This window comes from Balearica regulorum, chromosome 5, assembly GCF_011004875.1.
Source record: "Balearica regulorum gibbericeps isolate bBalReg1 chromosome 5, bBalReg1.pri, whole genome shotgun sequence".
NCBI lineage: Eukaryota > Metazoa > Chordata > Aves > Gruiformes > Gruidae > Balearica > Balearica regulorum.
Window position 1 is genome coordinate 4728231 of NC_046188.1, and position 140824 is coordinate 4869054.

The 140824-nt window shown below is 45.4% G+C and overlaps 4 protein-coding genes and 1 non-coding gene across 16 annotated transcripts in view; 3 read left to right on the forward strand and 2 right to left on the reverse strand.

Moving 5' to 3' along the window:
- The first annotated feature begins 5604 nt into the window (after positions 1–5604).
- FBXO34 (F-box protein 34) lies at positions 5605–46433 on the forward strand. 6 transcript variants are annotated; one of them, XM_075753251.1, is made up of 5 exons: positions 5605–5755; positions 19545–19623; positions 30878–30982; positions 33492–33691; positions 43667–46433. In XM_075753251.1, the coding sequence occupies exons 4-5, from the start codon at positions 33615–33617 to the stop codon at positions 45852–45854; spliced, it is 2265 nt and encodes a 754-aa protein (XP_075609366.1). In that variant the 5' UTR covers positions 5605–5755; positions 19545–19623; positions 30878–30982; positions 33492–33614; the 3' UTR covers positions 45855–46433. The 6 variants fall into 6 exon arrangements, with proteins under 6 accessions (XP_075609366.1, XP_075609365.1, XP_075609370.1 ...); XM_075753255.1 differs by lacking the exon at positions 30878–30982 and adding an exon at positions 39639–39912 and having other exon boundaries at positions 5617–5755; XM_075753250.1 differs by lacking the exon at positions 30878–30982 and having other exon boundaries at positions 5608–5755.
- A 2036-nt stretch (positions 46434–48469) lies between these two features.
- On the reverse strand, positions 48470–69537 carry ATG14 (autophagy related 14). The gene is made up of 11 exons (XM_075753257.1): positions 69289–69537; positions 63843–63905; positions 63665–63707; positions 63173–63254; positions 58360–58597; positions 57714–57943; positions 57135–57252; positions 55966–56056; positions 55779–55858; positions 49377–52807; positions 48470–49061 (listed from the first exon to the last, which is right to left on the reverse strand). The coding sequence occupies exons 1-10, from the start codon at positions 69504–69506 to the stop codon at positions 52501–52503; spliced, it is 1470 nt and encodes a 489-aa protein (XP_075609372.1). The 5' UTR covers positions 69507–69537; the 3' UTR covers positions 48470–49061; positions 49377–52500.
- A 1297-nt stretch (positions 69538–70834) lies between these two features.
- On the reverse strand, positions 70835–79579 carry TBPL2 (TATA-box binding protein like 2). Its single transcript, XM_075753036.1, has 7 exons — positions 79451–79579; positions 78759–79165; positions 77659–77746; positions 76937–77028; positions 75909–76076; positions 73891–73985; positions 70835–72220 (listed from the first exon to the last, which is right to left on the reverse strand). The coding sequence occupies exons 1-7, from the start codon at positions 79475–79477 to the stop codon at positions 72141–72143; spliced, it is 957 nt and encodes a 318-aa protein (XP_075609151.1). The 5' UTR covers positions 79478–79579; the 3' UTR covers positions 70835–72140.
- Positions 79580–82066: 2487 nt separating this feature from the next.
- Positions 82067–82138, forward strand: TRNAG-UCC (transfer RNA glycine (anticodon UCC)). The gene has a single exon. It is a non-coding gene; the product is annotated as a tRNA-Gly (tRNA).
- A 12581-nt stretch (positions 82139–94719) lies between these two features.
- Positions 94720–140824, forward strand: part of KTN1 (kinectin 1) — a 76872-nt gene continuing 30767 nt past the window's right edge. For 4 of the 7 annotated variants that reach the window (XM_075753260.1, XM_075753263.1, XM_075753264.1 and 1 more), the window contains exons 1-17: positions 94720–94899; positions 118354–118909; positions 120526–120663; positions 123177–123344; positions 125626–125756; positions 127560–127676; positions 130287–130427; positions 132471–132577; positions 134137–134269; positions 135290–135377; positions 135695–135861; positions 136521–136589; positions 138394–138431; positions 139037–139127; positions 139441–139509; positions 140286–140323; positions 140444–140534. In XM_075753260.1, the coding sequence (XP_075609375.1) occupies positions 118387–118909; positions 120526–120663; positions 123177–123344; positions 125626–125756; positions 127560–127676; positions 130287–130427; positions 132471–132577; positions 134137–134269; positions 135290–135377; positions 135695–135861; positions 136521–136589; positions 138394–138431; positions 139037–139127; positions 139441–139509; positions 140286–140323; positions 140444–140534 (2109 nt within the window). In that variant the 5' untranslated portion in view covers positions 94720–94899; positions 118354–118386. The remainder of the gene's footprint in view (positions 94900–118353; positions 118910–120525; positions 120664–123176; positions 123345–125625; positions 125757–127559; positions 127677–130286; positions 130428–132470; positions 132578–134136; positions 134270–135289; positions 135378–135694; positions 135862–136520; positions 136590–138393; positions 138432–139036; positions 139128–139440; positions 139510–140285; positions 140324–140443; positions 140535–140824) is intronic. The other 3 variants (XM_075753262.1, XM_075753267.1, XM_075753261.1) reach the window with 2 other exon arrangements.

The window sequence follows — 140824 nt, forward strand, 5'->3', positions numbered from 1 at the left end:
GGGTTTAAGCGACTTGGGAGTCGTGCCGAGGTTTGCTGCCCCTTTATCCCCTCCTGTATTTGCCTCGTACCGACCCTGCGGTTTGCTGGGGGCGGATTGTGTTTAATGCGATTCTCATCTGCAAGACAGTTTGTTCTGCGTTTGCTTATCAATAGCTGCAAAATAAAAATGTCAAAATTCTAAGAGACCGGCCGCTTGGTGGCACTGCAAAAATGTAACCGGCGTTTGAGCAAGGAACGTTGCCAGACAGGAAACTGCTGAGCAGCAGGCACGATGGTCAACGGTGGAGGACAACTGTATGTTGCAAACAGCCTAAAAATGCAGGATGTCCATATGGCATGACAGTAAAATGTCAGTAAATTTTTATATAAACGCGATTACAGTGGCTGGAGACAGCAAGAAGTGGATTAAAGACCATTTGGTGAGAGCACAGAGCTGTTCCTGCAGTAGTGATCAGTTTTGCGTCATTGGAGAGCAGCTCGTGCGTCAGAAAGTGCAGCAGTCGGGGAAACATCACCCCCAGTTCCCTGTAGAGACTGCCAGGGAATACAGCAAAGGTTCGTAATCTTCAAACATCTGGAGTAATCCTAAAATCATTGCTTTACTGTAGGACAAGGAAAGATTGGTATGGTGTCTATTGAGCGCTGCCAGGCTGCCCAATGGTATGAAAAAGATCTGATTGAACAACAGAGCTACAGGAGTTGCTATTTGCAGGTTCTGCCCACAGACTCCAATCCAACGTGGTCCTCAGTGTTTGCTGATTTCTGTCACTCCCCTTTTTCTCCCAAATCAGTGGAATTTGAGGGCATTCAGCAGTTCTACCTTGTACCAGGATACAGTCCAATGATGTGAGCCATGCCGACCCACAAGTTTTAGGGGAAAGATGAGTTTAGGAGTGTCTTCCTTCCAACCAAAAATCATTCTTTTATACTGTATACCTGCATCTGAAGGAATCCGTGCTGAAACAATACTTGTTTGTTCCTTGGAGCATCTAGACAGGTGCATTTGCTAATTCCTGCTCGTGGCTGTTGATACTGAATTTAGGAAGCATGGCTGCGCTACAGCCGGGGCTTTAATCTCTCTAGCTCAGATAACATCAGCGATAAAGCAGTGGTACACGCTTCAAGGCAGATTGGTAAGCTGAGTACCTAACACGGGTCCTTGGCAGGCTCGGGCTCTGCCGTGCACTTTTGCTGGCTGTTACCTGAGCCAGCTAGGTTAAAGCCAGAATGGCTTTCCAACACACTGCAGTGACACCTTCCACTAACAGTATCTAGGTCACCACAAGGGCCTTGATGTATTTGAATAATGCCATGATATTAAAGTATTGCAATGTCACTTCAAGAAAAAACACAGTAATTTTTTTACAGCCAAATTCCTGATTTTATTAAGAGGAATAAACATAATACCTTTTAATAGAGATAAACAAGCAATCTGAATATATAAACTCATTATTCTGTACAGATATTACACATGCCTGAAAGATTAACCATGTCATTCTCATACAGTCCTGATGATTTTATGATAATATGCTTCCATTTTAACCACTGAAGCTTTGAGAACCAATTTGAATTTATCTATTTCTTGACAATATAACTGTCATTATTGGATATATTTTGTACGGAGGAGATCATTATGTGGAAATCTGCTAACTTGCTCTTTTTACTCTTCATTTCTTCACATGGGATATTGTTCTTCCCACCCTTGTAGAAATAAATGCACCTTAATGAAGAGCAATATGAAGCATGTAGGGAAACCTATCTCCAAATTTAGCCCTGAAACAATTACTATCTCTGAATATATTTTTTGGTGAAAGTTCAGGCAAATGGTGTTACAAAGCTGTAGCCCACAGCGCCACATACTTGCCACTTGCATGGAGTCAAAGAAAAGCCTCTGTAGGCAAACTGCTGTGTGCGGAGCCCAGCATGATGCTGCAGAGGGCACAGAGTAATCCTCCTGTGAAATTTAATTGATAGCCTCTCGATCAAGTGTTATGCAGAAAAACCATTACAGTGCATTGGCTGTTTTTCCTGCTTCTGCTTTTCATCTGAAGTGGTCGCTAGTTTAAAAACCAGAAGAAATTATAAGAGCAGAAAATAGAAGCTAAATTCCCCTCTTACAACAGCTAGGAAACCCAGTTAAGCCTTCTGCTGCATTTTCTTGCTGTGTTCTTTGGGTTTCATTTTGCACAGTAGCACGGTTTTAACAGGAGTGTGAGATTACCCACCAAGCAGTAGTGCCTCAGCCTGTATCTTGGGAGGAGGGCACGCTCCAAGCAGGGACGAGAGAGACGCATTTGGACTTTCACCCGGATGAGCTTGGAGAGCGTCTTCCCTTTACCTGGGTATTTACCACCTAGATTAGCACAAACAACAAACTACGTGACAGGCAACTCCTACACCCCAACATGTTAAAAAGAAATTGCTAACCTTGCTCTGTTCCTTCACAGAGCACTTACAGAGACTCCTGAACCTCTGAAGTGTGGGCCCCGGATCCCGAGCTGACGGAAACACCTACACGCTGGCTCTGCAGAGCAAGTCTAATATATCCCTTGTTTGATGTTTCCTGCAACCAGGTCTCTGCTCGGTAGGTTCTACTCGCCCTTGGGAGGTGTCTAACACTCTCTGGGCTATAAATAGAAAGACGAGGTACCTGACTCTGGGTATTATATTGCACTCTGGCAGCCTGACACCTAATAGCTAGATGTAGTAGCACGTTTGTAAGTGCCCAGCTTTCACTGGAGCTAGTCTAAAATGCAAACTAGCAATCTTAAAATGCAAAGTACAGTTGGAAACAAAGTCTGGATAGGTTTTATCTCAGCATATCTTTACTGTTTTTTACGGTGCCTTTAAACTGAATGTTCCTTGCTGTTACAGATTTCAGTCAAAAACCTGCTCTAGCGCTACAGGTGAAAGCATCCTGCAGCTGGTTTTGTCCTCCAAAGCCACATTTGTAAGGAAATCACATTTGTTTCCAGACTCAAACCTTGTTGATTTTCTTCCATGGGGAAAGAGGGGAGCAGGAATTAACCCAAGAACAAATGCCAGATTCAACCATAAGCCACTGCTGAGTTGAGACCAAACTTTTTGCTGTTCCCAGGGGCTTTGGGTGAATTGTACTTTTATCCCCTTTAGCAAAAGCAGGTGAAGAAACCACTTAGTGTGGTGGTATTAGACGATGTCTCAGCAGCATTAAGTAGGTTTCTAATTGAGTTAGGCCAGGACCATTTCATTTTCATTTGAAAAGAGTATCCTTTTCCCTAGCTTAGACAAGACTTCTAGCATTTTTTTGTTTTTTGGGGGGTGGATTAAAACCTGTATGTATTTTTTCTCAGTACGCACCTCCTTTGTGTCTCCATTGCCCAGAAGCGGAAAATCTCATATGGAAGTTGGATGCAACTGCTGGGGCTAAGTGTTTCACGGCTAAAGCAAACACAAAGGCAATAAGGAACAGCCTGGTTAAAAGAGTACAACAACACAAAGTTTTGAGCAATATGACTATTAATTAAGATGGAAACAATAAAAGAGCTATAACAACTTGATTAATCCTATGTACTCTGACAGAGTTAAACTTCTCCAGCTCTCTGATAAGATAGGGCTGTTTTTCTTTATCTATTGTTTTTTTTAATGTTCAAGGCTACTGAAATGCAAAAGTGCCAGATGGCCATGTAAGCTAAACAATGTGTAAAATCTTATATTATCACTAAATGCCCCGGGGGGGGGGGGGGGGGGGGGGGCGGGGGGGGGGAGCAGGGGGAGAAAGGTTATTTAATCATTTGAAGTCACTTAGCAGCAAATGGCTTTTAGCTGTCTTTATCAACTGACAACAAAAGATTGGGTCTGTACCCAATGGTGCAATTGGCCTTTTTCTAATATGACAGGGCACATATTTCATTCCCCTTTAAGTCGTCTGGCGATACCTTGTGTGTCAGTGTGTGGTACCATGCTAGTAAATAGTGGGGTTTTTTCCATGTGCACAAAAAAAATCACCATGGTCCTATACCGAAATGCAGAATTTTCCCCTGGAACACATGAAGCTACTGTGTCAGCAGCAGCTAAATCCTGTTGTTGTTCTGGGGTTTTGTTATGGTCCAGAGGAGAAAGTACTGGAGGGATGAGGAACTCTAGGTTCTCTTTTCTGTCCTGTCACTGATCTGATATCTGACGGTCAGGAACTCATTTTACCTCTATCTTCCCTCCTGTCCTCGCTTTGGTTTTGTACACAGTGGCTGTAGTCAACAGGGACTCCGGAGACTTTGGGAGATTCTTCTCGGCCATCTGAGACTCCATGTTAATGTGATCCGGTGCTTTGGCTAATTAGCTCTGCCCCTCGTCAGGACTACAGCGGCACAGTGCTGTGCTGACACACTTATACTGTTTTTTAGCTTGAGAACAGTCTCGCGGATCTTCTCACAGTATTGCATTACAGAGAATAAGTAGTGTCTCCACTGCTGCCCTCCTGCAGGTCAGAGGAACCAGGCTTTTTTGGTTTGCTAGCCCTGCTCTCACCCTGGATCATCTGTGGTCCCCGCGGGGATCTGCATCCCTCTCACTTCCCTCTAAGCGGGAACAAACTGCTGAAAACTTCTTTTGAGGAGGGGGAGGCTCCTTCTTGCAGGAACCCCTTAGGCTCAAGCTACCATCTGGTGCCACCACTTAATTCCTTTTTTCCCAGTGCCTTCCCTTTGCATCTCACTCCTGTTCTCAACACCTTTGGTTTCATAGAGCCTCTCTGGTGCCCGTCTCTTTCTCCCTGCAGGCTGAGGGCTTTGCAAGGATGGCATGGAGAAGATGGCTGGGGTGATGCTCGCATGACAAACCACTGCCCAGGGTCTGTGCAGCCGTGCCTCCTAGGATGCATCTACACCGGGAACACCAGCTCGTGTTTTCCTCTGTCGAGGGCATCATCTGCAAAGGGTATTTAGTGACTGTGTCAGGGAAGCAACGTTGGCAAAACAAGCGAGCTGGCAAGGCTGGCACCACGCTGGTGGCGTCCCATTACCCTGAAGCACACCTTCATGTTCCCAGTAACCTCCCAGCAGCTCTTTTGGCCCTGCAGTCAGGAGCTAAGTAAATTTTAAAGCCAGAAGGTCTATCAAATTAGTTTCTTTGGCGTCCTGCAGAGGACTGTATAGATTTTTAGCCTGTTGTCCCCATATTAAATTGACTCGTAAGCTGCCGGTGCCAGGCAGTGGGCTGGGAGCTGGTATCCTCGCTGCTTTCAGTGCCACGTTGGTCGCTAAACCTCACAGCAACCGGCACAGCGGCATTAGGATCCGAGCCTGGAGACACCCAGGCGAGCAAGGCTGCGGGGGCCCCGCGCCTGCCAGCGCTGGGCACACGGGGAGGTCTCGACCCTGCCGCTCCCCAGCACCGGGGTCTGCCCTGAAGCGCCCCTGGCCTTGAACCTGCCCGGCCCCGCTCTGCGGAGCCCCGAGAAGACCCGAGGGAGGCCCCCGGCCCCCGCGGTGCCCTCCCGGCGCTGCCTGGCGCGGCGGGGCGGCCGGTGCCTGGCACGACGCGGGGGCGGTCGGCGGTACCGCGGCCCTCCCCGGCGGGCCCGAGCCTGTCCCGCCCCGCCCCGCCCCGGGCGCGGATTGGTGCGGCCGGTGCGGCCCCTCCCGCCGCCGCGGCTGGGCGCAGGGGGGATCCGGTCGCGCCGCGCCGAGCCCGGGCTGGCGGCTCCGCGCAGCTCGCCGCCGTCGCCGCCGGGACGCCCCCTCCTCCCTGCGGGAGAGCGGCCGGCCCCGCTCCGGGTAGGCTTCTCGCGGTGCAGCGGGGCCGGGGCGGGAGGGGGAGAACGGCCGGCTCGGCTCGGGGCCGCGGGCCAGGGCGGGCAGGTGGGCGGCGAGCAGGCCCCGCACGCACCGCCCGTTCTCCCGGCCGGCCATGGCGGCTCCGGGGGCCGCCGAGGGGCCGCTGGCCGCTCTCCGGATGGGGCTGCGCGGCGTCGGGCCCCGCGGAGGGCACCGGGCCTCCTCTCTCTCCTAGCGCGGCGCCTCCCCGCCGCCGGCCGCCCCCCTCTCGGGTTTATTTTATTTGATTCCCGGCGCTCCGCGTCGGCACCCTTCTCCCGTGCCGGGGCGCCGCGGTGCCGGAGGGGGCCGCCCCCCTGGGCGGAGGGGGGGGTGGGGGGTATTGCGCTTCCCCCCTCGTTGTGTCCCCGGTTCCACTGGCAGCGCTTCCGTGGCCTTCCCGCCTCCCGGGAAGCGTGAGCCCGCTGCGGCGGCGGCGGTGGTGGTGGGGAAGGACCGGTCCGGTCCGTGGGTGCCGGGTCCCGTGTTCCCCGCACGGCGCAGGGTCGCGGAGCATCTCCACTCCCGGCGGTTACATAACGCGATCGTCCCGCCGCGGCCGATCCACGCGTGGCTGAGGGCAGCGTGCCGGGGCCTCGGGGGTCGGCCGAACGCTTTTTGGCGGGTCACCGTCCCTTCGTGGGCCTGCCGGCAAGCTCGCAAGGTTTTTTATTAAAAAAAAAAAAACCAATCCCAACGAAACAACAACCCCACGTATTTTCCTCCAAATTTTGATCCTCTGAGTACTGTCACTTCTTGATGGTGTTTGTCTGCAGATTACCCCCTGCTTCATACATCTATCAGCCGTGGGAGGGAAGGACTGTGAAGCTCTGTAAGCATAAACAGTGATCCAAAAAGAAAGCTCTAATCATTATTAGGTATTGTAGGTAACACTTCTAATAATGTGCTCACATGGGGATGGTGGAAGAACCTAAGGTTAAAAGTGTAATTATGGTGGAAGTGATTTCTTCCTCCAAGGCCTTACTTGAAACAGTAAGTGTAGCTTTTAATTTCTTCAGTAAACTGAGGTTATCGACTTACTCTGTGTGGCTTCCAGTTGGAAAAAAATCTCCTTGTATCAGCCTGAGAAGCGGGTCTGACGCTTGTCCTGCGAGGTGCTTTGTACACCGCCCAGCAGCAGCACACGTCTCTCTGCTTTGCTTTGAAATAACCGGCTTGGATGGGGCTGCGGAGCCCAACCAGAGCAGCTCGGGGTTCATTGTGGGCCGTGAAGCTGTGTAAACACCCAAGTCGTTAACCGTGCTGCATGCGATCTTGGTTATGCCGTAGCTCTCGGTATCCAGTTTTGGTAGCTCGAGATATCCAGGCTAGCTTTGAACCGGCTAAGCGCCCGGCGCAGACTCGAGTTGCGAGTCTTAATGAGTGCGTAGTGCTTCGTGTTTTCTCGGATGACAGGTTTTACATAATTGGCCATTATAATTGTTGCCCCTAGAGAAGAGTCAAAAAAAAAAAAAGCGTGGAGGTAGGCAGTTGTTTAGGAAGTCCAAAGTCTAAATCCGTAAATGCCTGTAGGTTGTTAATGTTGTTACTGCTTAACATGGAGGCAGCAAAATGACTGACTAAAAAAAAATAATCTAGCTCTGCTCTCCTTTTGAACCATTTGAACAGCATCATCCGGACAAATGACATCCTGCTTATGGTTGAGCTACTTATTCTTCAGCGCCCAGAAGAATTCCTAATGCGACTCCAGTTGCACCAGTGTTGCAGGTTCCTCCCCCCCCCCCCCCCTTGAAATCTTAACTGGAAGCCTTTTACAGTGTTTTGATTCCTTTTTAATAAATGGCTAATCCCTTGCTGCAGGGGATGGGAGTGTTTTGAATGCAGCGTTTTTGGGTCCTGAGGGGAGGGGGAAGGGAGCGCCTTGTATTGCTTTCCAGCAGCCACCCGCCTTCCCCGGCCCGAGTGAAAGAGCCTTATTGACTGGTTTTGAAGGTAACTCGCTCAATTCTCCTCTTACATGCTAAAAACCATAAATTTGCTGTAGTGCAGAGCCTTTGAGGGAAAGAAATGGAATGTCAAGGAGTTCTGGGCTTCATCACGAGCAGCCTGGGAACAAAGGCGGTGTCTGTTAATTGCATCGCGCTTATCAAAATCTCCCCTTCTAATGACAAAGCTGCATTTTAATAGGTGTGAAAAGTTGTGGGATTTGATTTAATACCAGTGTCTTAAAATCATCTTGCACGCTCCATATGACTAAGTTGTCTCTTTCCTATCTAATTGGAGAACGAGCAGAGGTTGAGGAGGAAGCTGTGTGTGTTTCACTTGCACTAAATGCTCTTTAAAAATCTTTTTCTCAAGTGCTAAGCTGCAACTAATTTTCTTATAGGCATGTAAAACATCTTTCTGTGTCCCTTAAAATTGGAAGCTTGTCTTGTAGCGTTCTGTGGAGGTGTACCATGGCGTTGGTGAGTTCTCCGCTGGCCTGAATAGCAGCTAGCAGCGAGAACGTGTGTTCATGGAGACTTGTCTGTAGTTCCTCTGCCAGGAAAGGCAATGGTTTTGGGGTACAGAGGTGCCAAGGTTGATTTCTGGTGCTATGAAGTTGAACAATGTGCAACAGACCCACGACACTACCTAGGTACTAACTGGCCCTGAGGTTCCAGGTGTCAACGCATTCACCTTAATGTGTTATTTTCATTTCTCGCTGCCCTGTAGTGTAACAAAACAAGCAATTCAGTATAATCCTCAAACACCACTTGCTTTATTGCCAGCAGATATGGCATATTTCAGTATTCCCCTTGCAGGTTTGATACCTGGTTTCACAGACAGAAGCTTTTTTTGCACCCAGAAGTTGAGTCTGTAAGGAAAACATAGGACTAGTCCTAAGCCTACGATTAAAGATAATGTAGCTTTGGAAGCACGCATCTCTCTTCCCTATCTCCTGTTTTTTTTGTGGATGATTTGGTCATTGGAAGTGGCTTAAATGTACAGATAGGAACATCTATACCTCTGAAGGGGATCTTAGTCTAGTGAAAGTTGCTGGTTAGAGATCAACTTCCCAGTTTTGTAAGCTCTGCAGCAAGGAGGGCACAGGAATGCTGCTTTGGTATGTGTGGCTGCTCAGTTTTTATTTGTACCACATTTTACTGGTTTTGTTTTCTAAGCTATTTTGATTCTATTAACTTATTAAAGTTAGAATCTATTAAAGCCAGTGTGACAGACTTTTTTAAAAATGCATGAATGTTGTCCTTTTTTTTTTTTTTTTTTAATGCCCTCTTTTTTTTTTTTTTCCCACCCCCTAGGATAGGAATTGGGATAATCACCCATAGCGCAGATTCTAGTTGTAGCTGTGAGATTTGTATTTGGAATTTGTAGTTGTGGAATTTGTGTTTATTCCCCAAATAACTTTTCCTTTTTGTCTTGTCGCGGAAGGGGAATATCAGCTGTATCACTTGCTAATCCTGCTGGTGCAGTCTTACGCCTGTAGCAGAACTGGAGCTGTATTTACCACTGTAGGCATGGTGGTTAGTTTGAATCGAGCTATTTGGGGTATCAAGCACAGAGAAATCACAGCAGGACTGCCTGGTGTAGGTACAGGGCAGGCTTGTGCGACTCGCATCGATGGTACTTGCTTAGACGGCCAGTTCACAGTAAAACCTTGGTGTCTGCGGTGTCACTGCTATGGGTGTCAGAGGCAGATAGATTAATTATAGCTCAGGTACGCCTAAACGTGTTGCAATTGCACCTCCTGTTGCAGTACAGAGGTAATATGAATGTTTACATAGATCACCCTCCTACACATCGGAGGTTCAACTACATCTGATTGTGAGTTGCTGCTGGGCAGCCACATGACTACTTGATACTGTGTTGAGAGTAAAAATATACTACAGAGGGATGCATAAATGGCTGTTGAGAAAATGTCAGCTTTTTAAAAAAAAAATCATTAAGAAATGGCTGACTGGTATCTTGGGGTGCAGAAAGTAGCGTTATTTTCCATGTGATTAAAAAAAAAAAAATCCCTGCTATGTCTGCAGTTCATAGCAAAGTAATGGCATTTAGGTAGCACGGACGCTGAATTTCTGCCAGTTAAAATCTTGCTGTCCTAATGTGCCATTGTGTACAGTGCTTGGAAGCTAATATACAGTGTTCTTCTGCCTTGCAGAAAAACAACTAGTGATTAAAAATTCAGCAGATGTTGTGGTTCATTTAACTACTTGTTCTTGCATCATTCAGGTCATATCACACAATTAATGTTGCTAATGTTCAATCTAGCTTTTTTTGTTCTAAGAATGGAAATTATCTGAACTGCCATGGGATTTACAGAACTGTTTTGGCAGGAACTGGGCTATGCAAAGTAAATTATTCAGAAGTGTTTTCATCCTTCCCCCAACTTGGAGAATCTCCTTTTGATTTCTCAAATATTATTTGTTCGTGCCAGACAGGGATTTCATTTTTTGCAGCTTTTCTCACTTTAAGAATCGAAGTGTTTTTCTTTGATTGCTTTGAGATAAATGAGACTCCCTGGTTGAGAAGGAGGGGGGGAAGAGCATGATAGGTAAAAGTGCTTGCTTTCTTACTTAGTATTTCATTTGGCCACAGAAATATTTTTGTATGAGAAGTCCCATTTTGTTTCGGGCAGGGTTTCTACTGCTTTCAATACATCTGATTTGCACAATTTTGGTTAATAGTATTAAATCCAGTGTATCGCTTCCTTGACTTTTAAATTAGAGTTAAACATTACTTTCCCCTCCTATGTTCCTTTAATTATGTAGGTTTGGGGTTCTTTTTTTGTAGCGCTCACACACAGGTTCTGGAAATCTTTTCTGGGCTACCTGGAGCTACAAAGCAATGTTGGTGTAGCAAGACTTGCGGCTTATTTTCACTTCCTTCACTGCCTTTCTGTTCGGAAGCTGGTGCCTGTGCAGCACAAGAGTAAGCCTATCTTCTCACTTCGTGTTGAGTGCAGTAGCTGTGGTTTTGGTTGACCTCCTTGCACCTTCTCAAGGCTTATCTGCTGATGCTCCTAGGTGGGTGCCCCCTAAACTGCATGCATGCACTGACATACATCTTTATGGATCATGCTGCTATAAGCATGATATAAATACCAAGGTGAAGGCAGGCAAATGACTGAGAAAAGTTGCTGGGTCTTTCAGTGTCTTTGAGAGTAACTTGCTATACTGGGGCAGCTCTTGGCTCGAGCGCTTAAGAGAAACTAAATTCAGAATATGGAACGCAGGCGGAGTATTTTGGTCAAGGGCACGCGTGTGGTTCAGCCATCGCTCAGCGCAGAGCTGCAAGTGGATTGAGAGTAATGGCTTACGAGAAGGCTGTATCTTTCTAAGGGTGAAGTGACAAATCAGTAAGAGGAATGGAAAGGTGGATTTGTGCGTTACAGTGTATGATATACAATATATGATGGAGACGCCTGTAAACCAGGTTTTGGAGGAGTAATGGACAAAACCTGGAAATTTGCAGTTTTATGCACATTGTTTGAACTTGCTATTTGGATGACTTTTTGTGATCTGTCAGCACATCAAGAGGATGTCTTTTTAGTCAAGGTAGACATTTTTCTTTGGAAAAACCTGTTTGGACTATTAACGCTAGTGCACCTTGAGAGAACTTGTTTCAGCTAAATTGTCGGCAGATAGTCAGTCAGTTTGAAAAGTGAAGTATTAAATATGCAAACCCTCCCCCAGACTCTTTAGTGTCCTGTTTAGAATGATGGAAAAGAAGGATTCAGATTGGTTTTTGCATGTTCTTGATACTGTGTATGCATGTATCCAATATGCTGTACTTGCAGAATTGATATTCAGGATAATATGTTCAATCTCCGATTGCAAAAAATAACTTCACACGCAGCTAATTCCATCTGCTGGAAAAATAAGAGCGAGGCTAACTTCATCACTTATTTGGGACCTGCTTTTTGCTGCGCTAATTACTATGTATGAACTCTGGAAATTTGCATAATTTTTTGGCAAACCCAAGTGGCAGCCATTTAATTTAGAATTTTATTAACTTTAAACATCCCTAGCAACTCCTGTGCTACTTCTAGCTTATTTTGTGTTCTCAGTGGTTTACCAGCTTTGATTTAGTATAAGCTTCAGTAAGATTTTTTTTTTTCTCCTTGCAATGACTTTATATATCTAACAGCAGCTTGCTGCCCTTTTCAGTAACTTTCAACCTGCAATCTAATGCGAAATTCCTTCTGTCATTCAAATGAAAAAGTGTTGAAATTAAATTCTTGTAGAACAAATGCTAAACCGGTAAAATTAGAAGCTAGGTTTCGGTTGCTCTCCTGTAGTGTGAGAATGAAATATTTTAGGTGTAGATGGTTTTCAAAAAGTAAGCTTGGGGAAACTGGGGCATGTCAAGTCTGGTCCTAATTCTGCTAAAAGCTGGTCTCGTGATGTGAATTCTTAAGCTCCAAAGAGTTTGGATATAAAATCATCACTGCAGATATACGAAATGTTCTCTCCTACTGAAAGGCTGGGTTTTGACTAATTTCAGCTTCTCAAGGTGTCCAGCAATGCCTTTTCCACTCGGTTTGCTTTTATTCTTGTGACCTCCTTGTTTTGCTGGGTGGCAGTCAGAGGAGGCGTATACTCTGTAAAATATTAAAACGATTGGTATTTTATAGTAAAAAATACTGTCTGCTTTATTGGAATGCTGTTGTTTACTGGCTAATTTTCTTTTGGATGCAGTAGACTGGATTCATTTTAAAATTTGAACTGTGCTTTCTGTGTTACAGTCTTAGCCCACTTTCTGTCTCAGTACCATCAGAAACTTCCCATTTTGTTCCGTGAAGCTGCAGTCCTGTGTCTTTGTCCCTCTTTCCTCCTCCCTCTTATTCCGTTGATCACTTAAGAATGCAGTTTCTTCCTTGGGATGAACGGGGTTATATTGCTAGGCTCTTTAATTCCTCTCTAATTGGCAGAAAGCCAAGCATAAAATCTTGTTCATAAGTCACTCCAGAGATTTCTTTGTACATGCTATTATTTTCTTTGCATGCTAACATCACTGAAAAGATCTAATTTTTTTTTTTCTCCAAGTCTAGACCAGACATAATTATGTTCGTGTGTATGTGTAGGCTTGGGTGTTGCCACTCTGCAGCCCAGCAAGCAATGGAAGTCCTTGGGCAGTTTAAGACCAAAATTTCTCGTAGCATCAAAGGCAGCAGCTATCCCTTTGCATCTAGGTAGATGAAATAATTTTCTGTTGTATCTAAACTTCAAAGACTAACTCGTGGCTTGTGCCTGTGGTTTGTTTTTTCTGCAGTGTGTCATACTGGAGGCTATATTTTAAAAAGACTTTAGACACTGGGTTCAAACAGGACTCGCTGTGTATTGAGTGATAGTAGCTAGTATTGAATTGGGGTTTGTGTTCCCCAGCACACATGCTTCCAGAGCCAACCTAGTTCTCTTCTGATTTATAAAGCTTTTAATTGAGGTTTTGGACCTGAACTTTGCCTCATCTACGTCTTCATTACAAAGCATAAAAATCCTTTCCATCATGAAGCATCCTCTCTGGTGTTGGGACTGCAGTCTTAATGTATTTACGTCTTCAAACCCTCTGTGCTTCCTCCTGTCCTGACTCCTGAGGTTGAGAGAAGCTCCCTTTAAACATACATGCAAAGCTACCCTTATTCTCCTGCTGTTAGGCTGTTCTTGCTTTGGTAGCGAGCTGCATATTGTGCTGACTGCGATTTTCTCATTCATTTGCCTTCCTGACTGCCTGCATGTGTCCCGTCCCTGTCCTGGAGAGAGGAGAGCTGTCCCTGCGCAGGGTGTTTTGTGCCCCTGGCAATCCACTGCTCAACAGTGAGGGTGTGCAAGGAGTGGGAACTTGGCAAGTGAACTCTTAAAAAAAAAAAAACCAACAAAACCCTTTAAGGAAAGCCTGTCCTCTGGAAATGGGTTTCTAGATCTCGATTTAACCATCGGGGCACCAGCGCTTGCCATCAAGCGTGGGACAGGCTGTTGGTTTCCTGTGTCGTCCGTCCCCGTCCCACCTCCATTTAATTTTCTTTCTAGAGAAGGATGGCACTCCACCATTGTTTTTTTTTTTAATGAGGTCCCTTTATCTTAATAAACACATGAATGAAGTGATGCAGAGAGTGCTTGTTTATGCCTCTGAAGCCTAAGTAAATCTGCAACCACTTCTGAAATTCGGGCTGTGGGAGGATTACTGATAGCGATGAGTCCATCTTCCATGGCGTTAAGAAAAAAATCCCTGTGTTTCTCTTAGAATGCTTATGGATTTTTTTTTCTAGATGCAGTAGGACTGCAGATGTAGTCATATTAAAATAACTTATTTTGACTTGGTCTCGCAGCAGAAGCAGTTGGAGACATGGCTTTGGTACAGGTTACTGGGAATTCTTTTTAAATGCAGCTCTACAGCCTGTGCTGCGAACGGGAGCTCAGAGCAGTTTGAGTCACGCTTCCTCCATGGATGGTGCATGGGATGCCACCGACAGCGGACTAAACCAGTTTTCCTAATGATTGCTTTGTTAGGCTTTAACAGCTTATGGGATTGTTAAAATGGTGTCCGCTGATGTGTCAGCTGTAGGCTTTGGGGTAAATTGTAGGATAAATAGTAGTAGTTTACATACCTTTGTAGTAAACATCTCTGCAGCATTCTGCATACTCTTCTTGCCTTTTACCTCTTTTGGATCAGTAGATGTAGCCAGCGAGGAAAGGGTTGCATATGAATTTTGTGAAGTTAACACAACTTCATCCCTGGCCTGACTGAATCCCCCGGAGGTGAAGGCACCAGTGTCCTGCAGGGATGGCCCATCCATCTTTGGGAAAACATTGTTCAGAGGTTGGTAAGAACTAAGAAAAAAATCTAGGAACTTAATCTGAGTGTAAAATTCTCACATCTGTAGTGGAGCAAGTTCATGGCTGTTGCTAGTTGCATTAATATTGGTTGTAAGGGTTTTCTTTAATTCTTTTTTTAGTGCTGGGGGAATTCCCATTGTCCCCCACCCTCCCTTGTGTTACTTGGGCCACAGCACACCAACAAGGAATTGTTTTTCATCAGGTGGCTGTCCGGGCAGAACAAAGGTAGTTAAGGATGGAGGAGTCTGTCAGGCTGCTTTCCATTTGAAGAAGCATAGAGATTAAAAAAAGAAAGAGTAAATATAGAAGTCGGTGATCACAGATAGAGAAACTTTCCTGGGGTATACATGAGGGCAGGTCTTTAAGTAGACCAACTGGTGTCGCTGGGGTGGAGGGGGAAGATGGGTGAGCTTTTGAGCATGAATAAATGTCAACATGTATTTTATCAGAATTGCAGTTTGGAAGAAGGGATTTACTGTGAGTTGCCATTTGGCTTTGGGGTGTCTGGGGCCTTTCTGTGTCTCCCATATATTAGCCGCAGTTATGGAAGAAGCTGTGTATACCACTTTCCAAACATAAAGTGCAACTCTTTAAGTGAAGGCAGGGTGCAAATTGCTCAGATAAAATGAGTCAACGTTTTCAAGCTGGAGTCAGTAAAGCTAGACAAAGTGCCAGCCATTGATACCTGTGTCCTGAGTTTAATATATTCACTTTGCAGTGGTCGTTCCCACAAGGATTAGTGAGAGATGCTTTAACTTAAAGCTAGTAGGAATGGAAATGCTTTTTTTATTTCTCCCCCCCCCCCCCCCCCCCCCAAAAGTGGTGTGCTTTTACTGGAATAGCTAAATACAGGCATGTTAAGCTTAATATATGCGTGTGTGGGTACCTGAGAAAACATTCCATTAAGTAAACCAGGAACTTTCTTCTGGGGAGATGCTGAGAATATCACCTTTGCTGCCAGTCAGGGCCAAGCCAGCCTTGTTAGCACTTTGTACGCGACAGCCCTACTTTGCTTTGTAGGTATTTTAAGTGGTGAGGGTAGCAGAGCTAGAGGGAGAGGTGATAACGTCTGTGCTGGTTTTTTTTTTTTTTTTTGAGGAGGAGATGGGACTAATTGCTTACCTTCCAATTTCAGTTACTTCATTACTGAATAATCATTGGAGCAGCCCTGCAATCTGCTCTGATAGCAGATGAGTGGCGTGGCTTGCAGCACTTTAATCTAAACAAAACTTAAGTGCTTTTTCCTTTTTCCCTGGAGTGAAACTGTAATTTTATTATGTGAATGTTAGCCAGCACAAAGTTTTTTGCAGCTGTCATGATGCTTCTCTGGGCTTTATGCATGTTAGAGGTGTGTCCCCAGCGTATATACCAAAAATACCTTAAAATACTGCATTCCCTTGCCTGGCAGCTTCAGTCGAAGGTTTTCCAAATGCTTTGCCAGGTGAAGATCTGTTTAGTTCTAACATTAGATGTCTCAAAGGGTTTAGATATAAACCAGTGAGCGTTTAGATGATATTTCCTTTTCATAGTGATAAATGTTAATTAGTTTCTCTGTCTGCATTAGGCCCTGAGTACTCAAGTAAAACAGCACGAGCAGACCTCAGCTGTCAAGTCTGCAGCTTCAGTATACGAGTCCCTGCCGTGAGAGTGGTCACGTTGACGAGTTTGGAGCAGAATTGCGTAGTTTCGGTTCCCCAGACACGGCCTTATACACAACCCGTGTGATGCAAAAGAGAATTATTGGGCAGAGCTCCAGAGAGGGTTTTTATCTTTTTTTTTTTTTTTTTTTTTTTTTTTGCGAGGATAAAAGTGTGTTTGTGCATCAGGTTGAATCCTGCTAAGGTACCTTCTTGGAACTGATGTTTCTGAAAGATGATGATTTTGAGGTACCGGCTTAGGGCCGTGAGAGCACCACAGATGAGTGCCTGGATTTTGCATAGTGTACTACTGGGCAAAGCTTAAACTCTTGTCAGGCTAACTTTTTCTGGACTGCCATAGAACTGTTAAATCTGATCCATTCCTAAAGAGACAGCTGACTGTGCAATCTGAGCCACATACAATTCTTTGTCTCTGCTTTTGACTTGAATGGAAAAATAGTTTGTTTTCGCATTAAATGGAACTCAACTGTTGCTGCCCCAAAGGGGGTCTGTTCTTGCAGGCTCTGCGTGGACTCCAGGCAGAGTGCTCTTGGCTCTCACTCCTTTTTGCTGTAAACACGGTAACTCAGGGTGATGGGAGGATGGTAACCCACTAAGACATATATTTGTTGACAGGTAAAATGTCTTGGGAAAGGAAAATATAATACGCTTTTTAAATGTTGATAGTTTTTGTAAGTTTGGGCTTGGGTGTGTTGGTTGTAACTTGGCTGATAGGGTTGATTGTGTAGAGCGACTCGGTATGGATCCAACTGCAGCATTAAACTCTTGGAATAATTTAAGGTGAAGTGATGGTGAATTTCAAAGAATTCAAGAGTACGAGACCCCCCTTAGTCGGGCCTTGCATTTATAGGGTGGCTTTCAGAGGAAGGACCCAAACATGCTTTGCAAACTGGCCTGTGCATCGTGCACTGGAGTGGATCCATGCTTTGATAAGAACAATATGGGTTCTTTTAATGAGATGAACTGCGTCACCTTTTTTTAAGGAGGTATTTATTTATTTGTATAGAGGGAAAAATATTTTATTCCTGTGAAAATCTGTAGCTGATCAGAGGAAGGGTCTGCAAAGCGCAGCTCCTTCCTATGAGGAGGCAAAGCTCCTCCACCACTTACGGGGAAGGTAAGCACTGTTGCGTAGAGCAAGAGCTTTGCATCTTTTGTGCTGAGGTGGACTGCTGGCTGATAATGGTGTTGCTCACAGAGGTCTCAAACCCACAGTGCTGGATTCTGCTTTGTTAGTTGTTGAATGGTTACATGTAGTTGTGTTCCCTTTCTCCAGTAGAAAAGTTAATCCTACATCTCAAAATGGCCTGCTCGCCTTCGTGGTGCTGCGCTTGGTATTTTGGAATCGCCCTTGGCTCTGTGCAAGTTGACAAGGCTCTCATGGCCATTTGGGATGGTGAAGTTGCTTTCCCCATGCTCCGCTTCTCCTCATGAAGTCTGTTTACCAAGCTTCCACAGCAGCCACCCAGCCTTGGCTCTTCTCCGGCCGTTATTTACCTCTTAATGGTTGAAGCGTGCCTCAGGACTTCATTCCTCTCTTTCTTGTGTTTAGCTTGGGGGGTTGATCGCCCCTCTGAAGCAACGTATGGGTCACTTGAATTGGCTTGTGCGACTGGGAGGGTAGATGATGAGTGTTCACGGGTCTTTGGTGTGTTCATGAACTGGGATGGCTGCACTGGGGCTACTTGCGTGCTTCACTATCCAGTACTTAGTTACAATCCATCCTGACTGTAGAAAATGAATTGAAGGCAAATTATCCAGTACTGGAGACTTTTCTGGGGAAAAAGTTTAATGAGTACCTGAAGGGCCGCAATCCTGTAGATTGTGTGTGGTGTCATGTAGCTGTGAGCAAGTTTTCCTTATTGCAGAAGCTGGATTGATTCCTCAGGGCTGGATAGCATCTGATCTTTATGCACAGGGAGGGGTAAAAGCTGTCCGACTTTAATCTGAATTTACTAGGTAGTTAATAAGAAAGACCTGTGCCCTGAGTAACTTGTTCAGCCTATGTTATGTTGCAGGAGCTCCATGGAGATGAAGCCTGCTGGCTTTATTTTGCTCTGAAATCCATTTGGCTTTAAGTTGCCTCTGGAATCTCAGCCCCCATGGTACTTCAGACTTGCAACTGGGTAACCCCTTGGGTGTTTAAGAGCTGAGGTCAGGGCAGAGCCTGGATATTTTGGTGGCTGAGAGGTGACATCGCCTGTCTCCTCTTCCCTGTATAATTTGCAATTTGTATTTAAAAGTAGAGGGATTTAATTTTTGTTTTCTCTGCAGTTGCGGTCCATAGGAGCAATTAGCTGTCGTGATGTTTGGCACTGGAGCTGCCTGGGGTGGCTGCTTGCGTAAGCTGGTATTGCTAAAGCGAGCGGGGAGCAAGTGAAGGTATTTGCACCAGTCATTTAGGAACTAGTATAATTCAGGTCTGAATGAAGCTCAGACTCAGGCTCAAACAGGTTGTGGAATTTATTTATACAACGCCACTGGGGTGTGTGGCATTGCAGAGACAAATAAATAATGGTTCCCAGCCCCGAGGCTTGTGTTCGGTATTAGATAACGAGGCATGGGGTGATTATAGCCAGGTACCTGGGTGGAGGGGTTAGGAGAGGGTGAGGGACACATCCGTGTGGAGAGTATGAAATGTTCCTTGTTGTGCCTGCTGCTTGTTAATGGCACTGTTAAGAAATTGTGGGTGCGTCTGAGGTTATAGGAAGGATGGAGGTCAGCTTTGCAGAAGGAAGTGTTGAGTGAGTTATAGGAGATGCGTGGATTAATAAGAGAAAGCAGAAGGAGCTGAACTGAAACTAGTCAAGCGTACGGGGAGTGGCTGGGTTTACACGGAGGCTGAACATGCAAAAGCATTGGCACTCAAGGGTCTTGGGGAATTTGGGTGTTAGAGCAGTGACAGGGAAATCCGCACCTAGACCCCCAAATACGTGTTCTTGATGGGAATGGAGGGGCCCAGCGTGGCCACCGAGAGCTTTGTGGTCTTTCCTCTTTGCTGTCCTACAATGCCAGAGCACCTTCTGCCCAGCCACACGGCAGGACTTTTGCTTGTGGCAGGGCAGCTGCCTTCGACTGTAGTTGCCGGACTCTTTTCAGGGTGTACTCAGTCAGTCGGCATTGAAGACCTCCTCGAATCGGTGGTGTTCCACGTGTCAGCACCACATTGACTGTTGTTCCCCCATGCCCTTTGCACCGGGCAAACCGGATCTTTTGGGTTTTAAGAGCTGCTTAGTAGTTGTAACACTGTTAACATGTAACTAATTTCCTTTTTCCTTCCCTTTTGCTCTTCAGAAATGCCATTCTCATGAGTGTACAAGGAACCTACAGAACTGTAATGTCTAACCCTACATGGAATAACAACTCTTGGAAGGTACCACCCTTTTTTAACTACATGGCTTTGTTATAGGTTGGGTTAATGATGCACTGATCTTTGCAACAAAACTCAAATTGAAGAACCATGTCTTACTTATGTAATGCTATCCCTTCCAAAAGGGTGACAGTGCTGTGACACTCTGGTCTCTGATTTCCAAAAAAACCTGCGTGCAACCCAGCACTTGATCTGGGGTGCCAAGGGGCCATCCCTGTTTCCTCTGTCAACGATCTCTTTGGGCAGGTCTGGTGTTGCCTTAGGAACAGATGGTGGTTTCTATTCAGAGAGCTGAGCTAGGCTTTCTTCGTACTTGGTGGCCATCCTTGGAAACGTACTGCCCTTCTTTTTAGTGACGCGTGATGGCTTGTCTTCAACTTAATGACCTTCTGGATTGTCTTTCTTGATGAGAGGCTTCTAGCCACATTTATGAAGAATATTGTGATAAAGTGCAGTTACACTGCCACATTTAGATTGAAATGTCTTAGCTGTTTGTGCTGCATTAACCAGCTCTCAGGCGTTGGCTTGCTCTGCTGTCTGATCCCGCAGTGATGCCATAATCCTGAATTTTGGACTGCCCTGTACATTACCATGGCAACAGACTGATGTCACAGACTCAAGGACATGACTTCAGTGTATGATCATGCAGAGGCAGGATCAGATTTGCGAAGGAGAAAGCTGACTAATGCACATCTCAAAAGCAAACAAGGGGAATGCAGGTTACAGCTGACCAAGCAAGGTGCTTCAGTATGAAAATTCCCCTCTTAGACAGAGGAGGGGCTGATCATGTCTTTAAGACAGGAACAGTCACCGTGATGAGCTGCTCTTTACCGTGGATAAGCAGACATCTTGCAGGTATCTTAAATCTTTTAAACAGGTGGTATTCTGGGGTGGGGAAACTTGCTCTCTGGTTTGAGAGCTTTGAAAGGGCACTTTGTTGTTTTAATTTTAAAGAACTTCTCAGTGGTCTTGTAAGCATACTGAGAACACTTCAACTTGCTTAATGTTGTTCAAACAGTTTAATTGGTTTTCCAAAGCTTTTATTTTATCCATAACATTGGAAGGTGAAAGGGGAACTCTGCATCTGCATTATGGTCACATTTTCCTATATCCTATTAGCAGATTCCAAGATTGTTTAATGTGATCTCCACCCATTTCATTTGGCTGCAACCTTTGCTCCCATGAAAACAAGGCTGATTGTTCTGAATTGCTGTGTGTATGTGCTTTGGCACGGCATGAAGGTACCTATAATAACACAACCATTGTCTGGAAAAAAAAGCAGTTTGCAGTAATAACTACAAATAAAAGGGTGCAGTACTGGGGCAAGACAGATAATGGTCATTTTCCCACCCATTACGTACAGCAGATTCTCAACACGGTCACCTCTCGGCATGACAGAGATGTGGGCTTTAGCATAGTATGTGAATATTGGGAATAGAGAACTGAAATATTTGCATATTGTTCCAAGTTTCTCTTTTCCTGGATGCAGTTCCATTGCTCATATCTACGGATGGGGAGACTGAATGACTTTTGCACAATGCGGTATTTTATTTGCATGCTGTGAGCAGTTTAACAAGTGTGTGCTAAATGAAGCATTCCCACTTTCAGTTAGCAGCTGACGCACCCTTAAAATAAAAAAAAATGCCTTTAGGTTGAACAGTGGGGTTTTGAGGGGTGACATTGTGCTGTGTGTTTGAGTGGATGGTCGGTCGTGCCAAGCCTTGAAATGCTGAGGGATTCAGCAAATAACCAACTAAAACTCCTTCGTGCTGAAGTAATTTTTGCTCATCTCTGCGCTTTGTGGAATAAAGGCTGTTAGAGCGCAAGATTTGGAAGTAACGTAATTGTTTTAAACGTTCACTGTCACAGGAATTGAGGATATTTAACAGAAACTGGCACTTCTTAGAGCAGTTTGGTTGCCTCCCAGGACAGGAAGCTGTAGAGTGTTAAAAAGAGGCAGGGAAGGAGTTTAACAACCCTCTCTCTAAATCAGGATGCTTGAATTTGGTGCCTGGCCTTGAGCTGAAAGGGCTGGAAGCTCTGCAAGATTCAGTGATTCACGCTGTTCTGCAGCGAACAAGAAGATAATGGTGATGGACTATCAAGAAGGCAGCCTTGCTAAAAAGAGAGGCTTTGTGATACAGTAAAGGGGAAAGGAAGTCTGGAGAACTTAGAAAAGGAACAGATGTTTTTGGAGGTGGGGAAAAACTTAACTATCCATGTAGTTTGCTCTTGCAGTGGAGCCAGCAGAAGGAACTCGATACCAAACAAATGTAGGCACACCCAGTATTTAGCACAGGGATCCTGGAAAGCTGCTCTTTGGTGCCGCGATGCTTTTCTGTTTGACAAACGCGTTGTACGCTGACATCTGGCAGGGGCAGAAGTGAATAATATAAGCACTGGTGAGTTTGTGCAAAGGTGTGTGTAGAAGAGTTTGGGGGTGTTTGATGCTTCTTTTTAACAACAATTAAAAAACCCCCAAACATAATGGCTGTATAAAATGATACTCAAAGCAGAGGGATGCTGTTCCTTGAGAGGGAAATAATGACAGAAGATGCATTAAAAAAAGAGGGAGAGGTTGCTTGTAGGGTGTGTTTATGGACTGCAATGACTGGAAGTGTGATGAGACAGATTGCTGATCCTGTGTATCAAAGTACCAGTGGCAATGATTTTTCAAGTTGTTGAAACTTGTATCCAAAGAAAAAAATATTTTGCTCTTACTAATAGGTTAATCCACTGTAATTGGCTGTGAAATAAACCTGGGGGAATTTTCCTGTCTGTATGTGATGCACAGCCTCTTTGCTGTCTACTTGGCAACTGTACCTTCAGATAATTAAAAGCTGTTTTTTAAATCCACTCTTCTTTCAACTGTTTTTTTTTTTTGGTGTGTGTGGTTTGGTGGTGTGTTTGTTTTGTTTTGTTTTTTTCTTTTTCATCTTGCTACTTCTGAGAGCTGTCAGTCACTCTTCTGGCTAAGGTGTAAAAACCAAGATAATGTAGTTTTAGGAAAGGAAAACTGCAGATGAATCTTTTTCTCTTTAAAAAAACCAAACCACAAAAACTACAAAACTAGGCGAATGTTTGGGGTGCTTTAACATGCACATCACTGCTACATTTCTGAAAATAATTTAACTTTCTCAGTCCAGTATGGAAAACTTAAGTTCTCATTGACTTTCGAAGATCTGATGCCACTTGCCCCTCTAAAATCAATAACCAAACCTCCATGGCTGCCTTTGCTTAGGAAGCAGTTGTAATTACCCAGAAATTACAGGAGTTGTTCAGCGCAGGGATCCTCTGGTTTCAGCACATAGTTTCATCGCTCTGTAGTGTTTTGAGAGCCTGAAGGGTGGGATGCGGCTACAGTGAGTTTCCAGATTCCTAACAGTGTGAGGGACTGTTTTTAATAGTGATGATAAAAACAGCTATTCCCAGTTGGAGGTTAGTCAGTGGTACAATTATCAGAGCTATGAAATAGTGCAGGGATGGCTCAGAATGGAAAAACTAAGGCTTGAAACTTATTTTCTTGAGGGAGCTGTTTGAAACTATTTCCTGCAAACTCATAAAGAATTAGTAAGAGATGTTAAATGGTGAAAGATCAAGCTGATGAGGCTTGGTTATTACTTCAGTAATTTAGTTTTTCAGGCTAGCAAACTTCAGCTGGCTTTCGGGAGAGGGATTTGGTAGCAATTTGTTGACGAAAGCCAGCGTGGTGAGTAGGAGCTCTGGAGTTGGCATGTTTGATTTGTAAGGTTATGGTGTTCTGCTGTATGGTTTGCTCACACCAGCTGCTCCGCTGCAGAGCCTCAAAATGCACTGAGTATTTTCACAGTAAAGTAACAATCCTCAGCTCAAAAAATCTAGTTCACTTAAACCGTCTAGTTAAATACAGTTGTGGGTACCTTATTTTCTGCTTAGTTTCCAGCTGATTTGGTTCTTTTCATTCGTATTTTCTCTGTTTTGTCCCAGGGGAGGAAATGCTGAAAAGAAAATATTGAGTATTGGGGGAGAGCAGCAGGGAATACTGAGTTAGATAGCAATACATGTATTTTTCCTTGTCTGTCTCACTTATAAAGCTGGTTTTGTGTTAATAAGCCTAAAAGTCTTGTGAAATAAACCCAAATCTGATGTTTGCAGGTGAACTTGTAGAAAAGTTCATACTTCTAAAATGGTTGTTACCTGGAAAGACTTGCACCAGAATTATTTCCGGTGTCCTGTTGTAGGTCTGTGCTACTGAATTTTGAAGATAGAACATGAAAAGGGAAAGAGCAAAATTTCTCACAGTTCACAAAGCACTTGAGCATGCAGAACCTATCCTCTACTGAAATTTAGATGCTATTTTTGTGTCTTTTTTTTTTTTTTTCCCCTTAAAGAATGAATTATGGCAGAATTCATGCTATGCTTGGAATTTCTGAAAATTCATGTTGCCAGGCATATCAACTACAAAGCTCTGAAAATAGAGTAACTTGAAGTGAAAAATATTTTTATGAGTTATGAACGGGGAAAAAAAAAAATCTTTGAAAATGTAGCCAAAGAAAGACTAAAGATCCATGGTAGGTTTCAAAATTAGGTTAGATATTAAACAAGTCTTTTGAAACAATCATGCAAAAAGATAGTGTATTTAACGTTGGTCTGTACTGCAGTTTACCTGCCAAAACCCCAAGCTTATCTTAGTTCAGCAGAAGACATTCTGTCTATGATGTTCTTTTAAGAATTTGTATAAAACCAAGCAGATACTTTGACTGGGAAAGTGTGTACTATTGCCTGCCTTCTGTCTTCGTCTTAAGCAATTTAGCCCTAGCACGTCACTGGTTGCACGCCTGTGCTTCTGAGCGTTCAAAATCCTCTCTCGTCTCTTTGAGCAGGTTCTGTGGTTTGCGGGCCACAAAGTGGTTTAGCGGTGAGAAACATCCTCCGCATCCAGATGATGTTTCCTGGATCATTCACCTGCATTTGTGTGGCCCCAGCTCCACTCAACGATGCGTTGTTCCCTCCGGGCGCCTGCTCCTGCCGAGCCGTATGTGCTTGGACGAGCTCTGCCGTGCGATGAGTGCAAGTGCCTAGTTTTGTGCGGCTGGTAACTAGGGGGTCTGCTTTGATTGCTGTCGTGAGTCTCGTCTGCATTGCCGTGTTATTCCTTCTGTCGCTGGTTTGGATTACATCTTTATTTTGCTGGCTTTGACACCCTGCTGTCCCGTTTCCTTGCCACGCACGTGTATGACTTCATGCTGCAGGCCTGGAGCTGTGGGAGAGACGCTAGCACAATGCACGACGGTAGGCAAAAAATATGCTGCTGGATTGAAATGATGGGGCCTCATCCTGCCTTAGTGAGCAAATGTCTTCGGCACTGTGACAGATTAATCTTCTAATGAAGAGTGAAGATTGGCAGCCTTTGATGTGCAGTCTAATTGAAAATGTATGAATTCTTGCATGTGGTGTCAGTTAAATGGCACCAGCACTTAACGGCGGAGTCAGAATAACTTCAATTCCCTTAAATTTTGTGAAAAGTTGTGGGGTGAGTTGGCCTTGGCCAACCGCCAGACGCCCACCCAGCAGCTCGCTCGCTCCTCAGCGGCATCAGGGGAAATGGGCTTAGAGAGCTTAAGGGTCCAGATAAAGTCAGGGAGATTACTCCTTACTGTTACGGGCAAAACAGAAAAAATGATTTATTGCTAGTTAAAGTAGATTTGGGTAGTTAGAGATAAAAAAGATAAACATTAAACCGACACCTTTCCTCTGCCCTTTTGCTGCAGGGGAATACCTGCCCTGCCATGAGCATCTCCTCCTATCCTTCTCTGACCCTGGTGGGGTTTTTTTTCCCCCTCCTCTCTCTGTCGGATGTGTTTTGTCCTTTCTTAGATTTTCCTCGTTTCCTCAGTGGTGCCAGGCGCTTGGCTCATGGGCTCGTCACCCGCTGACCTGCGATGGGTCATAGCAGAGCCGGATGGAAAAGGGCAGCCACCACCTCCTCCATGTTGGAACCTGACACTAATGAGTGATTTATTTTTTTGGGGGGGAGGAGGGGTGAGTGTGTCTTAGAGTGTGACCTGTTCCTTGGGGGCTTTTAGTTTTGTTGTATAAGATACCACTGGAAAGACGAGTGAATCCAAAGCCTGTTGAGAGGGTGTGGGTGGTGGTGTGTCTTGTTTCTTTGTGGGTGGGTTGTTTTTTAGTTGCTCCTAATGAATCTGCTGTGTTGGAAGTTTGCTGTCCTCAGCAGATGTAATGATGCACTTTGTTATAAAATGTTCTGTGACAAATAGTTTGAGCTTCCTTTTACATGAAATCTGTCCTGAAGTTGTGTATACTTAGTATAACTGTGTTCCTAAGTTTGCAGAGCACAATTTTTTTTGTAAGCTGCTGACGTATAAATTTGAAATTTCAGCGTTTTTACAATATCCTTGCAAGATGAAAGTTAGTTTTCTGTGAAACATGAAGTCGAGGCATCAGCAGTGTCCTAGTTTAAACAAAAATTGAAAGGATTTAAGATTTTGTGACAACTCATGAGACACTGGTGCAAAAAATTGTGAAAGTATGTGAAAACAGGGTGGATTCAGGAGTATGATAGAAAAAGTTGAGCCTCTTGAATTACAGAAATACTTGCAGCTAATGGCACAGTCACTTTTTAAAAAAACTTTAATATTTAATCTAGTGTTTGTGTTGCTGAGCAAGGCTTCTGGTTGTTGAATTTGGTTTCGGAGACTATTAGGAAAAGTTTGGATGCTTTAGGGATGCCTAGTGGATATTGTAACCTCTCAACTCTGCAGTGGATTGGTGGAATGAATCCATATGGACAAAATTATGTCGTCGTGCTTTGAGTCTTATTTGTGCGTCTGGTTTTTGTTTGGGCTTTTTTGGGGGCTTGTTTTTCGTTTTGTTGGGAAGGTATCCAAGGTGGTATAGGACAGAGTAAGCCACAGCACAACCTTTCAGTTGAAGAGTAAGATTCCACAGAAGCAAACAAAAATTAATTACCCCTTACTCTGCTGAACTATTTAGGGCTGAACCTGTGATCTGGGTATATGGGGTGGTCTGTATGAAGGGAGAACTATCGACCCAAAGGCTGGTCCAAACCAGTTAGAGCCATATAAACCAGTTAAAGCCATATTTAATTCAGTGAATTAAGTTCCAAAGCTGTTAAATTAAGTGTTTAACATTGGGTCACCTGCTGTGGGGTTTTCCTTACTAGCGAAGTTCTAAAGAAGGAACTGTGTTTGTTTATTTACTGGATATTTAGAAGTTTGCTGTAGTTTGCTCTTCCACTTTAGAAGCCATATAATACCCCACGGAGAGATGTACAGAAGGAATTATTACTATGTGTTGTGTGCCATGGTGCAGGGGGACTTCTTGCCTATGGAGCATCAAGTATGAGCTTTTTTGTTTCCTGCTGACTTTTTACTTTGTTAGTATATGCCAACAAATATATTTAATAGATATAAATACTCTGCTGGAGTACATGGATTCAAAGAGACGCTTGTAACGAGAGGAGTATTGCAAACGGGTTTATTTTCACTGTGTTGTAAGAGCTGCCATACAACAGGCAAAGGAAACTTTAATTTTAAGCATCAGAGTGGGTCGTTATGCTGTAGTGTTGGATCACTAACAAACTATTACGGGCTAACGAGTGAGTAATTACTGTCAGGCAGGCCATGTGATGGTCAATTTATTAGCTGTCGCAGCAAAAAATGAATCTACCAAATGTGTGCCAAAATGAGTCAAGTGGACCTCTCCAGCCAGGATCCATAACATCCGCAGGCGAAACAGGGTGATGAAATTATTGTTGACAATCCTAATCTGCCACGTCAGTGTTGTAATAATCATCATCAGGATCTTCTTTAGCAAGCTAACTTTGTGTTCTTGATGAAGATGCTATTCTTCTTGCTGGTTTTAACTGGTTTTCTGTAAAGTGGGACAGGTTGGCGCTCTGTTGCTATCCAAGCTCATCTCTTTCATGTAGGCTCTCTGGATTTCTGTCTCTGGTGTTTGTCCTAAAACTCCCATTTAATGTCACTTCTGCATCTTGCAGTCGTTTCTACCGTTCTTTGCATGTACAGGAGCAATCCAGCGAGACCTCAGCCTTACAAAATGAGGGCACAACGTCTCCAGAGCTCTGGGAGTGCTCCTCTACTATTTTTGGAACCAGCCCTATTGCTTCTATAATAGGAAGGCTTCTGGAAGCTTTCTCCTTCCCCTCACCCCAAGAAAGTAGCCTTTCAGCCGAGCTTTCATTAATTCAGAATCTGCATGGCAAAACAAATCTTGTTTTATACGCTAAATAATTCAGACATGGCTCATGGATCACGTGGCCTTGAATGCATAGCACTACAGTGAGTATCTTTACCCGTACCCAGTAACCCGAGGACGCAGCAGCTGTAGCCCCGCTCAGGGGTGTTTAGCTACTCCCTATTTATCATTCGGGGCACACCGTAGATTATGCGGTGACAAGGAGTGCCAAAGTAGGTGGTAGCTTTCTAGAAAGCGGAGTAACGTGTGATCCGGGTGCGTTTGTCACCAGCGCTGCAGCAGCATTGGCAAGTAAGGGATTTACTGGTTTTGTTTTCCTCGTGGATCAAGCAGAACAAATCTACTGAGCCAGTTCTTTACTTCTTCCCAGTTGAGCAACAGATGATATCCTTACCCAAATTATGCAAGACAGCTGAAGCCTTTCAGGAATAGTTGAACTAGGGAAACACTTGTCATACTATTTTTTTCAATATTAAAATACAGGGTTAACAAGGTGCAGCAGAGCTTATCTTTATTTTCTTTTTCCCTTCTGAGATTTTCTTTTCGAGGGGAGAGGGGATGACAGTCCTTCCAACGCTAACCACACCTAGAGGAGAGAAAGCATGAGAGCTACAAATTTGAAACCTTTCATTCTTTATTGACATGATCTTGGAAGGAGGACAGGTCCTCCCCATAGTGCTTCATTAGAATAAGCATTTCGTGTGCTTATCGGTACAGCAAGTAGCGCTGTTTGAGGGCAGTGAAGAGTCAAACGTTGCCTTGGAGCCCTACATGCTTGTTTCCCTGCTTGTGAAACTCTCTGTATTTTGCATGCTGTGCATTCTAGAGTGTTTGTTTCCACTGACTTGAAAGAAGAGAAAAAACACTTTGTGGCAGACACTCTTCCTGGCATGATTCAAGGTGTGGATTTGAGTCAGCTGAGTCCAGTTGCTGAGCACCTCATCCTGTGGGCTTTGCTAGAGCCTGCCAGGTCCAGGGGTAAGTGGGTTTGGGGAGCCAACCTCTTCTGGGTTAATTTTCTCTCGGTTTAGCTCCTTGAGCTGCTTCAGGTGAGAAATCAGACAGGAACTGGTGCTGATCCAGGGGAAGGGCTGGAAGGAAGGGAGGGGTGAAACCCCAGCATGGCAGGAGTTACGGTGACCGAAACGGCTGTGGGGCTGTGCAGTGTTTCAGAGCACTCACATGCTCCCTGCTGACATGGATGCCCAAACTCAAATTTACGTGGGAATCTTCAGATTTCAGTTAAGTAACTGCTCCATCTGGTGTTACCCAATGTGCAGAGTATGGATGGGAGCTTGGGGAAGCTTTGAGAAGGGCTGGAGTGAATTTGGTGGGGCAATGAGCTGAGGGATGGTAGCGAGGTCCTGCTGCTTGGCCAGCTCTGATTCCTGGTCCCTAGAAGAAGTGGTAGCAGCAGGTTTTGGTGCATAAGTAGACACAGGAAGCTCCCCCCATTTATCCCAGCTGGAGCCCCTGTGGCAGCTTTATTGCTCTTAGATTCGATAACATCACATTTATGCAGTGTTATCCTCTTGACCATCAAAGAGAGGGGAAGCTGAGGGCAAGCGATGTCTGTGGTGGTTCCCATAGCCTCCTGCTGCAGGTGAAAAGGCCAATCTGCAGTTCAGCAGGACTTGGAGAATCTCATCGGATTATAGGTGTTAATCTTTGCATCTCTTCAGGCTCGTAAGGTGGATGCAGTTCTTTACTAAATATTAAATTTCGTGTGGGGGTTTGTTGCCAGCTGCAGGTGGATTGGAACAGAAATGTGAGTTCACTCAAACTCTTTGTCAGCTTTAGTTAAAATGGGCTTGTTTTTTCTCTTATTTTACTCAAGACTGTTCTATTAACTAAGTAAAACCTAGCTGGTGAATTTAGCGTTAAAAGGTAGTTCTTTAAGGAGTTTAAAATAAGTAGATATTATATGAAGAACAGTTAAAGGGTTGTATTCCTGTAAGTGTTTTAAGAGGCTGAATACGAGGACAATGTGTATCGTCTCGCCATCCAACCTAGTCTGAGAGCTGCTGTGGATTGCTGGTCGTTACCATGAAACGTGAATGTTGGGACTAGGGAAGGCTTTCTGCGGAAGCCTCTGGTTCAGGAGAGTCTGGTGCTGTTCTAGGTGTCCCCAGGGGTGTTTGGGGAAGGCTGGAGGGCTGGGAAATGGCAGAATTGCGTGTCTGATGGAATGTGCTTTTAGAGACAAGTACCATATAACACCTGAACTTGAGCTGAAGGGGGGAATGGACATGCACCTCTATTCCTGCAAGAAAACAACAAAAAACCCACATGGAGATCTCTATTATGAGGCCTCAGCACTGGCATTTTAAAAAGATTACCTGTCCTTCATAACGACTGGTTTTTGGTATTAACTCTTCTGAGTTTCCCTCTGAAATACTTGCCGTTGCTTTCTTCTGCGTCCTGAGCGTGCCGATGCTCTTTGCCCAGCCGATCCAGTGCGATGGCCCTGCGGAGCGTTCTAAAGCCAGCCCTGCGTGGAGGTGGGCTGGTCAAACTTGCTTCTACCGACAGTGTGATTGCTGCTTGGGGCCAGTCCTGAGGCCGCCGCCTCCCTCTTAGAAAGCAAATTTTCTGAAAGGATGTGCCTGTCCTTTGGAATCGTTTGTGTACCAGTTACTGTTGCTACCGTTTAAAACACTTGCTCTTGCAGTAAAGCTTTAGCTATCAAAATAGCAAAAGCTGTAGTGTATTGCTGCGCAGATGAAGAGACCTTGACACCCCTTCGCTCGTCCGCGCTAGCCGAGTTAATAATTTGTTTTCCTAAACTGCTGCAGCGTTCAAAACCAATGATAAGACGGGGAGTTTTGTGGGACCATTCAGCGAACTGCTGTCCGTTGCTGGGAGGACGTGATGCTTACTGCTGCCAAAACCTGAGTCCTTCCCACATCTTATGCATAAAGGCATATGTTTGGGGGTGGTTTCAGAAAGGGAGAGCAACAAGATTAGGTTTTTAACTTCCTCTTCTGTCTTCTTTCTCTGTGAATCTGTATTTCAGTTTTTGGGCTGTACCCAACTCTCTGCAAAACTAACAAATCGGCTGAAGCGCCTACTGATAAGGATCAGCCTTGGTAAAGAAACACACTGTGGTAGTTAAAAGGCAGTAAGTATCTCTGTGCTAGCTGGGATGCTGATTTTTTTTTTTTTTTTTTTTTTTTTAAATTCACAAGCACAGCTTTTTACTCTTTACACAGTAGGAATTTGTCAGTAGCTTGCTGGCATTAATAGTCTATTTCAGCTCTTTTCTATAGCCGAGCAGCTTGAGGAGGGGGGGGAAAAAGCATGCTTTGTATGGAGCTGTGTTTGGATCTGTGCTGCGGTGCCCATCTGAACTTGCCTGTGTCTATTTTGTCAGCTTCTGCGTCCTTCTAGTAGGTGCTAGTCCCTTCTAAAATGCATGACATCCTCCCCATGTGATGCCTGTGCTTGGAGTTGTGGCTGCCCCTGACCTGAATGAGTTTGCTTGATGGTTTTGCTTCTCAAGCTCTTTATTGCAAATGAGATATCTTTTAGTTTCAATTTTTTGTCTGGCTTTTTGTTGTTTACTTCTCGATTGATCTGCAAAGGAGTAGGACTAGGACAAAACATTTGGTGTTCCTAACCGGGAATACATGGAGAGAGTTTTAGCTGTTAAAAAGTGACTGGCATTCTTGAAATGGTATGGTTGCGTTTATTTGGGTGTGGATATAATCATGTTTCTGTGATACAGTTCCTGCTGAGTCTGAAATGCTAGTGTCAGTAAAGCCAGAAGAAGCCAGACAAAAGCTTGGATAAAAGTCAGAATTTCAGTGCCTCCTACTGATGGTTCATGGGAAAGTAATGGTTTTGTGTTTAACCTTTGATTTTCATACAGAACTAGGCATATGCTTTTTTGTCTGTGAATTACTGTTTGTGAGTATGTATTTTACAGCCCACAGAACATCAGAAATGGCTGATTTTTGTGGCTAGCTTTTGCTCTTGCAGGTAGGTCCTTGTTACAGGGTCCAGGTAGTCCAGTGAAAATGGCATTTAACTACAAAGCTTTGATTTCTGCTGCTGTTAACCCCAGCAACCCATCTCCTTGCCTTTCTGAATTCACGGCGTACAGGGCGCACACTCATCCTCCCGCTCTGCCAGTGCAATGCCTCCGTCTTCTCCATCTGACATGTTTCTTTGCCTTGTGTAGAGCTCAGCAGAGATTTCTTCATGAGGACTGGGATGTGTTTGTATAATATTTTATGTATTATTTTAGGCTCCTGCTTACTCAAATGTAGGCAAATTATTAACCTCTCATTCACCGTCACTAGAAGAATTGTGAAATTGCTGTAACGGGCATCAAGTCAGCTGGGTCTAAACCAGTTTCTGTTTTCCGTGCCTGGAAAGTCATCATCCTCTGTCACTTGGAGGGCAAGTGCGGCTACCAAGTTAGAGCGGGCTTTCCAGGCCAGGGCTGTTTAATGGCAGCGTTGAATTGTAAACCACGTTAGTCAAGCACTGATTAAGCAAGCCATGTGTAGGTAGGTGCTCTTCTGCATGGGAGGTTTTTTATTTTTCTCTGGCAGGTATAGCAAAAGGGGTGATATGAGCGGCTCCATCTCTGGGAGAGCTTGGCTGCTGGCAAGCGCAAAGCTCTGGCAAGCGCCTCAGCCAGGCTGCACAGTGGAAATGCCGCTGTAGGAATAGGGCAGCGGTAGGAACGTTGGGCAAAGCTGCTGAAAAGGAGAGAACAGCCTGCTATGCTAAATCACAAATCCCCTGGGGTCACAGCTCTATAGTTAGCATCTTCAAAGGGCATTCCTTTATTGCGGCATCATTGTGCGTGGTCCTCTAGAGAGGAAGCAAACGATCTTTAAAACACAATCTGCTGGCCGCTCAGGCTTGACTATTTGAGTTTTTCCAGGGCCCTTTTGCTGTGTCACTTTTTCCTTCTATGATCCAACTTGAAGGTGGTTGTTCTTTCACTGTGAAAGTACGTTAAAGCACCGGTAATAGTGCCTATTCCAAGGACAAAGCGTAAAAGGCAGCAACCTAGTGCGAACGAGAGATACCGTGGAACAGTTTTGTTTTGGTGAAATCTGCTGCCTTATCTGTGTGTGATGCAAAGACGGGGCAGTTTTCACAAGGCTTGGAGGCTGCGTGGTGGCATGCTTTTCGTCCTTTATGAAATCCACCACGTTATTTTGATTAGAATGCTAACGTAACTCCTGGCAGTGTCAAATCTTAACTGCTAGCAACAATTTCCCTCCAAAGCTTGATGCAGTGCTAATGAGCAGAAAGATCTTGTGCGTCCTGTTTGCACGGAGCTTGGAGGACAGCGTGTTCCACGGGAGGTGCTAAGGTAGTGCTGCAGTCGTATATAAGGTGAAGAAGCATTGTTATGTGCGGGCAGGCTCTTTTGGGGATGTTGATTTGTATTTTAATGGTGTTCAGAAACTCCAGCAGCAATACTAGCACGGTGATGTTAAGTTCTTTTATATTTACGTATATCTATCTCTTTCATATATACATGTATATATATGTGTGTATGTGTATATATATTTTCTCTCTCTTGGGAAAGAGTACTTGTTTTGGTCATCTGTGCTTCAATCGCTGCTGCATTTGAACGTGATCTTACGTACCTCCTGTTTGTTCAGTTTCTAGGTGGCAGAGACAGGGTGAAGCTCTGTGTGGGGAGAGGAAAGCTGATGGGGGAGCCTTGCGCGTAACCCAGGATGGACTGGCTGTGACGGCGTGCCTTAGCTGGAGAGGTAGTTACGATGAAGAGTTCCTGCAGAGCTGGCCTCCACAGGGAACCGCTGAATTCCACATCCTCCACCTTCCATCAAGTCAAACGGTATGAACAGACCGGCTGCTCTGCCTATAGTGAAGTATTCAGCACCGATTTAGCTTTCTCCTTGCTTTCCTGTTGTCTCGCGTGTCACTCAAATGTTTGGTCTAAGTTCTTACTTTCGGATAGTGTTTAAGTGAAATGTAACGCCTTAAGGGCAGAAATGTTCTTTGACATTTTTATTTGATAATGACAACTACAGATTCACTACAGCTGGTACTGTACTTGGAGAAATTTTTGGGGTTTTTTTTTAGCAACAGCTGTAAATTAATTTGGGAGCATGGCTTTGAAGTAAAACTTAATTGGAGAATGGCTTGTCCTAGTAGGCTTTAAAACATGCAGTCAGCTTAAAGCAAGTGGAAATACTGGCAATCATTGTTGCGGTTTGTCTTACTATGTAAGTAATTAGATTAGTTTAAGCTCAGATTTTGTATTGCGCACTCTCCTGTGTCTCTTATTAAGAAGAAATGCACGATTGATTTCAAACACTTGTGCTTATGTGACAATTAAGTGAACGCCTCTCACTGTGTCTCGTTATAGGAACACCGTACGGAACAACTTGTCCTTATGCAAATGCAAGAACATGCCAGTTTGTTTTGAGTTCAAGCTACTTGAAATATGTATCTTTTTTTTTTTCTTCCCCCCCCTCGTTTTTTGAAACCAAGACACTTAAACTTCCTCAATCTGGAGGAAGAGCACCAGCTTTCTGGTTTCCAAAAGCTGTGTGGGTTTAAAGCAAACTTTAACCTTTGTTCTTTGTGGCTGCGTAGACAGCATATACTTGCTATGTTAGTCTCATGGTAATTTAGAACTGGAAAAGACTTCCTGGTCACCCAGCTCATTGCTTTCCCAAGCAGTATCTCCTAATCCCGCTTGTAAATTAGTCCAGCCTAAAAACAATTACATCTTTTCTTCTCTCCTCCTGTAGATTAAGCCATTACTGAAGATGACAGATGTAGCTGTGCAGTTAGGAACCTTCTTTTGATTCCCAGACTGAACATTCATGCCAGTTTATATACTTGTTTTAGCTTGTGTTCCTTTTTTTCTTTTGTGTAAAGATCGCTTCTTATTTTCAGTGGTTTACCTCTTTTGCTGTATGCTGTAAAATGTGGTCGTATACCCTCATCTGTGGTTTTGCTGTGCTGAATGACCCAAGTGCTATCTAGTAGGTTCTTGAATAACAACCGTCATAGTCATTCTTGGTCTGGGTGAATCTCCTCTGAGTCATGACAAAAAGTGTGTGCTGCACCCCAGAGCAGATCTGGCAAGAGAGCTGTTCGCTGCTACCTTGAATATATCACTTAATCACCTCCGCTCGCCTCTATTTCATAGATGTGTCTGTGGTGGCCAATGCACCTTTCTTCATTATCTCCAGAACTTTTTGGTGCTCAGCTTTCTGGTGCATCACCATCTGCATTTCAAAACTCTCCTCTGTTTCTGTTACTCGGTGCTTTGTGCCTCTGCTGTACCGGTAATGCCTTTCATCGCTGTGGGTGCACCTGTAGTATCTGTGCTGAGGTCATTCCTAACAAAATCACAGTGTTCCTAAGGCTGATTCTTGAGGCATGTCTCTGGTTTCCAGGCTGGTATTTTCTTATTCAGCATCACCTGGGGCTGTCTGCTGCTAAGCCAGCTCCTTTGTCTGCTTTCCTGTTCCTCTGCCAATCTGTCTTTAACTAGTAAATCTCCCCGTGCCTTCTGAAGTCCATGTGAGTAAGGCAGGCGTAGTACGTTGGTCTAAAAAGATCACTTCTTTTGAGAATCTTCAGGTTAGTCTGGCATATTGAACTATTTCCTCTTTCCCATTTTTTTCTGTGTTACCTTAATCCTCTTTGCTTGCAAAGCACCTTCATATTCAAGTCAGACTACCAGGCAAGGAAAGGCTGCAATTTCTTTCCCTTCTTTCTCCCCTGCAGTGCCACCTCCAATGTCCTACGTGTTTTATTAACTCATATTGTTGCCTTTCAAGAGGTTTATAAATCTTGCTTTTTGGCCTGCAGTTTATGAGCCTATCTATTTTGGATTCTACAACTGAGGTGAGCCACTCCTCACCACTGTTGTGAAGCTCTTGAATCCTCTCCCTGCCAATGTTCTTGTTCACATTAACCCCTGGGCTTTTGCCCTTGTGATCACCCTTATCGCCCCTTTCTAAAAAATGATGCAAAGTCAAATTTAATATTTTGTGCTGTGCCTAGAGTACTCTTAATCTCTGCCCTGGCCTTGCTTGCAGCCCTGTTTCTCTCCCTGTCCTTTCTCACCAATTGAAGAACCTTTTACTGTTTCTTTGTTTTTAAATATCTTTGCAGGGACTTAAAGCTGTACCAGTTCTCACATTTATTCCTAGACTTTTTGATCTCTAAAATCCAACTTTCCAAGTGGTGTGACTTGAAACCTTTGCCTGCTTCTTGTATCCTTCGTGAAGAAGGAACATGTTCAGTTGGAGTTTCTTCTGTTCTTGTTTGGAATGTGTTCTTAATAATGAAAACACCTTCTGACTCCTGGAGAATGCCTGCTGAGTTGTGCTCTCTGCAGCAAAATCCTCTGCGCCACAGTGCAGCTGACTTCATGAACCAGTTCCTTTTGGTCTTGAGTTTCAAAAGAACAACCTGGTGACTTGCCCTCAGATCTAGTTTTGCTTATTCGTTCTTTTGAACTCTGAGTCTCTTAATGATAATACGGTCCAAGGTTAATTTCTACAACCTTTCATGTGTTCTCATTATGTATGCACAAAAATGAAGACTAAAGAGCATCACGTTGTGTTGGTTTGTTAACTGTTTGAAGAAGTTTGTTGCGCCACGATATCCAAAAGGATCTTGGTCCTCTTGCAGTTAATAAATGAAAAAACAAATGTTAAATCAAGGAAGATAACACATTTCCAGAAGGAAACCTGTCACTATCTCTGTGCTACTCTGAGCAGCTTTCAGCAGAAGTCCTATAAAACCACCACTTTTTTTTTTTTCCCCCACTTACTTTCCTTCTCCCAAATTACTTGTGTGATTCCTTCTCATCTTAGCCTGTTCCACCACAGGCATGTGTGCTATCCCATCATCTTTGAGTTACATGGTTTTTGGAGTAGCTTAACCTCTTTGTTCTCCTCTGCTTTGTCATCCCTGTGTCATCCGTAGTGTGGCTGGGAAGTAGGGATCATGGGTTTGAGCTTCCTCAGGCTCAACAAAGAATTGCTTCTACGTCACTCGCTTCACGGTAAGTGCTTTTATACAAAAGCCTGGCAAAGCAAAGGCACTTCTTCCTCTGCAAAATTTAGAAAGCAGCTGAGATTACTCCGCTTTATGCGGAAGGGTGTGTGTGTATTTACTTCAAAGTGTGTTCAAAAGTTATTAATGGATGGGAGCCCTCAAACTGGAGTAGTCTGTGCGTGCTGGGCTTGGATGCGCAATCTGTCACTTGAAACTTCTGCTTGGTGAAGATGATGGATTTTATAGCTGCTCCTGTGTGCAGCTGTATCTGGGTGTTGTCTCCACCAAAGCCAGGTTATTTGAACACCTGACGTGAGCAAACAAGCGGTGGGCGATGCAGACTTAAGAGTTAGGCGGCATCTTTGCATTTAGCTCCTCAGCTCTTTGGGCCAGCTCTGCCCCACGTGTTCGGCTTGCTCCTGCTTCCCCCACGTTGGCCGCTCGAGCAGAGAGCGCTGCTTCAACAGTCCGATACCTTCTGTTCACCCTCAAAGCCTGCAATAATCCTCACTTCTTCTCTGACTGATGCAAGAGGCAGTTTCACAGGTGTTGGGAGGCAAGTCAGGAGCAGTTGCTTTAATATGAAGTTATTGCTGCAAGGGAGTGGGTTTTCTAGAAATAGGATGGCTCCGCAGCTGCTGAAGTGGAACCTGCCCCTTGTCTGCAGCATTGTGCTTCCCAAACCCGCCTTTCCCCAAGCTTGGATGCTTGCCACGCGCCAGAACGAGCTCCAGTGAGTAGCAGAGCGTTGTCCATCCCGGCTGCTCGGCTGGGACTTTCCCGCCCCGGCAGAATCCATGGAATGCCTTTGAAGCAGCTCTCCGTCTGCTTTGCCTTGCCCCGGCAGTGCAAAGGGGATGGAAATGGTACTGGAGATTGAGCCCAAAGGACCCACCGAGTCCTTCCAGAAATAACAAGTGGTTGACCATAGTTTAACTTGCATTCAGTACTTCATAATTGTTAGTGTCCTTTACAGAGGAGCTAAACTCCATAGACAGCGAAATGGGATGCCAGGGAAGAGAAATGCCTTGCCAGAGGTTATGCTTGGTGTGGCTTTTTATTGTTGTTGGTGTTTTTTCTTTTTCTTTTGGTTTTTTTTTTTTTTGGCTTCTGCCTTATGTTAGTATGTCCTGAGGTTTTTTTTTCAGAGTTATAGTTGGCACAGCCAGCAGGGCTAGGAACTCTTGTCAACTGGAGTTTGTATTTACAAAAAGAAATCCACAGGAAACTTAGGGGTAAAACCTTTTGGTGTTTTGCACAGAAAACTTGCAGTGTGAATATGCTGTTTGAGCAGACCACACTTTTTTTTTTTTCTGTTGTTATTGATGATGTGCTTGCTGACCAGGGGAAATCTTTTGGCTTCACAGAACATGGGTGAGGGTCCCTGACCCAGGTGCAGTGGGGGACATGTAGCTCTCTGTGGACCCTAGAAAGGAGTTGTGAAAATTGAGCCTTTTCTACCAGTTTTTCCTCCAGCTTTGGAGCTTCCACTAACATAAATGTATTACTTTTAGGCTACAGTGATTTAGAAGATACATACAAGGATGCAGAAAGATTCTGGCCAGCTTGGCACAGTAGCGTATGGGCCTTCCCTTCAGTGGGGAGAAGAGTAGTGTGCATAATGTATAAAGGCATATATTTCTATATCAATTTGGTGTAGTAACCAACTTGGTAAAACTGCAGTGAAAATAAGCTGTAGTTACAACTTATAAAAACAGCAGTGTCATTGCAGAAGTGTAAGTATCCTGTTTTTTCAGACACGGTTGATTAGAAATAGAAAAACTGGTCCTTTTTATTTCATCAGCTTAAGGATGGAAAAACAGTATAAAGGCAGCACTGCTAGTTGTTTCAGTGCCGATCATTCTTGGCAGATTTATCTCTTATCAGCAATTCAAAACCGCACATTTGGGATTGAAAACCTTTTATGCTTACTCCATGAACTTCTGAAGAGTCGTTGTCTCTGAAGATAAAATTAGAAAGCTTGATAACTTAAAGGGTGGAGGAAAGCAAACAGAATTATTCTGGAATTAAGTATCGTAGGGAATTGTCAGTGACTTCACCTTTTAACAACTATTTTTGGTGTTTTTTCAATATTTAAAAACTTACCTGCAGCTGCCACAATTCTCCGCTTGCCAGCACTGAAATGTTGCAGAAATAAGGCAGTCCGTGGGTGGGGACGGGGCTCTGGTTCATCTTCAAAGCAATTCCTGCTGGGGAGCCTTGTTCTAATCTAGGAGCTAGAACTGAAGTGTGCTGCTGATGTGCAGGGAAGGCGCTGCGTTTGCCTAAAAGTTCTTATTTCTTAAAGTTTATGGCAAAGCGTGTGTGGGCTGGGGGCTTTTTTTTTTTTTTCTCCATTTCAGGTAATATCCGTTACTAACACTCCTTTTTAAAAGGGAAAATCTCTTCCCCGCTGCCCCAAAACTGGGAGGCAGGTGGCACTGCGATTCAGCTGGTCAGGTGGCGTTAGCCGAACTCCTGTATAGCTGTCTGAAATTATTAAATAAAGGTTTTCCTTGAATCTGGATCCATTAAAAGAGTACAATGAACTGAATACTGAATTCAAATGAGGCAATTATTCTGGCGGTAAAACTTCTGACTAAGGCATAATTTTGTTATGTAAATTATAACTTTTCAGCCTTAAATGGTATTGTTGGCTGAGCCAGAGCCTCACTGGAACATAGGAGGAAATATAACCTTAAATGAAAAATCCATAACAGGTGAGGCATAACTCTACCCTTTGTCTTTCTCCATAGACCAGAAATAGCTGGGAGCAGCTGAACCAACTTTTGCTGGCTAAACATGTCCTCTGAGCGTGTTGGGGTAACCCGTTTGGTCCTGTCCTCATTCGTGTCGTGCCTGGTCTCACCTTCGTTTGCACCTTCTCTTAATGAAGGGTGTTGAACTGATTGTCCTGCTGGATTCCTGAAAACTGCTTGAAGAAAGCCTTTTAGAAACACGTTCAGCTCATCTTTCAAACACCCTGGCATGAAAACTCATGAATGAAATTTGATCTGCTGCTCCCAGCTTGTGAGTTTTCAACATGCAAAGTCGTGTATTTAATTGTGTTCACCTCTTCTCCCCGGGGTATGGTGGTGGGCAGCCATCGGAGCTTTTCTCTCTCTGGACTGAAGAGCACTGCTCCAAAACGTCCTTCTGCATGGGGAAGGGAGGGCTGCAGGTGCTGTTCTTTGCAGCAGCTTCACCTCTTCTGGGCTGGGCTCTGGCCCGAGCACGTTGGAGGCCTGATCCTGGTCAGCTATAAAGTGCCACCGAGATGAGGCAGGCCCTGTGGAGAATGAGGCTGAAGCAAAGTACAGCAGCCTTGATTTCCCATTCTCTTTTATTCATCACCCCGAAGTTCTATTTTTATCAGATTATTTTAGTTTTTAGCATCCAACTGAGAAGACAAACAAAATAGCTCGGTTGCATTTTGCAGAGGAGACTAAATTGGGAGGTGACCCAGTTCCAACAAGAGCCAGAATTAGCATGCTGAAGGCACGGGGAGAGAATTAACCCTGGGACTAGGTAGGCGTATCTGCAGTAATGAGAGCTCTTATCCCTCCAGTCTGTAGGTGAACTGCAGCTGGTTTTAGCACTAGCTGAAGAGCAAGGTGATGATCTTCCCGGAAAATTAGGAGGGGAGACAATGTAACGGCATCCTTTGAAGGCCAGGAGGCAGACACTGCAAAGCACTGTACAAGATTGAAGGGGTCCCCTAGGTTTTACGGATGTGTGTAGAAAGGTGAACTAAGCCTTTGCTCTTGATGTACCTCCCGAAAACCTCTCTGCCTGCACTTGTCACCCGTCCCCTCACTGCTTATCACCAGGGCCTGCAGGGGGAAAGCAATGGTTAAGCAGCATGGCTGCTCCTAGCACAGGAGCCTTCCTCTGCTTGGACAGGCGCAGGTGGTGTCTGGGCAAGTTGTTGCCCTCGTGTACTCGTGTGTGCTATGTTAGCAGCTGGAAGTGGAGCACCATGGGTTGGGGCAATCCCAAGCACAACTACAAGGCTGGGCAGAGAATGGATTGAGGGCAGCTCTGAGGAGAAGGACTTGGGGGTGTTGGGGGATGAGAAGCTGAACGTGAACTGGCAATGTGCGCTGCCAGCCCAGAAAGCCAACCGTGTCCTGGGCTGCATCAAAAGCAGCGTGACCAGCAGGTCGAGGGAGGGGATTCTGCCCCTCTGCTCCGCTCTGGGGAGACCCCCCTGCAGTACTGCATCCAGCTCAGGGGTCCCCAGGACAAGAAGGACATGGAGCTGTTGGAGCGAGTCCAGAGGAGGCCACAGAGATGATGCGAGGGCTGGAGCACCTCTGCTATGGAGACAGGCTGAGAGAGGTGGGGTTGTTCAGCCTGGAGAAGAGAAGGCTGCGGGGAGACCTTAGAGCCCCTTCCAGTCCCTGAGGGGGCTCCAGGAAAGCTGGAGAGGGACTGGTGACAAGGGCAGGGAGTGACAGGCCAAGGGGGAATGGCCTGAAGCTGCAGGAGGGGAGATGGAGATGGGATGTGAGGCAGAAATCCTTCCCTGTGAGGGTGCTGAGGCCCTGGCACAGGTTGCCCCGAGAAGCTGTGGCTGCCCCTGGCTCCCTGGCAGTGTTCAAGGCCAGGTTGGATGGGGCTTTGGCCAGGAGGGTGTCCCTGCCCATGGCAGGGCAGTGGAACTAGATGGGCTTTGAGGTCCCTTCCAACTCAAACTAGTCTATGATCTTGCTTTCCAAGCCTTCCTTCAGCTGGCTCTGGTGCTCTCTGGCCCAGTTCTCCATTCTGCCATCAGTTTCTCTGGAGGGTTCTACAGCCCTGGCTAGCTGTGGGGCAGGGCTGCCAGGTAGGTCCCCAAGCTGTGCTCCAGGCTGCTCGTACGGCACGTCCGTGTGCGTTCTTGGTCAGCACCTGCCGTTATTGGCTTCCGTCTGGTGGGTCTGCTCCAGGGGTGGGTGAGCCGGGTGCCCCCTTCTCGTGTGCTGACCCTGCAGGTACCCTGCATCTCCAGGCGGGTGTGTGTCCTGAGCGCGCTGCGGCACGGCGGGAGAGAACCCAGCTGGGCTCTGGCTGCATCCGATACAAACCTATCGTGTCTGGTAACTGTAGGTGTTCCAACTATAAATTTGTCTGACTTTATAGATGTTATGGCTTGAGGTTTTTAATCAAAAGCTGTTTTTCAGCTAGAAACACAGTGCTAAAGCAACTGTTTTGGTGGTGAAACGTACTCAGTGTCCGTATCGGCTCATGATAAATGTGGCATCGAACCTGCTGTTCTTAGACTAGCACGGATTACCACCGTTTCAAAAAGGAGGCCTTTTAATTCAAAGATTACCATGGAAACATCACCTATAGTTAGTTCTTACCATGGTTTAACCTGGCAGGCGGCTAAAACAACCACACAGCTATTCGCTTGTTCCCCCCCACGCAGTGGGGTGGGGAGAGAATTGAAGAGAAGAAGGTGGGTTGAGAGAAAGACAGTTTAATAGGACAGAAAAGGAGGAGAATAATAATACTAATAATGATAAAAGAATATACAAAACAAGTGATACACACCACCCGAAGCTGATGCTCAGCTTGTTCCTGAGCCGTGCCGCCTCCTGGCCAACCTCCCAGTTATGAGCGGAAGATGACGTCGTATGGTGTGGAATATCCCTTTGGCCAGTTTGGGTCAGCTGTCTTGGCCGTGTCCCCTCCCAGCTTCTTGGATGCCCCCCGCCTTCTTGTTGGCGGGGCAGTTGAGAAGCTGAAAGGTCCTTGACTGCTTGGCAACAGCTAAAAACATCAGTGTGTTATCAACATTATTCTCATCCTATATCCAAACCACAGCAGTATACCTGCTGCTAGGAAGAGAGTTAAGTCTGTCCCAGCCAAAACCAGGACAGTTCTGGAACATGCTTATGTGATACTTCTGGGAGGAGAGCCTGAAGTCTCCTGCTAATTGCATCCTGTGTGGCAGTGCCCTGGGCTTTGGCATTTTTGAGCTCTGAATTGAGGATTACTGCCAAGGTGCAACAGGAGAGTCGAGTGCCTGGGACTGGGGCAAGAGTGGTGCTGAAGCTGTAATGTAATGTCAGCAGCATCCAAGCGTCTCCTTCACAGCTCTTAACCATAAGAACACGTACTTGAAAGTGGTTCTCTTCAGCCGTACATGATGCTTCTGTCGCTTTTTTTGGGGGGGATCTGATGTATAGCATAAGGACCCTTATGGGAAAGTATGCCACATCTGCCATTATTGATGTACCAAAGGACAGGTTTCATTTTGAGTGGGATTAGGAGATTAGATATCTGATGGGATCTCTGATGAATATAATTACGCTTGCTAACTTCCCTTTTCAGCTTTAACTGTACTTTATCTACTGAAAAGAATCTATACATATCTGCCTATATCTGGTAGCTAACGACAAGATAAACCCTTTGACCCACACTTACCTTACAACTGGATTAAGAAATGAACAGACAGAAGGGTGTCTCTACTCTAGAATGAACCACTCGCTGTGTTTGCACAACAGATAGAATTTAAATGTTAGGATTTCTCCTTGCAGCTCCCTGGAAACAGATTTCTCTAATGGGAAGATCTCTGCTTCCCATTATAAATTAAGATTATAATCCTATTGCACGAAGTTCTCTGAGGGTGTATGTTGCAGCCTGGTTGCTGCTTTTCCTTTCTCATGTGGTTCCTTTTGAGGTGTGGGCTGCTTGATGAAGAGTTGGAGGTGTGCTGGTGCCTACTCTGCTGCCGCCTGTAATTCCAGGCAGGCATATCTTGCAACTATAACTTCTTCCGTTTCTCTTTTTCTAGGGTTTCTGGTATGCACTTAAAGCCATATCTCAAGTTACAGAAGAAAGAGCGATCTCCAGAAATAAGCCAGGATTCCCTGCGAGCCCCACCTATGAGCCATCAGAGATCCACACAAGAAGAAAAATACACCAACAACTGCACCAAACTGAGCGTTTTTCCAAAACCCTCCTTCGTGACTCCATCTCGGAAGCTTCTGGGGATTATTTATCCGAATACTATGTGCAATATGAATGGGAAAGGTCCAGCGGATGGTCCAAGTGCAAGGGAGAAGAAGAACGCCCTGTCTGCAACCATCCACCAGGGAGAAGAAGGAGAAGGGCCTCTGGATGTCTGGGCTGTTGTGAAACCTGGCAATACTAAGGAGAAGATCGCGTTCTTTGCAGCCCAGCAATGCAGCAGCAACAACCGGCTAGGCTCTATGAAAATTAAAAGCACGTGGGATATTGACGGAAGAACAGCTAAACGCAGGAAAAAATCAGTAGATCTTAAAAAAGCCAAAATTCAACTGGAAAGAATGAGGGAGGTGAACGCCAGGTGCTCCCAGCCGGAGCCTTTTGCCTGCGGCATCGAGCACTGTTCGGTGCATTACGTGAACGACAACGGTGAGGGTGCGTTCCCAGGCCGGTCCCTCTCTGTGATAGAGATGGTAGCTTTTCTGGAGCAACGAGCAAGTGCTTTACTGGTAGACTGTGCTAAAACCTGCACGCCTGCCGCTACTACGAGGCTGAACGCTCAGCCTAAAGGTGCGCTTCCCACCTCGGACCCTTTCTCCTCTGCTGGGGCGTGCGAGGTGCACGCGGAGAGGGGACCTTGCGGTAGTAGCGAGCAGCAGCAGAGCGAGCCCGTGCGTGTGCTGGACATGGTGGCCAAGCTAGAGTCAGAATGCCTGAGGCGCCAGAGCGAGCGGGAGGCCGGGAGCCTCTCGCGGAACAACAGCTTCCGTAGAAACGTCGGGAGGGTGCTCCTGGCGAACGGCACCCAGCCCGAGGGAGAGGCGGGGAAAGTCTCCTCAGGCGTCCAGGCTCCAGGGGATGACTTGGAGGAGGCTGGGGTGGCGGAGGCTGGATACGGAGGACGGTGCGGCCCTCTGGGTGACACAGAGTTGTGGGATGGAGCTGCCTCCGCTCGGCAGCCTTTTCCTTCTGGGCTGGATACTCGGATGGGGAATGTGAATTCGGGACTTGCTCATGCAGTGTTGGCAATAACCGCTGGCAGGAGCGATTGTGAAACACGAATTGAGCCTCCCAGACCTCTGCTGTCTGCGTGTGCAGCTGCTGCCAGGTTGCCACCGGATTCCTTGCGGAGCAAGAACGCGACTGTTGATTGTATGTTGAAAGAGCCTGTAATTTTCCCAAAGCAGAATCTGCACCCTGCGAGGAAGGAGCCCTTATGCATCAGTATATCGGTCACCAAGACCGAGAAAGGATGCAGGAAGGAGAAGCTCTCTAACTCCAGCTCTACTGAAGATCCGCTCCCAGGGAGGCTGTTTTTTCTCCAGGCTGACCAGCCTGCTGCTCACGAGCCACAGCCACTACGGGAAAGTACCCAAGAAAAGCCAGAAGTAGCCCAAAATGAGGATGAGGATGCTTTGGCATCTGACAGATCATGCGTCAGAAACAGCGTCCCTACAGAGCCATCTGCCCTTTCCGTTCCTCCGACAGAAGGGGCCTTGCAAGTACTCGATGCTTCCTGCTTAAAAAGGCAGGTTTCGCATGACTTTCTGGAGACCAGGTTTAAAATTCAGCAGCTTTTGGAGCCTCAGCAATATATGGCCTTCCTGCCTCACCACATCATAGTGAAGATCTTCGGATTGCTTCCTACTAGGAGCCTGGTTGCCCTAAAATGCACTTGCTACTACTTCAAATTCATCATCGAATACTACAACATCAGGCCAGCAGACTCCCGCTGGGTTCGCGATCCCCGTTACAGAGAAGACCCGTGCAAGCAGTGCAAGAAGAAGTACGTGAAAGGGGACGTATCGCTGTGCCGGTGGCATCCCAAACCATACTGTCAAGCTTTACCCTACGGGCCCGGGTACTGGATGTGCTGTCACCGGTCTCAGAAGGGCATCCCAGGCTGTAAGTTAGGTCTTCATGACAATCACTGGGTTCCTGCCTGCCACAGCTTTAATCGTGCTATTCATAAGAAAACCAGAGGAGCGGGAGCCGAAGTGGAAGAGGAATATTAGTGCACATACACTTTCCTGCGAGATTGTTTGGGGTAGGAGGAGATTCTTATGCCTTGTGCTGTTTACAGTGTATATAATTGTCGTGGATTTTTTTTTTTTCACAGGGCTATGAAACTGCACATACTTAAACACAAGAGCCTTTACCTTTTAGATTAAAGATAGCTTTTAGTCCATCTATGTAAATAACACTATAAAAACTAATTGTACATACAGAGTCTACAGCTGGCTGAACAACGTAATCACTACAATGCAGCTATGATAGTGTTGCGGCTATAGTTGTGTGTGTTTTTAAGTGTCTTGTTTCAAAAATCTGTATATCCTGTATAATATATGAATGTTTCTGAGAAGAAACTCTAAATAGGTAAAGGTCAACTTGTTTAAAGAATCTTCAGACAACTTAACTGGACAACCTTAAAATTAGACTAGAACAGATCCATTATAGTAGTGTGGCAGTGGATAAAAAGAGGAATATTATTGTATAGTCAGAATATAAAAAGTTCTTGGCTACCTTACCCATGTTGTCTGGTTGGTTTTGTTTTTTGTTTTTTTTTTTTACTTAAATAAAATGTGCATTCTAGATCTGCCTTACCTGATTTTCTCTTGTAAAACTCTTGCCCCAAAATAAAAGTACTGTAAAACATGTGGCAGAAATTTGGTACTGTGGTGTAGTTCAGACTTGCAGCGTGCTTCCTCTAGAAAACTAGTCCTCCTACTAAAAAGAAATAAATAAACCCCAAACCTGTATTACCTAGCGAATTCCCTGCTGTAACATTCACAAATTCCAGCTTTTCCTTTCTCCTGCCAGCTGGGCAGGCAGCAGAGGCTCCTGCTGTTGAGAAAGCTGGTGCTAGGTGTGTGAGACTTGTGAAAACGAGGACTCCTCGGCTCTTGTGTCAGCCCTCGGCTGTTCCCGGGATGCTCGAGGACGGAGCGTGGAGCCAGCAGCATGAAAGCGGAGTTGCCTTGGCTCAGCGATGTGCTGGAAGGTTGGAGTATGGAATTTTTCCCTCGCAAGAGGAATCCTCACCCTGTTACAGCCCCTGGCATCTTGTTTCTGAGGTGGGAGTTGGTGCTTTCAAAGGGGAGTTGGGAACGTTCGTGTCGAGTGCAAACGGTAATTCCTCAAACCCTGAATGGGAGCTGAGTGTGGCAGCCCAAGCGGGAACAGTTTGGAAGTCTGGGAACGCTCCCTAGTCAGCCCAGCAGCCCCAGAGCGGGGTCACGGGGCAGCAGGCACTTCGCAGGGTACGGCGGTTGTGTCTCTGTGGTTCCAGTCCCTGCACTTCGTGCTCGGGTTGTTTCTCTGCCCCCTTTGGCAACCGTCACTGCAGCCAAAATCTCTGACCTGGTGCCGCCTTCCTCCGGGGCTCAGCCTGGGCTGGGACAGGGACAGGGTGAGGGCTCTTCACTGCAACAGCAGCTGCGTGGGACGGCCGAGCACCCACCTCAATCTGCTCTCTAAGGTGGGGAGGGGTGAGGAAAGCAGCGGTGGTGGTGGCCAGACCTCCCTCTGCTTCGCCCGCGTTTGCCTAAACCTGCGGTGGGATCGGAGCGACTCTTACAGAACAGGAGGACAGAGAGGGTTTGAAGGCACGTGCTTTTATTCGCTCCGTTAACAGTGAGAGGGAGAAAAAACCTGACCCCTTACAGCCTGAAATGGGGGGTTGGTAAGCTCAGGATGTTCACGGTAGATTTAAAAGGATGCCATTTCTTTCCCCCTGCCCCAGTCCCTGCTTTGTCCGTCACCCTGGGCAGCACCGGGTGCTGCTCGGCCATCGCTGCAGTGCAGCAGGCATTAGGCCAAGCAGGAGGAATGACAGTGGAAAGCTAAAAAAGGAGGGTGCGGCTGCCTTGTAATCGGCTGTGAAGAGGGAGAGGAAAAGCAGGATCCCTCGTTAATTTGTGACTTCATTCTCTAACGGGGCGCAGGCTTCACCCAAGCTTTAATCCGCTGTGCTGGGGACGAGCAGCAAAACAACTTTCTGGAAGGAAAGCCATCAGCATCAAAGGTCTTCAGCTTCGTTTCAGTCAAGGAAGGCGGGGGGGCGAAAATGCTTTCCTGCCCCCTCACCCAAGACTGGAAAACTTGAGATAACCCATGCCAGGCTGACAGCGGCAAGGAAAGTCCCTGCGAGGCTGAAATAGAAGCGGCAGAGGAAAATATTTTGTAATTAGATAAGGGGCCTGTGAGGTCATTTTTTTTGGAACGGGCTGAGATTCTGGTCACCTTCGTTGAACAAGGCTGCCAGAGGGGAAAAATGAGGCTGAAATAATAGCACTGGGCTGGTTTGTTCCTTGGAGACGTGAAATACGGCGGATAATTTGCTCTTTACTCTCCCCTCCCTCCCCCAAGCTGGCCAAGGAACGCAGGCTGTTTTATACATCATTTATTATCCCTGTTGTGAAGCATTGCTGTTAAAAATTGTTTTATGGAATGAAGTTTTGCATCCAGAACGGGGTTGTTCTAACGTAGCCGTGCTGAGCTGCCTGCAAGCTTCTCCCCCACTGCCCCCCCCCCCCCCCCCCCGCATAAAGTAGTGAAGTGCAGATTTCTGTTTCCTTAAGGACCAGGTCAGGGAGAACCCAATGGCTGATGAACCTTTTTTTTTTTTCCCCCTTCAAAGAGGCAATTTAAAAAAAAAAAATAAAAAAAAAAATAGCCTAGTGTTGCATTTAGAAAATTCAGCATTCAGAAGAGCTGAGGACTGTGTGCTTGACTTCCCTGCCTGGGAGTGGTTGGAGTATCCGGACTGAATTTCCAGATACGCCTGCAAAGAAATTGCAATATTTCCGTTGTTCGTAAGCTTCCAGTTTTCATCAAGCTCTGGGGTCTCCTGGCATGGGCGCTACTGGAAAAGCCACCCATGGCCATGCTGGTGGCTGGGCTCTTGCTCCATCCTGCCTGTTTCTACAGCAGCTTTTCCCATTTGCCGTGTCTCTGGCCCCTGTAACGGGGCTCCGTGACGCCTTGTTGGGGTTCAACTTCCCTGTGCCAGCCCCAGGACTGGCATTTCACGGATGCGTCCGCCCTCTGTCTGGAGTCCCACTTCTTGCAGGCTGGGAACGGTGCTGAAGGTTCACCCTGGGCTGTTTCTCCTCCCCAGCCAGGGAGGCTGGTCCGGGCGGTACAGACGGGGCTCAGGGTGCTACACTCTTCTGCCGGGAACCAGCGGTGGCAAGAGGACAAACCTCCTGCTGATGGCACTGCTGAAGGAGAAGTGACCTCAGCAATGCGTAGGCACAAGCTGAGCTCAGAGCCAGGCTTGGCTTTGGGCACAGGCTGCTTTCCTGCACGGCCGTGACTGTGCTGCGAGGGAGGCAGCGAACTGCCCCGGCTCCGCGTGCGGGAGCCCCAGGCTGCTGCTGCTGCTCCTGAGCGTGCAGAAGCGGGATGGCTTGTTTCCCCTCCAATAAACCACAGCCTGCCAGGCCACCAGGTCCCGTGGGCAGAGCCTGCCTCTGTCTTGCTGACCTTTTCCATCCGCGTCGCTCGGCCACACAACGGTTCACTTTAATAATTACCTCCTTAAACAGACACACGCTTGCGTCCTTCCGCCGTGACCTCGTGAAGAGGAGCGTCTTCTCTCACACCTGCAGAAACAAGCGTCACCCAGCCGAGGAGCAATTCAAAGCCAGGCTTACACGAGCGATTTATCGGTTTACGTGTACGTACGGGGATGTGTGCGTGCGTCTGTGTTTTGCAGGACTCCTCCACCTGCTCCAATGGAGATGCAGTTATTTTATCTAAGAGTATTTTTTTAGAATGGGTATTGCTTATTCTACCGCTGTACGATTGCACTGTAACAGGTCTGGTCCCTGTGATGCTTTGAAGGCTGGAAATTCTTGTGTACTTCCCCAGCAAGGTTAAAAACAAACCACACAGAAGTAACAATTATAAATATACAACTTCACAGTAATTTTTTTTAAAAGATTTATTGCAATAATACAATAAAATTTAGAAAAAAAACCAAAAACAAACCCAAACCATTTGTGTTTAGTTACATCTAGTTTGGAAGTTGCAGAGAGAGGCCCCGAGTTTTTGCGGGTGACAAGCATCCCTCGGGTGTCCCACCTGAGACCCTCCAAAGGCCCCGGACTTCGCGCAGAGGGCCGGGCTTTTCCTTGGCACCTCAGATGGGTCACGCCAGATCACTTGTCACGGACAAAAGTCACGGCCTGAACTGAAATTCCCGCACTCGTGCTACGCAAAGTGGTTTGTAAACACTCAGTTCACTGTCTTCAATTATCACTAATTACGGATATTCCTGCCCTCCCCCAAAAACAACCTGGAAAACTAATCCTGGCGATTGCACTCAAGGTTTGGACACACACAATTCTTCCTTAGCTACACATGTGCAAAACACTTTAAAGACAAACCAACCACAATCTGTATTCCGTTACAAAAACGTTTCGTGACAAGACCTGTTGTCCCAATGCATTTTAACACCCTCACGGGGCTGTCGTGCACTTTCAGAGTACGACATGATTGCAAATAAATTATTTGGAAAACATGATGATTACGAAGTATATGGCTTAAAAAGGTTTTTGTGTTGGGTTTTTTCCCCCCAAAGTAACGGACAGTGCGTAAAGCAGAATCGTGGTCTGACCTTTAGGGGTTCCAAGTAGCACAAAGGCAGCAATGAAAGAGTGACTGAAATGCGTATTCAAAACAAAACAAAAAATTTATGTGGCAGAGTCCAGTGCAAAATAAACAGGGAAGCAGAAGGGGCTGAGCGATGCAAGGAGCCCAGTATACAGTACTGGTATGTGCTGGTTGCTCAGAACTGCAAAGGATCCGATAGCTGGAGGTGAGTAAAGTGCTGTGAACCGAAGAGCGACCAAACCCTCCCGGCCCCGGCAGCGCGGGCTGCTGGGGGGCTGGGGGCACTGGCCCTGGTGGGACTGCAGTAGTCAAGAGAGTCTTGGCTGTTCTCTTAAAACAAACCCAACTATTGGATTTAAACCAAAAGAACGATAGGAACAAGGGTGTCTTCATCTACCAACGTGCGTTGTGTTAGTGCGGAGTTAAGGGTCTTTGGTTCAAAAAAAAAAAAGAAAAATTAAGAAGAAACTACTGACAACATCCCCAGGGCCAGAGAGAAAGAGCTGCCATATGAGAGGGGCAGAGGGTTGGGAGACACGATACTCGGGCAGTACGCCGGGCACGGAGCTCGCTGGGGTACGTGAACATCAGTACCAAAACCGCTTTTCCATCCGCTCCTCGGTAGAGGCTGGAGGCAGCGCTGGCCGGCCTGGAGAGGAACACCAAAACCACCGCAACGGGCTCTGCGAGGCGGCCGGGTAAGCCAGCCCTGGAGCTGGGACTTCAAACACGCAGGAGGACGTGGCCAGCGCATCCCTCCCCGCAGCCTCGCCGCGTCCCCACCACGGGGAAGCTACAGTGGCAGAAATCCTCCCTCCCGGAGGGCCGGGAGGATGCTTTGACATTAGCTTACCCCGTGGAGAAGTACGATGTCCCCGCTATATAAAATGTAAACCGTACGTTGGAAGCCTCGCTGAGCAAACCCATCTTTAAGTAATACATACCACAAGGCAGAGGAAGCGGAGGAGCACTTTGTTAACGAACGCATCCGTCGGTATCGCACCTCCGGTAGTTTTACGTGCGAGCCAGGTGCGCTGTGAGCATTTCTGCAGTGAAATAAAATCAACTTCTTGGCATTCAGTAAAGAGGAAAAGAAAACAAAACCCACTCTAAACCAAAATAGAATAGGGTTTAAAACGCATGTAGTGTGGAGAACGTGTGACTTCATTCAGCTAGCTCAAAATGAGGTTTTTTTAATATTAAAAAGTGGCAACGTGGTGGCGGAACTGATGAATATTATTGCAACAACGCAATCCTGTATCGGCATCAAACGTGGGTCTAGCTAAGAGAACGTCCAGTGTTTCTTTGGTGTATGATATTAAGAGTAAAGAGCCTGTGTGCTTTGGACAGCACAACACGAACCTTTGAGACTACCTACCGGTGGAAACAGCATGAAACAAGCCAGTTTTCTATGGCAAAACTGGGTAAAGATTCACAACCAAATTTAAAAAGAAGAGCAATTTGCTGTGTGAATTCCTGTCCATGCTGATTCTTTGTATTAAAAATATGGCAACAGAGATTAGAAAACATGTTAAAAATGCATAATTTTCATGTCCTGAATGAAAAAAATTTAGAAATACGCATTTTTGCATTATGCAAGACAGATTTAAAACACACACAAACAAAAACCCTGTAAGGAGTTAAGAAAATGTGAACTGCATTTGCACCACTGTCCAGACTGCACACTGAGCAGCAGCCTTCTCTCTGTCCTCATCCCGATCCAAATACTCCAAAATCTGTTTCTTCTTTAGAACGTAGAGCTGGAGGCTGCCGGGTCCTTTCTCTTCGATACTCAACAATGCAGACAGAACCAAGACACAAAGTGCCGTCACAGAATCCGTCAGAAGTACGTAGCTAGCTAATTTACAAAACGGTACCATCACAGTCATCTTGGGTAAATAAAAAGGTTTTTCTGGTTTACAAAATGAAAAGTCTGACCTTTTCTTTGTTCCAGGCACTACTTAACTCAATAGGTAAGGTTTACTACAGCATTGTCGGGGAGGGATTCCTTCCACAAATCCTATGATCCTTTTCCCATGCTCATTAGCGATGTCCAGTGTACGCCTTCAACCACGAGGTCACCGAGGCAGCAGCGGACGAGATCATCCCACCAGCGCTGCTGCTGGCGATGGGCTGAGATACCTGCGTGCTCTGGCTCTGCAGCATCTCCACCTGCTGAGAAGGGATATCGCAGAACCTGGGGCTCGGCAGATTCTCCCAGTCTGTCCCCAGGTCCGTCTCTTCATCGCTGACGTGCTCGTCTCCGCTCTCATCTGTTTCGCCGGTGGCGTTGGGATCCACAAACTCCATGGAGTCTTCGAGATCAGCACTGATTTCGAAAGGCCCAGACCTGCAAACACGGACACAACGCCGTCAGCCCGTTTAGTACCGTGCAGAAGGACCGTCACTTCGCTGGTGCGAGTCCCAGGCACGCCAAAGCACTGCCTGCTCTGTCACACGTCCAGCAGAGAAATTAAAACACCTCTGTGTTTATCAGCTGGCAGAGAGAAACTCGCTGGCTACAGAGATAACCGTATTATGACAATGGCGAAAGGAAAACGGTTGGCCAAGGAAGCGATAGCTGAGTTCCAATCCACGGAGCAGGAATGGTGGGAGAGCTGTTCTGCTTTGGCAGTGGACAGTGAAACACATACACACCAAAGAAAAAGCTACTGATAATAAAACTCACAGCTCCTCTGGTGGAAATCTCAGCTTGACGTGGAACAGCTTTTATTTTTAATGCTAGCTCTGGCCAGGCCAAGGTGGCTGCAGCTCTGTCAGCGAGGGGAAGGATGTAGTTTACAACCTAGAGAACTGTGTTGGCACAACTCACTAGCGGAGACTTCCCAGAGCAACATCTCAAGATTGTTTTTTACTACGAGGCTGCTCAAATGCTGCAACAGGTTGCCCAGAGAGGCTGTGGAGTCTCCACCACTGGAGATACTCAAAACCCCACCGGCCACGGTCCTGCGTAACTTGCTCTAGCTGGCTCTGCTTTGAGTGGGGCGATGGGTTGGATATCCAGAGGTCCCCACCAAACCCACCTGCGCTCTGACTCTGAGTTCCCTGCTGCCACTGCCTGGTGGGAGAAGCAACTGCATCCCTCCCCATCCCACCGCTTTGCGCTGGAGAACGGGCGGCCAAAATCTGAAACATCTTTACTGAGCCGAAGCAGGCAGTTTCAGAGGCCAGAGAGCATCAGGTTTTCACAGAGCTGGTGAAAGGTGGGTTCCCCACAGCAAGCAGCGTCCCTGCCGAAGTTCATTCCAAAGCACAAAGCTGCTCGGTGAAACAGGAGCAAGAATTTAACACGGGTAAGAGTGCTTCTCCAGCCTTACTGGGAGAAGGAGCCTGAAGCAGCAATTTAGCATGGAAAATTTTAATCCAGACAATTAAAGCTTGGTAAAGTTATATGTATCTGAAAACAGTAGCTTATAAAGGAGACTATCGGGTAATATAGGCTTAAATATCTAAAGGGAAATAAAGAGAGCTGATTGCTGCAAACTCTGCAGACAGCCGAGAAATTAAAAGGTAAAAACTCCTCTTTCATAATCCGGAAAGAATGGGAGTGCTGCCTTCTGGCAAAGCATTTTGCTTAACAAGGCAACATAAGACGACAGTCATCAGGTTTAAGGCCAGAAGGGACCATGAGATCATCTCGAGTGACCTCTTCTGTAACAAAGGCCATTACGTTCCACCCATTCCCCCTGTCCTGAGCCCAGGAACTTCGGTCGATGAAAGCATCCATTCCAGAAACTCATCCAGCCTTGACAGGACAACATGGGGAAACAGAGAATCCCCACCTTCATTCTTGCGGGTAATTAATCTCCATGTTAAGCGCATGCTCCTCATTTCAGCCTAGCTCAGGCTCTTTGCTTCCAAAAGTGTTTGTGAAGCCATTCAATAGCCTGTATTTTCTCCCCATGAAGGTGTGGGAATGAAGTCATCTCTCAACCTCGTCTCTAGCAAGCTAAGACAGTTTTATACAGACTAAACCATGCCCCTCACTGTAGGTATTTTCTCTGACTCTTTCCTGTCACCTCTTCTTTTACTACGTGGACCTGACTGATGCGTGTGGAGCTCCGAAACATCTGCACAGGGAAGAGATGCTCACTGTGACACCTGGATCCTTTACAGCAGCTGCTTTCCAGGACACAGTTCTTCATTCTCTGGGCGTTTCCTGCACGCTCCTTGTTTTCAGACAAGCAGCAGCAAGCACATAATTTTTTCCAAACTGAGCTATGTTACGAAGATTTGGCCCCCCTGTATCTTTGGGCTGAATCAGTAGGATATACCCAAAGAATATAGGATATACCCAAAGAACATAAGGTAAGTGGTTAGCAGCACACATTCAGTTCCTCTTAGTGGCACTGCAGGTTTTTAAATACAACTAGGTCTGTACACGAGAACAAAGTGGAAAAATACATTTCAGGACATTACTGTGTTTGATAGAATCATAGAATCTTTAAGGTTGGAAAAGACCTCTAAGATCATCAAGTCCAACCGTCAACCCAACACCACCATGTCTACTAAACCATGTCCCAAAGTGCCACGTCTACACGTTTTTTGAGAGGGGAAAATAAGGGGGAATAAAGCAGTAGTCAGATTAAACAAATATTTGCAGACTGTCTCAGGCACAAGTGACTTGCGATTGGATTATCCCAAATCAATGTTGTTGGCTTTCTTGTATTTAAGTTGTTAAAAAAACAAACAAAAAAGGGAGATTATTAAACCTGGTGTGTGCAGCCCACAGGAACTGATCTCCTTTCCATCACGTACTAAGTTAACAGAAAAGTTGTCTTTACTCTTAATTTAATTAGAAATTAATATTATTTGAAGTGTTGACTGGTCTAGGGTGTTCATTGACTGGAAGCATTTTTTGGAAAACCTTTACCTAGCATTTGTTTTAGGGTTTATATTGCCGGATGCTCTTTGGTATTTACATACTGCAGATGTGGGTAGGGTCATATTTGGAGCACAGCGAGACTGCCAGGCATATGTGCTGCTGTCCCCTGGAGGGAAGGAGTTCCTGCTTCTGGGCACAGGGGAAACAAGTCCGTAACTAGCTACAAAGCCCCCAGCTCAGCCCGCCGTACACAGAAGCACAGCGTACACACACCTCCGAAATCATATTTCTTACTCAGGACCTGCTTCTTCTGTCCTCTCTCATCTCCTCCTTGTAACTACCCTGATTTCTGATGTGCTGAGGACTGATCAACAGGTACAGCAGAAGAGAAGAATTTCCCTCATAAGTAACAAGGCAAATGCATAACTTCAAAGGGGATTCAATCACAGGGGAGTTGAGATTCTGCTTTTCTTACCTGCCCAAGTTCTCAGTGTCTGGGCTGACCAGGTACATAAGGTTCCTGAGCGTATGCAGTGGGTGCAACAGATTTACATGCTACCGTGGGGAAGGTAAGAAAAAGACACGATCAGTTACTGGAGGAAACCTGCAGGCAGAGTTATTTTAAAAGCTACTCAAAGTAGCCAAATGTGCATTCCCCCTACCTGAGAGAAGCAAAGGTGAAGGATATTAGCATTCAGCTTCTTCACTGCCCGCGTGAACCTGCGTCTGCTGAGATTCTCTCCACAGAACTCACTGTTGAAACACAACACATACACATATATACACACAGAAAGGAAAATGCTGTGGAAATACACCTACTGGAGGCATCAGCGTTCTGTGCCCTGGCTTCCTAACAAATCCCGGAGTAAGCGAGCTCAGGGTGAGCAGTTGTTTAAACTGTACAGCCAGTTTTAGAGTGCTCAGGAGATAATTTTTCACCCAGCAAGACTGTAAGCATTTCATCAACAAGCAGTGCTTGCCCTAGTCCCACTGGTTTCAACAGAAGAGGTGATGTAGACTGTATGGAACCCAAAGATCCACTGCAGCCAACCTATTTCAGCTCTCCTTTTAAATCTTGCATCGTTTCCCGTTCTCAACCTTTTCCTACTGCAAGGACCAAGCACCCAAATAGTATAAAAAACTGCAGAGACCCTACACAACTTCTGTGCCCTCCCTTCGGCAACCACTATTTTAAGTGATTAAAGAATCTCAGCAGCATGACTGAGACCCCTGGAAGACTGACCAGGTCTACAGCTCCCTTAGTACCACTTCTGCATAGATCCCATCTGCTCCACACAGACATTAAAAATCTAACAGTGCTTTTCATCACAAATGGGGCTTACAGAATACACTCCCAGACATCTGGCAGCCAGGTACATTCCCCATCGGTGTTTTATCCCAAAGAGAATTAAATTGCTGTTGTGCCTTATTATAAGGTGCTTCATGTAGTGGAGCTATTCAAGATGACAAAGAGTTGCTGAATTGGGATGGGATTTTGTAAAGCACAGTAGGTTCTCATAAAATGAAAAATGCTATTCGTGGACTGTCATATTTCGTTTCTAATTTGAGGATGCTGAATATGACAATTAGGAAGCTGTTATTTTCAACTATGATGGTTAGTCTACACTCTCAGGAGGTAAAAAAGGAGGGAGGAACTATTAACTAAAATCCAACTAGCCCTCCACCCAAAGTTAAACAGCACAAAAATCCATGAGCCATCAGCCATTACCATAAAAGCTGTTCCAAGTAATGACTTCGTTCACAAAAATCAAATTAAGATCAGTCAAAACTGGTCACTGATTCACCTCCTTAGAGACATGCATTTACTTGCCTGTTGCAGAGCTTCTTGGGAAGATTTACGTCAAGTATGAGAGACAAAGTGTTAACAAGCTGAGTTGCATAGCACAATGCAGCACTGATGGTATAAGCAGGGTTATTATGTTCCATATCTAAAAGAAATAAAAACATCACGAAAGTCTCATTTTAAATGAAGCCTCAGTGGGTGTGTTAATGTGTTACTGAAGTCTACTCTGGAAAATGTCACTTGTCAGTATTGAGAACTGCCTGAATCCAGCAATCATTTACAGTGAAATCTGTCAGAAGTTCGTAGAAAATAGTAATTCTTGGAATTCCTGTTAAAACGACGGCATGCGAACCATGTCAAAACTGTGAATAATTAACTTTCTCTCTCTATTACATTGCGCTGTGGTCCCAGTGAGCATTTCCCGCAAAAGAGGATTTCAGTGGACTAACCCCTACCCTGGTATTTATTTGTGACTGACTCAGGTTTGCCTGGGTGAGAACACACACACCGGGCTACTGCTCCTCAGTGCCCTCCGTCAGCATCCCAGGCTGCAAGTTCTATGGCTTCTGGAGTATCCCAGATGCCTAATCAGAGCTCGCTCCTTACCTGGTCCTTGCGTAGTCTTCTTCTCTTCCACCCAGTTGTAATATGCTGAATAGTCTCCATTATTAGGAAGGGTTATCCAAGGCCCTGTGATACTGATGCTGGTGTCCCCGTTATGATCATCACACACCCATCTCCCAGAGAGATACGTGGTTCTCCTGGCTTCCGCGAGCTTGCTCACAGTGCTAGAGGTCATAGCATTGTCACTCTCAGACGACACATCTGCAGGATCTCTGTAGCACCCAAAGAGGAAGAGAGGGTTTTTAAAGAAGTTTTAAAACTATAAGCAGAGATGCACGTGGCAGACACTTCGCCAGATTTCACAGAGAACAAAATGCTTGTAGAAACACTCCTGCAAAACTCCTTATTCCCCAAACTCCTTTCCTTTGTTCTGGGATTTTTAATTATCTACTTTAAGTTAGTTTAACATTGGACACATACCTCCGATCTCTCAGAGGGGAGATGCTAGCACCTCCAGATTCCTCTATCCTGGATCTCTATCTTTAGGTCAGCTGCTTTGCCTTTGGGAAACAGCTCCTTCTCCCCACGGATGCTAAGGGAGCCAGAGTGCCTAGCTCGGACTTACGTGACTCACTTCTGGGTGTCTAAGGCTAAGCAAAATGAGTCCAAAAGAATAAGCCTTCTGTACCTCATGTTTGTCTTTACTTCTTCAATGGGAAATATGACTGATGTTAGCTCCAGGATATACGTCCGACGAAGATTCGCCAGATGCTCATACTGGGTTTTCAAGTCGTAGGTTTTTTTCTCTACCAAGTCTCCCAGCTTGCGGTTATGCCTCTGCATCTTCTCTTTCTTCTCCTGATGCCTCTGAGCCCGGCGATAATGCCTCTGGTTCTCCTCTTTAATTCTCAGAAGTCCCTCTGCGTCTGTGAAAACAGCAGCAGATGTTAGCCAAAAAGGAGCTGTGAGGTACTTGTAGTAAACTTGAGAAAAGCATTATTAACAGTTACAGAAAATAAAATCTATAGCAGCTTAAAACAGAAAACTCTGCTTCACTATGAACATTTTCCTGCTGCTAAGTGGTACAACTTTTTAATCTTTTCTGAAGATCTCCAAAGAGTCTGAAATTGGGATTAATCTTTCCCTATCTTTTACCCAGCTATTTTTGGATTTGGAGTAGAAAAGCCAAGATTTCACAGTTTAATTAAACTTCTGAGGTAATCATCATGACAGAAATAGCTTGACTGTACATGTTTGCATGGTGCTGGCCAAAAAGGCATGTGTTGCTTGAAGCCAAAACCAAGTGCAGATAGCATCTTCATTCACCATTGCTGGCACCGCTGCTGCTGTTAGCGTATGATATTTGGGCTTCGTGCTCACGTACGTGCTCTTAAAGCACTTGGGTCCCAACGGTGCAGACTTCTTGTTAGCGCAAGGGAACGCTGACTATCTCCCTTTCCAGTCACAAAAAGAGAAATGCGCTCAAGTACCAAAGTGCTACAACTGCCTGAATTTACTCCGTACGTCAGGCACACTGAGGCTTGGAAAAATATCCTTCAAGAGCACCTGCTGATTCTCCTACAAAAGAACTGACTGCAGTAATGCTGCCACAAACATACGGTGCTAAAGAATTAACTACCTCTGTCTTTCAAAAGCATAGGAAAATATTTCTTATGCACACTCCCCAAATAGATGTCTAAAACTATTCACGTACCCTAGGTTAAATGAGACCCCCCCCATCTACTAGTCACTCACTTTCTGTTTTTATAGCTGAGAAGAGTGAGTGTTAGGTTCTCTTACTGCAAGGCATCACTTTCCTGTAATCAAGAAGCAGGATAACTGTCCCTTTGCACAGAAGGGAAGCTCTAAGCCCTGACACTGTTTTACTGCTATATTTTGATTGCAAAGCATAGATGAGACCAGAGCTATATTATACACCACTAAAATCAAGAAAACTTCTAAGCAGCTGTAGCTACCTCAAACAACACGTTCAGACTGTCAGTCTTCCCAACAGGGGAGCACAAAAATTAAAGGCTATATCCAAAGAACAGGACTCAAGACAGATTCCATGCCTGGCCAGCACACGATACCCTGCTACTCCTGGTTTGTACCTGCAGAGCTGGAACTCTGGCCAGTCCCTGGTCTGGCAGGGTGGGAGACCAGGACTGCTGGCGTACCCCTCGGAGTGCGCCTTGCTCCCGCCAGACACAGATGGTGCTTTCTCTGAACATCAGGAGTTATTTCTAGTCATCTAACTGATCTGTTGCGATCCACGATGCATTTGGTAGGAAGGAAGATCTGATACATGGGAGATGCAAAGTTCCACATTAAAGAAGGTGACAATACTTTCCCTGGGCAGATATGAACTAATAATCCTCTACTTTATAAAATAAGTGACCTCCTGTTAGAGGAACTGTAGCAAAATTGACTTTTCTGTCAGCCATACCAAGAATCCCTATGTGCCAGCTAGTAATTCAGTTTCCTTTAAGCATTCCTGTAACATCAACAGAAAATCAATTAATGCTTGCATTCATATTCCCCAACTCTCCCTTTGCATAAAGAATAAGAGACAGAGGAGGGTAAGACGTCCATCTGTTCAATTTTCAGATTCATGTTGTACTTGAAAGACTACTTTTTCACAGAGCGAACTCCCTCTTCTGCAGGGCCAACAGCAATTAATTGCGAAGCAGGGGAGAACACCGCACACACGCTTCCTCTTTAGCGGTCCCGGTGCAGAAACAACTGTGCTTTTTCAGGCACAACACCTCTGCTCTATGACCCAGTCTATGAGGCGATTAAAATTTGTCCCCAGAAGTATTTCAGGACACCACTACGTCTGACACATCTGCATTGCCTGATAAATTCAAGCACAGGCACAACAGAGAGCTATGCCAGATATTTGCAACATCGTCTCCTTGAACTGTTCTCCACAGACAGAAGGCAAACACACATCTTTTAAAACCTTATTTTGAGAAGCACCAATTATTGAGGTATCCAGTCAACTGCAAAAGCAGGAGCCCGACGTTCTAGAAATTGTTCTTATTTCAGAAAACTAGCTATATCATATCCAAGAGAAACAACCTATTCACATTTTCTAACGTGGTCCAAGAGTGCACCAAGTTGAGTTTCTGATCTATTGGCTACTCATTGCAAGAGTTCATTCTGGGTCGACCTGCAAGAGTAGTTTTGGGGTAACTGAGCTAACAACAGGGTGGTTGGGCAATAGTTAGGTCAGTTTATGGGTTAAATCTAATCAAGTTCACTGCGAATCAGAGAAGTTGCAAAAGCTGCAGATAATGAGCTTCACAGAATAGCAGAAAATTGGAGGAACTCCACTCCCCAGTCGGTCCTAAGATTTTGCCACCTTCAGAGCTGCATTTTGAGAAAAGGTCATTAAATTCCTCAAAGTCACATTGATTTCCTCCTCTCCTTTCCTCGCAGGCTAAAGAGAACAACTAGTTATTATCTCCTTCGTAATAACTGTCTACCTACTGAAAAACTGCTTTTCTTCACCTTCCTCTTCTCTAAACCAAATCAAACATCAATTTACTTAGCCATTCCTCGTGGTTTATTCCTAATATTCTCCTCCGGACTTTCTCCAGTTATCTGTATCCTTCTCAAATTGCTCAAACTGGACTCCAGACTCCCACTGAGGCAACACCAAAGCTGGACACCACAGGATAATTGCTTCCATCTTAAATACAATGCTTATATTAGTATAACCCAAAATGAGGTCTGAACCTTTCTGCAGCAGCATTAGATTGATAATTTTCATTTAATTTGCAATTCCCCAGATCTTTTCCTGCCACATCTCACCACTGTCCCCCACTTTGGGTTTGTATGTTTCTCTTTCCTAAATAACGTGCACTCAACTTTGTTCTTTTCAGATGGTATTGTCAATTTATCCACATGATTTTGAAATTGATCCTGTTCTCCACAGAAGTCATATGGTCATCCACCTTTGGCTTCCTCCATTCCACCTTCTCTTCTACCATGCAAGCTATTATGGAAAATACTGAACAAAATCAGGCCAGGAACTGGTTCCTGCTGAGCTCCACCTGTCTCATCTCCTTGGTTTGACAAGTATCGCTGCTCTTTGAACGCAGCCTTTCTAGCCTTACAGCGAGTACACCCAGAGCAAACGTCTTTGCTTGCTCATGAGACAGTTTGGGTAGTGCCCAAAGGCAAGGTATGTCGCATCTTCTGCTTCGTCCTCCACCAGACCACTTGTCCCCCAGCCAAGAGGTTGATTTGACACGGCCTATTCTTAACAAAGTGATACCTACTTTTAATTACCTTATCTTCCAGCTACCTGCAAAGTGGCCAGAGGTTTATAGCATGTCGACTGTGTCATCAGTTTAAGGTTCTCCCTTCCTCCACCCTTCGGAAAGAGATTCTGTTTTCACTCTGTTTCCTGGGACATCCTCACTCCCTCACCAGGGAGGGAGTGTTCCGCAGACTACTTCAGCTCATTCCTTAAGTTCCCTAAGGTGAATCTCAGGCCTTGCTGACATAATCAAAGTAACATTTAGCTGGCTATTTTCTTTCCTTAGCCTGCAGTCCTCTCATGATATAAAATTTACTCTGGCTAAGCAGCTGATCACATTTTCTTTCGAGAAGATGAAGCAAAGAAGGTTTCAAATGCATCAGACTTCTCTGCACTGTTATTTGCTCTCTTTCCTGTTAACTAACAGCCTTGCCTACTCCTTCATCTTTTTCTCATTATACATTTCTTATTGTTACTATCCATCCTCCTTATTAATTGAAAATAATTTTGCATCTCAGCCTTTTTGATGTTATCACCGCAAGCCTGTGCTATTCCTTTATCACTATTCTCAGGTATATGCCTCTGCTTCCACTCTCTGTAGGGCTCCTCTTGAATTTCAAGTCATAAAAACGTTCCTGATTCAATCAATACACTTCTGAATATGCTTCCTATATTTCCTCTGCATGTAAGTCATAAGGAGAGCTGCATACTCTCTTCTGAAAAACGACCCTACAAATCTCTTGTGTGTAAAATATTTAATGAGTTTCAAAACTCAAGCTGCTGAACGGTAGCAACACACCAGCCTATGCTTTATTTCAGTGACTCCTGCTCAAGTAGGATTTTAGGATTTCTAGACAGGTGTGGGTTAAAACTTACCAGTTACATGAAATTCCTAACAGCTGCAGAGCTGTTTGCTCCTCTTTATCAAGGGGAAGTGATCAGAAACACTACACTGAATAAAGCCGCCCCCAGGGACAAAGCCAAAGTCATAGGCTGCTAAGCATTTACTTTTAAAGCTGTTGCAAAATGATCTCCATCCAGCTGAATAACGTCTGCTGTTTGCTAATTAGAACTCAAGCATAAAAAGGCTAAAATCCACTCACCAATTTGCCTTCAAGAAGTGATGGTTTGGAAATTCACCCTTTTTAAAAACTAACACTCAAATTCACATCAATGGATTTTTCACTCTAAGACACAGAGTTTTCCACATCACAAAAGCACAGGCATTACTCACGTCTTGTCATTTCATCATTTTCTTTGCAAATGGTCTGTTTCAGCTGCTCAATCCTCATCTTGCAAGACATTATTTTCCATCTCTGAAAAAGAACATTCAGCAACTCTAGGGCACAAACGACTTCAAACACAGTGACTAATGATTAACAACAAAGGCAGCAGCTTTAGAGCAAAAGTAGCACGATGTTCCTAATTGGATCAGACAAACAAACAAATATTTCATATACTGTTTTGTGCACAGAAGAATGCCACAAACAAACCAAATGCTTGGTATAAAGCAAATCGGTATAGTAAGTTATTGAACCAATACATAGTAAAAAATGAAAGATACTGACGGTTTGGAGCACTCTGCTTGCAGAGCCAATTTCGGTTTTGCTTACAACAGGCTTTTTGGGAAAGCAACACAATGCCCTCAAGGTAAATTGTAACTTTAAACTATGAGATCTAGGAATTCAGAGAGTTTAAAAACTATGGGACACTTTGAACAACTCACCAGCTGATCAGTTATCTCTTTCCCTTCCATGGCCTTCAAAACACTAGAGGAAAAAACATGATTGAAAGTTTTATGACTATCTGGACTACATCTGTCTCCAGCAACAGTGTGTTAGAGAGACTGTTTCATTTTTCTTAGAGTTCTTATAGTTTATTTTCATTCAGTAACTACAACTTACTGTTTTTGGAATTCTCTCTGTTTGGTTTTAAGATGCATCAGCCTTTCTTTCTTGTCTGAAAACCTGTAAGAGATTAAATGCTTTTATTGATATTTTGCACAACAGCTGTCCGAAAAGATAGAAAGACTGAAACTTGTGGGAGTCTCTAAACCTCAATTATCTCTCTTAATCTTGGGAAGCAATGGCTAAACGTATAAAACGCTTGCAGAATTCTAGAGCATGTCTCTCACAGGAATTGCAACAGAACCCCTAAGCTGAGGAAACATGAGCTTGTCATATTATCGAACTTGTAAGCAAATTACTTGCTATTTCTAGATTTATAGCTTAGCAATATCAGTATTAGTACTCTAAAGACCTTTAGTCACTGGAGAAATTAACAGTAGTATCTCAGATACTGTTAGTGCGCCTGAACTGCGTTATTCATGAGCTGTGATTGGTATCAGCTGAGTCCACCCTGGTAGTGGGAAACACCACACCACGCGTCGCATTTTCTCCCTTCTAACGTGGTAGTGTCTCACACTTTATTCATTAACAGGTCCAAATAGGACAGCACTCTCTCAAAACTTTTACATGACATCCAAATCTTTCTTGTATTAGCAACAGCAATAAGTTGCATTGTCTTCTACTTATTTCTACTAGGCCCTTGTAGCCATCACAAGTCCATGACCCAAACATCTGATTGAGTTCTGCTTCACCGGATGTCTGAGGTATAAGAACTGCAAAGAACTGAGCAGAAGGGAATATTTTTAGGATTTGTCATCCTGTGTTTTCACCCTTTGACTATGCAGCAGCCATGCTCTGCTCCCCTCCATGTTACACAATCTATTGAGAAATACGTTTAAAGAAAATAGCATAGGAACAATGCATATTGAGAAATTACAGAGAACCATGAAGTGACAAAACGAATAGTAAGAGCAAACCACAAGAGAAACAGCCAAGAGATTTCAATGGCATAAAAAATAGCAAATGTGCTTTGTCTTCTGCCAGTGTATGGCTTCCCGACTTTCCTTTGTGCTTCCTATGTTACGGCACCATCCTGATCCACACCTCAAAAGCGTGTCTTGGGTTAAGTCCATGTATGGAAAAACAATTCATTAATTTCCCTCTAGAACATGCAGAATTGACAATTTCATCCTAACAGAGCTCTAATACTTCACAAGTCCTTTATTTCAGGGATATCCAAACTTTATTTAGAAAGAATTACACAGTAAGCCTTGACAGGATGGCATCTTGGGCCTCCATCTCTCTGCTCAACTCTGTGGGTTTGATTTCAGGTAAAACTTTAAAATGCTTCATTTCTTTCCTTGAAGTGCTGAAATCTGAAAGCTTGGTGACCAACTTGGGGTTCAGAAAATGCGTAATCACCCTTCCAGATGACATTAGCATTAAAACAAGAACAAAACTACTGGCTGCTGCCTTCATAGTCAACCAAAAATATCTGTTTTCCTTCCAAAACAAACCAAAATCAAATGCAGGTGCTTGGCATAAAAGCCAGAGGCCAGGCATGAGCCAGAGGAAGCAACATGGTGCCACTGGAGCCTGGCTGCTCGACCCGGTGTGTTCGTTCTTCCTGTGCGTCCTCACCCCACCAGTCATCACGGAAATGCCAGAAGCGCGCCGTGTAACGCACACCTACTGTACCTGACCTTTGGCTGCCACCAAAAATAACTCGGCCCAGAAACACGCCGCTCGGCAGTCACACAGGGAGAGCTGGGGTAATTTGGCAATTCTTGTTTTCAAAGCTGGATTAATGGGCATAGAGTCTGACTAAACGCAATTACCCAAATCACGTCCATCGCATCAGCAAAAAGCTGAATGATTTGTCAAGGATCTGGGACTAAATTAAGTTCTTACTGGGGAGGGAAGATAGAAACATTTGTGAAAGTCTGCGTGGTGAGCTGTAATTTTTGCACTTCAGCAACTATATCAAACAGCTCCTACAAACTTCTTTAGCAGGTTTCTATTTCTTTATACAGCCTTGATTTTAATTGCATCGCATCGTGTAACTAATTTTTCTCTAGATATCTATAGCCTTTCAATTTGGCAAAGAAACAAAACTTTGGATGAACTATTATAGGAACTCCCATAAAATGTAAACTGAGAGAAGGCGAGAACTCAACATCTCAAATTATCCATTAAATGTTTCTCTTTCCTCAAGCCTTACCACATCAGGCTGAGATTTTCTACAGTTACCTGGCTTATTTCCACATGTTCGTAAGCTGAGAGAAGCAATCAGAAAGAAGAACTTCCTAATCTATAGGAACTGATTAACACAGGAGGAGTTGAGGACAGCAATAGGTGCCTCCATTACTGTACCTATTCACTATAATAAAACTCCATCATTGCAAAAAGTCAGTATTCCTAGTCATAAACCACAGCTCAGAGAAGTCAGACAGGCTTAGGCATCACAATTATACTGTCTTTGGCTTTTGCCATCTGCAGACATATAAAGCAAAGCAATTTAGTACGCTTGTAAAATATACTCTGAGCGTTTATGCATATGACAGGCTAGAGTAAACTCCCGGGAGCAAGAAGAGTCTCTGAGCTGAAACCAGCATCAAGATGTCGGCTTAGCTTTTGAATATACAACACATTACTAATGAAAAGAAGAATGTCAGCAATTATTTTACTGGAGGACTTCCGGACTACTCATCCTTAATTGTAGCTGTACTTCAATAATTAATCTTAACAGCTCCTCAATCTCTCCCCCTCACAGATACAGGGTGTGATTTTCGCCAGACATATGAACAACTTCAATCACACCATAGCTTTTATAAAAATGAACACATAAAACAGTCCAATGAAAAGAAACCCGAAATGATTCTGTTAGAACATGAAATCATTTCTCTTAAAAGGAAAAATCACAAGAAAATTCTAAAAATAAACCACCACTGGATACAAGGAGTAACGCTCACTTTCTTTACTTTTCACGAGAACAATCCTTTTCCCCAGTCTTAACGCTTGAAAAAGACAAATGGGAGGCCCAAGTGACCCCACACACTTCCACACTCTGAATTTCTCACACCGCGTTTATAACTGAATCACACAGAAAAGCCCTTGCCATGACCCCGCCGGCAACGCTGATCTAAAATTAACCCAGGTACTACTAGAAGGAGTAAAATAAACAAATAAATAATGCTGATGGTAAACACAACCTGAAATCCAGCCCAGTTAACTGCACCTGTCCCTGCGTGACTTTGCCATGCCGTGCGGTCACTGTTTAAAAAGTCGCTCCCTTTCTCTGTGCTCAGATCGCAAGAAATTCATAGAAACTGCTGCTTATAAAGAGGAAACAAAGAAACCTGACCTCTGAAGTGACCGGCTCTTTCACTCTAATATCAGTCATTCCAAGTATTAACTATAGAACGCAGACACAGAATTTCAAGCGGAGATACAAAAATAAGTAATTCCATTATCTTCAAAAGATCAAGAAGAAACTCCAGCTTTACGGGGCTTTGTCCCTACACTGAGCACTCCTGCTGCAATGAAACACACTTATGTTATTCACGTTGTGTTAGTCATCTGCGTTATGTTGTTCCTTTAATTCATTAATATGAAGTTGCTGTTTTCAATGAATTGCACTACTGCTTGGGAAAGTTTTGAGCAGCAGGAGAAACAAAGCTTGGGGAAATTGAGCATACGGGGAGAACCCCCAGAGTGGAGGCTCTAGGAGGAGAGAACAGAGGTGATCCCCACAGACAGAACCATGACATCCAGAGGGTGGGGGTTAAAAAAAAAAAAAAAAAAAAAAAAAAAGAGACAAAAAAAAAGACTTACTTCCTGCAGTTAAAAAACACAGTGCAAACATACAGAACATTTTCTAGCCACAGATGAATGGGACAGTTAAAGCGTCTTAGGAGGATGGAGCGAAAACTGTCAGAGAGAAAAGCTGATCTTGTCTCGTGCGAGAAGATATGAGGAAGATTAAGAGGGGTTTTTTTCCAACAAGCTGTTGCTTCTGGTACTTAGGCTAAGGCTGTTTCTTTTCCATTTCGTTTTTCTGATAGGTAGAGAAACTTCTTAAGCCTTGGTTAATACTGAATGACAGTGGTTCCACTGTAATGAAGGCTACAATTGAATTTCTATAAGTACGCCTAATGTTTAAGCCAAAATCTTAAGGCTACAAAAGGGGCAGGAAAAAAATACTTGGTTTATGTTCCAAACTCCAAATTCAATTTTTTCATGGAAGCTGCAGATAACCCCGAGCAGTCTCGCGCAAACACAAGTTTTCCATCTATTTTAGAAAGACTAAATGCAGTTTGTGGTTCCATGACACAGTCTTTCATGTAAAAAAACCCAAAAATAAACCATCCAGTGGCAGCCTGAAGTCTCAATTTTGCAAGCTGATTCACACCGGCTGACACCCTGTGCCCACTCCCACCGTCAATGGAAGAAAGACGCCGCCGTCCCCTCGGCTGTTCCTGTATTTGGCAGGACGCAAAGAGCCTTTGGTGCGAGGACTGTGCCGCAACACACGCTGCTTACCACCTTCTCAAAATAGTTCAAGAAATCACTCTCAACAGCTGCTAACGAAGCTACAAATGAAGGACCAAGAACTCGGCGTCAGCCAAAAATCAGAGCTATTCCGGAGACGGTGCTGGGCAGACTTTTTAAGAATCTGGGATGGACATGCTGTGAACGACGGCTACGGAGGGGCGATCTGCATCTGAGTCATATAATGGGAATATTTGCTTATTGACGTAACACTCATCCAGCCACCCTCCCATAGAGCCAACGCTTTGCAAAGAGGAGCAGGAAGGTGCGTGATTAACTCAAGTGGAATATTTTCTGTAATTCTAAAAAAGGGGCCATGATTAGGACTATTTATACAGTCAGAGGAAAAAAAAAAAAAGGTGCTGTTTTCTTGCACACATTCCTAATTGTGTTTAATGATTTAGAAGATTACTGGTCTAACGCAGGCTGCTGAAAACAGACAAGCATTTCAAATATCCTACCGCACAGCTCTCTTTTTGCCCTGAACTGTCTGGAGCTTCTGTCGGCTACATCAACACGGGTACAGCTGCACCTGACTAAGCGAAAGTCGGGGCACTATATTATTTTATTATTAATTATCATCATCATCATCATCATCATCATCAACGCGTTATGGGTCCTGCTCTGCCTCCCTTTGCGGGGCCGCCCCCCCCCACCCCCCGGCAGACAGCCCCGCGGTGGGCCCGGCAGCAGCAGGACCCTTCCCCCGCCCCACACCTCCAGCCCCCCGCCCCCGGGCAGCGGCTGAACGGCGGGGAAGGGGGGTGCAAACCGCCCCCCCCCCCCATTTTCCTCACAACCCCCCCCCCAAGCCTGAGGGGAGCGGGGGAGGGGCAGCCCAACGGCCGCCGCGCTAGGCGGGCCCCCCCCCCCCCCCCCCCCGCGGGGGGGCACGGGAGGGAGAAGATGTCCCCGTTCCCCCCCTCCCCCGTCCCCTCAGGGCCGCCGGTACCTCTCAGAGTCGCGACCGTCGAAGAAAACGAAGTCGCCGCTCTGGACGCACTTGGCGCAGGTGAGGCGGCGACGCGTGGTGTTACAGAGCGGGCACCGCTCCACCGCTACGTACAGCCCCTCAGCGTCCTCTTCGACTCCCCGCAGAGCCGCCGGTCCGGCCCCGGTGCCACCGCCCTGCCCGCCGGGCTGCGGCCGGCAGCCGCTGGGAGACGCCATGATGGACTCCCCGCGCCGACGGTCACGTGGGACTTTGTTTTCGGGCAGGGGCATTGTGGGAAGCGGGCGCTGAGGCGGCGGCGGGAGGGCCCGGTACCGGGGGCGGCCCCGAGGGTGGGGGGGACGCCCCGTCCCTCGCAGGGCAGGTGTTGCTGGAAGAGGTAGCGCGATCGCGGCCTTTAAAACAAGCATTTCGGTTTTCCTTCTCTCAGCCTCGGGGTCAGGCTGTCCCTTCCTTGCTGTCACAGGGTATGGCGGGGTGCTCCCCCCACAGCAGGCAGGGCAGCCAGCCCGGCTCCGCTGGGCCTGGTAAGGGAATTGTACGATTTTCTTGTCTTTGCAAAAAGCTGAAGTACAAACAAACAAAGCAGTGGTGTGGCTGCGACTGCCATTAACCTCATTGCAGTCCCAAGGGGGCTGTGCACCCCGGCCAGCCCACACCACTGCCTCAGTCAGTCCCTTGGGGGTGTATTTGCTATACCACCACCACCAATTTGTCTAAGGGGCAAATACTGATAGGCAGCTTCAAGAGCATCAGGCTAGTAGGTTTCCTCACCCCAGCCTCCTGGTTGTGGCCAGAATCAAGTGTTAAATAAGTATGATCTGCTAGTGTCTAGCAGCAGAGAGCCAGTTCCCTGTCAGGATACAGGGGGAAACATCAGGCCATTTGAAGACAGAGTCCACACAACTCAGAATAACTTAAAGCAATACCCCACTCCAAACCCCCCTGCCGTTAAAAAAAAATAAAAATTCCAGCCTATATTGTTTCCCCTTCCTAGCATATTTAAGCTCGCATGAACAGCACTGCGTAGGTAGAACCAAGATAGTTGTTTTTTAAGACAAGAGTTACCATAGCAAATAATAAGTTATCAGGAGCTCAGTGAAAAGGCACAGAGCCTGTTGCTTATCTTCAAGGCTTTATCCACACTTTTAGAGAGCATTAACTTTAGTCATGAAATTGCGGCAAGCTCTTAACAAAAATACAATTTCTTGAAGAGGGCTCATCTTAGATAAACTTTTCCAGCATCCGAGTAAGAACAAGTTGTTGTTTTTCCCTTGCAAAAGATTGTAACTCAAGCTTATCAGCTTTTACAGCTACAGTGCAAATAAGTCCAGCCCCTAGCTGTGGAAAGTCTACAATGTTAGAAAACAAACAGAAAAGTAAGCCTCTGTTTAAAACAGATTTGAGTGTGGTGGAAATCCAGTTTGACTGTGACAAAGAAACTGATAACATAGTTAAGACCAGTTTATCATAAGGAAGTACATGAAGCTTTTCAAACTTTTTTCCAGAGGAGCAGAGTTATAAAAGCACTTGTGCGACACATTGAAATCACATCCTCACTGAATGAGATCTAAACTTGTGACGGCAAAACTAAGCCCAGCAAGACTGTGACACCCTGTTCTGTATTAAGTCATTGCCCAGAGCGTGTATTTCCATCAAGGACAGAGGCAGCTTTTGGTCAGGGTTACACTTAAGTCATCTAACAGCAACCTCTAGTGGCTCCGGGAGCTTCCTGACAGACCTGTCCTGTCTTCAGCAGGAAACAAGGGGAGGACACGGGACAAACCCCAGCAGCACCAAAGCCCTGTTCTGGATAAAAACCCCACTTCCTTCCTGAGACTCACAGAAAGTACCAGAACTGTCAAGGGATAATCTGTCCACTGTTCCCTGGTCACATCACCAGTCTGAGCATGACGCCTTTTGCCAAGGAAGCCTTGAGTTGACTTGGAGATGACAGAGTACAAGAACCCCGCTGTTTTAGCTGCAAAATTACCAAAGGCTTTGAGGTAGTGCCATTGGCTGAACTCCAGTTAAATAACCCAGATAATTATGCATCGAGCATCCAAGATTCTTTGTCTTTTCCTCGAGTCCACTTTAAAGGCAGCTCCTACCCAACACGCTTTTGCCAGGGACAAGCAATAAAATCCCATCATCCAAGAGGACTTCAGTAATACAAGTGGGTACCACTTTGGTAATTAATTTGCTTAGGTAACCTCTCCACACACAGACTCTCTAGGTATGTTCTAGCACTGTCAGGAGCCTTGAATGTCTTCTCTGTAAAATGAGTACCAACACATTACACACGAGTTTACCTAACCAGTAGGATCAGAGGGATTCAACAGATGTCCTCTGCCATCACTGGCTTCAAAACACTGAGATCAAGTTATGCTGGATTTTGTAAGCTATATTGTAGACAAAAATATATTTTGAATTTAAACATGAAAATACAACAGTGCAGGAGCAAAGTTTCTGTACACTTAAAACTGAGGATTTTGGTAAAGCTATTTTGGCATGCGGTGTTGATTCACCTGTTTAACAGGGGAAAAGACACGTGGTTTCCTATTGCCAAATACTTTTAAGTGCCACCTCAGTATGCATTCTATTAAAAGTACATTAATTCAGCAAATTTTTCAGCTTCACTTGTCAAGTGGATTACAGACAGCTAATCTGAAAGCAAAAAACCCACCACATTTCACAGACTACAGAAAGGCACCAGCATTTACAGCATTCAGAATAGCATCACTTGCTTAATAATCCACAGCTGTACAACTGGGTCCAAGAATACCCTTGCTTTTGTTCCATGCAGAGTAATACAAACCCACATATTATTCTTAGTTGCTTTATAGGCCACGTTATGATGCTTTCTTGAAACCTTTTAGAATGGGGTAGATGTTCTCAAATGCCTCATAGATTTCAGAACGCTCTTTTGCTCCTAGAAAGACGTTTAGAAAAAAAAAGGTTAAGAATTAACTGAGTGTTGAGAATAACCAAATGCACCTCAAACCTAATAAGGTAACAAACCATGAAGAAACACAGGAGTTTAAAAGCAACTTGCTATTAGTTTAAGGCAGAATTTCTACCACACATTTGCCACTTCACAAAGAACCATTTCTAGCTTGCTTTGCTTTATGACTAGTTTTGTTTAATCTGTGGAACCAAAACAGGAGTTGGCTACCTTTAAAAAAAAACAACCCAAAACAACAACTGAGAACCATGGTATTATCTGTTTAACAGTAACAGCTCTGCCTGTTGATAAGGTAAGTGGAAAGATAGAAACAACAAGTGAAAGGCATTTATTCCAACACTGAAAGTTGATGCACAGTTTGACAACTCCCCTCCTCCAGTTCTGAGAAGCTTTTTTGATTTTTAAGCTTTGTTAGGGCACCTGTGATTTCAAAGCCAGCCTCTTCCATCTTACTGTGATTCTTTAATACCAAGTCTTGTACACTAACTGTATTGCAGTAGGCAGGAGCATTCCTTGCCAGCAAGGCTACTCTACCACGCCAGTGTAGGAAACAGTAGCTACAAGGAAACTGCCTTTAAATGAACTAGCAGTTGGATTAAGTGGCACTTGGGGTATATAAACCTTTCTCTCGGAACACACTTCGATGTGACTAGTTTATCTGCATTACTACAACTTTTACTTTTAAAAGTAAAGTTACTTTCAAGTTACTTTCTTGATTAGGGAAAAAAAACCTCACAGCTCAGCAAGTTCAGTTTTGTCATTACTCCAGAGGGGGTTGTGGCTAGTGTACCCAAAAATGCAAGCCTCAGTGGAATGGAACTGGCCAGTATGATTTTACTGGAGCTAAGAAGGAAGGGGAAGCATTTAAGCATTGTACTGAGTGCACAATCCTTCAGTTAGCTGAGCTCATTCATGATTTACGAGGGCAAGAATCTCTGGCTAAGGCAGGCACTTCTCTGGTCTTTCACATACTTCAAAGCTGTGTTGTGAATATACGTATAGCATTCAGGTCCTCTAGGAACAAGTACCATTAACCCTTCAGTACAGCTGAATAAAAGTATTTTCATGAGCTTTACAACAGAATGTGTTAGGAACATGCACTCAGGAATTCAACTTTTTTTTGATATGAGATCTGAGCAAGCAACTTACTCAGCAAGGCTTTTGCCTCATGAGTGTTTTGCCAAACAGTCTGGAACAACCTCTTAGATCTCCACCCTTTCCTCTAATAATCCCAACTCAATGTTGTCAGTGAAGTGGTTCAAGAAGTTTGCTTCCTGTCCAAGCAATTTTAAATTGCTTATTGTGATACTCAGTATTTAAGTGACCGAGTAGTTACTAGAACGTCAGCATCCTGTTGGGATTCTGTAAATCAACACATGGTATTATGCTTTAAATAAAGATACTCAAGTTTAACAACATGGAAGTCTGAGACGCTATATGATGCAATATGAGATTCTAGTGCAACAGTACCGATATTGTTATCTGCAGAAAACACAGATAAGCAGCAGTAGGCATTAAAAAGATTGCTGAGTGGCTTTACTGTGGCAAGATATTAGTTTAGCTAATGTTCAATTTAAATGCTTTCTCAGAAGCCGTGGTAGCACTTGATTACAGATACACAGAGGGAGACCACTTACCAGTCAGTACAACTTTTCCAGACACAAAGATAAGCAGCACTATCCTTGGTTTGACCATCCTATAAATAAGGCCGGGAAATAGTTCAGGTTCATAGCTGTTTCAAAGCAAGCAGGCAAGATTAGTAAAATGCAAATATTGTTTCAGTGTTGTATGCATAAAGTGCTCTTTAATTACACTAACAATAGAGTAATTAAACCCACAGATTTTAGCTAGCTCCTCAGAGAAAGGCAGGTCAGCTTTTAGACATCTTCAGGAAAAACCTGGCAATCCCAGCTGGAGCTGGTAGGAGTTCTTCATGCTTACTTTTAAAGGCTCCTGAGCCACATCTGAAGGTGATTTTCCTTAGCCTTGAGACCATTATGGCAATCTTGGTCAAATCCTCCCTAGCCTGCAAAGAGCCCTTATCAGGAAGCATCTTGTCCAACTAAGACAAGATGGCAGCCAAGTGAATCTTTAATATATCTTTAGTCCCCAAATTAAATGCAAAATATGAAATGCAGTGCTAATAAAGGACACACTTTAATTTTGTCAGTGCTGAAATCTTCATCCTTTTGTCAGTGATTGCAATAACTAGTTCTGAACAAGCCCATCTTGAAGGCACAGCAGGCCCATTACTCAGTACAGATTTACTTTAAATTGATGGCTAGTAGACATTCAAGCAGAAAGAACCAAAGTTATATCCTAGAAACACGCTATATTTTCAGTTCTGTATTTTGAAGCTACAGTCTGGCTTTATGCCTGAAGGTTAGAAACCTTATCCTTGCAGATAAGCATTGGTTTAACAGGAGTTAAGAGGCCTGCTTAGTATTAAAGATTCACAATGGAGCAAGGACATAGACCAGGTTCAAGTAGCTTAAGAGCTACTCCAATTAAACCTGAAGTGTTTAATCAAGACTGCTTATTTTCCTATTGACATGGTCTGCAGTGAAGAAAAATACCCACTAAGGTTTGATATTGCACTTGGCAATAACAAGAAACTAGTAAAATTGTGATCACCAACACTGCTCAGATTAATGAAAATTTCTGGTGTGCATTGCTGATATGCAGCAACACCAAAGGTTGCGCCAACAATATTCACGGTCAAAGAAAGCTTTTGTAAAAGAGAATATCTTCATTAACTAACTGAGCAAAGGACCCAGGAGCTTCTTGCAGTTCTTCAGCCCATTATCTTAACTAGATCTAATGTGCATCCAGTTTACCCCAGAAGTGACTGAACGCTTGTATAGGATGCTCTCAGCTGCAGGGTTTCTAAAGCTGGTGTTTCTGGTGTCCCCACAAGGGGAAAGCAGTGAACACCACACAGGTGAGCAATGGAGAAGAGCCCTTCACAGCTGAATTGTGTCAGTCATGGGTTTCAAGCACTGGAAGCTTTCCTGCTAGCAGCTGTATGTCATCCTGGCAATGAAGCCAAGGGTCATTTTGGCCTGTGCCCCACTCAGATCAGAGCTTATTGCAGAAAAAAACCTGACTGATCAATACTTATAAATATCTAAAGGGTGGATGTCTAGAAGAAGGGGCCAGACTCTTCTCAGTGATGCCCAGTGACAAAGGGCAACAGGTACAAACTGGAACACAGGAAGGTCCATCTCAATATGAGGAAAAACTTCTTCCCTCTGAGGGTGACTGAGCACTGGGCCAGGCTGCCCAGAGAGGTTGTGGAGTCTCCTCCTCTGGAGAGATTCAAAACCCACCTGGACACGATTCTGTGCAACCTGCTCTAGGTGATCCTGCTCTAGGAAGGGGATTGGACTAGATGATCTCCAGAGGTCCCTTCCAACCCCGACCAGCCTGTGATTCTGTGACTGTCTTTATTGTAACATGTAGGATCTACAGCCACTTCAAGCTTGCTGAATCAGTGAGCATATCTTTTGGTGAGCAAAAGACACGTTTGATATTCAGTATCCAGTTAATTCCTCTCCTTTGTGAGGCTTTTACAGCCTCAGAATTTGAGGCTGTTTGCAGTTTACAAAGACACCGCTGCAAGTGACATGGGGTTGTAACTCTGACTTCCACATACCTGCTGAACTGCTGGTGAGTGAGAACCAAGCCTTCCAGCCGGATGGGGAACCTCACATCACAGCTCCCAACCATATTCTGTATCTTGAAGTCCAGGAACTTGGCAGGGAACCCAAGCTTCTGCACCACGCGTGCATACTTCCTGGCTGCGAGCCGTGATTGCTCTTCACTGAGGGAAGAGCAGAAGGGGAAAGCAGCTTTGATTAGTGCTTTCTTCTGCTCTCCAGATGGAAGTCAGTTTAGAGCCACCACCGTGCTAATCTGTGCTCCAGAGAAAGATACGCTACTGCTCAAAATAGCAAGCCTCTATCCCCAGAGCCACTTCAGTGGCTAAAAGGAATAAGGCACTTTGTCATTCACTTTCCTGTGGTCTCTTTGAACACGCTGGAGCACGTTGCATCACCCAGGAGTTCCCCTTTTCAGAGGTTTATTTTTCAGTTCCTTACAACAGCTTCTCAGCTGAGCCAAGAAGTAGACAGCAGACACCAGTACAATCATCTAGCTAGTTGGGGTGGGGCTGGAGAAGAGGTCTCCTAAGCTGTAAGTTAATGCATTATCTCATTGACAGGTTAGGGACATAAAAACCAAGGCAGCTGCTGAACTTGATGAAAAAAAGCTTCAGAGTACAGAACTAAGCTTTGTTTTTCTCCAATTCTCATTTCCTCTAGAGGCAGATGTGTTGACTGGTGAACAGACACTGAAGAGAGACTTGACAGACACAAGTTATGTCCTAACTCACTTGAAAGTCGGTGAGAAATGCAAATAACCCCTTAACAATTCTGGGGCATTTTAGCAGCTTTTCTGCTAGTGTCGGCTCAGCTCAATCTATATTCAGGGACAGAAGCATGAACTTCAGTAATTGCTGAACTGTCATCATGAAGCTAGACATTTTGCAATACAGAATTTTTCTTGCAATTATGACAGCCCTTTGCTAGATAATTTAAACAAGGTTTTCTGACATACTTCATCAGAATATAGGCATAGCTGCAAGACCCAGACCTTTAGAGGGAGAGAAAAACAAAAAAATACCTTTTTGCTCCTGTGCAGACCATTTTTCCTGAACTGAAGATGAGAGCTGTTGTTCGTGGTTCCCTGATTCTCATGATCACAGCAGCAAACCTCTACAAATTCAAAGGAAGACCTCACAGTCCAGCTGAGGGATTTTGCCAGTACTATATCACTGTTCATTCTTTCAAGAACAGTCACTTTGCTTTGTGTAAGTGTTTATTTGCCACTCTGAAGTTACTTTCCACCCCTCTAGGACCAGGGGGCTTCGACTACAACCTTGTCTCTTCTATTTTTGTGAGCAGCCTGGAGTCACTTACAGAAACCCAGTCTATTCCCAGTAAGTTTGTGCAGTCTGGGCCACTTGCTAAAAGTATCATGTAATCCCAGTCTGACTCCAGGGATTCTCTTTAATTCAGACAGGAGTTTTAACCCCACGGTGAGGGAGGGGTTGCTTGAGCCCTTTCAGCTGGAGGTAGCTAGCCACAGGCGCACAAGTTCATCTCCTTTCTTAAACAGCTTGGTAACATTTCATTGCTAGGGTTTTATTAAAAAAATAAATTAATACCCTTGTGGTCCCCCATATTTCTTTTAATTTAACAGGCCCAAGTTACAGAATTTTATGACTTTCCCCTATGGGTCAAGACAGTGTGATTAGAAAAGGGACAAAGCTCACGGTTAGAATCTAGCAGCACTGAGATTGAGAAAGGGGAATGCAGGTAAAGCTTTGAGTCCTTAAGATTTACCTTTGGGTTATACTCTGCATTTCTGGCGTGCAGAGCTATGTTCTTCAGATCTAGTTTACAAGCCAAATTTACAGTTGACACTATATTCCTGGGGAACGAGAGAGGAATTTTCTTATTACAAAAGCAAGCCACTGCAGAGCCAACCCTCAATATTATTAACTTAATGTGAAGTCACACTCCAATTAATAATTGCTATCAACTAATTTCCTGCCTACCTCTTTCCTACTCTAGCATTAAGCTACTTTTGGCAAAACTTAAGTGATTTAATACCAAAATTACAGTTTCTGATATATAACAAGGTACAAAATTATTAGTCCCTGAATACAAGTTTGTGTGTCTTCCAGTAACTACATCACTGAAGTCTTTTACAGCTTTGAATTGGACCATTACTGAGTGTTTACAGAGTTACTACAGCACTCTTAAGGTAGGTAAGGGTATGCTGAAGTAGTATAAACTACTCCATAGTTGCTCTATCCTGGACAGGATCTTTCAACAAGGCCAGAATTTCTCTCACTTCTTTTCATGCCCCTTTCCCTTGCTCAGTTCAGACTGCTTCTGCACTCAAAAGCAGATTGACATCTTTAAACCCTGGAGTCTGCTGTCATCCTTAACATTCTCCTTGCTGGAAGAAATCCTCCTTTTCAAGTATTTTTGTCTTTTCATCCTGCAGACTGAAGTAACTAGTAGTACATACTATATATAATAATTTTTACCGAACAGTTCTCCCATGGAGAGACTTCATTTCCTGTCTCCCAGAAAGGACTTTTCCCCCTTAACAAGCCAGAGGCATTGCAGATACTCACTCACCCAGCATGTTTATCAAATCCACTCTCCTCTGTTTTGCTAAGCTGGGTATTGTTCTGTGCCACTTACATTTTCATATTGCACTCGTCAGCACAGGATCCAGTTGCCTTCCAGTATTGTCCACTTACTCCACCTCTCCTCAAAGAGGACTAACTGCCCCTCTAGTTTTTTGTGTGGGCTTGTTTAAGACAAACCATGCTTGCCACGTTTTTTAAATGAGAAGTCGGAGCAGTACCTTGCCGTTTAAGCGACACTATGACTATTATATCTGCTACGTATCTAATACATAAACTTACTGTAACTGAGGAACTATGCCAGAGCTTTCTGATGCAGGTGTCACCGGAGTCATAGGAGTCATCGGTGTCAGAGGAGGACACACGTCAGATGCTTCAGGAGATGGCTGAGCGGCATCTGGATATGACAAGCTGCTTTCATCCACAAAGATACCACTGTCCTCATTTCTTGGTACTGAGCCATCAAGCTCTTTTTGCATTTCATGACTATCTTCAGACAGATTTTGTTCTTTGTTATCTTGAGTAATATCTGGAAGAAAGCTGAGATCCACAGAGGAGAAGTCTGCAGGAAGCTCTTTGGACTGATTAAATTGAGAACTGAACAACACATCTTCAGTTGTTTGAATTGGAAGGTCTACATCATAAGGGCTCATGGAATTAAACAGCTGAGGACTAGTTGAGAGGTCATCCTTGAATTAAGAAAAAGTGTTATTAAATTTTTTAATACAAGATCCTTAACTTGGAGACTAAATTAAGATTAATCTTCTATTCAATGAGGAAGTTTCAATCTTTCCCCCCCCCCCATATTCATTATAGCAAAGAAAAGTCTTAATATTTGAAACGTGTCCTTCACTTGTCTATCAGCACATAGAAATCCAGGTAACTTCTGCAGTGGAGATATGCATTTTCCCGCCACACTTTAAAGGCAGTCTAGAATACTCCTGTAATACCACAAACTGAGAAACACTCTATACCTTCAGCAGCGATGGGACGTACAACATTGGCGTTTCGCCCTTCACAGCCGTTGTTGTGCCTCAGTTACACACATAACCAACATAACTCCTCATGAGTTTTTCCAAGGAAGATGGGTGGCATTAACTCCCACCAAGTGTATTACTATTTCCTCTCCCTCATACCAGGGGACAGTGTCAGTGTTGTGTTGGATTTGCGCAACAGAGGGCAGCAGCTCACAGAATCACGAGCAGTTTATTCTTTCAGCTGCTGGAGGTCAGCAGATTAATTCAAGTGAGACACAGTCAGCAAAGCCAGCATCCTTTCCCAGATCAAGCATGCCACATATCTGCAAGCAAGTTCTTGCATACTAATGTACTTCTTTATCAGCTATTTATTACTAAAAGCTATTTAAAAGGCTTCATAATATTGAGAAGCAAGAGTTTAGGGAAGGATTTATTCCCTTCTCCATTAGGTCATAAGCCTCTAGTTAGTGGAAAGCTTCTTCCAAGAAGGTGATTTCTGCCAATACTCACAGCAGGTGACAGCTTGGACTACACGATCCATACAAGAGGTTTTATGTTCATTTAGGCATTTTGGGGCTTGAGAGCCAAAAGGACTTGAAAAATCCAAGTACAAATCAGACCAGGGAATGGTAGAGAAGTCACAGGCCCTTGAGTTGACAGCAACTGCCTGAGCTCCCGCGGGAGCGGGGTTTCCAGATCAATGCTTTTCAGCCCTGAGCCAGTGCCGCTCTATGTGCTGCACTAATCAGCTCACTTAGCAACGCAACCATGCTCATGGGGAGATACTCTGCTCCTACTTACTGTGCAGTGTATTGGCCTGTAGACACTCAGAAAAACTCTTACTAAGTGACAAATCCTCCCAGAGAACCCTTACCAGCTTGAATACAGATGTGATCAGGTCTAGCTCTGAAAGCATCATGAACACCTAGGTTCAAAACCATTTCTAAAACTGATTTCTAGATGCAGAGCCCCATACAAGATCATTTGGGGCTGAATGCTACTGAATAAGACTAGGTACTCCTTAATTCCTCAGCTCATTGGAAAACTAGGTCCAAGAGCACTGTCTGAGAATTAATAAGTCAGATACAAACGTATTAACAGTTACAAATAATGATATACTGTAGAATAACTAAAATACTTCTGTTTAAAATAGATATTTTTCAAGTTAGCAACAGGGGAAGGAAGGCACAGTCTCTGCAAAGCGTCCGGTGGACTAAGGCTTAGGTGTACAGGAGCAAAGTAGGAAAGTTTTGTATGAACCATGACGCAGAGAAGGGAGTACGAAAAAGCTTCATCACTGTGAGCCTGTAGGACTGCTCACACATCATACTAGGGGCATCAGAGGATGTGAGAAACAATAGTAAAAACCCAGATGTAAAGCAGTTTTTGGCATAGCTTAAAGAAAGAAGCTGATGGAAAAATGAGCGGTATATGAGGCTAGAAGCATTAAACAGCTGAAAAACAAATCAAGAAAGGCAACAGAGAAGTAAACTGCATACAGTAGGTAAGAAGATTTGCTTTCTGTTTCTTTCTCATCAGGTTTCTATATAACCAACCTGGGAAAAAAAAAAGCCCTTATAGGGTTAAGCACTGGGGATGATTGCCTTCTTGTTAGACAGATGCTCCGAGGCTGTGAAAGGGGGCACAAGACCATGTTTATATTGGGCTGGCTGCCAAGGGTTATTGCTATAGACTCTAGGTTAATTAACTTCACTGAAGGCCCCATCAACTGTGTAGCTTTGGAGATCTCCCAGCAGCTCCAGGAAGGAGATTTCACACATTGAGCTTGCCTGACATCACTCAGTTTGGGGCAGCTTGAGAGGAAACGGCCATTTTCACTTCCACTGCAGGAATCCCTGCAACCCAGATACAAAAGAATCAAATCCAGCTGCTTTAAGCATCAGACTTAGATTTTTTTTTTTCTTTCTGCAGTGATGCCCCACACATCTGCTATTATCAAGGATCCCAGCAAGTCTAACATACAAAAAGCTCAGTTGCATTTGTAAACCCCTGGGTATACCTCACCACTTTATATACTTTAGAGGGCAATATTCAGAGGCCTTTACTGACTGCCACTAGGAGGTCTCTGGATTTAAACAGCCTGCGCTAAACCCATTCTCTGAGCCAAAAAATAGTTTCTAACAGGACACACAGAAGTTGTGTTCCCTGGGTGAAGATGATGCTCAGCTGTGGAGCCCAGCCCCCTCCTAGTCTCTCACCCTGTAGTCTCTGCAGCCACCTGATACCAGGAGGGCTATTCTAAATACCAGAAAAAGAAATCTTTGCAAATATTTGCCAACCAGCACAAAGAGATCCGAGCCTCCTGCCCCCTCAGTGCCAGCACAGGCTGGCTGTGCCCCCATACACAGGCTGCCCCTCACAAACAGCAAGAGCTTAATCTCAGCAGCGCTCCTCCTGCAGCAGCTAAGTGCTTCCATCCCCAGCAGAGAGCCCCTCCCGCCCTCCTCCACGCTCCCGGCGGCACCGGGTCCTTACCGCCCGCTGCTCCCCCGTTCAGGGCCGGGCTGGAGGGGACCCCGCCGGGCAGCGGAGCCCCCGGGTGCGGCGGTGGCGCCGGACTTGGGGCACAGGCGGGAACCAGCGTTCAGCGGGGCGTTGGTGGTATAGTGGTGAGCATAGCTGCCTTCCAAGCAGTTGACCCGGGTTCGATTCCCGGCCAACGCAGATGTACTTTTTTCCCCCCCCCCAGTGAATTTAATTTTTTTTTTTTTTAATTGAATTGAATTTAATTTATTTCCCTCCCCTACCTGCTCGCCGCAGCGCTCCAGGTACTGCTCCAGCGGCGACGCGCCGTCCATGGGCACAGCCAGCCGCCCGCCCGGGCCCCCCCAGTACCGACCCCGGGCCCGGCTTTAACCCCGAGGGGCGGCACCGGGGGCAGGGGCGGCTCGGCGGGGAGCGGAGCCCAGCGCAGCTGGTGGTAAATACAGGCGCGCTGCGGTCCCTCCCGGCTGTGGTTTCTACCCACCAAACAGCCTTTGAGCCTTTCGCCTGCCCTCGGCAGGGCTGTCCTTAGGGGTTTGCTCCATCCTTTGGAAGGGCTAGAGAAATTGGGGAGCAATCGTGTGTTTTACATGAGCCTACAAACACAACCGGCTCCTGAGCTCCCCTGAGCCTGAAGATAACGGGGAGTCGGAGCTGTGGCTTACACCTTGCAAAGATAATGCTTCGCTTCTAGCTCGTGCTTTTTAGCGAGCAAGTGTAACGTGCCCTTAATTTCTCCCACCTGTCTCATCAAGTGCAATAGGGCACATCTGGTCCTTTGAGAGGACACCCACCCACCCACCCCCCAGTCTAAAATTACAAACCTCAAACTCAGGGCATTGCAATGAAATGGCCAATTCTCAGCCGGGCCAGCGTTGCTAATGCTGCTAAGGGGGAGGAAGCCATTACTCCTTACATCGCTGCTGTCCTCCCCTCGCAGACATCTTCCCCACTGGTGTTTCTGTTTCTGTCCCTTCATGAGGGGTGATTTAAGGCCATTCCCTTCACAAAAGGCTCATGTGTGAAGATTCCGGGTGTGAGGCAGCATGTTCCCATGAGGGAGTTCACATTGTGCCTCGCTGATTGACGCTGCGGGAGTCTTGCGCTGCCGACGCGGCTCGGCTTCGGCGCTGCTTGACTCAACGCCAGCAGTTGTTCGTCTGACTCGTTCCTTCTCTCCTGTCCCCGTTGCTGCGCGGTGATGGATGGATGGATGGGTTTCTGCGAGGATGCAGCTGGGGACACATCTTTGTCCCTGTCTGGGCTGGTGGATGTGCTGACTGCCGTGATCAATGCACCTGTTGCTCTGCTAGACAGGGCTTTGCTTTCTGCTGTGAGATTTGCTTGCCAACAGCTGGCTGAGCTGAAGAAACCCTTTAGAAGGAAATGTCAGAGCCCAGGCACACGGCAGGTCTTTGGGAGGTGCTACCAGGCTCTTCTTGCTTCCTCAGAGGTGTGAAGGATTAGATTTGTATCCTTTATCTGTGGGGCAGAGCATATGTGGCTGATGAGCACCCTTCCCTCCTCAGCACAGCCTGCCGGGCTGGTTTCCTGGTATTTCTGGGACTCATCTTGCCCTGGTGCTTTAGACGTGCCAAATCCCCCTGGCCGCAGAAATATTCAGCCTCAGGCAGGTCAATTTACATCCTGAGCACCCAGGAGGCAAGTCAAGAGCAAAGCGAGGGGAGGACTCTCTGAGAGGTTGCATCTGACAACTGGTGGAGCTAGCTTGGACCAGTTCTAGATGGTTAAAAGTAAAACATCCTGTTTAGGGCTGGCAGGTGATTGGGGTGGTTGCAGACAGCTCCATGGCCTCAGCTGCCTGTGCCAACACCGCTCCCACCCCCAGCAGCAAGCCCAGCCCTCACAGACTCCTTCACGCCAGTACGGGTCTGTGTTGCCCATGGGAGTCATTGAATTCAACGCAGGGATCGCACTGAATTTGTTTTGTCCTCGCGGTGACGTCCTGCATGGACGGGAGATCGGCGCTCCCTTGGTGTGCGAACGCTGTTGCTATGCTCAAGTTGGGAAGCTGGAGTATTGTGGTGGTCATGGTGTTTCCCTGGTGTGGCCCTGCCTGTAGCATTGCAGACATAGTACCTTGAGTTTCCTCGTCTAATTAATCCTCTGTTGCACTGCGGAACCCCCTGGAGATGAGATATGTTCATCCTGCAGCTCCTGGGGACTGCTTTGTCTGCATTTTTTGAACCTCAGATGGAAAGGTCAAAGGTTAAGTGAGAAAGGCAACATCAGAGATTAACATAAAATACAAATCTCTTAATACTGGTGTTGCTTCTTGCTTTGGATAGGGGCATCCTGCAAATGGCGTGGGCACCAGTGGCAAGTGATGTGATTTTGGGTAAGTCATGGAGTTTGGTGCCTCCTCTGTTAAATGGGTGTAAGATTGTTTACCCACCTTGAGGCAGAGAAGAAGGGAAGATGTTTAGAAAGCTGAGAGATCATCAGAGGAGTCAAGAGTCACGTTGTGCGGACAGTTCAAGTTCTCATGGTTGCTTTGATGTAGGGGAAGAGCCTTCTGGATGCTGCCCAAGGGAGTGGAGGCAGGGCATGGCCATGCTTCGGGAGGGCTCTGTGCTCACAACCTCCTTCTTGAGGCTGGGCATCCATGCGTGGGAAGCTCAGCGAGTGGGGTGCCCAGTGACGGGGAGCCCCAGAGAGTGGAGGCCCAGGTAGCGGGAGGTGCAGAGAGCAGCGATCCAGCGAGCAGGAGGCACCCAGTCTCTGGGTTTCCCCCTCCCTGAGTCTCCCAGTCTCTGTGTCTCCCCTTCTTGGTCATCAGAGGCATCCTCCTCTCTGCTGCGAGGTAGTGTTCTTCCTTCCTTCCTCAGCAGGAGACTCTGACCTCCGTCATCAATGGGATAGATGTCAATTTAAAATGTATCACTGGGATTCATGAGATTTATCTGCTCGGTTTCTGATCATCCAGGTCAAATACCATTAGAAAGGGCAACTATTTTTCCCATCCCAACTTAAAAAAAGATTATTTCTGTCTCAAGCTGACTTTTTTTTTCCTCTTTTTTTTTTTTTTTTTCCCTTTGGAAAGCAGCAGCCACCCGGAGCCAGGCCAAGGTGACTCATGAAGAGGACCGCTCAGAGCAGGGAAGGAGCCGCGTTCCCTCCTGCTCGCTGGAGGCAGCCGTTACCCACATCCCTGAGCGACGGGTGATGAATCATCCGAAGTGCATAGTTACAGTAATGATGAATTGTCATGAGTGTTAATTAGCAAATTGGTTAATTTTACTTCGAAAGTTGATGATTAGTACAACAATAAGTGCTTTGTGCGTTCTTTGTAAGAGTCATTCAATATTGTTCTTCCTTGGATAAGTAATTGGAGAAGACTATTCCGCTGAGCTTCTAGTAGCATTCCTGTATCGGTCTCTTAAACATTTCTGTAGCAGACATTCCTGCATCACCTGTAATCTGGTTATAGGACAGGACTAATCACAGGAGCCTTCCAAAAACCTGGAAGGGACAAGGAGCAAGTCAGCAAGGAAGCTCTACTTGTTTTATTCATTAGTGCTGTCACCAGCCACCTCCTGTTCCAGCACCCCATAAATGCCTTGCTGCTTCTTTGAAGTTGGTTAATCTGATTTGGCTTTATCTTATCTTTTTCAGGAGCCAGTTTGAGAATTAAAAGCTCGTGACTGACAATGTTCTGCTTTCTGCTCTCCTGAGCTTTATGCTAAATTTTTATAGCTGTAATTGCAGCTTGTTTCAGGTGTAGCTTGCTTCTCCTGGTGCCCTGAGTGCCTGCAGCGATAAAGCCATGCCTTTGGAGGAGGTAGAAGAGCAGCTGGAGAGCAGGATGGTGTTCCAAGAAATGAGCAATATACCATGCACAAGACATCTCTGAATGTTGAACCTTCCAGTTACCCCAGGACTCTTCTCTATCAACAGGAGAATCCGAGTCTTGTTGTGAAGATGATTCCTTCTATTTGGTTTAGCTCTGGTTTGGTCCCTGTGCCTTGATTTCCTTCTTGCCAGGGATATGAGCAGAGTGAGATGCTGAGGAGGAGCCCAAAGTGGGGTCAGAGAGAGGAGCAGGTGAGCTGCAGCAAGGCCGGTGGGCTCTCTGGGAGTGAAGGACCTGCAAGGAGCCGGCAAAGGCTCTTGAGAAGCAGCTGCAGAGCAAAAGGCAACTCAGAGGTAGATGCTGGAGTGCCTTCAGTCTGACAAGTGTGACCATTGCTCGCTCATATTTATTTGTCCCATAATACTCCATTCTAGACCTGATCAACACTTGTCAGTGTCCATACATACTGGTTTTATTGCCAGGGAAGAAAAGAAACCACCATGACTATTCACTGAGCAATAATGAGTAATTTAACTTTTAATTGTGAATTACTAAGTGTATCATCGTTAGGTTATACTGGTATAAATACAAACAGAATCAGGTCCATTAGATTTGATATTTGGTTCTAACTTGCCCCTGTGTAAATCAGGAGTAACCCTCTTACAGAAGTGAGGTTACAATGATTTGAAATTGGGTGTGGGTCAGAATCTAGTTTAATTTTCCAGGTTTGCTGGGTGATGGGAAGAAGGGCTGTACTTTCCCATTTACCCCCTTAGCGCCATGTGTCCCTCCCTGCATCGGACGATGCAGCCCAGGTCACGCAGTGGTAAAGCTGCTTCTTCTTTGTCCCAGTGAAACTGGGGCTCTCTTATTCCCTGAAAAGGACAGTATCGGGGGATTCGGTACTCTTTGCAAACATTAGTGGACTCTCAGCATTTGTCTGCTAATACATGCGCTTCCCATGCTGGCTGGCGGGAGGTCAGCGCTCGGCGTGCATTGACTTCTGGACCAGGAAAGAAAGTCACTGCTGTCAGCTGGAAAAGGGCTAGTAAACTGGCTAGAAAAGAGCCATTTTTTCTGGCTGCTACAGCACTATTATGTGCAATGAAGACACTAACTGCCCCCGTGCCAGAGAATTGCTGAGAACCAGACCCAGAGAGGATTGCCAAATCCTCCAGTGAATGCCAGAGGAAGCACTGTAAGTAAAAGCCATCTGTCTCAACTGAAAGGCTGAATGGTGACTTTAAAACTATACAGTTAACTTCATTTAATTTTCCTATCTGTGCAAAGCAACAAACTGATTAAACGAAGACATTCTGTATATGGTTTGCATAGAAATCCACTTGTCCTGGCCCAGCTGCGCTCTTAAGCCTTGTACTGTGCTGCGGATCACATTGATCTATTTTTATTTTGCATTTAAAATAAGGCCAGAAGAGGGGAGAATGGGGGGGCTTTAAACATTGGCTGCCACCTTAATTGCAACCTAGCAATTAACGGCTAGAGGCTTTCTTGGACAGCTCCTCCATGAACATCACACACAAATATATCTGACACCTGGGTTCAGAAGTATTCTTCCGTGCTTTTTGTTAAGTCATCTTTCTAATTTTTGTGCCAAACGGTCTGTCTCAATTGAATTGCATTTAAAGGAGGTGAGAGTGCGATGGATCATCTGACTGCTGCTGTTTCCCTCCAAGTTTTGTGACAAATCACTTTAACGCAAACACTCTGTCTCATACCTTGAACTTACTGCTGCAATTAAATACTGATCCTTTAAGCCTTATCTGGAAAAAACCCCAATATAGTAATAGCACTCAGGCGTGTTTGCACAGAAAAGCAGAGGGGTGCGTGTATAACAGATGCTAACAGACCTCTGTGAATTTAATTTGCAGGGGTCACAGTAACACTGAAGACATGAGCAATGACATTAGCATGTCTGGGACCTTCAGTGCAAGCTCTCCAGGTATTAGAGCACGTACTGTGATGCCTTCACTGCTGCATCAGCTGAGTTATGCCAGCACTAGAGTTTTTCTTAGCTTATTGTATAGGGCACGACAGCTGAATATTATGCAAATACCATGAGTCAAGGAAGGGTGCTGACCAGTCACTGAAATCCCCGCAAAACTTAGTTTTGTCTGAGTAATCAGCAAGATATAATGACTGACATCGGAATGAGTCTGCAGGGTGCACAGCTCGGCGATTAGTCAGATCTCATTACCTCTTCCTCCAATTAACGGCAAGCAAATCAGCGCTCCTGAGTCAACGAGGACCTCAGGAGAAACTAGACTTCCCCAAAATGCTGCCAGATGTCAGCAGAAGCTCCGATCCCCTCCGCCTTGACCTTTTCGTACTTTTAACACACATAATTAACTGTTAACACAGTTGTGGGTCTGTCACTCTAGCCCTTCACCTGTGGTCTGCCAATAAACGCTGTTAGCTTAGCTGTGACGAAGGAGTCTGTGCCCAGCTCTGCTGTAGTGTGCTCCCGTGGTTCACCTCATTTCCATCCTCGTCCCAGCCATGCAGGAATCCAGCCTGAGATCCCTTTTGGTACAGCCTCACCCCTCCATTTGGATCTTCCTTGCTCCTCCTTGCTGTCTTTGCGGTTTCTGTTGTTATTAAGTGTACCCTTGAATAAGTTCTGGCATTAGACTGTGGACATCGTGCTTTCTTATACCTTAGTTTTATGGTCAGTGTGTAGAAGTGGAATAGAATGAATTTTCCCCATACAGTCCTCAAGATATTTTGACGTGGTTTTGGTGTGTGCAGGCTGTGGAAGAAGCGGACTTGTCACAGTGCCCTTCCTTATGAAAGTGTCATTTTTTTTCCTCTTTTTTTTTCTTCAGTTCGCTTATGTGTGACTTGGCAGAAATAATTAAATGCTGTGATTGCTTTGGCCTCCCTTCAATGGGCATTTACCCAACTCATTAATACAAGAGTCACTCCCCTGAGCTCTGTTTCCACTCAGACCATTTGACAGGGCTCAGGTAGAGTTGCTAAGGTACGCTCAGCGATGCTTTGAGGAAAATGAGGAACCCTGATGGGCATGTGTTTGGGAGGGTCCTAAGCCAGCTGTTTTCTAAACCTCAAATCACATTATTCAGATCCATTAGGTTTTGCCTATTAACATTAAAAATACATTGATCCCCAGATGTTTTTACAGTCCCCTTTACTCCAAAAGTGGCACATGCGAGGCTGCTATCCAAAAGAAATGAGGTGTGTGAAGACAGACAGCTTAAAGGCATTGAGGAATGCAGCTGTTTCAGACCTCTTACATCTCACTCGACTCTCACCTAATTTGTTAATGGGTATGTTTTTCCCTGTAGGACAATAACGCTTTTCTCTGTGACGTTTTATAAAGGACCTTCTAAACCTGTTTTTGTCCCTTTGGGTAAAATCAGTTGAATTGGCTTCTTTTCTGGTGCCTTTCTATTTTCCCTAGAGAATCCGAGTTGGTCCTTAACCCTTTCTGTCCTCCAGGACTTACTAATGGTAGGATAGAAACCCTTAGATGTGTTATGAGTCTAGACGCAGCGTGGGCAGATGGTAGGCTCACTAGGGAGAGGCTTGTCGCTATCTAAAAAGATGGGATATATAGGTGACGAGAAGCATATTTGTTCATTTTAAGGATGAGGAGCTAAAACAGCCACTGGCAGAGGGATGTACGGTGAGTTTGTGACACTGCTGGGAATTGCCACTGATCTCCTGGGATGCTGGTGATCCTTACGCTGTTCGCAGGACGTTTCCTCGGACTCAAGGATTTGCAAACGCTTCCAAGTCTCCAGCCACCCTTGGGACGCAGGTGCATGTCACCACCAGTGCTGGCAGATTGGGGACCGGAGAACAAAGATCCCCTTTGGCGTGATGCTCATTACGCCAGGCAGGTGGCCGCATCCCTTGTGTAGCCTCAGACAAAATAATATTAACTTACTTGGGGGTGGCATGAACAGCTGGGATGGTTCCTGCGCTCCTTGATTTATCCAGACAGGCTACGAGCGTGTTTGCTGTACATTTCCTTAGAAGTTTGTCACAGCCTGACACACGCCATTCCCGTGATGCCTCGCAGAGCTCAATCAATGTCCTTCCCTGGCTGTGGGAGGAAAACGTGCTGAGCCAGCCTTGCAGGCTGCTTCGGCGGTGGGAGGCCTTGTCCTCATACTGCAAGAGCCCTTGGAGCAGAAGGTCTGTCTGAGTTTTCGTTTCTTTTTTCTCCATCTCTCACTGCCAATTGTTTCTCCTTGCTACCCATCCTGCTCCCTTTCAGGTGAGTTACAGGTCTGCGCTCAGGAGGGGCAGTGCGTTGGTGTTGCAAACATGGGGTTTTTTGCAGAGGAAAATATCTTTATTCTGTAGATATTGATGAGGAAGAGTATTAATTGAAAAGCTGCTATAGAACAGCGTAAATACCAACTGGGTGCTATGAATGATGAATGGGAGAAAAGATTTGAGCTGTCGCTGTGATACCACGCAGGGAGTGTTTTACAGCAGACAAGGTATGTTCTGGGTCATTGCTTCATTTGCTTCGCTTAATGATACCCGCCTCTTAAAAAATCATCTTCTGCTAGGATGCTGCCAAGAAAGAGGACAAATATTTGAAACTTGCTTTGAAACAATACCCCAATGTTAATTCAAAGCATGGTTATTATTGTACTGCTCGGAAAGCTGCTTTTCTGCCCAGCTTCCCTGTGATCCCTTTAGCTCTATCTGATACTGAAGGCTTGAAATCTCCAGATTAGAAATTAAATTCCACCTCTGTGGCCCAGACCTGATGACCCACTGGAATCACAGTAAATACGTTTTCCTTTACAGAGAGCTCTTCCAGCTAAAGCTGTTGCTTTTTGTTCAAGATGGAGTTCTTCTGGAAGAAAAGATAATTAAAGCCGTACGATACAGGCGTAAAAATAATGAGTGACGCAAAAATGAGTAGGGATTATTCAGACTGATGGCAGGCCTTGATCTTGCAAGGATTTAGGCGCTTGTTTTATTCTTGCGTGTGTTAGTGCACAGGACAGTCGGAAGGGCTCTGTCTCAGCTGACGAAGGATTTAGGGTGGCCGTGACCATGGCCAGAGGCGATGAGCAGCTGAGCGAGATGCAGCACTTACGACATCAGACAGAAATTGCTGCTGCTACGTTGGGTATAAACCGCTGCGTTTTGGGAGCAGACACGTGTGCAGCTCAAGTGCCTGGTACCGGAACAGCAGCCTGGGGAAGGAAGGAAAGGGATTTCCCATGGGATTTCCATTTTTCATTGCAAATGTGAAAGCTCAGAACAACTAGTCCCAGGCCTGTGCTAGGAGGTGAGGACTGAAGAGCCTGTCAGAAATCATGATTCCCGTCTGATCGCTCTGAAAACGATGGGCACTGGATTCTTTGGGTGTCTTTAATTATGCTGCTCGTAGTTGATCCTCTTTTGAACGTTGTAGAACTGAACAGCAGAGTCTTAAACCCAGTTTGGGGGCTTTTCAGTGTTGCGTTGTAATGGTCAAAACCAGAAATGGAAGGTGGATGTAGTTTATAAACGCACGGGGGTTTTCAGTGAGCTCTGAAACAGCTTCCAACAATTCACTTTATTAGCTGGATTTTCAGCAGTACAAAATGTGACCGTGATCATGTCAGCTAAATTAAATATGTATATTTGTTGTGATAGCGCACGGATTATGTGGAGACTTCTATTAGCCTGGTGGATTTTTATACTGGTCACATACAATGTCATGGTTTAGACCATTGTTTTTTATTATGAGCTTTTATTCTTCTTGCTAGAGTTTCCAGCATAATTTCTGCTGACAGATACTGCTTAGGACAGGTGTATTTTTATTCCCTTACAGTTGGATTGAATCAAACGTCTTTTTCCATGTAGCTCAAGTTTCTGCAGTGGAGTTACTCCTAGTTTACTACTCCGAGAAGAAAATGGTAGTCATTTTTGTGACCTTCTTTAGCAGCAGTTGAAATCTTTCTGGCACATGTGCATGTGATCTATTAATTTCCTCTTCATACCAATTGTAGGAATTCATGCTTGTAAATAGTATAAAAACTTTAAGGCAAGTAAAGAGAGGCAGAGAGAAAATCCAGCATTTGGTCATCTTTCCACCCCCCCCTCCCCAGCTGAAATCAGTGAGGTGTTGAAACTTGCAGGGCGTTTGTTTTTGGCATTGATAAGGATCTCTCACGTTCTTATACAAAATGCTAAATTAACAATAATCAGCTTCCCTGACTTACAGCCCCGCTGCACGCATAGCTTGCCTTTCTCTCGGGCCTCCTGTGAATCCACAGATCTGAGAAAGCAAAATTCCTGACAAAACTAATGACTTGGGGCTCCTGCGGCATTTTAAAACCTTTTCTTTTTCCCCATGAGTGGCTGCCTAATGTGACTGGGTTTTCAGTGCCTGTTTGCATTATTTCCTCCCTGCAGTCGGGGATATTCAGCATCATTAGCCTGGCTGGCTGATCTGCACAGCGGTAGCTCTCCAGTGAGTTTTTCCACCAGTCCACATAATCTACATGGTTTCTTGCACTACATATTGGGCAACGGCACACCACGTATGAGATAAAAGTATTTTCAGGTCCTTATATCGTGCCTTATGCTGTGATGTTCTGGCAAACGTACGAGACACCTGAAGGACCAGAAATTTCTGAGCTGGTGGTAATAAATGGTTTGGTTTTGGCTGAGACCCCTTCAGAGCAAGCAGTGACCAGACAGCGCAGCAATTGCTTCCGCGTCCTAGAAAGTGGAGGAAAAGAAAGATCTTCTGTAGCTGTGGCGCCTGGATTTGCACTCTCTGCTCTTCCATTGCTGCTCAGCAGGAGGGGCAGCCCTATCCCTCCTATATCCTTTCCCGGCGCTTGGTCCCGGGGTTTTCTCTCCCTGTCAGCAGGAGCCCCCATCCCCTGTCCATGGGGTGGCAAATTTGTTTTCGCTCCTGGGAAACAGTGATTTGGTTCTGAGGCCAGCTGGAAAGCTCTGCTGTGGACAAAAGCAATCAAACATCGACAAAATCTCCTGCTGCCAAGCCCCGCCACAACCACTGCAGCTACCTAAGTGAATTAATTATTTATATCATTAAATAAGCAAGATTCGGTCTTAAATTTGCACCTTTGGCTGGCTCATGTGCTGCTCTCAGCAGCGCTCCTGGCAAGAGCGGGGTGACCGGCCGGGACACGCTGAGCCGGAGAAGCTCTGGGATGAAGCAGCAAAACGCTGCCTCACCAGCTGACGGCCGGTCCCGCGTTCAAAGAGACCGACTGCCTCCTGCACGTCCCCGCGCACGCCGCCGGCGTGGCCTTGCGTCCAGGTCCGCTTAGCCTCGCATGCAAGGCACAGCTTCCGCCAGCATCCGCCTTGCATCGCCGCCTTTGTTTGCTCCAGATAGTTTGGAAATGCGGCGGTAGCCTGCAGCTGCGTGACACACACGGGTGGCAAAGAGGGGAGTGATGAGCTCTTAGTGCAGCTCGATGCAAATCCTTCTTTGATACCGAACGCTGCGGAGCAGTTGATTTCTCAAATATGCTTTGGGACAAATAAACAAATTGTTTGCTCTGAGCAACAGGACCTGGAAGTTAAACCAGGCTCTTCATTGCTAGAGGTCTGAAGAAATGACGGGAGGGTGTGTGCAAAGCCGCGGGGTGATGCCAGCCTCCCTGCTTCGCTGGGATAATGCCCTTTTGCCAACTGCTTCCCCGTCGCAGAGTGACCAGCCGCTGTGGATACTGCAGCCGGGCTCGGGACACTGGTCCTGACCAGTGCCGGCACTGACCCGCAGCCACCGCTGGCTTAGCTGTCCTTGTCACCCTTCTTGCTGCCAAAAAACTAGGAATTTTCTTGTGAACAGGATGCTGCTTTTTCCCCATCAATGTTTGGGGCTCTGGGAAGCTGAGAGTTAATGTCAGTGCCCCAGCGATGGAGCCAGACGGGCGCTGTCCCATAGCCCTTGGTGGCTTCTTGTGGTGCTCTTTCGTTGTCCCCAAGTAACTGTATGACAGAGCATCAGTGTTCATCCCCGTGGGTACCCACGGATCCGTGACCAGCTGCTGATCTCATGTGCAAGCCACTGCCATGTTTAAGGTGAAAGAAATCTGCCCTGCGAGCGCTTCGGGAAGGATCCACGTCAGAGGGAAGAAGTAGTCAGGGCTTTAAGAAGTCGGGGCTGAAACACCCAGTTGATCTCCCCTGACTGCAGACCGGGCCGTGATTGAACCAGGCCCTGCCGCTTCGTGCACTGCGAGCAGGGCTGCTCCTCGCTGCAGATCCAGGCAGTTTTAAGGCAATTAAGAGAAATTTAGGGGCACCCCCTGTTTCTGGTCACAGGGAGGTGTCCTGGGGAAGGTGTTGGGGTACACTGTGCCTGCCCGCTCGTGGGGTCCCCACGCCTGCCCCCCTGCCAGCTCCCGGGAGGTGGAGAGGGGTGTGGTGGGAGCCGACTGGCACTGGGGGGGTTAATTAGGGAGGGTGGGGGGTCTGGGGGGGTGGGGGATCCCTGTGCGTGGAAAGTCTGGGCGGTGGAAACCCTGCTGGGGGAGGTCTGAAGGGGATGTGGTACCCTGCACGGATGGAGAGATCTCTGGGGATCCCGGCATGGGGGAAGTCTAGGGGGGTGTGATCCCCACGCATGGGTGGGGAGATCCTTGGGGATCCCTGCGTGGGAGAGGTCTGGGTGGGTGATCCCCATGCACACGGGAAGGGTCTGGGTCGATGTAGCCACACCCGTGGGAAACCTGGGTGGGAGGCTCCCTGCGTGGGGGAGGTCCGGGTGGGCGATTCCCCCTTCCGGGGGTATCCCAGCCTGTGGGACACCTGGGGGCTCCCCGCGCCTGGGTGGGCTCTGGCAGGGGTGACCCCGTGCGTGGGACAGGCGGGTGGGTGGGGGACCCGCGTGAAGGGAGATCCCCACGGGCGAGATGTGGACGCAGGAGACGACCGAGGGGGGAAGGTGGCGGCGGCGTCGCGCCTTTAATGGGGGGCGGGGGGGGGGGGGCTGGCAGACGCGGCGGACGTGTGGTGCCGCCTCCTCCCGTCCTCCCTCCCTCTCTCCCTTCCTGCCCGCCAGCGCCGCGCAGGCACCGGCTCGCTGCCGCTCCGTCCCCGCCGCCCAGCTCCGCACGGCCTGGCTCGGCTCGGCCCGCCGCGCCTCACGGTGAGTCCCGCCCGGGGAGCGCCCGGCCCGGCGGCGCGGAGGAACGGGCCGGGAACAGGGCCTGCCCGCGGCCTGCCCGGCGAGGGGCGGCGGGCCTAGGCCTCGGCGTGGCCGGGCCGCGGGGCGCGGGCGGGCGGCGCCGGCAGGTGGGCGGCAGGGCGGGCCGGGCCCCGGGGCTGCGGCCCGGCCGGCGGGTTGCGGCGGTGCGGCCCTCGCTGCCGTGCCGTGGCCGGCTTGGGCGGGGGGGCGAGGGCGGAGGTTGCGCCGCGGGCCCCGCTCGGGGTGGAGAAGCCGCTCCCACCCGCGGCCGTGGGGCGGTGGGGTGGCTCCTGCCGCTGGCCTCCAGCCGCCGCGGCTTTGGGGCAGCGCAGCCCCGGCTGGGCGGGGTGGGAGATCGGTGCCTTCCCGAGCACATTACCCGGTAACCTTCCCGAACCCAAGTTAACCGGTAAAAACGGGGGTGGTGGTGGTGGGGGCAAGGTGTATCGATTATCTTATGTAGGGCTGTGTCACTACCTGCCCGCTGCTAGGGACACGAGACTGTGAAGGGCAGCCGAGTAAAAATTTACCCTCGAAATCCGATTGATAAGAATTTCCCGTGGCTTTGGGCCCCCCGGATAACGCGAGGCGTGAACCAAATGCTGCAGCGCCCGGCTGGCCTCGCAAACTTTAATGAGGCATTGCGCTTGGCCGGCTAGCATAGTCTGGCCAGTTTTGTATTCCTGTAGCGGTGTAGCGCACGGTAAAACATACTGCTTTTCCCATGTTCGTAGCTTACGTTTGTCAGGGGTATTTTATTTTTTTTTTAAATTGCCTGTGCTCTTTGGCACAGCACTGGTGTGGGTTGTATGCAGCTGTGTTAACCTGGAGGTGTTAATACCCTCCCACACCTCTCCTCCTCCTTTACTCACAGCTTACTCCTTTGCTGCAAGCCTTCCTCTGGTGCGCAGGCAATTGAGGGGGGAAGAAAAGTTCAGGTGACAAAGCTATGTCTTTTTTTTTTATTGTACCCAACTAATTTCAGTGGATGAAGTATTTTAATTAAGTAGGTGGTTATTAAGAATAAGGCAGTATAGCATCTTTTCTGCATTAGGCAATGCCAAATGCTCCTTTTTAGTGATGTGCATACACCTGTGTGCTTTAGGCTTGTCAGTTAATAACCCTTTTCCCCAAAGGCTCTGCTCTCTGTTTTGAGATCACTGTTAGAAGATCGTTCATTGCTTTGTGGAAGTGACTTGTGGAAGAGGAGCAGAGCTGATACTCTGCTGTAGTTCTTTTCTGTTTAAAGTTCTCTTGGTTTTTTTTTTTTTTTTTTGGTCTTTGCTGCCTCTGTCCAACAACACACACCACGGTATTTAGTAGAGATAACCGGCAAGTTCTATTTAACATCTCCTTATGTATGACAAGGCAAAAATCCCTTGCTGGAATGTCTGAATTGATTGCGGCAGAAGTTAAAAGGGGATTCAGTTCCCATGTTCCACCTTCTTTCAAATATTTTTCTTGCCTGTTCTCTCACTGGATCGCTAACGTCCTCCTGTTTGGTTTGGGCTGGAAACGTTTCTCTGCCTTGTGGACCTCTTCCCTATAACTGCGCTGTAATTTCTGTCCACGAACAGGCTATGCAACTCGCTTTACCACATATTTTTTCTCTTGCCTCATATGCTGATGCTGCTTTCTGCATACTGTGATTAAAATAACTTTTGTGTGTAACTGCAGCAGGGAAAGGTTGGGGTTTGGATAGAAACACTAATTCTCTGTTAAAGTTATTACCAAATGCCCTTTTTCTTAGATTTTTTTTCTTCTACCTCCATACCTAGTTAGTCTCAATAAGATGCTTTCTGTTCTCAGAAGTCACAGCAGCAGCAGGACGTGAAGAACACAATTAGTTTTTGATTTGATTCCTCACTGGCCAAAACCCCTATTACAGATAACTTCTCCTGCTAACTACTTTGTTTTTGAAACCCCTTGAAGAAAAGGGAGAGACTTGCTCAAGCCCGTACAAAACAGTGGTGTTACTCGGTTAGCCGTGTAACAGCTTTCATTTGCATCATCCGCTCTTACTGCTGGAGATTAGATGGTAATGGCTCAAAAGTGTCTAATCATTGCTTGATCAGCAGTACTGGAAACCCAGGGTTAAGAAATTCCCCGTGAATTTCAGGGGTGATAGGTATAGATTAAATACATTTTTGGCCAAGACCCTTTAGCATAAGGACACAGAGGGAGAGGACGTTTGTTTTATTTTAAGCATCGAACTTGGTTGCTCCTAATCCCTTCCCCTGCTGCTGCCAGGACACCCACCTCTCGCCATTGACTTCTCGAGAGCTTCACCTCCCAAGTTTAGTTCCCTGATCATACCCCAGTTACGTGCCTGAGTAAATGGCGTGAATGCTCCCCCCCGCCCCGTGCCATCCTGGAGGGGTGGGGAAGCAGCAGAAGACGGGAGGGTAATTTTTCATTCTCGCTATCTGCTCCAGAAACTGTGGCAGCAAGTGGGCTGATAAGAACCCACGAGCGGAAGAGAGCCCCTGATTTAGTTTGTCCCTGTTTATAGCACCCGTCCGTGCTGTGGATGCCTTTCGTAACCTAACTGCTTTTAAGGTGAAACTTGGTCAGTTGATTCTTTGCCCCCATCTCCACGGGAGAGCTGTTGGAGAGCCTCCTCTAAGTCTTGGAGCAACCACTGAATTTCCATCCTCACAGTGTTTATGGCCAGTTCCTATAATTTGTTTTTGTTCTAGCATTGCCGTTTGGTTTAAACAGTTTTTTCCCCTCCCTGATGTAATTAGAGGGAGCTATTGGATCCCCTCTTGACCACTCATTTTGATAGATTAAACAAGTCAAAGTTTTTTAAGTCTCCTCCTGTTGTTATCTTGTCAACATTCCCAGGGTTTCCTTGTCAGTGAAAACCTTCTGCCTTTACTCAGCAAAACTTTTTTAATGCAAAGGGTATATTCTGCATCCGTGTTCAGCTCTTAAACTTCCTGCTCCGTGTTGGCAAAACAGCAGGATTGGACTGTTTTTAAAAAATGAGTATTTTTGAGGGGCCTACAGGCTGCACTAAGCTCTCAAATTTGACGTTCCTCGGGTGATTGTTTTGGGCTAACGAGACAGGGAGTTACTGGGCTAAATCTGTCCCAGACAAATCACTTCTTGTTAATGACTGTGCATAAACTCCAGAGATGATAGATTGGAGAATTACCAGCTCATGACTCTTAGGAATCTGTTTCTCCTCTCATCGTTATACAAGATGTCCAAGCAAATAAAACACATGCTGCCTTTAAAAAAATAGTATTTATTTATGTTTTTAGAAATGTGAAAGCTTCTTCCTGTTTGCATGCCTGAACTACAGCTGGTTGCAGGAGAGGGGGTACTTCTGAGCTTTGAAAAGTTTCTATTTCTTGCCAGAATGGAGCCTTGAAGGTAATTTTATCCAACGCGGAATTGTTGGCACTTTTTTCAGGCTGATGCCTGTGGTCGCTGGTTTGGGAACACATCTGTTCCTGCTGATGCGGGCACTGCCTGAGAGCACGGGAGACCGATTTCTGCTTCTGACCCTCCCAGCACTTCATTGTTGCAAATATTTCCAATTAATTCAGAGTCGGAACAGCAGCCCTTGTATCGATAAGCACCGTAGCTTGATCTGGACTCTGTAGCTTCTTCCAATTGAAGAATTGGTCTTCAGCTGGTGGGAGGGAGTAGCAGGGTGGATCCAGGTGCTGCTCCGTGCAGGGAGACAGTATGCAGGCATCCACGACTCCTGCCATTCCTCTGCAAAGGGTTTTTCCCCCCCCCATGTAAGAACTAAAGTAGCATCTGGGCCAGGTTCCCTGCGTTTGAACTTGTCCTCTCTTGGTTGCCGCTGCTGCCCATGTGCAGGAGTGCTGTGATCTAATTAGATTATATTGGAATGAAGAAGTGAATCTTAATAAATGAGCTTATAGGGGCACTGTCAGGTCAACTTAGACCCTAAATATAGCTACTGGGCAGAGTGCAGGCTTGGTGTGGTATCTATCCATACAGCAAAATTAAACAGAGATCTCCTGGGAATGCATAAATTCTGCTGCCTTACTGTCTTGTTGGCCTGGATGCTCCAGCATCTTGGTACGAAAAAATGCCCAAATCCACTCAAATATGGGTATTCTTTCATTGAAGTGTGTTGGAGTGTTGGAAGGGGAAGTCATGGCTGTGGAAACTGTAATAATCTGAGGTGCTAAAGAATGCAAATCTCATGATCCTTTTTAATGCTTTCCATTTAACTAAAGGTGATTTTTTTTTTTAAATAAGTCTCTTAGATACTGTAGAAAACAGGGAAAAAGAGAACTCGTTTCTGTTGCATATATGCACATGAAAACTCTGGAAAGCTTCTCTGACTCTAACCCAAATAAAGGACGTTGTCTCCTCTTCTTGCAACTATACGATGCAAAGAAGTGGTTTAGTTTAGGAGCTTTAAGCCTTGAATGTTGCTGTGCAGTGTCAGGGAGGAGGGGATAGGAGGGACAGGAGGGACAGGAACTGTAAGGTTTGTGGGTTAATCAGAAGTAAAATAGTTACTTTCATGCAGCTCTCCTCCTTGTTTTCTGCCGTGCTCTTTGTTTTTGTTAGAGCTTTGTGGCTACCCTGCTTATCAAAATTCACAGCTCTAAATTCCTGTTACTGAAGAGAAGTAGAAGATGAAGTTCCTTCCCCTTTCCCAAGAAGACTTATTCAGAAGAATAGTATTTTTTCTTTTTCAGATGAAACCTCATGTTTGCTTGTAGATCGCTGAGGCTGCATTGTAAGTCGGAGAAAGTGTCTGCAAATTAGTAACGTGAGCAAGCTACTCATTTTCTTGCACTAATAATCCCTATTACAAATAGCATGATCCTCTGCTAGCATTAACAGCTCCCTGCTGCTGCCACTGTCAGGTGTGCAGGATTTTCAGTGGTAGTAAAGTATGGAAAGCAGAAATTTTTGCAGGTTTTTGCTCTTTCCCCTTGAGCACCCTCCCTCCTGGCCGATCCCACTGCCTGTGCTGTCCTGTCTGGATCTACTTGCAGCCAAGCAATCCTGCAAATCACTGCTCTGCTCGAGAACAGCTGGTACATCGCTAACTGCCCCTCTGCTGCAGGAAACAGCCCTTTTATGCTGTAAAGTTGAGGAAATAGAGCAAAACTCCTGGTTTCCTTCAAGTTGTAGTTGAATGACTAATTGAGCATCAGGGAGGGCTTTTTCCAGCTCGGAAGAGGTGTGTGGATGTTTTTCAGTGAAACACAAGTTCTTGTTTTTGGATTGCATGTATTAATTGAGTAGCTAACCTTTTTAGCCCGCCTGTCTGGTGTCCAGCTCGTTCAGCATGTGTTGAACGACTCAGGGAAAATAAAGCTTGTGTTCAGAATTATGTGGGTGTCGAAGGCTTTTAAAGCCTGGTATATTTACACCCGTGGTTCGTGGTGCTTCCAAAACCAATCCAGCTCTCATCCTGTGGAGGCGAAGTACCTTGGTCCAGTGTTATCATCTTTCCTTTAGCTGTGTCACCTGCCAGAGCAATATAACCTGAACCTGACTTATTTTGGACTCCTTTTGTTTCCAAATCCCACCCCACAAGGGTTTCTTGTAGAAGAAATGCTGGCTTAATTCTGCTTTACACTCTCCTGTATGGACTGAAAATAGTAAGCAGGATATTTTATTTCAGGGATGTGACAAATTTTAGTACATCTTGTTCTTGTCTGTGGTGTGAAAAGGTGTCTTTTGTCTGCCTGCAACCGCACAGGAATGAAGTTGTTGAGTCCAGGAGATAAAAGCGCTATCTCCTTCCCTGCGAGGCGGCAAGCTGCCCGCTCCTCGGCTCAGCAGCACTCTGCTCACGTCCTGCTTGTAGTAGGGTGGAGGGGAAAAATTTCATGGGAAAATGTGAGTGGACTTGTAATCTGTTTGCAAGTGCGTAGCTGTCAAGGAAGATGATGACTAAGCACAAGGTGTAGCTCTTCAGGGAGCATGCCAGGATTGGGCCGGGTTGTGACTGACTGTTAAGACAGCCTATAATATCAGTCAGCTGATATTATTTGATTATATCACTGATTTATTATTACTGGTTTAATCTGACCACTGGCTATGACTGCTTTTTTTCTCAGCCTATTTGCTGTGGGGTTTTAAGTTGAAAAGTCCATACTTGGTGAGTACAGAGAAAAAAAGCCCAATTTACAGGAGTAAATGAACAGTTCCCGAGCCTCTGGTGGGAAGTGCTGGGTGGCAGGAGTGCTTAAAGCCGATGACTTGCATTTGGCTCGCATGGATATATCTCTGCCAGGCGCCTGCCCTCTGCCCTGTGCTGCTGCCAGCGTCTCTCACGGCATTGTCCACCTGCCCTGGTGCACAGGCAGGATGGAAGGAGCTCACCCTCCCATTTAACAGAAGGGAAGGCTGAGGCCAAGTGCCTGCAATTGAATGTGTGAAGTCACGGGCAGACCAGCTGCTGATGCCGTTCTCTTGGTCCCATTTGTGACCTGGCCCCCAGGGCATGCTCCCCTGGCTTTGGACCAGCAGTTAGCTGGTGGATGAGCAGGAAACTGCTCTTCTGTGGCGAACGAGGCACATGTCTTCCTTCCGGGGTCTCTGCTGCGGCATGTGCGCAGGGCCAAGCCTGGTCCCAGAAAGGGGTGTAACACGGAGGACCTGCCTCCTGAACCAGTTTGAAAGGCTGCTGTGATGATTAGCGCTGCTTTGTCTGCTAAGTCATTGCGTATGTCGTGTGGGGACATCCCACCTTGGCTTTCACGTAGGCATTGCCTTTTTTCTTAGTGCTACGCTGTGCACAAACCTAAACAGGTGCACGAAACCAGTTGCAGCGTCCCTTCTGCCTTGCTCCGTTTCAGCTCCAGGTATACCCGAGAGCAGCGCCACGGCTACAGCAGGTCATACCCAACTGGTCTTTCACAGGGCATCTTCAAATCCAGGACATGATCCGACTGTAGCGATGCTGTGCCAGGAAGGGTCCCTTCCTCTGAGGTTAGGTTGGGTTTTTTCTGCCTCCTTTAATTTGCTGTCCTCTGGGGAGACTCGGCATGTCCTTCTCTCATCTGCAGTTCTCAGTGGGGTGCGGTGCTGGGAAGCTGGCAGAGAATGGAGTTTATGGGTGAGTGCTGTAATCTGTGTCACACCTACTGACCTTTGTTCGTGTAAGTAACCTTTTGGTAGCATGTGTGGCTTCAGCTGTGATGGACTGATAAAGGACCATGCTGCTTTTTCTCTTTATGCTGCCTCATTTTTTATTTACAGCAGTGGTAAGTGGTGGCAGAGATCCATCAAAGCTTCACTTCTCCAAGTTCGGACTCTGACCAAGGAGAAGCTGTTTGCCCTAACGTTTGATGAGAAGGTCTCCTCACTGAGCCTGTCCTAGCGTGGACAATGAAGAGCATTGTCCAGAAGAGAGGCAGATGTAGCATCTCAAAACCTTGGAAACCACCAAGCTGCAGGGAGGATTTATGGAGGGTGTGTTGGGATTTTACTGGGTGCCGTGGGCTTTCCCACAGCAGCTCAACGGGGAATGCCAACAGCGCTGCCTTGCTACCTTTGCGTAAGGCCACTTCATATCTACAGCCTGTGCTATCCTACCACTAGGATTGGGTTGCGTGCTAAATTTAGTAAACCTCTTTACAGCTCAGTGTGTGCGTGTGTACGTAAACCCAGATTTTTTTTTTAAAAAGTAGCTTTTAATGGGTTAGGGTTCAAGAAGCACAGCAAAGCTAGGCTTTCTTTGCACAGGTGGCAGTACACCGGGCCAGTTGTGGGAGGAACAGGTACGCTTCTTCTCCGCGTCGGTGTACTTCGACATACGGATTCGGCAAGGTGCGGAGCACCGTGGGAGGGAGGGAGAGAGGATTGCTGAGGCACAATTACGACTTGCGTAACGTGGCCTGCAGTCTGAGGCGTGTGAAAAGTGCTAGCAAAGGGGTTAGGTTTCAGAAGTTTTAAAGGCTTGTGAAAATTCTTGGTCAGATGTTTCCATTACAAGTCTGCCTTTTCAGTCCCCCTCCACTTGTTCTCCCAGTTTCTACCCTTTTGCTGTGCTGTTTGTGTGCCAAAAGAAGAATTTCTTGGCTTCAGGTCCAGTTGATTTCTTAATCCCTGCTCCCCGTTATGGGCTACTGGATTAATAGTTTGAGGTGTAAGCAAAGTTGGAGGCAAGTAAGTGTAGATCTGTGTGGTTGCAGTGAAGTGTTTCTTCAGTCATCACATGCCAAAGGAGGAGCAGATTGTGGGACAGCAAAGCAAGGAGAGTGAGAACTCGGAGAAGCATAAGAGAAATGACCTCAATTACTCTGCATTTCTGTTGCTGAGCACTTTTAGGTCTTTTTAACAACCTGGCATGTTCTCAGGTTCAGATCAGTGCTGTGCTGATCAGTAAAGCTGAGTGTGTTGGGGCGGGTGTGCATGCATAAAGCCATTTTTTGGGGAAGAACTCTGGGATGTTGGGTTACTGACTTGAACTCAGTATTCTGAAAACAGTGAAATTTCAAGTCCCTTTAGGAGACTTTGACAAGCTTGGTCGTTATGGTCACAAATGGAGAAAACCAGGAAACCCTTAGAGATGCACTTTGAACCCATCTTTTGGGGAGGTTCTTGTGTGTTGTCATCCAACTCCCAACATTATGCTGTATGTGGGATTACGCAGTGAACTGGATTGTGAAACTGGGACCAATATGGCTAAAGGCGTGTTGCAGGGTCTGCTGCTGCTCAGAGAAACCTCAGCAAGCCTGAGCATCGCTCACCTGGGGAATCAACAGCCACACAAGGAAGGTGGTAAAAGTTCCTTCACCACGTGGCCCAGGTGTAATTCAAGTGTGTTAAGCAGGTCTGTGAAGGAGCTGGAGCCTTCTCCCTGGTGCCAGAGGGGAGCTTAGTCTCCTACTCTGGGTTTTTAAGACAAGATGCAAATATTGCCTTGAAGTCTGCAAAAATACTGCCCTGGTTCCTGAGTGCATGTGACCTTCTTAAGCTGCCTGCCCAGATCCCGAAGAATCTGTGCGCTGAGGTGACACTGGGTATCACCTCTTTGCGTAGAGTACCTTCAGCAGACTGTTGAATGAAGCACAGAGAGGTTAACAAGGTGAAAAGAAACCTTATGGAGAGGAATGTGTGGCACTGCTGTTTAGGAGCAGTGTGGAAGTTGAAAGGATGGTGTCTCAGCGGAGCTATTGCCCGTGAGATCCCTGTCGTGGGGCAGAAGGGGTTTGGGATGGACGATGAGGTGAGCTTTTAGTGCTGCCCTCCATAAATGGGCTACGTGCAGTGTCACGAAGGAGAAAGGAGAGGGACCTTGACGCTTCACCTGTCTCAGTAGGGAAACAACCGCAGTTCAGCAATTTCTTAAACTTCATGTTGTGCTTTTAAATGGAGTTAAAAGTTCCAGCTCATAATGCAATTTATACTTCAAAATACACTGGGGTAACGTGTACGGTGCCAATGCTGTAGGGATTGCTTCTAAAGCCTCTTTATTCCGTAACCATTTTGAAACTTTTAACTAATCCTTCTAAGAGTATCAACAGCACCACGTTCTACAGCAGAAGGGATCTAGCCTGGATATACAAGTGCTATCTTTGTGCTTGCATGATGAGATACTTTAGGATAAATGTTGAAGGACAGCTTTGCTACGAAGCAGTCAAATTAACTCGTATCTGCTGTGGAAGTCCTGGCGATGGGGCTCTGTTCAGCCCTTGGCTAGTGCAAATTTGTGCTGGAGCGGAAAGTCAAAATACTGGTGGCGTAGGAAGCCCCGCAGAAGCTTCTGTGGTCCACGTTCAATCCTGAATGCGCCTCTACGCCTCCCTGTGTGTGAAGGGTTTTATAAATACAGCATGAACAATATTTTAAGCTAGCAAATGATTTTAAATTTAATGCACAGTTGTAATAAAATCCAGTGTGACTGAGATTAAAACTCATTGATTGCTACTAGCAAAAGAGTGGTAGATGCCTCTTGTGTCGGTTAATACATGCTCCCTGCAATCCTGGGGCTCTGGTTCACCTCTAGCTAAGTGGTGGGAGTGGTGAATAGGAGTCTGCTGCATGGCCAGGTGAAATAAAACACAGCACCCACCCTTTATACAGATTCTGAATCTGCAGATTCATCATTACAGCATTGAGCACCTCGTTGGATTGATGGTTGAGACTGGGTGTTTTGTTTTGTTTTGGGTTTTTTTTCCCAACTTGCAGTCAAAATGCATTCTTGGCCCATTACGACCCATTTGTTCCTATGCCAGCATTGTCCTCTGGCTTGAACCCCACCCTGCAAGGTATGAGCTGGAGGAAGCCCATCTGTTGGGTATGGCCCCTGCTCGCTTGGGTGGAGTTCAGAGCGGGGTAGCTGTACAGAGGGAAGCAAGGGTAGCAAGTAATGCCTGCTCAAACCCGGCTGTTTGGATTTTCCGGTGTTTTTGTGTCTTTCTGAACCACGACTGCGGGTATACAGTATTAAAAGCAAAAATAGGCACGCTTACCCAGCCGTGCGGGCTGAAGAGGAGGCAATTCCAGTCCGAGGAGGCTCATAGTACTTGTACTTCCTAAGTCCTAGTTTAGTAGTTGGGCTGCGCATGTTGATGATAACTCTATTTATGATGCCTCGGTCAACTTAGAGGAACTTTGACTCCTCTATGTTGAGTCTGCATTCCTTCTATAGTCTAGTCTAAACTGAAGATGCCCTTTTAAAATCTGAGGGTTGAGAACTAACTGCATACCCCTGAGTTTTAAACTCTTGACATATTTGAAAATTTATTAGCACTCTGTGAACTTTGATTGTTTAACTGATGGATACTTTTTTCCACTTTTTTCCCCACTATATGTGGTGAGAAGGGAGAAAAATCTTGGCTGTTGATTTCATCTCCTTTTCCAGCTGAAGAATTATCAAGATTTAGTCTAATAACATGGTACAGCAGTCTTGTTTTAAGTGCTGCTTTCTGATGCTCTGATTTAGCTAAGTCTGTGCCACACTTACAATAATTTTGATGCAGCAATAACACTTTTCTTTCCCTTTAGAGGAAACTGAAATCACTCAACTGCTTAGACATAATGTGTGCAGTAAATAGTATCTTGAAACTTCAGGTAGTTAGAAGAAACCACATGAAAGCATCTAGATCTGATAAGATTCACAATCACTTAAGAGTTTTGATTTCCCTCTACGAGTTAACAACCCTCCTTCAACTTGCAGTTTTTCCAAGGCAGCTCAATCTCCTTTTCCTCTAGGAATTCAGATAGAGGAGAGCATCCATCTGCTGTCAGCTTCTCCTTTTGTCCATTGGTGTTTAACAATAGGATATTCAAGTCACCGAGAGGTTAATGAAGCACTTTTTTTTTGTCACTAGTCCAATCTGTTGGTATAGTTGTGTCCAACAGTAGACTGAACAGAAATAATGGGAAAATCTTGTTGGTGGAATGACCAGGGTTGTCATTTTGCAATACCAGGGTAAAGACCTGCCTAAGCTTCAGGCTTTTAGCTGCGTACAGACAGAGTGGCTGATTACAAATCCCTCTGCAAGAACATTAAATATTAGTTTCTCTGCATCTTTTGCACTTAGTGTTGGAGTTAGGAGGATCTGAACGATTACAGTTAGTTCAGCAGTAGCTTCCCATTTAGTATTTAAAATGGCTTTGTTACCATGAGTCTTCTGGGGTTTGGTATTAGAAAAAGGGTGAATTGTAGCCCTTAATTATGAAGTACGGGAACAATTGCGGCTGGACAGACAGGCAGTGGTCCAGCTCCTCTCTTACTGAGCGAGCAATGCTTTTGTGCTGTGCCATCCCACTGCACAAATGACCGTAGCGGGCTGTTGCTAGATTGATTGGGTTTGATCTCTTTTAGGAAGGGGTTTGAAAGCTCTAATTTTGGGTTTATCACAGTAGTCCTTCAGGCTTTTACCCTGTTGCTCTGAGCAAATCTGTTACTGTGGCTGCCCCGAAGAGCTTCCCATGGAGGCAGCTGGTAGGGGAACTGTGGGATTAAAAACCAGGTATCAAATCCAGTTGTACTGGGACATCAGTGGCTTGGCTTGTGTAGGTGCAGTGGCAAAGTAATTATGAAGACAGACATGAAGGTGTGGTGTTCTGCTGGCAGCGCGGCCCCTTTGCCTGTGCAGGCGATGGAGAGCTTTGAGGGGCCTGGGGGAATTCAGCTTGGGGAGGTGCAGGATGGGGTTGTGGCACGTGGGTGAGCTGTCACTTGCCGGATGCCAGCCGGGGCAGGGAGAGATTTCTTTCCCATATCTCTTATCAGCCTGTGGGTGAGGGCATCCCTTGCTCAGCAGAGTTGGGTGCTGGTGGAACTTGCAGAAGTGCCTGCCTGGTGGCAGTGCTCCAAGAAACTCTCACCTTTTCCTTCCAGAGCACCTCTCCAGGCTGGGTTTCACCTATGGTTTGAGTCAAAGTGCACCTGGTATCGCCGAGGCATTGCTGTTTGCCCCAGCCATACCTCTTTTCCAGGCCTGTCGTTAGGCGAAGACATTGTCAGCGACTCGCCAGCCACGCTTGCACCGCGGCGTGCTGCGCTTCCAGCAGAGCTCATGCTGGGAAATGGAAAATACAGAACTCCTCTCTGGGACACAACTTCACTTTTTTTTTTTTCCCCTTTCCCTTCCTGGGAGTTGCCGAGCCTCTGTGGCGGCTGGCGTATGTTTGGCAGTGCTTTCTCCTGATGGGAATGTTAAAAATACACAGTACAATTTTTCCCTTTCCACATACCAAAATATATTAATGTGCTGCTGCTTTGATTAGTCATTTCCTCTTCCTTTGTTCCTTTTGCAACAGGGTAAAGGACTGCAGGCACATACTTCAGTAAAGTCTTGTATGGTTAAGAAGTCTGATGCTAAATAGATTCTCCGGGGTTAATACCTGTCTTTGTTGGTAGAAGATGACTTCTCTTCTCGTCCGTTAAATACACATTGAAAAATAAGTCTGGATAAAGTCACTTTTATGGTGTTCATACTAAGAATACCTTTGCCTGATTTATTTTTGTAGGGAAAGGAAATTCTAATATGAACAAGGCTAATACTCCTAGCATGAATTAAATATATTGTTGCAGGAAAACTTTGATACATTGCTATAGGAAAATTTCCCAATTCTTCCATTTATTTTGAAGGCATCTTATCTTTCCTCCTGTGCCATTACCTCCACGCACGCATGCTCCTCCCCTCCCTGAATTCTTGTGAGACCTTGTTCAACGTGGGCAGAAACTTGGTGAAAGCACCAGCGTGACGCTGTTGGGCTGTGCATGGCTCGGTTGTAGGGGTAGTTTTGGCAATCTCCCCACCATCGGGGTGTGGAGGTACAAAGGTTAATAAATCCAGCTATATAGATCTACTTAAAACATTGCTCTGACTTGCTAACCCTTCAAGGCTGGATATTTTTTTGCTTCTCCATTGCTGCTGTTGCTTTGGTGAGAGATTTGGAGAAAAGTTTTAGCACCGGGCAGTCTGGAGACCCACACAACAAGCGGTAGGTTTAAAACTTTCTTGTGTGTCTGGAGAAATTTGAGTGAGTAGGCTAAAATGTCACCTGACAGATCTGGTTAAGGGTGGAGTTGAGTAGAAATTTGGAGAATTGAGCAATAAACAAAGATAGACCTCTTCGTAGGTATGTGCAAACTTCAGAAATACATCTCCTAAAGAAAATGCCATCCTCGTTAGCAATCTGTCGGTCTTCCTGTCATTTTGGTGCCAAGAACATCTGCTTTGCCCTGGATTCAAAGCAAAGGACAGTGTGTGCCTGCCCAGGGAGGTGAGGCATGGGCAGCCTGAGGAGAAAAGGTGGTGGTGGGGCTGTGCAAGGCTTCTAGGGAGGTAATTACCTCTTCTGGGAGGCATGGGCAGATAATGCACTCAGATCTTTTCCTTGACTATTTGCAGCTCCTGTATAAAAAAACAACCCAGGTTTTTATAATGAGCGTTTAGCCTCCCAGTACTCAGATGCCATTCATACTTTCACAGCAATCTGCAAAAGCAAAAAAATAAAAAAAGCTGGACTGAAGCACTTTCCTCTTTTCTGTCTGTTTCCTCTTATTTTACATTTATTTTTTAAAATACAAACAAGAATCCACAATACCGGAATGTATATTTAGATAGTTATATTTACTATATACATTGGGAAGCGAAAAAGTTTCATTCCAGCTGTTTTCTCTTTGCAGATTGCTGTGAAAGTATGAAAGGAATCTGAGTACTGAAAAGTTACCTGCTTTCCTCCGTTCTTCCATGCTTGCCGAGTGAATTGGATGTAAAGACAGGAAAGGGCTGTAGCAGCCCCAAATTTCTGAAGAGATGATCTTCATACTTGATTTCCTTGGAATTTGAGGCTCAACCTAGTTTGTGACCAGAGGGGGGTTGACTGTGTAATTGCTGTGAGTGCTGTAGAGCTTGTTTTAATCAAGTTAAGAGTAACAGAGCATTGCAAGGGTAGGTACAGTTGTCTCAGAATAAATATACTTCTGCTAATGCAACTTATTCCTGTGTCAGAAAAGGCTTAAGCTGTGTTGGGGTAAGATACCCTTCACCTGCCTTCTTTTGGCAGAGCCAAGTTTGGGAACATCGCTGCGTGCGGTGACGTCAGCAGATGGAGCAGGGGATAAGATGGGTGAGGAGCAGCGTTGTGACCCCAGCCGAAGGGCGTGCAAACAGTTGTGCTGGCAACGCAAAAACCCCGTGCCCTAGGAAAGGGTGCCCTGCTCGCTGAAAGAGCCCTGAGCAAACCCAGCGGGACTGTGCAGCGCTCTGCACCGGAGCTGTCGTACCTGCCCCTTGTTTTGGGGGACAATAGCTGTGCTCTGAGGCTCTCTTATGGATCCAAGGTGAAGGTTATACTTTGAATATATATTTATACGATAGCCTACAACAGAATTCAAAAGGCTTTATTTGTGTAAATGGCTTTTGGGTGCTGTAAACCTGAGCTGCTGTGGACTGTCACATGAACTTGGTTGTACAAACCTCTGTTAGCTTTCCAGAATAACAAAGCAGGCACGGCCTGATTCCTCCTTCCTGTCCAGGTGCTGGGCACAAACACATTTTGGGTGTGGTAATGGGCATTTAATGCCTCTGCCTGGTTGACCCAAGAGTTGTGGCTTAAATCTGTACCTGGCTCCTGCTGCTGGATGGGTTTGTGTTGCAGGAGAACCCTTGATACTCAAAAACCACACGACATGCAGAACTGCTGCTCAGACTGGTAATCTAAACTCAGCTTTGGCCATTAATCTGCTAGCTTTGTCTCTTATTTTTAGTATGTAATCCTGCATTAATATGGCCTTGGCAAAAACCCAAGTTCTAGCGTTGCCTGCAAAGCCAGAACTGAGTTAATCAATGTTGGGTTTATTGCAATGTATCGTTATACCTGGAGCAAACCCGTGAAAGCCATGCGTCGCAATGCAGCTGGGCAAAGAAGGTTGTTTCTAATCAAGTCAGTATGTTGAGACTGTTAGAAATATAAACTTAATTCTTTGCTAAAATGTGGCTGAAAAGGTGCAGCTGCCTTGCTGGCTGAGTTTGACTCTATCTGGCAGCTTTGGAGAAGTGAGACTTGACTGCTGCCCGGCTTGCAGAGGCGGTGCCTCTGAGCAGCTGTACTGCCATCTTTCCCTGCCTTAACATCAGCAGAGTTGTTTGTGCTGTTGGATTCGTGCGGCTACCTGTGCAGCCTTTTTTGCCGTTGAACTATGCCTTCTGATGTAACGCACGAGATGGAGAGCAACAGATGTAGCTGGGGATCTTCTGGCTGTTTGTGGAGCTGCTGTGTGAGTGAGTGACCTTGGCTGCTATCGCTGTCCGCTTGGGATGCGAGCAAAACCGCAAGCTGAGAAAAATCAGTGTCTGTGTTGAACCTTTAGATTTTGCTGCTCTTTTGGTTCTCTGTGAGAGTCTGCGAGAAAACGCAGTGAGCGTGGGTTTTTTTTTTTCCTTTGTATCTTGAAGTATCATTTCTCAGTTCCCCGTGCGCAGAAATGAGTGGTGATTTGAAGAGCAAATGTCGGATCCCTTGCTGCTTGCAAGGAGAGCAGGGAAGGGGAAACGCTTACCCAAAAGACCGTGAGCTTGCTGCTCGGGTGTTTAAATGCCTCGAATAGTTCACAGTGGTGTGGGCAGAGCACGTCTGTACATGAGCGTGTGAAGGAAGGAGCGGGGGAATCCTCAGACCTCCCTGTAAGTAGCGATGGGAAGATGCAGACGTGCCGAGTAATGCCGAGAGCCCTCTCGGGGCACAGTCCTCCCTGCTGGAAGAAAGAAACCTTTGATCCTTCAGAGGCACTTTGGAAGAAGGTAGTGTAAAGATAATTTGTGAGAGATACTAGACATGTGTGTTAGAAGTGAGTGATTTTAAGGGAAAACTTGTAGTTTCTGGAGTCCAGTGGGGCCAAGGACACTTTCCTCTGGCCCTGATGGGTGCCAGTTTTTATCCCGCATAACATTGCCTCACAAATGCAAGAAAACGTTTTGGTTTCCAAAGACTTTTCATCCCGAATGATATTGGTGTCTTCGTGCTCATGCATTGGTGAACCCCATTGGTTGCTGGTGGAAAGGGGTTTGTGCAGTTTTGGGGTGTTCAGGCAAGCTGCTGGGCCTGGAGGGCAGAACATGGTTTTCCAGCCCGTTCCTCGCTCCTTGCCAACAACCGGTGTGCACGCTTTCATCCCTGGATAAATGTGAGGTTGCTTGTTCCACTTTTACTGATGCTAATTCCAACTCCGGGCTTTATCCTGCAGCCCAGGTGGTTTCGGGGCCTCAGCTGCCGCACGGTGAATCCCTGCCCTGCCTTAGCTTGTATGAACTTGCCTGGACGGCCGGGCTGTGGTGGAAACCTCTCTCACGCTCCCGGCAAACTCTTGCGGGAGGTACCCGGGTGCTCATTGCTGCTGGCGCTTGAACGAGAGCAAGGTCATCTGCCCGATAGCGGTGGCAACGTCGTGTAGCTGTATTGCGCTCCTGGCTTGCGCTCGGCACCGTTGCTGCGTTTTGTCAGGTTTTGGCTCTAAAGATGTATTAAAAAATATCCTAAAAGTAAAGGCTTTTGTTGAAGCAAAGCTACTCTTTTCTGGAATTTAATAAATAGCGTGTCTGTGTTAACTAACATCAAGCAACTGAGAGCAGACAGAGCCCAACAGATGGTACAAACAGCGGCATGTTTGGAATGGAAAATATTTACCTAGAGGGTATTCAAAGCACTGAGATGGTGCTCTGCAAATGGCTTAATTGTATCAGCGTAATCAAGTGAAGAGGAAGATTTATTGATAAATCTCATTCTCCTCTTGCTGTTAGCAGTTTGTAGGGGGTGTCAAGCACTGTTGAGCTTCCCTTGAACAGGTCTCCTTCCCAGAGAAGAGTAACTTTAACACCTGAATGGCTCTGTCTGTAATTTTGAGTGTCTACAGCTTTCTTCCATTGCTGCATAAATCTTGCAGTCAGAGCAAGTATTTGAATGAAAGAAACTCAGAGCCTGAACTGCTGTTTATTATGCTTCCCCCCTCTTGTCTTAGTTTTGAGAGGACTTCTGTAAACAGAGCATGGAAATATGGCTATAAAAGTAAGTTCAAAAAATACAAAACAAAGTAGGTTGTATTTTGTCATCTGTGTCAAAACTAGTAGGGCAATTTAGATCTTTGGCTTTTCTAGGTGGTGGGTGCTTCATGCACACTTCTTAGTTGTGCAAATTTAAGTGACTCGTAAGAAGATTGTGTATGATTTTACTGGAAGCTGTGCATTTTTCTTTACATAGGTGGCAGGTGAGATTCATACGTAATATCTTACTTTCCTGTCTTCAAAACAGTGTTCAGGGCTGCTTAAAAAACCAAAACTAAATTCTAACTCTGCAGTTTTTTCTCATAGTATAGCAATATTGATGTTAAATGAACTGCCTTTGGGTTTTTCTGGCAGACCTCCTTCCTAGAGCTTGAGCCCAGCAGTGCTTCAGTTAGTTAATACTTGTGAACAAAGTCAGAGCGAGCTGGTTGCTCCCGCTGTATGGATGAGAAATAGGAATGGAATGGCTAAACATCTTGTTTTAATATTAAATTTTACCTTTGGCGGGTCTGCATTTAGTTGTCTTGTCTAGCCCAAGCTGCTGGCATCCTTTCCCGAAGAGCTCTGGGGGAAGATGAGTTTGGGAGCGAAGCTGTTTTCAAGAGGATCCTCTTTGCAGCTGGAGTGTGTTGCTAACTGTGTGCAGACTAAGGAAAAAAAAAATACTGTTATCTATTTGAGGAATTTATTGAATACAGATATTCCTCTGAGACTTCTTGCCGTGTTCCTAGTGAGTGTTGAATGCGAGGGCTTTCTTTTAGTCCGCTTGCCAGCTTGAGAAAATCCCAGGGAAAATACCCCAATTAAGGGAGCTGTTGCCTTAGCTAAATCATATGTGATATCTCTTAAACTGCTTAGTATTAAAAAAAAAAAAAATCACCTTGGTACCTATATTTACCCCCTTTAATGTTAGTTTTTCGAAAAGGCACAAATCCCTGGAGATTATGTGCATCTTGGGACCCCAGCATTTATAGAAGCCGTGCTTGTAACGTGCTGGGACTAAGCTATGAGTGACTCATTAGCCAGATGGAGCTGTAATTTATTTCTGTCTTCTCAAGTAAGCTAATCCCCTGGACCTAAGCTGAATGAATATCCCGTGAAATGCTGTATCTGTGCAGGGTGAAACTTGATATTTAAATGCAAAAAGCGAAGGGTGTGTTACAAAATCCAGGGCAGTGTTAACTAGCGGAGGAAGTCAGGTGCAAGCAGTAATACTGCACTGGAGTTCAGAAATAATTATTTTCAGCGGCCTGGGCCCTGTTGAGGGGAACAAAAGTGCGATTCTTTTGTTAAACGCAGGATGGGAACAGTAACCGAGTCAGTGCGCGGGCTGGGACAGATGTGGTTTGTTCCTCTTTTCCAGAATGACTAAAGGGATGTTGTGAGTTCTTGAATTTACGAATGAGACGGGAGCGTGTCTGCAAGTGGGGAGCCTGGCACGGGCGCTGGGCAGCCGGGCTCTGAGAAACGTGCCTGATATTTATCAGGTTAAATATCAAATATGGATGAAAGGTGAGTATTTAACCAAATACCTTGAAATTTCAACGTAGCTAAAGCCGTCGTGCCTCTGGTTGGCAGTAGGGAGTGGGTGTGTATGTGCAATTTCTGCCGGGTGTGCCTTGCCTGGGGATTGCAGCTTTGAGTGGGTAGGGAGCTGATGCAGCCGCCCTGGAAAGTTGTCCAAGGGAGGGCTGAGAGTGATAAAAGTCCCTTCGCAGCACTTCTGGGGGGAGAAGTACTATTTTTGTGAGGGTGTCTCCTGTTTCCATAGCTAACAGGAATGGGAGGAATGGTAAAACTAAATCCTGAGGAGCAGTTAGGTTGGTATGTGAAGGTGTTTTAATGTAGCATTTGCTTTTTTTCTGGTTTAATAAAAGGAGCTTCTCTGTCCTGTTTCTTCTTGTATGGCATAGGATTTTTCTTCCCTATAGATTGCTTCTGTTTTTTCCTAAACCGCTTGTCAATGTAATACAGAAGCATAAGCAGGAATGGAGAAACTCTCGTAGTAATTGTACGTTGTCGGAGGACCACTGGGAACTGTGTGGGAGCCAAACCACTGCTGATTTACCCCATGGCAAGGATGCCGCTTCATAAAGACGTCTTGACAAGGGGCGGATGGTGAAGGATGCCACCTTGTCACTCTGCATGCAAGCCAGCAGCAATGGTATCCTTCTAGAAGTGATTTTTAAAATGCCCTTGCACATGCTGGGCTGAGATGGGAAATTAGTGTGTTGCCATCAGAGCAGAGCTCTTGGTTGCTGTTCCTGGCTGTGCTTAATCAAGTCTGGTTACATCCTGAGGCTTTGACTTGGTTTTACTTTTTTTTTGAACCCTGCTTCCACATGAAAGGCTGGATTTGTGTATGTGAAATTCCCTGCTGGACTTTGGAGATGAAATCTGCCTGCCTCTGATCATGGTGTTTGGGGTGGAAGCGTTCATTTGGCTCATGCTCACCTTCGCCCTGATGAGTGAGAGGAGGACAGAGCAGTAATTGAGACCGTTGAGGCTCTGAAACTCATCACTGCAACACTGTGTTCTGGATCTGGCATAGGGTGCAAACGGTCCCGTCGCACAAGCGGAGGGAAGTGCAGGGAGGGGAGAGCGGGGCAGTGGACGGGGACTCAGCGGAGCTTGTATTGCTCGGCCAGCTCTGGGATCAGACCTCATCTAGCCCAGTACACACTCCCCACTCAGACTAGCTGTTATAATTGTATATTTATGCTCCTCTTGAAGCAACCAAAGCTTTTAAATATGTCTAGCCTCTCTGATCTCAAAGCAACATTTTCTGCTAGTCCTTGGTTCTGCCTTGACCATCATGCCTCCTGACACTTGGTGTCTCGAGCCTTTACAACGTGTATTTTGCTAAGCGTGTGATTTGACCTGAGCATCTGGTGTCGGGTGCTGGGAAATGTGCGGGGACGGCTGCAGGGTGTGATCGTCCTGGCTCGGCCGTGGCAATCGGATGAATTTACAGCCAGCCGTGTGCTCGTGTATCAGCAAGGCAGAGGTGGGCTGGTCTGAGCCCACAATACTGGTTAGGTATTGTAATTGTTGCAATAATGTATTGTAATGATCAACTTAATTACACTTGTGAAAAATCTGCTTAATTACATATTTACTTTGGGGATTAGCTTTTCCCATAAGTGTTCAATATTGACTTTGGCTGAGACAAATTTTCAAGATCTGCTTCCTTCAAGAGATGACTAATACTAGATGGCTTAGTGCAGGGAGCTGGTTTTATCAAGTAGCTGTAACTAATCATCTTGAAAGCTCCAGCTTGGTTTTGAGCATCTGTGGTTTTTGTTCCCAAAAGACAAGCTTTTCCTCCCATCCCTCTCAGCCCTTCTGAAACTGTGTTGGATGTAATTCTAGATTCAAGCCTTTTCGGTGAGCTGTGCATGCGCAGAAAATGAATACGGAGTGGGAGGAGACTTAACGTTAAGACAACTGATGAATAATTAGTGCATTGAAATGTTAATCTTTTATTTGGATAACTTAATAGTCAAATTAGAGTTCTCACTCATTGCTTTCTGTGCTGCTTAATGCACTGTACAAATACATTATCACAGTAACTCCTCTCTCTCCAGAAACTGTTATGTATAACAACTCTTCCCTCTTGAGCTAGAGTCAGGCTCCAAACCAGGCTCTCACCAGTGGGGCAGGATAGCAAGCCAGTCTGATAGCAGCTTCCAGCAAAGCCAGGAGTTGAGGTAAAACAACCTTACGTGTAATAGTGTTAGGTATTTAAAGAGTAATCTTTTGCCCAGAAGCAAGGAGACCCTGTCCTCTCCCTGCACCATACAACTTCTACATGGACTTTATACCCTGTGTCATAGGCGGCATATCTATTTTTCTAAGCAGCAGTGGAAACCATAGATTGGTTTGGGTTGGAAGGGACCTCAAAGCCCATCCAGTCCCACCCCCCTGCCACGGGTAGGAACACCCTCCACTAGCCCAGGTTGCCCAAAGCCCCATCCAACCTGGCCTTGAACACTGCCAGGGAGCCAGGGGCAGCCACAGCTTCTCGGGGCAACCTGTGCCAGGGCCTCAGCACCCTCACAGGGAAGGATTTCTGCCTCCCATCCCATCTCCATCTCCCCTCCTGCAGCTTCAGGCCATTCCCCCTTGGCCTGTCACTCCCTGCCCTTGTCACCAGTCTCTCTTTCCTGGAGCCCCTTCAGGGACTGGAAGGGGCTCTAAGGTCTCCCCGCAGCCTTCTCTTCTCCAGGCTGAACAACCCCAACTCTCTCAGCCTGTCTCCATAGCAGAGGTGCTCCAACCTTCAGATCATCTCCGTGGCCTCCTCTGGACTCTCTCCACCAGGTCCGTGTCCTTCTTGTCCTGGGGACCCCCAGAGCTGAATGCAGTACTGCAGGGGGGTCTCACCAGAGCAGAGTCGCCTCCCTCAACCTGCTGGTCACACTTCTTTTGATGCAGCCCAGGACACGGTTGGCACATATTGCTGGGTCATGTTGAGGTTTTCATCAACCAAGTCCTCCTCAGGGCTGCTCTCAATCCATTCTCCACCTAGCCTGTAGTTGTGCTTGGGATTGCAAGCAATACTGCTTTAAGGTGTGGGACGGTTCTCCCTACTGTTTTTAAGGTCATCTCACTGATGTCTAAGCCTGTGTGAAGCTCTCATCCTCACCTGGTTGAGAAGCAGATCGGCAGTCTGATGTGCGTGGAGTCGTTAACAGTACCAGTTTCCCCAAGTGTTGTTGCGGACCTTTGCATGTGTTGGGGGATGCTGTGGTTGGGCAATGGCTGCAGAGAAGGTGACAAAGATTGAGACGCAACCTGGCTTAGACCTCTTGTCTTCCATTCCCAAGAGAACGGGTCTCCCAAGGGATAGTTGAGTTGAAGAGTTGTCTTTGTATAGAGGAAAACATAGTGGAAGCATATGTTTTCCACGGTGGTTTTAGATTGAGGTGGTGAATCAGGAATTGTGCTTGCTTAGAGTTTTGATTGTGTTATTTTCAATGGTTGGTGTTTTGTGGTTTTTTTTTTCTTGGGATAAACAATCTGGAGAGGATTTGGATTCTTCCTGCAAAAATCCAGGTCTGTTTGTAGTGATCAGTTGTGAAATAGGAAAATCTACCTTATCTTGGCCCCAAAGTTAAGAGTTTTTAGCTTCATTCTGACTTTTTTTAACTCTATGGTTCCTACTTAAAAAAAACAAACCAAAACCAACCCAAACAAAATTAATGGTTGGGGCCTAAACAGTGTTTTCAGCAAATTATCTTGGAGTCATCTGGTCTGTTAGTGCCCTGGAAGTTGTACAGTTACATGTGCAAAATAAGTAACAGATCTTCTGTTTTCCTATAAGTGTGTGGAACTGTCATGAGCTTAAAGCTGGGGTTTAGACTTCAAAAAGCAGTTTTGAAAACACCTGATTCCTTATGGTTGACTAAAACTTAGGGTGTTCTCCCTTTTCCCCTCATTCCACTTCTGAAGCTGTCATAAATCTGGGAACAAAAGGAAGTTGAGATTTAACTCCCACTTGCTAAGATAAAAATCTTAATTTGTTATGTCTGATTTGTGGCAAAAAAAAAAAAGTGTTGCTCTGCATGTACTGGTCCTTATTTCACAGCCTCTGGAAGTGCTGTCTCATGTATTTCTGAAATCAAAAGCTTTAACTTAACGAAATTCACTTGGGAAGGGAGAAAGAGGAAGATGAAGAAAGGTAAGGAAAGAGAATTGCTCCCTTCCCAGATCAGCAGTCTTGCAAAGTGCGACTCCTCCCTATCCCGGTTAAATGGTGGTGTAAACAACTGCAGAAGCTGTTCTGTGATTGATACAGTTTGGCAATTTTATTAAAAGCTATTTTAAGGCTTCTCTAAAACAATGACAAAGCTGCTTTTATATTATTATAATTGATGGGGGAAATAATATGGAGGAAAACCTGTTCAAAACCTATTTTTTTTTCCCTCTATAGGTTTTTTAAAAAATACAGCTAAGAAAAAGCACAATGGAATTTTACGAGTCTACCTACTTTATCATCCTCATTCCTTCTGTGGTTATTACAGTCATCTTCCTCTTCTTCTGGCTTTTCATGAAAGAAACTTTATATGATGAAGTCCTTGCAAAACAGAAAAGGGACCTAAAGTTTCCACCTACCAAGACTGATAAAAAGAAAACAGAGAAGAAGAACAAGAAGAAGAAAGAAGCTCAGAATGGGAACATCCACGAGTCTGACTCCGAAAGTACACCTCGGGATTTTAAGCTCTCTGACGCCCTGAGCACGGATGAAGAGCACGTTGCTCCTGTTCCCTTGAGTGTGACTGAAGCATCCACTGGCGTTAGAGAACGGAAGAAGAAGGAGAAGAAGCACAAGGCCGCTCAAGATGATCACGTAACTAAGGAGTCGGAAGGATCCAAGTCTTCAGGCAAGAAAGTAGAACCAGTCCCTGTTACAAAACAGCCCACTCCACCATCTGAATCAGGAGCATCTAAGAAGAAGCCTGGGCAGAAGAAGCAGAAAAATGGAATGGGTATCTGATGTTGCATATGCTTCTTGCACAGAACGCCAAAACCGTGTTCTGCTTTTTGCAAGGCCACAGAGTCTCTCTCACAACTGTTCTGCCTGATCTCTACGGGGCAAAGCTCACTTCTAACCTTTTCCTTTTTGAGCTATTGCTTTTTTTTCCTCCCTGTTCTCATCTGGCAGCAATGCTCTGGTTTTCCTCCTCCTGTCCTTGCTTTCTTCTACTAAAGATTGTTGAGGGAAACAGAGCAGCTCGTATCTGCTTTGCTCTGTGGTTTGGCTGCTTTGCTTTCAAGCTGTCAAAATTTCGATTACCTGAAAGAAATCATTAGATGTTTGCCGTGTGTGTTCTGATGTCAAGCACTGAAAAAGTGGAGTCCGAAGAGTGGTTGCCCTGATAAGGATGGGCACCTCATCACAGAGTGTGCAAAATAAATCACTGTTTAAGTGCAGGTTTAATCTACAAAGAGGTGTTTGGTGGTTAATTCATGGAAAGAAGCACTTACAGCTGCTTCCCACCTGCTGCACCTCAATAATTGAATGGAACTGATGGTAAAAGAAAACTGGTCCAGCCATTGTAACTGAAACATCCAACCTAGAACAGACCGAAAGCTGTAGTCAGAATCACTTGTGACTCTCTTGACCGTATCCTCGGCAGAAGTCGACATGTCTCAGTGTGGCTGTCTGACTGTGAATAGAAGTTAAGGAATAAAAATACCCAGTTTCAGAAATAAGTGAGGACCGAGGTATGTGCAGATCAGCCTTTTGAGATGCAGGCGTAACAGGTTTACAACAGGTTTGCTACAGGGAGTGAGGAAAAAGAATGACATTGCTGCTTGATGTGGTAGATTTTTTTCTTTTTCTGAAAAAAGGGAGAAGAAAAAGACCCACCCACTACCAACAAAAAAAGTATCAAATCTTGCTTGTGGGTGGTCTCTGAAAAATCTCTGTGGCACAGTTAAAATGTGGTCTGCAAGCACTGTTCTGAGGGCAGCCACAACTAACTCTTATCCTTGATTACAGGAGCTAACACCGTAACCCCGCATTGTGTGTGTCAGCTCTGACAAGAATATCATATAGCACAGGCTGTCCAAAAAGATAAAAAAATTTCTCACTAGAAACAACTTATAAAAAGAACAGTTCCCTGATGAGAAATACTTATTTTCTGCTTCTCACCGTCCCAGTAGCTATTGGGGGTGTGTGTGAAATATCCAAGTGGGTTCATGGGGAGGGGGAGATAAAATACTTCCTGCAAATGAGAAACTAATATGAGTAACATGTGTTGTCTGCTCTGTCACAGTAAAACCTGGCTTGGATTTGTTAAACTGTTACTTGCATTGCCATATGTTCTGCAGATAAGATTCTTGTCTGTCAAAACACCAGGTGCTGTGGCTCTTGACTCTGCTAAATCTTTCTATTGCTTTGGGGTCTCATCTGATATGGGCGGTGTATGTGTTTGTGAGTGCGTGCGTGTGCAGATATACAGATAACTTCACGTTCTGATTAAAATACATGGGTTTCTCTTTTCTGGGAATGGACTTTGGTGATTATTACAGGTTTATTGATTTAAAAGTGCTGCTGATCATATACAGAAAAGCATATTGTCTTAATTCTCTGTTACAGATGATCAAGATACTAAGACTGATTCTGTTGTATCTCCTGCCAAAAAGCAAGACCCAGTGCTGCTCCACCAGGAGATAAAGCAAGAAAATGTATCAGGAAAGAAGAAAGTCTCTGCAAAGAAGCAGAAAGTTGATAATGGTGAGAATACAGACTGAGATGTAGTTCAGATAAACCTGACTGTTAAACCTTTTTGCAATCCATACTTTAGTTTCTCTTCCTTTGGAAAATAAACTTGTAGAAGGATAACTCTTTTAATTTGAAAAAGCAGGAAATCCAGGTAGGAAAGATTGTTCAACCTGAGATACTGTTTTATTTTATGAACATCTGGTACCACTGCACATGGGATGATGCTGTGAACTTTTCTAAGCTATTTTGGATCCAAATGTCCATGCTTGAATTGAGGAGTAATATGTTGACTTAGAATATAAGCTGAGCAGCCTCTGAATTGTCTGAGCAAGGCATGTCTGGAACTGCTGCAGTCATCTGCCCCAAACAAGACTGCAGTTTTGTAGCTGGTTGCTTTGACCACGTTCCCCTGTTATTGTGTTTTTGTTAGCTAGCTGTTGCTCCAACATAAACTGCTCATCTTTGCTGTCAAGGCCTTCACTGTTCGTCATCCCTCGTTCTCTGCCAAGATGCTGTTTCTTGTCTCCTCTTGGCTCAGTCTGCCTCTGTGTTTGTGGGGTTTTTTTGTGTGTGGTGTGTGTGGGTTTTTTTTTTTTCCTCCTGACAATGAGCGCCTTTGTCTGTGGCTTTTGGGAAGAGTGTGACCATGAAGTTCTGTGAGGCTACCTTGTTAGCTTCTCAAAACTCTTCTTTACTGGGACAGCTATGGGCTGCCAGTTGGCGGCTGGTGGACTGCTCCTGGAGTAGGCAGTGTTGGTCACTGCTTCCTTTATGCTTTGATCAGGTCATCGGGGTCCAGATCAGTTGTGGGTGCTGCTCAGACCAGGGTGGGCTTCCAGTTAGTGGTAGGGTTCTTGTATGTTACAACAACTGAAAAACTTTCAAATTATTCCTGAAAGAAACCTACTGATGGGGAGCCTAGGATGTGACTGCCTTTTGCGGACGTTCTTGTGGTTTTCCTCGTGCATCCATTGCCCTTTGTTGAGGGACCACTTTATGGACCACAAACTTGTCTGTATGTGGGTAATGCTCAAATAAGCGTCAGTACCAGCTCAGCCAGCATTAAAGCGAAGCTGTCAGTGCTACACAGGAATAGCTTGTGCGTTATTTGAATGCAAGCTGTCTTCTTTTAAAGCTGCCTCTCCAAAATGACAGAGCAAAAATTAGCTGTGGTGAGTATCCGGATTAGCCAAGACAGTACTATGGGGATTTCAGATGTTACTGACACTGCAAAATGTCTCATTGATACTAAATAGATTTTGAAAGGAAGGGAATAAAATGAGGAGGGGAAGTTAGTAAGGAGAGGAAGGGAAAAGGTGAGATGGTAACTGGATTAGGTGGTGGATATTTCTGCTAGAGGAGAGCTCTCCTCACTTCTGAACTTGCAGTGTACCTGTAGGTGTTTGCAGCCTGCTTCAGTGGAAGATTCTAGCAGGTGACACAGGAGGTCTATAAACCTATTTTGCTCCTTAACAGCAGCCAAAATACAAAAGTGTTTTCTAACCAGCTCTCTGGCAGCCAGAAACGCATATTTGTCTTGCACTGATGCCTGAAACCTTGCATTCCACCCAATTCCTCCTCTCTGGTCTGCCACATAGCATCTGTTTCCATCAGCCCTCCAGTCTAGGCTGGCAGGGTCAGTGAGCTTTCCCGCTATGTGGTGTGGCTCTGCATGCTACATCTTGTTTCAGGCAGCGTGGACCAGCAGCTCAGGCGCTGGGCAAACAGCAGATCCAGCTCAGTTAGCTCCGTTGCTGGCCGTGTCTGTTGTCGTGGTCTGTTGCTCTTCCTCTCCCATCCCCTGCTTTTGTCTCAGCAGCGCAGGCTGAAAAGCTCTTTGGGCAGAGGCTGATCCTCCCCAGGTTTATACAGTGCTGTGTGAATGGAGACTCGAGGTCGGGCAGTACCTCTGGGTACCTCTCTGAATATTAATGATGCCTAAAGCCTGCTCTGACAGATGAGATATCTTCATTAAGTGCAGTTGAGTCTCCATGTGAAATAAGCTTGGTTTGCTGTCCCTACCGCACATTCTGCCTAAATGGTTTAGTTCACTGGTGATGTAATCTGGGTGAAAATGCTGTCAGGAAGGTACCAGCTTTTAACAGAATAAGCAGAAGATTTTACTATGCGCATGCTTCAAGGATGCTGAATGATTTCGTACGCAGCCACAAGTAAACTAGTGTCATTGATGCTATGTGTGACTTTCTCATTAAAGTGAAATGAAAGTCAAAATCTAAAGGTTCTTCTCTGCTGCTTGTTAAAATGCTAAAAGGCAGCTTTGGAAATAGAAATTTAATTGAGGCTATTAAATTACTATGCATTAGAGACCTTTATTTAATGAACTTACCTGAAGAGCTTTAATGAGTTAAGCTGTGAAGGATAATAGAAAATAGAGAGTATAACTAACTAACTATTGAGGTTGGAGATGCTTTAATTCAACCCTCTAATACATTATGCACCTCTTCTAAAAATGTTGATGTTAATTATTACAAAGCTTTAACCATCCTGTGGACTTCTGATTACAGTTTTGGTGGATGAACCTCTTATTCAAGCAACTACTTATATTCCTTTGATGGATAATTCTGATGCTGCCACTTTGGAAAAGCGAGAAGCGGTTGAAGTAGCAAAACAAAATGCGAGCGAGGGGATCCAGAAGAGCAGTGGCAAGAAACTAAAGAATGAGACGGATAAAGGTAAGAAACAGATAATGCAGTCTGGCATAGCCTGCCTGGAAACCTGAACAGAGAAGAAGTGATTTGAGGAAAACATTTGTGGCTGCAGGACACTGTTGGTTCTTGTCTGTGCTCATTTCTCCCGTCTTTGGCACTGTTGAAAGGGTTTTGTGCCATCTGAATCCTTTTAACACTGACTGTAGGCTTTTGTGTCCTCACAGTGAGGAAACGGGTGATCACAGACCACACAGATGCGTGCGAGCTAGTTTTACAGTGTAGGTCAGGCATTGCTAATGGTGATGGACTCTGGAGCTTTCAGCATGGGCTGTCGGAGTCTACTTGAGACTGGGAGTGCAGCTCTAGGGCTCTTTGTGGAGCTAGTTTGGGCTGCTCAGCCAGCGTGTATCTGAACGCAGCACAGAGTTACCCAAAGCAAATTGCTGGTGGAGATCGAGTCTGACAGTTTCCAGCAAGACTTTGACTTTTCCTTTTAATGTAGTTGGAATTGGTTGGGACAGGGGAGCTTCCTTCAAACTCTCCCGTGGAGGCCTGGAGTGATTACTGAGCGTGATTAATGAGCGTTGCGTCCCACGCTGAAACTTGAAATAGGCCACTGACCTGCTCAAGGCATGCCAGGCTTCCTGAGCCATGAGGTGAGACCCTCATACTTGTGGTCATTCAAGTGACTGACGGAGCAGTGACTCCCTGCTCAGGTTTGTGTAGAGGGCTGGCATTCCGACACTGCCTGGTCGCTCACCGCACTCAAATCTCTCCTTAGACTTGTATTCTAAAATGCTCACTTGAAAGCTTCGTGGCATCTCTTTGAGGTATCTTGAGTGGATTCCCACTTGCCTGAGGCTCCCTTTGTGCTTCTAGCTCAGTGGCTGCATATTACTGCCCTGCAGTGCACCCGTCCTTTCTCATTTCCTTTGGAAGCTGTAACCTTCTATATGAGCTCCTAATTCTCCTGTGTCAGCTGGGATTTGCCCTCCCAATATAGAAATCTTCCCCTATTCTAATTGTAAGCTTCTTGGGTGCAAGGGCAAGGTCTTCCTGTCTCCAGGGAGCACGGAGCTCAGGCTGGTCCAGGCCAAGCTGCTGTAGACTCCCAGTGAACTGGACTGTGGTCTCAGGATTTTGGCATGTTCCTGGTAACATCATCGTTGATGATGTCAGTGCAGCAATGATGTGATGTGATCTGAAGTCTGTGGCCAAAATTAAGTTGGATTTAGGACTAGGAGAAAGTGTGCTAGAATGTCTCAGCGCTTCCTCCCAGCCTCCCTGGACTCTCTTATTCAGTGATTTGTTTTTATGCTTGGTAATTTCTCTTGGGGGCTGAGTATGACCAGCACTTTTTTGTTCTTCATTCGTTTTTCAAATTCTGGAGAGGTTTGGGTTTGATGCATGGCTTGGCTTCGTTGGCACACTTAATACCTCTGGTGGGAACATGGACCCTTCTCCATGATCTCTGGGACAATTTCTGAACCAAGCATCAATTTTCAGCTTTTGCCTTCTTTTTTTATTTTCGCTTTATCTTTTTTTCCTTCCCCTTCCAGTCCCTTGATGTAGTTTTGTGCACTGGTGAATATTTGACTGAGCTACTGGATGCCTTGGTCTTGTGCTTCCATTTACTTAAGTTAGGGGGCCACCTAATGACCTATGAACGTGCAGCCTATTTTTTATGAACAAATGTGGGTTTTGTTCCTCTAAGACCATGAATGAGTTGAATTGTGTTTCCTTGTTTGTGTCTGTTTAAACACTTACTGATTTATCTTCCTGCTGCTGAACTCCTTCTACAGCAGTTCTCTTCCAAACTTAGGCTGATGGCATATTTTTCTGGTTTTCATGTATTGTAATCAGAAATGTGCCAGTTCTTAAATTCATTACCTTGTCATTTGCATCTTGTTTGTAGAGGCAGGCTGTCCTTTAAATTGATAGCTCAGTTTGAATTACTGTCATAATACACTAGAAAGGACTCTTCAAGTTTTCACATTAATGCTATTTTTTCCCCCCCAAATCTGTGTTATGCTTTGTCTTCTTGCTAGCAACACTATAAACGTTACCAACTGTACAAAGTAAGTGGTGGGATTTTTTTCCCAAAACTGTCAGCTGGCAGATTGTTATCGGATTTAAATCGGAGATATGTTGTTTTTGCTGAATGTTCATGACCTTTTGCTTCTTGGCATTTCAGACTGAAATTAAAGATAATGCATAATGATACCCTATCACATGCTGTTTCGAGGCAAAATAAATAATTCTGTATGGAGTCCAAAGTAAATATATCCTCCCTTCTGTGTTGCAGAGAATGCTGAAGTAAAATTTAAAGACTTTGTAATGGCCGTGAAGAACATGATCTTCACTGAAGATGAGGCCCGTTGCATAGTGGAGGTGTTAAAGGAAAAATCCAGTGCAATTCATGATGTCTTGCAAAAGGTGAATGGCTGCGGGTGGCGGGGAGGAAAGACTCTTAAACAAGCAGAAACAGCAAGAGATGCTGTCAAATTAGCTATATCAGTGTTCTGTTGTGATTTCTACATTCTGTCTTTGAAAGACTTTTTCCAGCTGGTCTGTGCTCGCTTTGCGTGCAGACAGCAGTTGTCAGATGTCTGCGTGCTGCCATCTGCCATTCCATGGGCTGGCTAGACAGGCTGCTGGCTTTTGACCGCTCGTAAAGAGCAGACGTAACCATGGAGAATAAGGTGTACAACGTAGGACTGCTGCCGCAGCTGATGTGTGTGTGTTGGCCTGTTGACTTCCAGGAGTGATCTTTCACAAATGTGTAAATAGGATAAACCTTCAGGGACTGAGACGGTAGCCTCTGCGCAACCTGTGCCAGTGCTTGGCGGATCTTTATTTTTGATTTTTAAATGTTTGTATTAAGACAGAGGAGAGTGGTGACCACCAATGTCTTACTCTTCCCTCCCGTGACTCATCACGATTGTCACTTTGTGCTTGTAACATCCTGTTTGTCACACTTGAAGTCTTGCAATTCTGTATTCTTCTGCAGATAGGGTACCAGAACAGAAACGCAGAACTGGATGTGTGTCAATTCAGTTAACGCAATATAATAGCGTATCGCATAATTTGGGTTGGCAGGGGCTTCAGGAGGTCATGCAGTCCAACCGCCTGCTCAAAACAGGGTCAGTGCTGAATTTGGAGCAAGTTGCTCAGGGATTTGTCTAGCTGGGCCTTGAAAACCTCTAAGGACAGACTTAACATTCTTTCTCGGCTCCTGTTTCAGTGCTTGACCGAAAACCCAATAGCTGTACACTTGCAATGGTGTTACCTGTTTCATTCAGAACAGCAACCAGCTTGCTGCTTGTATTTTTTTTTTTCTTTTCTTTTAAAGGAAGGTTCGGTGTTAAAGCTAAACCTCTAGGATCTAATGGGTTTCTGGATTTATATACAACCCAAAAACGTACATTTCTGTAGATGGAAGTGTATTTTCCTAGCTGTAGCTCATGTGAGACATTGACAGTATGTTTTGTACTGTATACGTACACAATACCACTGAAGGAGAACTTCTGAACAAATTCAGAGTGCGTTTATGGACTGACACTTCTTTGCTTCTTCAGGTAACAGACTTTGAGTGAAGTCTAAGCAGAAACATTTAAGTTTGCCCCTTACTGCAGTTATTTCATTTTAGGACCAGTATACAAGTGGCAGGACTGTGGGGATTGTTCCTCTAGTTCTGCTCCCTGTAGTATCTCTGAAAGTTTGTGTGTCAGTGTGCCAGCAGAAATGTAATTATGTCAGCTGGATGCTCTCCTGTGAAGTGGAAGGAGACACCAGATCAGTGTCCCCTCTTTCCTTTTGTAGCAAGGTATTTCAAGAGATTAAGTTTGTTGGATTATACCTGCTCTGAGGGTGGGCTGGACCAGGTGATCTTAGAATTCCCTTCCAACCTCGGTTATTGAATGATTCAGCATCTCTGCGCCTTTTTCCTTTATTTCTCGTAATGGCCGTTCTTTGTTTTCCCGGTGCCACCACAGCAGCTCTCTTCCAACGCGGAAGCACCTTAAGAGCCCATTTATTCTCTTAATTGGTTTCAGTGCATTTGAAAATGCATTTCCTCATCTAACGAAATCGGCACCGCAGGATCCATTAGCGGCGAAATTGGGCACTGGTGGTGCCATGTATGCCATGCAGACGGACCATTCGGGGGCGGGAGGGTTGTGTTTCTTCCTCTCAAGTTTGCTCTGCATGTATGATCGTTTCTATGTACTTTTGCTGCAGGCTAGCAAGGCTGAGTCGGCTGCAGCTGTACATCAGCTACAAGACAAAGAGAAAATGCTCGCTGCGATGAAGGAGGAGGCAGCCGTTGCAAAGGAGCAATGCAAGCAGCTAACCCAGGTAAATTCGCGGAGGTTCAGGCGTATAGAGAGCCATGGAAGAGGAGCAGGGGCTTGCAGGACTAGCAGTCATCAAATGCTGCTTCACTGAGCTCAGTATAAATTGAAAGGTGAAATTTTTTGTACTGGGAAAGCTTACCAAGACATTATGTTTGATTTTATGATGCCATTAACGTATTTATGCAGAGTTATTTTCCAGTATTTTTTCCAGCGAGTTCATTTACTGAGACTTTTAAGCTGAGACTATTTTTCTTTTCAAAAGGTTACTTTAAAAACGCTTCCTTTGCCAATTATAATATGGTTTTGTGGATGCAAATATTTAACACCTTTTCTGCATTGCAGTTTTAATTTGGTACATATTCTAGCATTCACATGCTTGTGTACTTCTAGGCACACCGGTCATACGGGGTTTTTTTGTCGAGAAGGAAGCTACGGAAAGTGCAGACTGCCTGCTTAGCCCCTCGAGTTGCAGCTCTGGTCGCTTTAGACTTACAGGGTTGCTGATGCACCACTGAAAACTAGTTTATGAAACTTGACTTCTTCTTATGAAGATTTCAGAGGAAAGCAGTTACGGTAGAACAAATAATTAGGCAGATACGGATTGAATTGGAGACTCTTTGCGGGGAGGATTCTTATATTTTGGCTAGTTTGGAAGCTCATGGGCATTATGCTCGGGAGGGCTGTGTTACAGCACAAAAAGCTGGGTGGGTAAAGATGGGATCAGAATGGTCAGAGGACGTGGGATGGGAGTTGGGAGCCTTGGCGATGAGAAGGAAAGAAGGGAGGGGGTGTTGTGTGAGCTCCTGGCAGGGCACAGGTAGGTGTGTTTGCAGATGGGATTGAGAGGTTTGGGATAGTCAATATGTAACTGTAGGGAGAAAGGACTTGTGATGTGTTTTTTTTTCGGAAAAAGAAACTCTGACTCAGGATTGCAGAATGAAAGGGAGGAGGTATCCACTGCTGAAGAAGTGGAGGGAATGTGTGAAGGAGCCTGGGTGTGGGAGAAGCTGATGTGGTGGGGAAAAAACATCTGTAAAGTGATGCTTGTGAAGGCAAGGCAGGAGCTGTGGAGAAGTAGGGGTCATGGGGGTTTTTGCTGTCTGGATTGTGGGAGGGAAGGAGGAGGTAAACAGGCATTCCTGAATGCTGGGAGAAAACCGGTGAAAGCAAAGTCACTGCAGTGCTAGAATATTGGGATGAACAAGGGAAAAAGCTCAGCTTGACTGACAAAAAGCTCTTATCTTGTAATTAATGAGTTTCTCTGAAAACACTGCCAAAAGCTACAGCGGGACTGTAAGGTCCAGGCGTTGTTCCTACAGGGGTGTTGATAAAGATGCAAACTGGAGAGGATAAATGAGAGCAAGAGGTGCCTGACCTCAGAGGTATTTGACAAAACACAAGCTAGGTGAAAGCTAATCTTCCCAGGATCTCTGGCACTGCCTTGACAGGTTGGCTGGGATAGCGAGAGCTGCAGATGGATGGTGGAATTGGTGGAAGGGTAGAAGGAAGCTGCAGAATGTCCTGGTGCCCTTATTTTTGTTGCATCTTAGCAGATCCAAATATAACTTTGTGTCAAGGCTTTGTGTCAAGCTGTTTACACTGTATTTGCAGAAGTGATTTAAAACTTTTGGTGTGACTCAAGTTCCTAAATGCCTCAGTGAACATGGGTTGGGGAACTTGTGTCACTTCATTCAGGGGGAACAGCCTCCTGAAGCCAGTAAGTTGGATCTAAAAGACAGAATAGCTTTTATTTAAATTAAAATGTAGAAAAAGCTATAATTACTCTGAAGAGATGGAGGGTATTCAGGCTAATAATTTAGAGCACTTAAATTATGTGTCAAGGCTCCCTGGCACTGTAAGGAGCTGCGTGCTCTGCCACGTAGCTGAAGACACCTGAAGCTTAGATGGTACAAATACCTCGTTCTGCGATGGGAGCTTGCCGAAAGCTGCACTTAATGTTTTTGCTTACTACAGCAAGTGTATTTATATTGCGGAGGAGCAGCTCTATGGATTTCTCAGGTGTCTGGGTTGAATTACTAGCTAATAAATGATTAATCTAAATAGCAATGTGTATTTCCATTTGAAAGCTATAATATGGCATCATGCTGGTAGAATTCAGGGCTTCTCTGGCTGTTGCTGGGTACTAATAGCCCATCTCCTCTGGCAAAATGGTTGGCTTTGCAACCTGCTACAAAGCAGTTCTTTGCTCTAAAACGCTCTGTTCTTGTGCCACTGTTCTTTACCTGCGTTCTTCCATTTTGCTAAACTTGAGATGAAAATCTAAGCTTTGCCCTGTGTGATATCAGTGGTTTTAATTGTTAGGACTCTGTATAATTTGGCCAAACTTGATAGAAATTTTCTAAGACTCCTACTCTTCTGAGATAGCAGAAGATCAGTGTTTAAATTGGCAAACCTGTTTTTAATAGATGTGAAATTAGACCCAACCAAACTTCAGCATAACACTGTAATTTCTTTGAGCAAAGGTTGATGCTGACTTTGGTTTAATGCCCACTTGCTATATTTTTGGTTATCTTAAAACACTGACTATTAGACTCTAGAAAGGATCAGTAGATGACTTCTTTCCTTTTTTTCCTTTTGCTTCCCACCCAAGGAGCTGGTTGCAGAAAAGGAGAGGAACGGCTTGCTTACAGCGAAAATGCGAGAGCGCATCAACACACTAGAAAAGGAGCACGGCACTTTTCAGAGTAAAATACATGTTAGCTACCAAGAATCTCAGCAGATGAAGATAAAGGTAAATGCTTTACCAAAACCTTTTGAGTCGATGTTCATGCACAAGCAGATCAGTGTTGAGGAACCTTTACTATTGCCAGGCTGCAGCATTTGTTGTTTGCTTACACAGAAATTGGCTTCACTACCTCGAGCCTTGAGGTAGTGAGTGGTATAACATGTCTGCATGAGGATGGGAAACTGTGGCAGTTTCCTGGCTTGAAAGAAAGACAAGGTGTTTTCACAGAGAACTCTTTTATGGTCTGTAAAAGACTGGCATTAGGCAGCTGTAATCTGATCTAGTTACTTTTGCTTAGTGGTATTCTGCTAAATATTACTCAGTTAGTAAAATCTAACTGAAATACTCAACTTCAGAGAACCACTAATGCTAATGATCATTTACCGGCTGATAAATCTCATTTTTTAAAATTATATTACAGACTGACAACATAGGATAATATACATGAAGTATCATTGCCTGGGAGAGCTGAAAATATTTGAAGGGCAAACACTTGCATTTTTTTTAAGACCCTTGTTACTCTCTCCCAAAGTTGCATTATAACAGAGTGACCACAGAAGAGTTTGGTTCATCAGACTGAAAAATTTGACTTAAAGGTTTCTAAAAAAAAAATGACCCCTGTTATACCAACTTCACTGGGACTTAGATTTGACAGTCTAGTATTTTTTTTCTGTGTAAATGCCACAGCACCAAGCCCAGCATTTAAACTTTCCAGCTTTAATAGCGTGTCTTCTGTCTCGGCACTTTGGAGAGTAGCATCTCTGCAGTTTTGGAGCAGAACTACATTCTCCAGAAATTAATTCCTTTGAACCTACACAGACAACTGCATAATGAGAGTGTCTTACTGCTGGCTGGGGAGGGCGAAGGACATCTGGGCACAACCGGGTGACTTTTGGAAACGTCAAAGCTGGAGAAAGGGTGCGCAGAGGAACCAGTGCTCTGGTTGTTCTCCCCCTGCTGATGTGCTGTAGCATTGCAGAGAAGCTGAAAACTCTCCAAATTTCCAGTTGTGTGGGGCTTGTGCCCCTGCTTCTGTTGGGACCTTATATATCTGTTGGCATTAAAAGTGTGGGGGGGAGAACCCCCCAAGAAACGTCTAAGGAGAACAGCGTGTTATACGTATTGGTGCCGAGCTGGAGGTGACTGCCCTACAAGGGGCTGCTATATCCTGCTGCATTTGTTACATAAACATCTGTTTGGATTTTTTTAATATACAAAATCTTCATGGGTGAGTCAGCCATTTGATGTAACTGGGTCTTGGAAATGGTGTCAGGCATATCTACGGACTGGCACTGGTGAAGGAAGAAAATATTACAGCTGTATGTACTTAGGACTTTCAAAGCAGGCTGGTGGGCTCTAAGACCAGCTATGATGATGTCTGTGTACGCAGAGTCCATTTTTTTTCCTCTTTGAATTCAGCCTTGTGATTTTGTTTGCACTGTTCTGAAGCAGCCTTGAGTTACCAGGGCTTCTTTCTGCCTCAGTTTGGACCCTTGTTGAAAATGCAATCAAAGCATATTATTGTCTAAATAAAGGATCTATTTCATAATCTTGACTTCAGGATATTAGATGAGGACAAACCTTTTGCAGTTTACATGCTAGAATCTGCGTGTTATTAGTTATTTTATACTTCTGCTTTGTTCAAAGGCCTTGTAAACTGCTAATGATAATTCCTGGTGCATTTAATTTCCCTTTGGAAAAGTAATTTATTGATGTCCAGTTATTGACAAGTATCTAAAGTTATACAGCTGAGCAATCAGTATCCTAAGTAACACTCGAGTACTATTTTAAACAAAAAAGGTTGCCTTGAGAAGTAGGTTGATACGTTGGTATAAAAGGAAACTGGTGCTTTTATTCAAACAAGAGAGTCTAAGTAGTATAGTTTAATTTGAGTGGATGTGTGAGGAAGGAGGTAAAGCTGCCCCTGTCCCAAAAAAATCCACTTAGTAATAACAGTACAAAAGATGTCACAATATTGAAGTTGTTGGGTTTTTGTCGCTCCTTGGTTTAATCTTTTTTTTTTTGGAATTGATCTTCTCTCCCCATCAGTTCCAGCAACTCCGTGAGCAGATGGAGGCAGAAATAAGCCACCTGAAGCAGGAAAACGGTATCCTGAGAGATGCTGTCAGTACTTCTACCAATCAAATGGAGAGCAAGTATGTTAGCAGCTACTCAGAGCTCTGTGTGTGTTTTAAACCTTCCCTGAAGAGTTGTTCTGGCTTCTGCTCCTTTTCTTTCCATCTCCTTGGCTGTCTCTGAATTTGTGGTTAAACTAGAAACACAGTTATTTTGGGCTGGAGAGCTAGCTATTTGTATTTGCATTGAGCCAAGGCTTTCAAACCAGATTACTGTCTCTTATCAATTTGAAGCCTGAGCTTTTAGAGAGTGGGTGCTGAGGCTTTATCAGAAAATGCAGAAGTGCTCAGCCACAGTTGTTTTTTGCAGCTATGTACCCTTTCTTCTGGGGCTTTAGGAGAGGTGCTGATGCAGGTCTTGGGAGGACAACAGCTCTAAAGTTATAAATCAGTCTTGCAATAAGGGGGAAAAAAAAATCAACACCCTGCAGTTTGTGATATCGCTGGGGCAGCACTTGGATTTATCTGCTGGCATTGCAAATGTTTGGAGAAACAAAAAGGCATCTCAAGGTCTCATCTTTTGAGAGTTACGACTTGGGCTGCCCCTGAGCTGGCAGAGAGGATTGTATATATTGTGGTAGAAGCTGAGCGCCCCGGTAAGGTCCATAGTCAGACAGATGAATTGTTGCCAGTGGGCTTCTGCCTATAGAGAGCAAAACCAATGCTTTATATGATCTCAGATATGTGATTTGTCCCTGATGGAGACTAGAATGTCAAAACCACTGTCAGGACTTGGAAAGGGCTCCGTATCTTCCTTTTTCTGACTACACGATTCACGCAGAGATGCTGCTTCTAAACGGACCCTTTCTGTTAACAGGGTCTGTGCTGCCGAGCGCAGCTCAGCCAAGGCGTGTTCTCCTTCCTGGGGCAGGCTGATATAAACAGCACTAAGAGAAGGGAACTGGTACCCTGATTTTAGAAATGAAGCATCGTTCTCTTAGTTATGTCAAAATCCTTAATTCAGGCAAACTAAAGATAAAAAATAAAATGCTTTTTATTTGCTTAGATGCGAAGGAGAGCCTTTAAAATTCTTCCCTTGGGCAATACAAAAGCATCTTCTCTCCCTAAGTGAGAGAGTGCATCAGATACCTTCCTAAGTTAATAGATGAGCCAAGGCCAGGAGGCAATGCGTAGTCCAAAGAGATGTGTGCATTTAGTAGTCCAGGAGGAGTAGTCTTGAGTAAGTTTGGGGTAAATAACCCTTTGTAGGAAGAGGAAGAGAATGTGAATTTCAATGTGAGACCTTTCCTTATGCTGAGCCTCTTTTAGTTTATATAAGCCTGTCCAAATTAAGCCCATCAGCTTGCAAAGGCTTTAAAGGAACTGATGCTTGTGGCTTATTGCTGACCTTTTGTTTCTGACTCAGTGGGTTGTAGCTGCTGTGCTGATGGCCAAGATTCCCTGACCCTCATCCCTTTCCTAGGATGAAGCAGTGTGTGGGGGGAAAAAACTAACCCAACCTAGTACAGCCCTCTGGCTGTAAATATAGGACTTGGTGTTGATATTTGAGTAGCTGTTGTTATGGCCTATGGTTCTTGGTTAAAAACAAAAAAAAAAGCTGTGAAAATGTTTATTTTTAGGCAGTCGGCTGAACTGAACAAACTGCGTCAGGATTATGCTCGGCTGATGAACGAGCTGGGAGAGAAGAGCAGTAAACTGCAGCAAGAGGAGCTCCAGAAGAAGAACGCGGAGCAGGCGGTTGCTCAGCTAAAGGTGACTTAGGTTTTCCTGTCGAGTTGCGCTCCAGGCTTCATCTGAGCCAAGTTCCGAGTCGAATGGGATATGAGGCATGTGAGAATTGCTTTAGCTGTTTCCCAGGCCACTAAATCTCTGTCATCTTTAGATCTGCAAGTATCTATTTTCAGATAGCCCATAGGCTGGCTCAGCCTTATTTAATGTTTTTATTCAGTAGTCTGAATTTTGGGTGATTACAAACCTCCCTATGAAGTGAAGCTTACCCTTCCAGGTTAATATCGTTAAAAAAGCTTAACTGGTGATGTTTAAAGCTTGCAATTCCAGCAAGACTTGATATTTTGGAGTAGTTTATCCTGATAGCATTGCCCTTGTGTCTTTTTTTTTTTTTTTTTTAATTTATTTGAATCTATGTGCTTTTGCTTCAACGTATGTTTAAATTTTTAAATAAATACACTTTTTTAACAGTTCAAATGTAAGTGGACTGGCTTCTGGATGCACCCCTCTCCTTTTCTTTGGAAGAAAAGGTCTTTTAGTATTTTTTTTTCTAAAGAGAAACATAGCGGTTTTGAGTGAGAATTCCAATGCAGGGCTCATTACTTTTTTCATATTTCCAATCAAGTCTTAGCTACCAGCAATTCTCCCTGCCTCTAGTCCTTGCAGGTGGAGAGTTGGTATCTAGAGCTGAGACACATTCTAATTACGAGATGCAGATTTGTGTGATGCATGGCTAGTCTGGCTTCTAGTGTTAGTGCTGAACTTGCAGGGCAAAGATGCTACACTTTCATATTAGATAAACTATTTTGTTGTGAGCCTATAATGAAATCCTGTTCACAATTTGCCTTTCAAATTAATAGGCTAAACTGCTCTAGGAGGAGGATTACAGGGCGCTCTGTCTCTCTGATGTGCCCTAATGGCAACAAGAAACAATTTTACTTCATTGCCATATGTTTTGGGAATAGCATCGAAGAGATGAGCTCTGAATGTTTCAAAAATAAATTAAAGGTTAGGCTTTTCATCAACTCTTTCTTCAATGTGAAGGTCCAGCAGCAGGAATCAGAGAGAAGATGGGAAGAAATCCAGGCGTATCTCAGGAAAAGAACAGCAGAACACGAAGCAGCGCAACAAGGCATGTATCACAAAATTCCCGTGGAACACAAAATTCCTAAATAATGCTTACTGCAGTTATTTGGCTGTTGCTGTTTGTAAAAAAGGGCGTTATTGAGTAAATGGCTTAAATGCAGCTCAGGTGAAGCCAGTACTGCTTCAGCACCCTGGGGAAATGGTATGTTGTGATACCAGTTAGTTTGAATGCTGATGAGGGAGCTGAACCTTGGCTTGCTGTAATGAGACTTCTCATCAGCCTTCCTGTTTACAGTGAAAATTATTTCCCCGAAAGTTAAATATTTTTACTTCTGAATTAAAATCCTGACATTTCTGCTACAGATGTGCAGAATAAGCTTGTGGCCAAAGACAATGAAATCCAGAGCTTGCACAGTAAACTTACTGATACAATGGTGTCAAAACAGCAGCTGGAGCAGAGGATGTTGCAGTTAATGGAGGCTGAGCAAAAGCGAGCTACTGCAGAGGACTCCATGCAAATGCAGGTGCAGGTAGTATGGCTAAAGTATCTTAAGGGTTTGTGGTCGTGTGTCCCCCCCACACCCACTTTGTGCCTATGGGAACACAGTAATATCCTTGAAATGCTGCTTTAGTAAAACTTTTCCACTGGATAAAGAATGAGAAGACTGTGTGCCAGTCTGTCATCCGGCAACTTAGGAAGTGCAGCCTTGTGTGGAGTGCTGTGAGGAGGTCTGGGGCCATCTCAGACCTGAGAGGCACTCCAGGCAAGTCAGGAAAATCTGCTGACCCTAAGCAATTTCCCAAGCTGCGAAACAACGCTATGGTCTGGGGGACACCCTGGAAGAGCAGCCATGCCCCTTTGATGTTTGTGTGAGCTCTTCTGGAGGGATCTCTCTTCTCCTGGCACCAGGTGGTGACAGGCAGTGTGGACATAGCTCTTAAGGGCTTCGGGGAAACCAAATGGCACACGGTGGGGCAGGGAATGTTTTTCTCTTGATACTGAGCAGGTTCTTATGCTTCCATTCAAACTGGTTGATCTTAGTGGGGAGAAAAATAGCATCCTTGAAGTGTCTGACATGTAAATGCTAAGCTGTTCTTACTAACGTAACCATGGCTAAGAGCTAATCCTAGCAAAAGTTGACTAGCTGCAGATCTCAGCCTGCTTTTTCTTTCTGTGCTCTCTTACAAGGAGCTGATAAAGCAGAATGATGCTTTGAATACTCAGCTTCAGAAGTTTCATTCACAAATGGCAGTACAGGTACAGCATGTTCTCAGACTTTCTTTTGTGGTCTTGAATTGTGAGCTTTCATTAAGTCAGATTAATTTTTTTTTTTGTAGCTTGATATGAGATATGTAATGCTGAAAGCAAAGACTTGTTAGTATCCTCTTTCCTAATGTTTCTCAAAACTTAAGCTTCTGCTGTCCTTTTGGGGGAAAAAAATCCACTTATTTCCTCCTGTAGTGGCTTTTGTTTATAACCAAAGGGTAGAACACCTTTTTGAATGTTTGTTTTCTGTAGCTTTGCATGCATATAATTCTATCTTGTGGTTCTTTGGTCCTTTTGCAGTCCTCCTGTGAAACTCCTGATCATGCTTTTCCCTTGTGCATCAGGTTGAGAAACAGTGTCTTAGGTTACCTCCCATATAAAGGTGTTTGTTCATTCCAGGCGTGGTTTCTGTGCAGAAGAAAAACCCAACATCAAAACAACACTAAACCTGCACAAAGCCTTTCTTGATTCTTTTAATCTCTGAAATTTTAGTTTGACTAGTCTCTTTGAGAAATGGCTGCTGTTGTAAACATTATGTAAAACCTCAGAGTCACTGAAGTTGCTTCCATGTAGAGCTGGGTCACGGAAATCAGCTCAGAAAGGCCGTAACTTCTGTGGGCACAAATGGAGACTGTTCCTGTGCAGTTGGGTGCTGTGTTCTTTTAATCATGGATGCACTTGATGTAGTTTGATTTAAATTCAACATCAGACTGAGAATGTATCATCTGGCTTTGTTTGAAGAGCTTGGTGCGTTAAGCCTTTGGGTGGGGAGAGCAGCAAAGGAAGAGGCGCTCTGGATTTACAGCATCTTCGTGACCTACTCCTCTTATCCCAGTCCTTTAAAAGAGCTTTGAAAATAAATCCCTAGGGAAATGTTACTTTTGTGCTCTGGGTTAAACAAGGAGGTGCGTGCTTTCCCCACGTAACTCCCATTGGCCATGAAAATGCAGGATCACTTTTCCACCACGGACAGTGGGTATGAAAATAGCATTTTGGGGAAGCCACGTCGGACCGGGTACCGCTCTGGACATCAGGGTTGGTGAAACTGGTCCTTTAGGAGACCCTCTGGGGCTGGAACTATTTGTTTCCTTTGACCTTTTTTTTTTCCTCTCTCGCTGCTGTTCTCTCTGGCATGATCCAGATAAAGCAGTATAGGATGTGCTGTAGGGTCCCATGGATCCAGGGTTTTGGGGGAGGATAAGGCTGGAGAAGGAGAACCATGTGTCTGAAGCACCAATGAACGTGGAAATTCTGCCACAGCTGCTGCCAAACTGGGTGTGAAACATTCTGCAGAGGTCCCTTGATGCTTTGAATAACCAGTGTGATGGGTCTCTCCTGCCCCATCGTGGGTGGCCATATAGGAATAGGCTTTTCCAGGGGGAAAAAATGCCACTTGCTGATTTTATTTTGCTATTTCTGTTCCTAACGCAAGTCCTGATGCACTGTGCTAGGTTTTCTTTTTCAAAGCCTGAGTGGTTTGTCAGCAGAACATCCCGTAAAGCACTTAATCCTTGGGAGACAAGTGCTGGTGATCCCCGTGGCTTGTGTGAATCTGGTAAAAGGCAAATAAGATGGTTCATTTTTCCCTTCATGTTGCCTTAGGACAAAGTGGAAGGGATGTTAGTATGTCCTGGTATTCCTTCAGTGTTCCTTAGCCAGGAAATAGTTGGAATTGTCCTATGCCAGTTTAGAACAACTAGAGAAATCTTACAAATGCTGTTCCTGGCTCATTGTAGATGATGATTCTTTGACTTGCTTTACTTTCAGCTTTTTTTTTTTCTTTTTTCTTTTGCAGACCTCAGCTTCAGCCCTGGCAGAAGAACTGCACAAAGTGTGAGCATTCTTTTCCTCTGGTATTTGGGAGGCGTTACTGGCTTTTAACGCATGCCACCTTTCCTCCACGCACGTGCAGTGTGCATGGGATGGACTGGTGAAGGAAACGTTGCCGTCTATGCTTCTAACGTCTCATCATGAGTGATTTGGGAGGTGGGAAACCGCTTCCTGCGGATATCCCTTCTGTGTCTGGCCTCAGGTTTGGAGTCCATTGTATGTGGCTCTATATGCTGCAGAGAAAGCAGTGTCTCCTCTCTTGTTTACCACTGCCTACGTGCAGGGATCAGTGCAGCGTGCAGGAATGTGCATGACCATGAGAATTGTTAATATTTGGGCTGTATGGCTGTGCCAGGAGATTTCTCCCTTTTGGGAGATGGGGTAGCTGTTGTGTTTCAGAGCTAGAGAAAGTCATAAATTTTTGGCAAGCAAACAGCATTTAAAACAGATGGAAAAGCTTTTGGACCGAAAGTGTACTGTCAGCAGGATTTAGAGTAGGAGCTGGACTTAAGGGCCAGCATGTATTTTGTGTTTAGCCTGATGCTTCATGTGCCACTTTCATCCAAGACCTTTCAGTACTGATATGTCATCATTTCTTATTTGTCCAGGATTGCGGAAAAGGACAAACAGATAAAGCAGATGGAAGACTCATTAGGCAATGAACACGCCAACTTAACCAGCAAGGAGGAAGAGCTCAAGGTATAATAAAAGTGTGTGTAAATGCCAGCTGATACAGGGAGAGGCTTGTTGGCTGTATGTACAAAATGAAGCTCCCAAGGCTGCTGCCTTTGGGTCTAGAAACAGCTTTTTCAGCTACAAGTCTGCTGATTTTGCTCTTCTAGGCAAGGCCAGTGCTTGATGCTGAGAAGCTATTGATAAGAAAGCTTGAGGTTTTGCTTTGCCTCTAGAGTCCTTCAGAAAGTAACCTGAAATACTTTGCACTGGAGAGTGAACTTACCTGAAATACTCTGTCTATGCAAAGTGCAAATATATGTTTATCTCCTTCCTTCAGGTCCTACAAAACATGAACCTGTCACTGAAATCAGAAGTACAGAAGTTACAGGCTCTGACAAATGAACAGGTAAAATAATTGTTTCATGAAATATTTAATTTTTTCCCACTACCTATTCTGTCATAAATGCAAATGCAGATCCATTGGCCTTAAGAGAGCTGTGCTTAAGCACGTTAAAGGTGCGAGTCTACCGAATCGGGCTAATACGTGATTTCCTGGAGATCTGATAGCTGGCGGGAGGCCACCTTCTTACCCTTCCGTCACCAGCAAAATCTGTTTCTTACTTGGATATCCAAGTTACTGAAGCAATCTACTTGGTTGGCTTCGGTTCGCAGGCATGTGGAGTGCAGGACACGTCACAGGAGTGAATACAACTGTCCTGGAATATGCAGTCCTGGTGTTCGCATGCAAGGATCATAAGCATTTCTCTAAAACAAAAAACAAAACAACAAAACCCCAAAAAACCCTCAAAACCACCCAAAAGTGCACATAAACCCCCACCTCACCATAGACATCTTTTTAGAACCAAACAAAACTCTGTCCCTCTTTTACTGCTGTGTGGCCTGTTGATTACAGAGGTGGAAATGAAGTGTTTAATTAGAGATAATCCTGGTTGTCAAATGAATCTCTTCAAGATCTTCTTCCCTTTGTGTAATTGCATGCGTGCCTTGTATATAGTGGTGTTTTAAAAGTGCATGAAGACAAGCTTATCCCTTGCACTCTTGCTGGTGAGTCATGTGCTGAGAGGCCAAATGACTTGTTCTAGCTTTTTAATATTGTGGAATGAAAGGTTGATTGAATCATGTGATGTATCCTAAGTCTGTGTTAATCCTCTTTATATCTAGGCTGCTGCTGCACATGAGCTGGAAAGGATGCAGAAAAGGTAAATAGCTCTGGGATTTGATAAACAATGTTTGTCAGTCTTTTTTTATGTTCTTTTAGAATCGATGCTTTTTGTAAGACTTGGATGAGGAAACAATTTGATTGTTTTGCTGTGTTTCAGCATTCACATCAAAGATGACAAAATAAGAACTCTCGAAGATCAGCTGCGAGAAGAACTTGCTCAGTTTTCAAACACAAAGGAAGAATTCAAGGTAAGATACAGAAAAGCTATCCCTGTGCTTATGCACAGGAAGTTTTCCAGACTTTGGAGGCTGCGGAGCAGTTCTTACAATTGAATGTTGATTTGCAAAATAGAACTGACTTTTGAGTGTTAAGGGAAATTACAGTATTCTGTTCGCAAGGCAAGAGCGATGTGGGATGTCACAGTAGTAACAACAGACTCTGTAGTGGAGTAAGAGATGGGGTAACACCCATTAAGCGCGGTGTCTGCATTTGTGATGAGCGAGGGCTTTGAAATCTGGAAGAGGATGTTGTTCACTAA

Bases quoted from the DNA above. Each gene is read 5' to 3' on its own strand.
- FBXO34 (XM_075753251.1), top strand. From the start codon at position 33,615: ATGAAGAGTTCCTGCAGAGCTGGCCTCCACAGGGAACCGCTGAATTCC. The intron at 33,692-43,666 runs GTATGAACAGAC...CTCTTTTTCTAG, and splicing joins ACCTTCCATCAAGTCAAACG to GGTTTCTGGTATGCACTTAA.
- ATG14 (XM_075753257.1), bottom strand. From the start codon at position 69,506: ATGGCGTCTCCCAGCGGCTGCCGGCCGCAGCCCGGCGGGCAGGGCGGT. The intron at 58,598-63,172 runs GTGAGTAATGCC...CTGTTTTCACAG, and splicing joins AAATGATGAAATGACAAGAC to ACGCAGAGGGACTTCTGAGA. The intron at 57,944-58,359 runs GTACAGAAGGCT...TGGGTGCTACAG, and splicing joins GAAGTAAAGACAAACATGAG to AGATCCTGCAGATGTGTCGT.
- TBPL2 (XM_075753036.1), bottom strand. From the start codon at position 79,477: ATGTTGTACGTCCCATCGCTGCTGAAG. The intron at 79,166-79,450 runs GTATAGAGTGTT...TCTTAATTCAAG, and splicing joins ACGTCCCATCGCTGCTGAAG to GATGACCTCTCAACTAGTCC. The intron at 73,986-75,908 runs GTATGTGGAAGT...GCTTTGAAACAG, and splicing joins ACTCACCAGCAGTTCAGCAG to CTATGAACCTGAACTATTTC.